Genomic DNA, 110,797 nt, shown 5'->3' with positions numbered 1-110,797 from the left:
TTTTTCTTTCTTTCTACACAATTCAGCATTAAAGGTGATATGTTTAAATTTTTCAATGTTAAAATACTTTCTTCTATCCCAGTTTATTGTGCAGAGACACCTATAAATAAGCCATTCATGGCTGATTTCCCCAAAGAGTGTAAACACTGTGGCTCTGTGGTGCTTTCAGCGTTGCTCTATTTGTCCGAGGCTATACCTGGCAGACAGAATAGACTGTTTGAAAACTTGTTTGAAAACAATGATTATTTTTTCAATTTTGTTTGTGCTACTAGAAAATTAGACATTTTAAATGACATCATATAGTATTATGGCCTATTGCAAAACCTAGTTTACCTGAGGTTTGTATGCTAGGCATAAAGAGAGATACTAAATTTGTATTTATTCAAAATAAGATTGTTCTCATGCTCGTGGACCTTTCCCGATCCCACCCCATTCTCTCTCTCCCACTTCGCTTCCTGTGCAACTACACTGTCCTATCAAAATAAAGGCATAAAAATGGCAAAAAAATAAATCTAAAAATAAAAAAATAAGATTGTTTGGAGTTTGGCTACCTAGCTTCTGTTAGTATATGTTACATTGACACTGCTCGTTCCAGATTGTTTAATAACTGTGATCAAGGTCAGTGGAAGCCAATACAATATATTTTAGCTCATGACATGCGACACAAAAGTCGGTTCGTTAAAGCTTAAACGGACTCCCTCTACGGGTGTAAATCACTGAAGTGTGTGACACTAACTTGAATGATTTACAATCCTGCAACGCCAGTGTCACTGCACTTTAGCCATTAGGAAAGAGGATGTGCAGAAGGACATTTGTAAAAGTCAGCTGGTCATTAAGTTGAGGGAGGAGACGCACTGTCCTGTCTGATAATGATTTATTAAGAAGCGTTCAGATCTAATGGGGGTTTGTGTGATGGGTTGTGTGTGCGTGTGTGTGTATTCATCTAAGTGTAATCCGCTAATTTAGGGTTGCATGGTTAGCTTCATCAAGCTGAATGGCTCACTGTAGCGAGCATGTGCTTTGCTCCACAGTTTCTGTACTGACAGTTTTACTCCGAGCCAATATCTGGAGCACGCGTGGGCCTAACACATACTCTGACGCAACGCACACATGGTGTCCTGGATACGCCACAGATTCGACAACAGCCAGGAACCACACATATTCAGACACACAGGCTATTATTCCACTCTTTAACTTAATTTGTATGTACACATATCTTGGTGTGTCTGTTCAAATGTACATGACAAGAACACTTCTTGCATGAATTTTATCGATGTATCTTTATGTGTGTGTCTGTTTTTACTTTAATTATTTAATACATTTTTAATTTACAAATTTAAGTAAACATAAGTTTAATCGAAAAGAGATCCTCCATACTGAGTTAAGCACTCGGTGTTAAGGAACAATAAAGGAAATTAGTAACAGATGGCATGCTACACTCACAATATCCTGTTTAATTTTGAGAAGTATTCTGCTGAAGTAATTATTTAACTCAGTTTAAGTCAAAATACACTCGTTTGTCAGACATTTGTGTAAAGCTGGGTGCACACTACATAATTTCGGCTACGATTTGGCCTCCTGAGATCAATTTTGTAAATCCTAAAAGATTCTTCTGATTTTAGGCCAAAATCTGTTGTGTTTCACCGCTACTTTGACATATACGCCAGCAGACGATTAATGACCGTTGCAATCAAATTTTACCTCAGATGAAATTTTGTCAGTGTCAGACGTTTTGAGGCACAATCCTGCAGTGTGGCTTCTCAAGTCAAGAACCATTAGAATCACAGAATCTCATGATGCAATTAGTGCAACAAGAACAAACCACCACTTTTTTCAAGACAAAAATTTCAAGGATTGGAATGCACTCCAAAATATTTTATTTAAAGGGATAGTTCACCTAAAAATGAAAATGACCCCATGATTTACCCACCCTCAAACTATTCTAGGTGTATACAACTTTATTTTTTCAGACGAACACAATCAGAGTTATATTTTAAAATGTTTTGGCTCATCCAAGCTTTATAATGACAATGAATGGGTGTTGAGATTTTGAAGCACAATAAAGTGCATCCATCCATCATAAAAAGTAGTCCACACAGCTCCAGGGGGTTAATAAAGGTCTTCCGAAGCACACTGATGCATTTGTGTAAGAAAAATAGCCATACTTTAAACTTTGTAAACCATAATCTCTAGCTTCTGCTAACACAGGACAGTGGCGTTTCAGCAGATGATGTAGGATGTAGGCGTAGCATAAGATCTGGTGAGAATATGCTAGTCTCACAAGAACCAAGTTTTGTTTACAGCAAGGAAAAACCAGCCTCCTCTTGACTTATATCGGAATCCTCCACCAATTTTCTGTACAAATCGTCATTATGTACTTCTAATTTGTGACTGGTTTGTTTTGCTCTGTCCTTTGCACTTCCGCCTACGTCACTTCTCGCCTATGTCCCATGTCATTCGCTGACACGCCACTCTCTCGTGAATGACAGAATGACAGTTAGCGGAAGCTAAAGTATAGATTACAGTTTATAAAGTTTTAAATATGAATATGTTTCCTACACAAACACATTGATTCACCTCAGAGGGCCTTTAATCACCCTGAGAGCCATGTGGAGCACTTTTTATGATGGATGGATGCACTTTAAGTTAAAAGGAGAGAATTTAAAAAGACAGACGTTTCGGCCTTCATCAGTTGTATTCTCAAGACCAGCCTTGATCAAAATTAACAGTAGAGATTGATTTTAAATGCTGCTCACATCACCGAACATGTCACGGACTGATGTTGTAAAACTCTTGAAGAGTCTCTTTGCGTAAGTCTTCACTGTCATACAGTCTGACATTAATGACAACTGAGTGTGACATGGTTTATAGCTGGGATCATACAGTCTAAGTCACAAGCAACAATTCATAAAGGGCTATTATAAACCATACAGTGAAAAATGAGAATGATCCAAAGTGCATCTTGTGCTTCAGTTCATCCAAAATTGATCAGTAATTCTACATTTTTAAAAATCTGTGTATTTACAAGTTTAAATGACAAAAACTATATATCATTATATACATAACATGTTTGAGTAAAGGATCTTAGCAGAGCTGCTTCGGGCTTCTTGGTTGTACTTCATAACCTAGTTTGGATTTCTGAGTGGGACAGTTTTTCCCCAAAGTCCTGGGCTTTCTGTAGCTAAGATATCTGCAACAAAGTCCACATTTGTTGTGTTGCACATCCTCTCCTGCCATGCAATACAAAGTGCATTGAATATACCAAAACACACCAGAGGCATTGCATTAAATTTAGACTTCATAACATAGCCACTGCAGACTAGTCAAGTACTCATAGTGGAAAAAAGGGCTATACTGTACATTTTGTGTTTTCCTAGGGTAATAACTTTTGCAGTTGACCTTGTGGTCTTGGTCTTAGGCTTCAGTAGATGGCATAAACATGGCATTAGTCTGGGTCTTTTTACTTGATGTCTTGATCTGGATCTGGGTCGCTGCTTGCAGTCTTAGACAACAGACAGTCTATTTCCAGGGTTTTCGGCACAGTATTTTTTCATAACATTACACAGGGGAAAGATGCCTCCACAGCTCCTGTCCTCTTTGGTGGACCCAGAAGTCTTTGTTTTCATTTTGTGTTCATCCGGGAAATCCATTTTTAAGGTTCATGTTTACGTTTAACCAAAAAAACAGCATTTTTGTCACAATTTAATCAGAATTTGTGGGTTTGGAAACACTGAAAATAATATTACGACTTTATTATAAGAGTTTTTTCTAAGTGACTGCTGGAATAACTTCACCATTTTTAATTTTAAAGTTCATTAAGTGGATCATTTCAGTAAGTCTTTTTGCACTTTCAATATTTTAGCCCTGATGAAGGCCTGTGTACTAAAATGCACTGGGGAAAATGAACAGTATTATTCTTTCCAGTTCCACTTTCTAATTAATTTTTAATTTGCCACTCAACATGTATTGCTGGTATTAAAAAATGTTAATTAAGTTTATCCTGTTAAATTTATGGCAGAAAAAAAGCAGCTGTGGTTTCTAGAAATTCACTGTAAAAAAATAAAAAAGTACTGTGACTTTATCTTAGGTATTATGTCATATTGGTGTCTGTGTATTTCACAACTTAACCATGTATTCCACCATCAATAATGCAATAAACATTAAATAACGTCAAATTTAACTCAGAACATCTTAACCTACTTTACTGATAACAAAAAATACAATAAACTAAGCTTCATATGTGAAAACCATACATTTGACAATATTTTACTGTAAAATGACATATAATGCAATGTTAACCAAATTTTCAGGTCCTTACTGTGGCATTTTTACTGTATTTTTCTGTAAAAATTACAAAGCCTTTTCAGTGTACAGTACCATTCTTTATTAGCTTTTAAAGATGAGCCAAGTTGCAGCTGATTATTTTGCTGCACAGTTTTTGTGGGCTGTAAAAACTCAATGTTTAGTCTGTAAAAGTATGACTCACCTCAAGTCTGAGTCGCAGGTATTCTCATATTTGCCAAGGTATTGCAAATACTTGCAGGCCTTCAAAACTATTATTGGAGTCTACAGTAGGTCACGTGTCTTGAGCTGCATCTCAATAATCACTTAATGCAGATGTGGATACCAAGTCAAGTCCAAAGTTCACGAAGTCAGTGGGACTGACAATGTATTTTCTCTCTCAGATTTATGGCTTTGCTTAAAAGTCACTAAAAATGTTTCCAGAACTGCCAGCTTCAATCAACAATCCTCCATACATGTACCTTAGCAAAGTGTCAGTTGTTTTTTAATAGACGTGGGTAGTGAGAAGAGTGTTTTTCTGACAGTGTCAAACCCACATTTCTTATGCTGCCGTCTCTTTACACTATTGCCGTTTACACTGTTTTCACCTGGACAATGTCTCTCTCTCTCTCTTTCTGCATGAGAATGACTAAGATCATTATCCACATATAGACTCCATGGCTGCAAAACTGACATGCAAGAGAGAGAGAAAGTGAGAATGGGAGAGAGACGATACAGAAAAAAAAAAAGATTTTTACTGATGGACCAATCGGAATGATGCAAAGATACTAAGGCACAGAATCATAACAGCAAGATTAACTTGGATACGGTTCATTTGGAAGTAGAACATATAAGAAGTCCAGTAGGAAGATAACTCTATACTCTACATACATATATATATACATATATATATATATATAATATTCTGCAATTAATTACTCACCCTCATGTCATTTTAGGTAAACTATCCCTTTAATGATGAATTTCTTTATGATTTGAGTTGCGTTCATTACTTGTGGCTTATTGTGATGTTTTTAGCAGCTGTTTCTGATGGCACCCATTCACTGCAGAGGATCCATTGGTGAGCAAGTGATGCTAAATTTCTCCAAATCTGTTCAAATGAAGAAACAAACTCATCTACATCTTCAATGGCCTGAGGGTGAGAACATTTTCATTAAATTTTATTTTTGGGGTAAACTATTCTCTAATAATAATTTAATTTATGCCAAGGTTAAGTTTTTGAGTGTCAAAGCCTGGATATTTTATCCTCAAAGCAGCTGACTGAAGATTTATACTTGCATATTTCCTGAAAAACATATTAAAATGTTTTTTTTTTTTTTAACATTAAAGGGTCTGTTGTTTGTAATCAATACTGATGTTTTTTTCCTTAAATAAATAGTGAGAAATGTTTATTAAGTGCATAGATTTTAATAATGATTAGGAATCTCTCATGAAGGAAAGAAAAACACAATTATATTAGGAGAATTCCACTTCCAGAACAACCCTTTGTCATCCAAAATGCTCACGTCTTTCCTTCTTCAGTCGTAAAGAAATTATGTTTTTTGAGGAAAACATTTCAGCATTTTTCTCCATATAATGGACTGCTATGGTGCCCTGAGTTTGAACTTCCAAAATGCAGTTGAAATGCGGCTTTAAACGATCCCAAATGCGGTTGTAAACAATCCCAGCCAAGGAAGAAGGGTCTTATCTAGCGAAACAATCGGTTATTTTCATTTTAAAAAATACAATTTAAATACTTTTTAATCTCAAACGCTCGTCTTGTCTTGCTCTCCCTGAACTCCGTGTATTCTGGCTCAAGACATTTAGGGTATGTCGAAAAACAATCATATTTTTTCCCTCAACTTCAAAAATCATTTCAAAATGATCCTACATCACTGCAGAAGTACTGACCCAGTCTATGTAAAGTGAACATGCAAAGAAAATCAAACACCCTTAACAAAAAAAGGTGATATAGGACAGCGATATAAAAAACTGCATTATATGAAGATTTTGAAATTGAGGGAGAACATGAGATGGGAGTAACCCTAACTGTCATGATCCAGAAAAAAGTTCAGGGAGAGTAAGACAAGACGAGCATTTGACATTAAAAAGTTTATAAATTGTATTATTTTTATGAAAATAGCCAATCGTTTCACTAGATAAGACCCTTCTTCCTCAGCTGGGATCATTTTCAACCGCATTCGGGCTCGTTTGGAGCCACATTTAAACTGCATTTTGGAAGTTCAAACTCAGGGCACCGTAGCAGTCCATTATATGGAGTAAAATGCTGAAATATTTTCCTCAAAAAACAAAATTTCTTTACAACTGAAGAAAGACAGACATGAACATCTTGGATGACAAGGAGGTGAGTACATTGCCTGTAAATGTTTGTTCTGGAAGTGGAGTTCTCCTTTAAGAACATCCATAATATTATCCACCAGAGGGCATCAGGTAACCTTATCGAAAGGGCATCTTATTAGGTTTTTAAAGAATGCACATTTGTTCTCAACATGACTCATCTGGGTCAAATCAAACAAAGAGACTTTCTCAGTGTTCATCTCCTACACCAAAATCCTTTTGTATTAGGTGATATGTTTTATTGCTTCTAAATTTTCAGTTTTTAGAACATTAGCTATCAAAACAGAGCTAAAATTAGAAAGATTAATTGAGTCTTATTGTCTCTCTCATCTAGGACGAAAAGCAGACTTCTAAGTCCAAGAAAGAATTTCTTCCATGTGTTTCAGCAAGGTGCATGAAAATGGAGAACAATCACTAGGATCCACTGAAGTTTTGCATTGGCAATTAGACGTGAAACTGCGGACCCAAGATATGTTTGAACCCTCTGACAGGTTTAAAACACTAAGATCTGATATATTTCTAATGCTTGAGTTAATCGCATTGTCTGTAAACATATAGCTGGAAGTTTATTTATATAGGCAAATATTGTGTGATGTTTATGCAAATGACGTGATGTAGCGTTGTCAGCTCTGGGAAAACCCTAAGGTGTCTATCCAACCATTGACAAGATGCAATCACTGCAACAGATACACACCGCCCAAAGCAATCCAGCTTGTCAAATGAAAATGCTAACAATGTACCAGAAAGTATTTCAGTTAAATCCATGCGTTTGGTTGCAGATTCTACTCTTAGGTGACCACGAAAAGAAACCAATCAGTTCTAGTTTAATGTAATTGCTGCTGGCTTTGAAAACCTGCCTTGTTAAATTACCACATTTAAGTGCAGGAATCCAAAATAGTCATCACTCAGTTGTCGAATAAAAGCATGGGTGCTGATTGATTTCCTTGATGTAATACTGCCTTATGATTTCTGGGAAATCACAGGTTTCTAGTGGAACCAGTCCTGCAGAGCTGACAAAGTGCCACAGTTTTTTTTTTTTTTTTTTTTTTTTTGTTTTGTTTTGTTTTTTGTTACAATAGAGCTCACCAGTCATTTTGTTCCAATAAGCCATGCAAGACGCCTTCATAACTTGTACAGGCAAACACACAGCCCACACTTGGTCAACGGTAGTTGTACCAGGAAATATTAAAATCATAATATTTGGTTTGGGTGGATTATGCTACTATTTTGTGAGATTATTATTTATGACAACTCAGATTTGCAATTCAACTCAGAATCAGGTTTCTCAGCTAACAAAGCTCCTATTTAGTACTTCGGAATTAAAGAATGATGTGCATTAAAAGTAGTACAAAAAACAGACAAACAAACAAAAAAAAAAAAGCTAAACATGAGGGTGGTGTTTTAGGCTTTAAGCCAGGTGTGCCCAACCCTGTTCCTGGAGATCTACCTTCCTGTAAGTGCTTATCAAGTGCTCCTTCAAGATCCTAATTAGTTGGTTCAGTTGGGCAGCCCTGCTTTAAGCTATTTTTGCATTATGTTTTTCAGCCACTTCCCACCGAAATAGAAAAAACAAATGTAAATGTAAAGTAAAGGGAACTTGTTAGATTAACAGTGTTGTGGGAAGCAATGCCCCCTTGTGGCGAATGTACATGACAAAGTAGCACACACTAAACCCCATGAGTAAGCAATAGGATTAAAGCCTGTATCCAAGTTTTAGTTTAACTGTCTGAGTGAGGTCAACAGTTCTTGTTTTTCCTTAGGGATTATAGGCGATATAGGCGTATGGGTGGATAATAACAAGAGATATGACAGGTTTGATCAGCTTTATGTCTTTAGCAACCACAGTGGGAGGTATAAATCAAAGATCTTTATTGCTAAAAACTAAAGAAATGAAAGTAACTCCATTTTACATGCTTTTGATTTTAAAATGTATAATCTATAAGTGTAGGTATAACATGTTTGAACTCACTCGCACTAAACACATAATATATCAGGATGTGATGTACATTTATGTTTACATTTACAAACACTTGTAAATGACTTACATTACTTGCATTTCTGAAAATAGCAAACAATAGATGTTTTGAAGCAAAAATGTTACACTTTCAAGCTCAAACTTGAAACGGTTTTCTTAATGCACCACTTTCCTCGTTTTACTGCGCATGGCACAATTCTCTGTGTTATTCCTATTAAAATAACTTATTACCTCATATTTAACGTTTTGTTTTTCCCTCCTCTGAAACGACTTCCTCTTCAGCAGAACACTTTTACTTTTTCATCCTTTTCCCTTCAATCACCTGACTCCTTTCACGTGGGGCAACGCTTTCGTCATGGTCCAATCAGTTTCTGATGGATAAAATCAGCCTCTATATCTTTTCTCACCAAGTATCTTTCGTTTACTTTGAAGAAAGCCAGATTATGAAAGTAAACTTGGTTGCGTAGAGCGTTTCATGTAGTTATGCTGCTTTACAGCTACATGCATGCCTGATACTAAAACGAACTGGCAGAGCATATCAAGAATTCAAATTTAACCTTCAATGTACTATGTCATTTCTGAGATATGAAAGAAGTGTGTGTAATGCAAGACGGAAATGCTGCTTTTAAACATCAAAGTGCTATTAATCTCACTCTCTTCATGTCAGGTTTTTTGTTTTGTAAGTATTGCAATACCACACAACACAAAGACAGTTTTGTTGAAGGCCTGATTAATAGACCTGAACTAGAAAGGTGATGCAAAGGCATGCAGAAAAAATACTTTGGCTAGTGACATTTCCTGTCATCACAGTGGTAAAGCTCTTTGAAATGCCTCGTTGAGCCTTGTATATTGTTGCTGCATATATTGGCTTCTGATGAGAGACTAGTTTCTGATAGTTGGACGCTGAATGAATATTATTTTCATACTTTTCTCTCTAGGATTAAAGCACAATTGTTGTGGTATTCCTCATGTAAGACACGTCATCACTACACTACATAACATCAGTGTTGTTGTGGTTAACTAAAACTATTTAAATAATTTAAGTAGTTTAAGGGGTTTAAGTTCTTTAAGGCATTTAAACACATATGAAAAAAAAAAACATTATATAGCAAGTCTGTAACCGTTTTTAAAATCATTGCCACTGCAGCTGTGGTACGATTACCTTGAAACCTTTAGATTTAGACTTTAGGTTTAGAATCACCTGTCGCATGTGCTCACCAGGTTTTGTGAAGTTTTGAGTTTTCCTTTAGGCTTTATAGGATTTTGGGTAAATTTGGACAGGCCCCTTTTCTAAACAGCCACGTTATAACTTCCCAAAGCATACATTTCAATATATATATATATTTTTTTGATGATTATTGACCTAGAGAGTCCAGAGAATTGTACTGCAGTAGGGTTTTGTTCTCCAGATTGAGCGGAAAACCTAGAACTAGTTCACAAAAATTTTTTTTTTTTTTTTTTTTTGTTTTTTTACATTTTCTGAATCACTTAACAAACGATTTGATTGACAGCAGTCAATCCAGAGGCAAAGTTGCCCAGAATGTGTGAAAAACTGTGCAATGTACAATTGTTCATGCCCTTGAAAAATGGGATATCGCCCCCTAGTGGCCGATTTCTTTCAAATTTCTCACAGATCTTTGGGGCCCGTTCCCATACCCTTGTGTATTAGGTGCTCAAATTTCACTGGCCAATGGCAGTTGTTTTTTTTTTCTTTGTTTTTTTTTGAGATACGCAAATGTCCTTATAGACACTTGCTGCATTTTGGACCGCAACTGTGCACAGAGATTTTCATGTTGATAAGACAAATGGTTGCGTAGTTACAGACAATTTTTTTCCTCTTATAGCGCCACCAAGTGGCCAAGCTATGCCATTTTTTCCTGTGACCTCAGACTGTGCTCTTACCAAGGGGCAACCTCCCGCTCTCTCTGTTTAAACCAACACGGAAGTAACTTAAACTGCAATTCATCGACTGGCCCCTAAAGACTGGCTCCAAAAGGGAGTCAATCCCATAGACTCCCTATGTTAAAATGCCCAAATTTACAGCAGAAAAAAAAATGTTTACAGCCTGGTACAAAAAGTGATTTTGGTCTATATAGCTAATTGTGCCCTTCATGTCAACTGTGAGGGGGGGTGAATTTTTTTATAACTCATCCGTTTAAATTATATTAAGCCTTAAAGTTCTGCATAATTTAGGGCGTGGCCACTTGAGTGGCAGGTGGATTACCGCTGCTGTCACCACCATAGACTGTAAAAAATATAGACGTAGTGTCCGTGACGTCACCCGTAGGTTTCTGAAGAGCATTTTTGAAGCTCGTAGAGGGCGGGAGTCAGCCGTCGCCTTCTTGAAATCGCGTCGCTGCACGTCACTCCTGGATAATCCAAAATGGGCAAATAGGCGGGACGTGGGTGGAGCTGGTTGCTGAAACCACGCCCGCCTAGCGCGACGGTGGTGACAGCAGTGGCAACCCACCTGTCACTCAAGTGGCCACACCCTAAATTATGCAGAACTTTAAAGCTTAATATGAATTAAACGGATGAGTTATAAAAATATTCATCCCCCTTACAGTTGACATGAAGGGCAAAATTAGCTAAATAGACCAAAGTCACTTTTTGAACCAGGCTGTAAACATTTTTTTCTGCTGTGAAGATGGGCATTTCAACATGGGGAGTCTATGGGATTGATTCTCTTTTGCAGCCAGCCTCTTGCGGCCTGTCGATGAATTGCAGTTTTAGTCACTTGTTGGCTTCAAGTGGGAGACCGGGAGGTGGCCGCTTGGTCACCACCGTCGCGCTAGGCGGACGTGGTTTCAGCAACCAGCTCCACCCACGTCCCGCCTCTTTGCCCATTTTCGATTATCCGGGAGTCGTGCAGTGACGCGATTCCAAGATGGCGACGGCCGACTCCCGCCCTCTACGAGCTTCAAAAATGCTCTTCAGAAACTTACGAGTGACGTCACGGACACTACGTCCATATTTTTTACAGTCTATGGCTCTTACATATGTGTTCAGAGTATGGCGAAGATATCTCATTCCGTTCAGGAGTGGCCCTGCCCCTATTGAACGTTTTGGCGTCCCTTTGCAATGGTGAGTCCAAAGGTAAACTTTTTTTTTTTTTTTTTTTTTGGATAAATATTGATATTCACTGTCCAGAGAATATTTTTGCACTGATTGGGCGAAAACCTAGGAATTGTTCACAAAAGTAGGCTTTTCAAAAAAAAAAAAAAAAAAAAAACGATAATTTTTGCCGGTTTAGGAGTAATGAGTGATTTTGTATTTTTTGATCGCTGTAGCGCCCCTGTCAGGCTGATTGGGGCAAGCCTTGGTGACTTTGTAGGCGGTGTGAGTACTACCATCCCTCCAAGTTTCAAGTCTCTACGACTAGGGTTTGGTCTGCGCGATCAGTTTTACATGGAGATTGCTGATCCTTTGCCATTCTAACAATTATAGTAGGTTTCAGTGCTACGAGCTTGAACCCCTAAACATAAACAGTGGATGAAAAACTTTACATTTAAGTACTAAAATGACTAAAACTTAAACTGAAATAAAAGTAAAGCTTAACAGTACAATAACAAAATCACACAAAATTACTAAAACGTTACTATTAATAGATACACTATATAAATAATCCTAAAATAACTTTAGATAAATCATCTGCTGATTGAATGCACTGATGTAGATGTCCTCTCCTTTGTAAGGTATGTGAGGTATTCAGTACAGTATCACAATGGATGGCTTTGTTTCAGATTTCTATCCTGAAAAACCTTGTACTGAGTTAAATTTCCATGTTCTTTCTTTTGTTTATACATAAGGGGCTAGAAATGTGAGAACAAAACATACTTTCCTGTTTTATTCTGCAAAGGAATTGACAACGGAATAGATAAATATGGAGCAAACAAATGTTTTCCTGTTTTTATACGAGAGGGTGTGATTTCTATATGCTCAGCAGTCTGTGTACGTATGGCTTTTGCTTTCAAACTGTGATTCTCTTCCAGTACTGCTTCTCCTGGGACCTTACAGACAAATACACACATGAACACAGTTATTTTAAATCTGAACAAATAATATGCAGTAACTGGCAAATTAAAAATATAAAATTGCATAATTGTAATAAAAAGTAATTCTTTTTTAGGAGTGTGCAATGAAAAAGGCGTAAAGGCCGATTTATACCATATGTAACTCATATTTTCCCCTAGATGGGGCCGTTTCTGTAAAGTCAGTGTATGAGAGGTTACTGATTTCTTTTTTGGGTTGGGTCACATTACAAGAAACGTATCCTTTAGTACAAAAGAAGTGAAAGAGAAATCGACAAAGAGAGAGATGACAACCAAATCGACTTTAAATCACATTAAATAATTTATCTTTATTAATAAAAAGCAGTCCTAAACAAATAAAACCATTATGTGTCACTAGGTGAAATGCATATTTCTGCATAGCAGAATGACATTGTTATACAATACATACTATAGATTATATAGTCTATATATTGTATACATGTACCTACATATAAAAACAATTCAAACATTCATACTGATATCGACATCACCTATGCCTTTTGGTCAGTGGGTTACATTCATATACAAAGACAGACAATACTACGTAAAGGTAACTAAATTGTCAAATCACTTGTTTTACACAAATAGAAACTTTGTACTGGCCCAGTACCAGCGGGATTGCTTTAAGCAATCGAAGGCCTGTTGTGGTGTTGTGCTGATCTTGCTGCATATGTAAAAATAAAACCATTTTGTAGTGCATTTTAATGTCTTAGAATAGTCCAAACAATCACTACACACATAAATACATGTTTTAGTTGGGTCATTGAGGAGCACAGAATCCTATAGGCGCAGTCACATTTACCTCAGCGAAATTTAGCGTGCAAAATCCAGCCATTTCAAAACAAATCAGTGTGATGGGAGTTTGTCTCACAACCAACTTGAATTTCGTATAAAGAAAATGACTTGGTTTGAGAGTACTTCTGTGCGACACTATTGAGAATAAACAAAGGATATTTTGCTCGCTGAATTTTCACCAATGTGACCACACCGTATGAAATGTACTGTGGTTCTAATCAAGAGCTGCAATGTCTGTAACATGTTCATATGAACTCCAGACGTTCATATACTAAAAGGGTACAACCACAGAAATTCTTTAAGTTTCTTGCTCACAGGCAGTTGTTCAATACTATCTTTCCCAAAACTCCGCACCACAGCTCTTCTCGCCAGTTCTTGTAGGCTCTGCGGCATATCTCCGCGATACGGCATGCTCAGACTCTTTTTTGGAGATGCGATGTAGTATCCCAGCAGCCCAAAAAGGCAAGAGAAAGTGTGTTTACTCCCCGCTAGACTGAAGCCTCCATCCTTCAGGAGCACACGCACGCTGGTCGGGCCATCGGGAGCCCGATAGCTGAGGGTGAAGAAAACATTTGCCTGCATGCTGTCCCGGATCAGGAAGGTACCAAGAGGAAGCTTGGCCAGTCGAGCGTGAGCTTCGTCTACTTCCAAGGGACCCCAGTAAAATCCACTGTGCCTTAAGTATTCCACAGCCTGGGTGATGAGGTCGCATTCCCGCTGGTCCCGAAAGGGCTGTAAGTGTGTTGGTGGGACAGCACAGGGTTTAGGGGACTCAGCCGGCTTGGACGGGCCCTGTCGCGCAACTGCATGGTCAGTGTCATTGTGCTGGACCATTCTGAATCGGGGCCCACTCATACCATTCCTCCATGGTCCTAAAGCATAGACGAATGATTCTGTGCCGCCTGTTCAAAGAAACAAAGAGTTCTAACATCAACGGCTTTGGCCCGGAAACATTCAAGAAAGTGCTCGAGAAAGTGTTCGAGTATGTGCGAGAAAGCACATTCATTTCCAATTCATTACAGAACAGAAAGCTTACTATTTCTGTGAAGATGATGCTCTGTGTAGTCAGTGTGGTGTAAGCAACATACAAGATGCAATTTTGTTCCCAAGTGATTAGAAAAGCATAAAACAGAGGAGACCCCTATAGACTGACCCTCATGTCTTAGTGTGAAATAACTTTATGAACTTTTATGAAAAGGCACATTTTGTTCAGGTCAAATGGAATAACCCTAAGAAAATATTCACATGTATGAATATCTGATTATTAAAAATAATGATAATATACACTGAGGACTGTGTACTGCATCAAACTGCTTTTTTAGCCCTTGATGGCTACTAACAACTGTTCTTGGTTTTTAAAGTAGTAAACTCCACTGCTTTGCAGTCTTTTTATTCTCTTTTGTTTTCTCTCTTATCTCCTTTTTAAAAGATATTTACGTCTTATGTCTTTGTCTTTTATACAGCGCAATGATCAACTACTGTAGTTTTTATTTGTGCTATATAAATAAAACTGATCTGATTTGATTTAAAAACTTTATGACTGCAACCATGACATTTGGAAGAAATGTAGAAAAATTCAAACGTGTCTAAACTCGAAATCCTTGTTTCAGACATGGGTCAGAGACAAATGAAATTGATTTTTCTCAGGCGTAGTGTAATCTAAAAATCAAGATCCATATCAAAACCACTACAGAAATACAAAGGAAAAATATTTAAATAATTCATATCAATAGATTTTATATTTTAAACATAGAAACAATCATAAGTAGCCTAACTAGTAACTCTGTGAAGCGTTTTTGGTTGGCTTTATAGTCTGCTTGTTTGAATGTTTTGCTGTTATTTGGTCTTTATAGACACAAGCGATTAACCGTTAACAAAGGAAAAGCGAAGCCCTCTGCTTTCTCCTAAATAGCAGTACATACGTGTTCTTGAAAGAACTCCAAGGAATCACATGACATTAAAACGGTTCTCTAATGCAACAAGTGAAACGATTTCCATTTTTCAAAAGTCAGTCAGCTACACTTCTCAGAATTACCATTATTCTACGTGTATACCGAAAAGGTTTTCTTTAAATCGGTGTTTAATAGACGGATCGCGTCACGGTGAAATTTAAGGTGAAAGAGACACCCCCCAGTCCGGTCTCAGATTAAAAATCACTAGCCCACTTACCGCAAATGCAGTTTGATGTTCTCTAACCCAAACTTCTCTAGAACTGTGTCAAGATTTCCTGCGATGCTGCATTTTTAGTTAACACATCATACTTCTCATAGGCTGACCATTACAAAAGATAGCGAAAGCGAAAGCTTCATTCAGCAAGGCGGTCTCGCCTCTAGCGTATAAATAACTGCGAGATCTCTTCCAAGAACTCGTGTCTGGATGAAGGGTAGCCTATATGTCTCAATGTATGCACGCGTTTTGCCATTTAAAATACCTATACTCTACCCTCTGCGTAATGCGCAAAGTGAAATGCCAGAACTAGAAATGGGGTTGGATTTTGGCAGCTCCCTCGCTCCCTCTCTATGTAACTAAATACCTTCAAAATGTCGAAGATATTGGCAAAACAGTAAATAATGCACATAAGATGCTTGTTATAACTAAGCAAATGCAGTTTATGCTCACTAATATGTATTTTAAGTGATTATTTAGCCGGCTGCTTTGAATGCACTTCTGTTTCACTTTCATTTCGGAGGCATGTTTTACTTTAAATCACGTGATCTACACCAACTCATCTCGTCTTACGACAGGTTAAGGGTTAAAGTGTTCGGTTTTATCCTGGGTTTAACTTTATTGCTAAAGACTGTTATCCTAAGCAAACGTATGCCATCATTATATGAGCTACACATCTGCACAGTTACATTTTATTTTCCAAAGGCTTGGAAAATGATAGAAATGACATTAATGTAAATGCACATCATCCTTTAGTTAAAATATGAGTATCTTTCAGACCACTAAAGACAAGTACCTAAATATTAACCATGAATCTGCCACTGAAAAATCCTATATTGATCAACCATTATTTTGAATTTTAAGGGACCTTATGCACCTTAAAGTGTATGATGGTTATGACCCTGATGCATCCATAAACACAATAACATTTTTAAAGTAAAAAAAAAAAAAAAAAGAACAAAGACACAAAGTAAGACATTAACAATGTTAAAGTGTCCAGTCTGTTTTTTAGTGTGCCAGACAACTATTGTATCTTAATACACAGCAGCATTCACTGGTAATTAAATACATACATATAGTTTAAACTTTGAACGGATGTTGTATGAATAACTGTTCTCTCTGTAGATCTGTCAAATTACTTCTGACTCTTCTAGTAATCAGATCATCTCTAAAAATATCTGATAAACGTTATCTCTGAGTGGCAAAGCAGAACGTATATTTGACATAATTCATCTCCCATTACGTTCAGGTCTCAGAAAACACTTCCAAAGCAATTCCCAGTCAAAATATCTTTAACAAAGACATTAATCAATTAAGGATTATTACACAGGAAAAAAATACCTTGCACTGTACTGCAGATGAATCCAAAGATGATTTTAGGTCTGAAGGAGTTTCACCTTTGAGATGAGCCCCAAAATCCGAAAAGACTAGCACTTATGTCTCTGACATCAACTGCTACACCCAAGAACACTACTGCCCTATCTTTACAAGAAAAAACATTCACCACATCCCACCATAGGTGCACACAGGTGCTTTTTCATTTCAGTTTCACTTTAGCTGACCCAGGTATCAACTGTGTCTCATTCAGGTGTAAATGTGTGAAAAAATACTGTTTCTCAGAGAGAAACATAAATGACGTAACTGTATAGTATGCCATCTAAAACAGGAAAACAAATGTATGGCAGAAACAGATTGTACTGTTAAAGAAAAACGGCTAGTATTTTACTCATATGATTAGCATAATAATTAGACTATTGATTATTCACATCAATTAGCTTCGCTTTCAGAATGACTCGTGATTAACTGGATCATCCTGAAACGAAAAGCAGAAAAACGTATTACAACAGAACAGTTTTTTTCTCAAATCATTTCTGAAAATTCATTTTACAGGAAAACGTCCCTATCTGTCCTGTTAGTTTCACTAACCTAAAACCAACAGCTGTTAAAATAACCGCATGATTTGCCTTTAGAACAGATAAAGCCAGAGGCTTCCAGTAAATGTACTTCACAATAAGCTTACACTGCACTCTACTGGCAAATTACTACAAAGGCGTAAAACAACAATGCAATTAAAAACACGCCAGCATGAAATGAAAATTCACTTTGTCTACACATTATAGATTTTATTGTGAACAATGCATCTGGGCATGTATAATTTTTTAAAACATTTCAAACTTGTGTAAAAATACTGAATCTTCCAAAGCAGCAGACTTTTTGGTGACGTAAGTCTAAATCATGTCCCTACAAGCTCATGTTCAGTTGCCTACACTTATGAGTGCAACACTCACATCTTAACATAGTCAATAACTGATGCGTAGAACCAAGTCCCTAACCAAATCACACTTGGATGTACCTCGCAACATTAAAGAAAAGATCAGCGGCTACACCCATTTTATTAGGACTTGTGACAATCTGTGTGCATGATAAAAAAATTAAACATCTGGCCGGAGATAAGTAGAAACGTGAGCTTCATTAATCACGGTCCACTCATAGTGATCATAAATAATTTATTGTATTCTTAACCCCCTTTAACTTTCCATTTGTTGTTTATGAGGAGGCAGATGCTGTTTCATGTTCCTCCTTCCTGCTGTGTCTCAGCATGTAGACAGCAGCTGTGCGTGCAAGAACACCATATGTGGCAAGAACAAACTGGAAAAGGGAGTAAGTGAGAGGAAAAAAAATGACATTTGGATACAAGTGACGTGAGCAAGCATGTTACTGTTGTCTTTGATCATGCAACAATCTGACAGATTCTTAATGATCTTACATTTCTGCGTCCTTGTATTGTGTAGCTGTTAAAATGTTTCCTCCATCCTGTCAGTTCTGTTGGGGTTGGTGCATCAATCCCGAAGAGCTGTCTCTGTGATTTAAAAAAAAATTATATACATTTTTACTAAATAAACATGATATCCAAGGGCTTTTTTTTTTACACTTTAATATAATTTAAAAAATACCATGATATGTCCAAATAGCAGAGACTTCAGAAGCTCTTTTCTTTTTTTAATGAAGGACTATATCATAGCTTATTTATATATTTTGTAAACATTACTTTGCCATTTTATTAAATATTTTATTTATTATGACAGCATGCATGGCTGCTATATGTTAAATAACGATTTATTATTTGTCTACCTTAACTTCGTAAATGAGGTGACCAAATCTTCCGCGTCTTCACTGGGGAGGTCGGAATGTCTGTAACAAAAAATCTCTATTTTTTAATCATGTACTGCAAAACAAAAGACAGAAGACAATGGAAACATTATCATGGGAGTCTTAAAATTCATGTAAACACTCAACGTTTACTGTCACACTCTAAAAATACCGTTTCTGTAAAAGACATGCTGCGGTGGTTTACAGTTGCGGCATTAGTTCCGTAATTTTGAAATGTCAGCTCAGTATCCAATTAAAACTCTCTAACGGAGACGTTGAGCCAATGGTTGCAGGCCTGGAGGCGGGACTTTGGTGGTTACACAAACTAGTTAAAGAGCCCGCATTTGAATTTATGGTCAAACGTGTTACCGTATGTAGCAACCGAGGTCATATGAAGTTATTGAGGCAATAGGGTAATGTATAGGTATATTTTAACCACTTACATTTAACTTCCTTTAGTGTGACAGTGAGCAAATTGATGACATAAATGCTAAAGCAGTTCCAATGATTGAAGTGTCTTCCTCAAGTAGACCATTTTTTTTTTTTTTTTTTTTTTAAATCTCAATTACTTTCCCATTTTCAGAATAACCTGGTTAATAGCCGTAAACCTATTGCAGGTTTACATAATTAACATAAGTGGTGTTCTGAGCACCGATGGTGCAAGGACTCATAGCTCAGTTTCCTCTTCTTCTTCTTCTCCAAAAATGATTTGCATTTTTGAGGGCCTAAACATGCTTGAAAACTTTACGCACACACCAAAAGTGGTGAAAATTTACATCTGATATGGGTTTCAGAAGTGGGTGTGGCAAAATGGCTGCACAGCCACCTATAAAATTTTAACAAAAAGCCCCTCGACGGTTGTGGCTTCCGACCGGAAGCTAACAATGAAATTAATTGTTCTACCTATTAGATTGTGTTTTATTAACATCTACACCTACCCCAACCCTAAACTTAGCCCTTACTATAATACAAAAACAGTATTGTTGTTGTACAGTGTGACAAAAATAATGTTAGATTGATGTGCACATGCCCAGTAGCAAGAGCTGTATCCCTTCTGGCCTTTACCCCCCTCAACCTAAGTTTTACTCACATTATGAAATTCAGTAGACACATGTAGCACACCAATACCTGCAAAAAAGTCCCCTGGCACGAAGTTCGAAACAGGAAGTTGTATTTAAACAAACTCCTACTAGAGATTTAAACAGATCAGCACTAAATTTGGTCAGTGTAATCCAAAGCCCTTTGTGACGTTATATTGCAAAAAATATGAGTTTTTGTTGAAGTACGTGTCCGTGGCGGCCTGACAAAATTCGATGTTTTGCCATGAAACAGGAAGTTGTTATAATTCAGGCATACAATGTCCGATCTTCACCAAAATTCACATTTTATAAGAGTCCTGTCCTGAACACATGCCCATGCCCAGATTCAGTTATAGTCATAACGCCACCTGCTGGCGAAAGGAAGTGGCATGTTTTATGCTCTAACAAGCTCCTTATTGAAGATTTAATGACATCAACATTACATTTGCTCAGTCTACTCTAAAGCCCTTTGTGATGTTAAACTGTGAAGATCTTCAGTTTTCGTTAAAGGGTGTATCCATGGTGGCCTGACAAGATTAGATTTTTCACCATGTAAAAGGAAGTTGTTATAACTCAACCACACAATCTCTGATCTGCCCCAAACTTCACGGTTGTGGCTAGAAGGGATAAAGCTCTGACCGGAAACTAACAATGAAATGAATTGTTCTACCTATTAGATTGTTTTTTTAATGTTTACACCTACCCCAACCCTAAACGTAGCCCTTCCTATAATACAAAAACAGTATTATTGTTGTACAGTGTGACAAAAATAATGTTAGATTGATGTGCGCATGCCCAGTAGCTAGAGCTGTATCCCTTTCTAGCCTTAACTAAACTTCACCTGTTTGATAAGAGTTCTGGCCTGAAGACATCTAAAGGCCAATATCAGTTATAATCATAGCACCACCTGTTGGCAACAGGATATGTCATGTTTTAAAACATGTTTGTTCAACCCTGGTCCTGGAGATCGACTTTCCTGCAGAGTTCAGCACCAACCCTGACCAAACACACCTGAACCAGTTAATTAGGATCTGAAGGAGCGCTTGATAATTACAGACAGGTGTGTTTGTTTAGGGTTGGAACTAAACTCTGCAGGAAGATCTATCTCCAGGAACAGGGCTGGGCACCGCTGTTTTACACCAACTCAAACATGCAATGTTCAATCTGCACCAAACTTTATTTGTTTGATCAAAGGCCTGGCTTGAAGACATCTACATGCCAATATTCAGTTATAGTCATAGCACCACCAGCTGGCAGCATAAGTTTGGCACATATAAATTACTTTGATATATTCCAACTATATTTACCGCTTTAAATCAATCTTGCTCATCGTTCACTGTTTTCCTATAGCCCTTTTAATGCTACTTGCAGCTTTAATTTTATATGTAATCAGACTTTTTTTTTTTGTCTGGTAGCAGATCAGATCCCATAGACTTACTTTAAAGAAATGACCCAAGACATTTCTAGAGGCCGGAATATCATGATATGATATATACTGAAAGTATCTTCTTTTTTTTAGTAGCCTATAAACTATACTTGGAAGGTCTCCTTTCTAAACCAGAAGTGATATTTGTGCCAAAATACTTACTGCTTTCTTCAGATACTTTCAGGAATGGAGTTATGCTCTGCATGCAGTTGTACTTTTGACTCTGCATACACTAAACATGGTTTGTATTCATTTAGTCTATTTATGTCTGAAATTCAAACAATACAGAAATATTGTTGTGCCATCAACAGCTCAAATCAATGGAAGCAGAAATAGAAAAGTAGCATCATATGTCTCAAGTGAATTGAGGAAAGTTGTTTTTATCTGATATAGGGTTATGCCTCTTTTCACCTGTCACTTGGTGACTCAAGGGAGCAGTCCTTTTGCAATTTTAGATTGTCTTTCATCAGAGGAGCTGCTAAGGTCAAAAAGGAAAGGCTTTTGATATTTTATCTATAATGTGTGAAAGCTAGTAACAAATATAAAACCATAAATTTGACAACTCAAATCAAATCTATAATATTTTCAACAATAGGATCCCAGCATTTCATAACAGGACTCTTCTGTTTCTTTTATTACGCTCTGTAAAATATTTGCAACATCTAACTGGTAATATGAAGAGCTCTAGGTGTGACCTGCAATAACCACAAGAGTACAGAGATACTTTATAGTGGTAAAGTAAAAGTCATGCTTTACTTGAGGCTAACTTCCTCTTTTCAAATCCCTTCGAAATTCAAATGCAGTGTTTAGTGAAGTGAAAATGAGCAGATATCGGAAATAGTTTTGCAAAAAATAAAAAAGGATAATTTGCATAAAAGCTGTGTAAGACGTTTGAGTTGATTTAAATAATTATTACACAACTGTCGACAGCTATATATGAAGCATGGACGTACACTATAGGCCTATATATGCATTCTCTGTCTTTATGGATGGTTCCCTAAAATCGATGTTCCTGACAAAAGAGACATGAGTTTGTAAGTTTCAATCAGGCTATTGAGTTTCACTACCTCTTGTGACTCACACTGTGTTTTCATGTTTGATTTCTGTTTGTTTTCTTCTATTATGACTACGGCAGTTTGCATAGAATAGAGGACCAGACATAATAATGCCAGTCAGGTAATCAACTTTGACTCTTTCTGTCTTGAAAATTGTTAGACTGGTCATACTTTAACATTTGACATGTTTTAAGACTGCAACCACAAGCTTGCGATTATTTAAAATGTGGTGTAATAATGAGGTTTTGGCATAGAACGAAATGAAAGTGCATTAAATAACTGACGATTTTCAGATTATAAATTAAGAACTTCTGTTTTGTTTGTTTCTCCTTTTGTGTTTGCTAAATTTACTACTGTGATGCCATGCTGAATTTTCAGCAGCCATTACTCCAGTTATCAGTGTTACGTATTTCTGACTTGTTGCTCATGAATGGACATTATCCATTTATTTTATTGGTTAGTTCACCTAAAAAAGAAAATTCTGTCAATAATTACTCACCTTCACGTCATTCCAAACCTGTAAGACCTTCGTTCATCTTCAGAACACAAATTAAGATATTCTTGATGAAATCTGAGAGCTTTCTGACCCTGCATAGACAGCAATGCAACAACATGGTTCAAGGTCCAGAAAAGTAGCAAGGACATTGTTAAAAAAATCCATGTGACATCAGTAATGTTATGAAGTTATAAGAATACTTTTTGTGCACAAAGAAAACAAAAATAACAACTTTATTCAACAATTTCTTCTCTTACGTGTCAGACTTCGACACGCATTCACGAGAGTACCACGACGCAGGAGCCGCCATGAGTAATTAATGGCAGAATTTGAATTTTGGGGTGAATTATCCCTTTAACTCTATAAATACACATGACATGCAGTGCCAAATTCAAATACAGGCAAAAGACGTGTAAAAAAATCCATTTCTTTTCACAGGATGAGACCCTTGAACGCAAAGGAGTCCGTGATTCTTTTTACATTAATTTTGGCCCAAGGCTTTGACTTCTGCAGGTCATGTAATTGTGATGAGCAATATTTTTGCAACTGTTCATCAAATCATCTCCAACATGTCCCAAAAGTTCCAGCGAACGCTCTTGGCCTTGACCTGTCTTTCAATCAAATTGCGTCTATCGGCATGAACGATCTCACCCCGTATAGTGAGCTGAAAACCCTAAACTTGCATAAGAACACGCTCAAGTTCATACACGTGGAGGCTTTTAAATCTCAGCACAAGCTGGAAGTTCTTGACCTGTCATTGAACAATCTGAAAAATCTGTCTTCGTCTTGGTTCCGCGAGCTGAAATCTCTTCAGCAGCTGAACCTTGTAGAAAACCCATACACCACCTTGGGACCTGCTCCCATTTTCCAGCCTCTCCTTAACCTAAGGACATTGCGATTTGGTAGTCCTTCACTGAGAGAGATATACAAGAATGGCTTAGATAGCCTCGCTCATCTGGACGAGGTGACATTCATTGGCAGTAACCTGAGTTTATATGAGAACGGCAGTTTGAAAGCAGCCCGTCCCATTGGTTTAGTCTCTTTGAGCCTTCAGAATCTATTTCAGAATGATCCAGAATTAGTCTCTAAGGTTCTTCAAGACGTCTCCCACCCTGAAACTCTGCTAATTATCAAAGATGCTCAACTCAGAACGAACACTTCGACAGAACCCTTTAAAGCGACGAGAGAAGGTGGGACTAAAAGCTTGACTTTTCAAGATAGCTGCACAACTGATGAAGCATTGACCTCTTTTTTGATGGTCATGGATGGTTCTTCTTTATCATATATTGGTCTTGAAGACATACATTTGATTGGTCAAGGATGGTGGCAGAAAGCTTCATACACACACTATGAAAACTTACATACGGCCTACATACGCAATCTTGACATTCAAGGGTTCTTTGAGTTTAGTAGCATGACGCAGTTGGGATTTCTGCTGGTGCATCTCCACAGGGTATCCGTGATAAACGGCACAGTGTTCGTTATTCCTCCGATAACTACTTTCTTTTTGAAAAAACTTGAATATTTGGACCTTAGTCAGAACCTACTTTCAGACCTAACGATTGAGCCGACGTTATCTACAAGTTTTGGCGCATACCAAAACCTCATTACTCTTAACGTGAGCCAGAACGTTTTAAAATCTCTCGGGCTGATGTCTCGTTTGGTCACTAATCTTAAGAGTCTCATATATTTAGACGTAAGTCACAATAGTTTTGTCTCTATGCCAGAAAAATGTAGCTGGCCAGCTACCCTCAAGTTTCTGAACCTTTCAAGCACGAAGATACGTAAGCTGACCCCATGCCTTCCTTCAAGCTTGACGGTCCTGGATCTCAGCGAAAACGATCTGACGGTTTTCAACCAAAGATTTCCTCAACTTACTATGCTTATATTGACAGGCAACCGACTTATGACTCTTCCACATGGGGAATTATTTCCAAGGTTGCAGACACTGCTTATCCAAAGGAACGCTTTGCGGATGTTTAACAGTAGCGATTTGAAAAGATTCAGAGAGCTACAATATTTGGAAGCAGGTTATAACAATTTTGTGTGCTCCTGTGAGTTTGTATCTTTCTTTAGACAGGATGTTGACCTTTTCATCACACTGAGAGATGGTCGTGGCAATTATGTGTGCGACACTCCATTCACTCTCAGAGGTGATGCTATTGACAGTGTCAGATTATCAGTCTTCGAGTGTTATATGATCCCTGCTGTCTCGGTACTTTGTTCTCTGATTATCATAGTGCTCGGACTTATTGTTGTCACCTGCCATAAGCTTCACGTTATATGGTACCTCCAGATGACTAAAGCTTGGATACAAGCCAAACGAAAACCTGCAGTTGGTCGACTGGCCGAAGAGCTCCGCTACGATGCTTTCGTATCTTACAGTCAACATGACGCCGAGTGGGTTGAGGAGATCCTTGTTCCAGAGCTGGAGAGTGCTCATCCTCCATTTGCCCTATGTTTGCACAAACGTGATTTCCAGCCAGGCCGTTGGATTGTGGATAACATTATTGACTCGATTGAGAAGAGCCACAGGACTCTCTTTGTTCTGTCTGAGCACTTTGTCACCAGCGAATGGTGCCGTTACGAGCTGGACTTCTCACATTTCCGCATAGTCGATGAACACAATGACTCTGCTGTCCTGGTGCTTCTCGAGCCAATCAAGAAGGAGACCATTCCCAAGCGTTTCTGCAAGCTGAGGAAGATAATGAACTCCAGGACGTATCTGGAGTGGCCCGAAGAGGAGGAAAAGAGAAACGAGTTCTGGAGCAATCTGAGAGCCGTCCTACAGAGAGATGAATGTTGATGGCTAAGGAAGGGTTGCCACGGTGTGTGACAAATACAGACTGATTAACACTGAGTACCAAAACTCAGTGGGCCATTAGCAGATTTACTTTTATTTGTAGGCCTACTGTATAGAGTGTTATCATTAACTGAAAGCAAAACTAAAATATTATACTGCCGTTTAATGTATTTAACATTTGCAAAGCATATCAAATCCATTAAAAAGTGAGAATGTGGATGTAATATTTGCAAAGTGACAAAGTTAGCTATGGCTTTAGGGGGTTGCTTGCATAACATAAATGCAGACAGGCCTTCTTTATACTTCATACGTAGGCCCATTGTTACAGACTGTTTCGCATGACGTATTCAGAGCACTCAGCACTGTGAATGGTTTGAGGTACAATATTAGCACGACAAACATTAACATTCCAGGCTGTGTGTTATCAGTAGAATATGTGTCTGTGTAACGTAACGTGAGCTGTGTCAGTGTGACGTTATCTGTAATGTTATTTACTACTGTAATGACTGACTGTTTATCTGCAGTAAGATGATTTCACAATGAGTTCAGCCTTTTTCTGTGACGTAAGTAAACAAATTAGAGTGAATGCCAATGTATGTGACAATGAGGCTTTACAATAAAGCATATGGCAATGGTGAAGTGTTATAAAATCAAATACAAACACCTTTTCTCTTCTGGTGGCTTTCCTTTATTCACATCCTGTTATTTTTGACTTATTCTTTCGTTTTTAGCATGTTGTTTTTACATACTGTAGACTTCTCACTTTTTTTGAAAGGAGCCTTTAGATCTCTTTTGATAGTGTTGCAAAAGATCTGTTTTTAGATCTGTTTTTCTAGAAATCACATGATACTGACAACATTTAAATAGTATTTTATGACTTTGGCGCCACCTGTTGGATGTTTTTAGATTTTGAATTTCAGATGAATTTCACTTACAGCATGCAGCTTCTAACTGATCGGTGAAAGTACTGTTTTTTCTCTAAAGTACTGTTGTTTCTCTAATGTTCTCACAATCTAACCTGCTTGTTCTCTTAATGAAACCTAAACCAAGCATGTAATTGTGTGCAATGATTCGATAGTGTACCATTGTGGAGCTCAGCAGATGGTGGATGACTGCATCAAATGCTTTTGTTGCCAGTGCAAGTGATTCAAAGAAAGGGTTTTTGGTACAGTGCTGATTGTTGTACAGTGCAGCTGTAACCTATATATTGCACGTTTTAATAATGTAATCAAAGACTGAGTCCTTATAAACAAACTCGAAGGCAACCCTTAGTGGGTTCATCATCAATCTAATTAGTGAACACACTGCTTGAGCATTTTATTTCTTGGCTCCTGAAGTACTCTCAACAGACGGCTATTAAAATCAGTGTATCTCAGAGTCAGATAACATTTAACAATAATCCCATCTGTCAGATGATTGATGAGATCTTTTGTGTTTATTAGTAACCTCAAATCTCATGTACGAGCCTTTGGTCAGCATCTTATCATCAGTTGTATCAAGACAGCACAGAGAATATGTATATAAACAACTAGCCAGTCGTCTGCAGATATTAAATATCTATCTGTGGGTCAATTTCTGGACGTGGGTCAGTTAATCATTTTAGGGTTTAATATTTTATGTTGTGGCAAAGCATCTGCTAAATGGCAGAATTAATGCAAATTAAACGGGGGATTTTTTTTTTTTTTTGCCACAGAGAAAGAACAAGTGGGAGGTCCGAAATGTTCCTCATTCAGTCATTTCATGCTTTGCTCTTGAACAGTAATTGCAAGGACAGTCCCCTTGGTGGTGCCTAGGGTTAAGTGTCTTTCTCAAGGGCACAATGGTGATTTTAGTGAACTCTTATTCATGGGTCACCACTACTGGGGTTACAGTCAGTTCAGATCGTAGACTACTAGGCTTCAGCCACTATGTTTGCATCAAATGCTGCTGGAAAGAGAACTGAAACATTGTCTGGGAAAAAGAAATAAAGTCTAGAATTGCTACTCTTTCAGAACTGAACTTTTTAAAGTGCAAGTGAAACCGTTGGTCTAAAAAACCAACCAAGTCATCAGTTTAAAAGCAGAGCGAAGAACAAATGTTCTCAGGAATAAAGGGCTTCCATAGAATCTAAACAAACTACCACCCCTTCTGCACATATTATGAGGTGGTTTGCATGCAGGGATACTAAACTCTGAGATATTGTTATTTCTAATAGAAAATTACAGGTTTAAGTGCCAAAATGTGTCTAAAACAGTGTTTCACTAACATGACAGTTTAAAAGGAAGATGCTTGAGATGCCTTTTGGGATTTTTCGGAATTGCTACACACAGTCTGATGCATTTTGAGAGTCCTTTCAAACCAGACTGGTCTCTGAATAACTTATAAGGTTTCTTGAGGTTTCATCATGACTGCAGAACCTTTGTGCACAATGGAATTCTTAAGTTCCCACAAGAAGTTTAAAAACTGTCCTCCAGTCCATCATGAGGGAAAAGGTTTTTAAGGCATAATATATACACTGAGGTTACTTGTGTTTAATATGTGACTGAAGAACGGGGACAAAGTAAGACTATGTATCTAAAACTGGATTTATTAACTGGAAAGTGTAAGTGTGTAAAATAACAGCTGAAATGTATATTGGGACTAAATATTTTAGATAAAGGATTTCATGTTTGATTTAATACATGAGATCATTTCACTGTTAATAAATTAAGAACTGGTGTCACCTTAATCAGCAGGTTTGATAGAAAACATTCACACAAGTATTTCCATCTAGATATTAAAAAATAGTAATGAATGAAAACTTGAAATGTCATGGCTAACCAGACATTACCAGCCACTAACCAGTTTTAACATTACTTTCATATGTATTTCTACTCAACCCACAAAGATTGCACAAAATGGGACAGTCTGTAACCTGATATCTGACATTGCAAAAGTGACATGCACTCACATGCTATCAGTTATGTTTTTAGAGTTGTTGGCTTATATTTCCCATATGTTCAGCGTTTCAAATAAAAATGTTAAAGGTAAAAATAGAGGGTGGTAGAGCAACTATTTTTGTCTAAAGTCTAGACCTACAAAGAGAGTTAATTATGACGATGAATTAATCCCCATAATTTAGAACGTCAGTGTTTTCTGTTATAATGTTACAAGTCACTACAGCAGTGAAATTATAATAACAGTGCTTTTTGTACTAGACATTAATTTACACAGTTTTGGGATGAGCATTCAATTTATAAAGCACATTTGCATTTATGCATTTAGCAGAAGCTTTTATCCAAGATTTACACTTTACCAGTTCATTTATTAGGCCTAGTGGGAATCGAACCCACGACCTTAATAATTAAATATGTTAAATAATCCCATTTTATTAACAAGTGTCTTTGCTGCTGGCCTGATGATCCAGTTGATGAACCTGATGAACTGTACTAATAAGCAAAAATGACTTTAGATAAACTAACATTTGTGCTTTATTGCTTTTTATTGCTAAGGAGTGTTGAACCTCATTCTCCTGCATGCGTTCTACTGTACTCTAATGTGACATGAATTTTCTTTTCCTTCACCCTGAGGCTTATTTCACTTTTCGGTGTGAAAGGGCTTTTACATTTGCAAAAAAAATGACTTTTTATATTAAAAACAAACAAGCAAGCCCTCCCAGATTTAAAAGTAACGCAAAAGTAACGTAAAAAAAAAAACCTCACGTAATTAGTTAGGGAGTACTTGAGTATTGTAATGCATTACTTTTAAAAGTAACTTTCCCAAACACTGTTGGTATGCTCTATTGTTTGAGTTTTTCCTTCAGTCTTAGGCTTTTGGTGTGAAGGGGCTTGTCCATTTGCCAAAAATATAACTTGTTATATTGAAAACAAACAAGCAAGCCCTGCCCAGATGTAAAAAGTAAAACATATGTAATGTAACACATTGCTTTCCATAAAAGCAACGTAATTAGTTACTTTTTTTAGGTACTTATGCATTACTTTTAAAAGTAACTTTCCCCAACACTGGTTACCACACATTGAAATAACTGAACATGTGACACTAAAATAATCCAATAATTAATACCGCAGCAGAAAACTTTAAACACGAGTTTAATAATGGATAGGAAAAGGATAAATACATGTGATGCCTACTACAGGAACTTCTGTGAATATCATTTCCGCAGAATTTTATAGCATATACTGTACATATATATCCACATTCCACACTGTCAATTTTATTATAGGACTGTTTACTACTAAATAATTTCAAGAGAACTGATTCTCTGCTTTTATTATGACAGTAATGGATAATAACCACGCACCACAATTTCAATGGTAATCTTACTTTAAGCGTCTTGGCAGAAAGTTATATGGTAAATGTGCTGTGGGCATTTCGCGCACGATCAATCGCCCATTGACGAGGTTCCTCAGAAATTCTTTTTGCACGGCTTTCTCAATCAGGCGGCACGACCAGAATGTTTTTTCTAACCACTCTGTAAAAAAAAGGGGGCGTGGTTACAGTATCAGTGACTGAAGCACCGCTGCCCGCGCCACAACAGTCAGCTGGGGAGAGGCAGGCGTGTACGCGCGCGCGTGCCGACCAACCGGGAAGCAAAGCCGAGCAAGACCCCGTACAACGGCACAGGCTACCAGTCCAAGAGATTTCTACCCACTACATCCATTCCGTCCCCATCATGGCCGACCCAGCGGCTGCGGAGGGCGCGGGGGGCGCGCGAGGCTTCGCCAGGCAGGGCGCGCTGAGGCAAAAGAACGTGCACGAAGTGAAGAACCACAAGTTCATTGCGCGCTTCTTCAAGCAACCGACCTTCTGCAGCCACTGCACCGACTTCATCTGGTGAGTATGGCAGAAGACGCAAAGGTGTTGTTGTATGTAAACGGCTACGAAGGGCACAGGTGACTCACTTGATGCTCGTGACAGGAAAAACACCAAAGCGTTTGAACGCTCTCAGACATCCGCAGTGGTGTCAACGCTGAACAAAGACGCCGAGCGCAGACGGAAAAGACGAGCGCTTCGCGCAACGAGCCCAACGCATTGCTGCACCTCAGCGAGATGTTTAGATATCAGTGCACTTGTATGTTTATGCCATTACAGCACATTTATTGAAGCTCTTCTCTTCCTGTAGTATAGATAAACGTTAACTGTCTATCACCAGAAATTCCTCGCGTTATGATTAAGCAATCCTCATCATCATCCTCCTAAAGATGGATTTTGCGATTTTGCGGAATATGGCGCGCCTGCGCGTCTTGCTGCTGCTGAGCGCAGAGGAATGCATCCAGATTTGGTTTCTGTGCTGTAATCTCTCACACAGTCTGGTCTCTTTTGCAGGGGTTTCGGCAAGCAAGGCTTCCAGTGTCAAGGTAAGACTCTGTGGCCCCCTAGAGAAATCTGAGTCTGTACATTTTCAGACTGCAGCTGTGTATTTTCTGTTACATGACAGCTAGCAATGTTGCAAACATGACTACATTGTTCTTTCATTTCATTTGCTTGTATTTGAGGAAGAAATACAGACAAGCTTTTTGGTTTTCTAGTGGCCAGCTGAAGAAATTACCAGTGACAGTTGTTCTTAGCTGTCACAGCCAACATACACACACACATATACACACACAAAGCCCTTTACATTTTGGCCAATTAGTGGTTAATTCACATAAATTTATACAGTTCATTTTGTGTCATCTTCTTACGCCCCACTGACGTTTATGTTTATGCTGAATTTTTCTTCCTTATACCAAATGTGAAAGCAATGACATGTTTCATAAGATTAGGTTGTCACAGCTTATTCGCCAATGAAAATTTCAACATCTGTATGCATTTCTGCAAACCTGAAAAAATGTACCTACACTATATTGCCAAAGGTATTGGGACACCCCCTTCTAATGGACAGGTTTGACATCTTTACTATTTTCCATGAGTATTAATCTTAATGTTAAGCATATAATGATTTTCTAGGGAATTGTGTGCTTCTAATTTTATAGCAACAGTTTGGATAGGACCTTTTTCTATTCCAGCATGACAATGGTGTGGAAGAACTTTACTGGTCTGCATAAAGCAAAGTCCTAATCCCAGCTGAACACTTCTGGTGTGACTTTAAATACAGACCTTGAGCCAAAAACTCAACACCAAACACAATTTAAGACACTGCTAAAACTGTTGCAACAGAGATGGAAATACAATTTTTTAAATACATGAATTATGTTTCTATCTTGGTTGCCACAGTTTTGGAAGTGCCTTTTCTGTTTTAAGACACACCCTGTGTCTCAATACTTTTGTCCATATAGTGTATGTACAAGTCACTGGTGTTTGGTGATGAGTTTTTAAGGTCTACATTTAAAGATGGGATTAGGACTTTTCTTTCTTGAAACCTGTCCAGTTCTTCCACACTGACTGAATCAATCATTTCTTTTTAAACCTTGCCATATACACAGATGCATTGTCATGTTAGAACAGAAAAGGGTCCTGTCTGAACTGTTGCTACAACATCAGAAGCACACAAATTCTCTAGAATATCGTTATATGCTTAAACATGAAGATTTGTACTCATGGAAATTACTAATGTTGTCAAACCTGTTCATTAGAAGGGGGTGTCCCAACACTTTTGGCAATATAGTGCATGTGTATCAAGTAGATCACAAAGTATGATCTACACAGAGTTTTGATTAATAAAGCCTAAGCCTTTCAGACAGTTACTTACAGAATATTATATCACGACTTCAAAACAATTTTAACATCCAGCGCAATTTGAAAACTGATACTTCTAAAATGTTATCGTCACATATACAGCTTCATATGCATGAGTTTTCTAATAGATCACACAATACGGCGTTGCACTTGAGTGATGAAGAGCTCCAGTACGAACCCTGTGAAACTGCGGTTCGACAAAACAGCTCAAATCTGCATAAAGACGTTAAAATAGCCCAGCTGCATCTACAAATGTGTTTTTATATGACTTTTGCATTTGTTAACACTACCAGTTAGGTTTGGTGTATGATAGTGCATTATCCTTTAGCGACACTACCTGGATATGGTGACCAGTAAAGGTCACTGTGCCGTACAGCACAGACGTACTGAGTTTGGCAGATTAGCCTTCTCGATTAGAGCCTCCAATTACTGGAACTCCATTCCAAACGAGATCACAGACATCAGTTCATTTACTGGTTTTAAATATAAGATAAAATCATGGCTTAAATCTATTCAATCATGTACCCATCAATCATAAACTCCAAACATTTTTTATTGTCATATCTTAACATTGCATTGTTGCGTCTATTAATATAGAATTTTATTTGTCCTGTTGTTGTGTTTTAATGTGTTTTCTAAGAGTGTGAAACTTTGTTGTTGTTTGAAAGGCTATTTGTGTGATGATGCTCTTATGGCATATTTATATGTGTTTGTTGGATTAACTGTATGTTACTTTTTCCTGCCCAGGGACTACAGATGAAATTTAGCTTGTAGCTAATTCTGGTAAGGCTGAGGGCCATGCACTGTCCCTGTTAAATAAACAAATAAATAAATAATAAATAAATATTTGAATTCTGAACAGCCACAATATGTAAGCAGTCTAATAAAAACGCAGCAATATGTGTCTGTAGCAACATAAAAAAAGTGCCATGGTCACATATTTAATGTGTGTTTTAGTGCCACTCTTTGTACATTTCATTTTGAAACTGCCACAAAATGTGCAGTAAGTTACGTAATTACAGTGTTGCAGAAATGTATGTAGAGGCACATATTTCCAATGAGCCTGGGTGGAAAATTTAGTTTGTTTGTAGTTTGTGTCTGTACATACCATAACGTTAGCTACATTTGACACTTCGCAGGGAGTTTGATTGACAGGCAATCTGACCAATCATAAAGCTGAATTGAATTTTTTGTCCGACAAACAAACCAGACAGGAGAGTAGATAAACATCGGTGGACTTGAACGTGAAAAATGGTCATTAAAAATGTTTATGTCTTTCCGCAGTTGAAACAAGATACCTTCTGATGTTCATTCATGTTTATTTCAAGCTATAACTAGTAAAGTAGAAGAGATGATTGGTTCATGTGCCGCTTGAACTGAGGCGCTATGCTGATCTGATGCAACATGAAATAGCCTTAAAACGCTATTTATTGTTTGAATTTCTTAAAAAAACGATAACATTTGAAAGCTGAGACTATTGTTGTCTGTTTTCTCTTTGCTCCGCATGTATTTTTTACTGTGTGAGAGCATGTGTGGCATGAGAGCGGCATGTCTTGTTGGACACAGCAACGGTAACAACGGGGGGGCGTGTCTTTGCGAACGTTCAGTTGCACCATTATTTCCATTCCATATGTAAGCACTGCTAGAGAGGAGCATTTGTAAATGAACTGAACTTTTGCCTTTTAACTTGGCATCACTGAGTATAGCCCTTGGTGACAACTTCCCCATGTGAACTGCAAAAGTGAACATTCAGATATGAAATACAATATTCAGGCACTGTTGCCATGAATGTCAAAGCCCAAACTGCCATTATACTGGCATTTGGCAGCATTATTCTTAACACATCACCTCCTACTCAGATCATTAATGGACTGTTAAAAACGCATCATCCACAATTACTACATTACAGTGCTACTTTACTAAGACAGCAAGTACATAGTAGGAGAAACCAGGGCTTGTCGTCACCAGGGTGCGATTTGTGAAAAAAGCAGAGGGGGAGATGATTTTGAAAACTTTTTTCTCTCTCCATAGGCAGAGGTTACCCCAACTCCAGTAAGGCTATAGCCTAAGTAACCTAATGTTAGTGTAATCTGTTAACAACGCACATTATATAACGTACAATTGTAAGTTAGGCCAATAACTGTAATGATTTCATTTCAAAGAACAAATAAATTATATAAAGAAAGCGAGCAAAGAACACAGTAGCCTATTAACCAAGCTTTTTGAAACTCCAAACCAGTAAACCACTGCTTCTCAAAATGATTCACTGTTTCGAAGAGCTTCAATCGGATCGTGAATCATTTGATTCAGAACGGGACTTTAAAGCACGTAAGGCGAATCATTTGATTCAGAATGGGACTTTAGAGCGCGTATCACGAATCATTTGATTCAGAGCGGGACGTCAAAGCGCATATCACAAATCATTTGATTTAAATTGAGACTTAAGAGCAGGTTCGTGGGATGCATAGACCTGGGATGGCATCATACCCTGGTCGTCATACATTTACAACATTTTTCAGTTGAATCAACGAAATAAAATTTAAATGGCAAACTTTCAACCACTAAGGTGCAATGAACTGCTTAGCCTACTACAGGTGAAACTAAGTACGTAGAGGATTTGGACCAATCAATTTTTTACGGTGATTAATGAATCAGGATTCCCCATCTGCCTCAAAAGGGAGACCTGGAATTACTGGTGTGGAATATCTCCATCTGTTGCATGGTAATGTGTATTTTCAGCAAATCTTTCTACCTTTATCAAAGAAAAACATGTTAAATTGCTCCAAATTTGAAATATGTAAGGATTTCCAAAACATTTAGTTCACCAGTTTTTGTCCTGAAAGATATGTGAATAATCTTTGATATTTAAGCTCCGATCTCAATAGTGAGTGTTATGCTAAACATTACAGTACAGTTAATACACTGAAACTGTCATCTGCGTGTTTTAGCACAGTGAGTTCTGTACAAATGGACTGCTTGGCTTGTCTGTGGAAATAACGCCTCGTTCCCATGCTTCCTGCCTCCACATGGTCTCCAACAATTTCTAAATTTATGGAATTGATTAACATATTTTATCACACTTAGAGCGGCATCTCTCTTCCATGGCTTTTTATCTTTCCAGTCTCTAATATAGTGTTCTGTAGTGATTTAGTTGTCTGATTGTTTATCCCACTGGCATCATCTAATGTATACGAAAGCCTGCCAACATTAAATCTTTGCTCTTTTTACCATCTAATGCCATTTTGTTCATTATGTTGGCATGATACCACTGCTATAATGCATAGTCACACAAAAACTGCATTCATTTTGGCAGTTTTTATGTTTGCCAAGCAGAAAGACATGTTCACTCTGTTGATATATTTATAGTGCTCTGCGAGGGCCAGCCGGGGCTGTTGCTGATGCAGCGATATGTTAACGGTTAATGTTGATCATTTACTTGACACACACATACAAATGCAAGCGTAAAAGAAATAAAAGCAGATTAATCAAAGGATAGATCAGGCCTCCATCTTTTTAATGTTACAAATAGTTACATTTTGGTATAAACACAATAATCAGTATCAATCATATAGTCATTTGTGTGGGCATTTAGTTGACACTAGCTTTAAAACCACTACTAAAAACTGACCAAATCAACCTATTTAGTGAGAAATACACCAACAAAGGATAGAAACAATGTTCAATTTCGTGGGATTCGTAATGCAAATATTATTAGGTAAATTTACATAGAAATTTACAAGACTAATTTCAGATTCACATCTCATGCTTGTCTCTTTATATTTTGCTTGTGAGTGTTTATATTGGTAGAAGTGAAAAATAGAAGGTAGGATAGGAGGTCAGAGCTGTGTGTCCCTGACCTGCTTCAGGTAACAAAGAGTTGTGTTTGATACCAGCACAACAGCTATTTTTACCATTTCATTTTACTGGCAAATACTTGCAGACTGAGAATGAAGTGAAGAGAGTAAGCTGATGCATAGAGAGGGTGAAAATGCAAACAAGAGGTTGAAGTGATGGGCACTGTTCAATAAACCAAGATATATTTGAAATTGTACATGTACAGTGTATTAATCCCATTGTTACAGCTACACCCAAATATAATGGGATCATTCATTAACGTTGTTGATCTTTCTACCACTGCAAAACATGTACTTGTTTTGAGCTGCGTGCATGTAAATCTATAAACGCGTGCAGGCAGGTTCGTATTAAATTACAAAGGCCTGAACAAGCTGGAACAGTGCCAAAACATGATGTTTGAAAGCAGTAACAGTTGCTGTCATTGTTTTTCATTTATCGTATAGTTCTTATCATTTATATGTAAGTTTAGCATTTAAAATATGCATATACTTTCAGTGAATTAAAAAACTGCCTGATAAGAGTAAAAGATCCATGAGCAAAAATAAGCACAAGCTAAAAACCAAGAATGTCCTTTTAACAGGGTTTTAAAAAAGTCTTAATTCATATTTCCACAATTTAGGACTTTAAAAAGGTCTTAAATCAATCATGGCATTAAAACTTGCATGCATTGCAAAAAAGAATAATAATGTATTCATCCTTTTTTGTATTTGTTTTCCATTACAAATATCTAAACCTCCCTAAATCAAGATACTTGAACTGCAAATGTAAAATTTAAAAATTGAATAAAATATACTGGGTTTATGCTTAAAGCAAGAACTAATATTTGTCATTGGGGTATGAAAACTTGTTTTCCCTTTTAATTTTGATTTTTCTGAGCTCATTGGCAGATATTTGTTCTTGTTTTGATCTTAAAATGTATTTTTATCAGTTTCACTGTAAACTTGACTTGACTTCTTATGTAATTTTGCTATTCGAGTACAGTACAGGATATTTCCATATTCCAGTGGGTGGGAGCAGAGGTATTCAGTCCTTAAGCTATTTTTTTTGTCAAATGAATTAAAACATAATGGAGAATGATTGGAAGTTGCATTTTCAAACTGCAAAATATTCCTTAATACTTGGTCTTAAAAACATAACATTTTCTTCTTAAAATATGAAGAAACTGTTTTTTTTAAGCAATTGAAAACATTAGTTTGCAACTAAAATGTATTACTAGTATGTGTATTTTCCTGTGCAAAATTCACAACAGTGTGTGGTTGCCAGGGCGCTGCCATGTGGTTGCTAAGGTGTTCTTTGTGTTTTTTTTTTTAAATAAGCGGTTGTTAACTAGCCCAAGTCTAAAGAGCCCATACCATGAAGTCTTTATATTGTTCTCATCTTTAGTTATGGCTTATGTTCCTCCTTCAGTTTATTTTGTTAGCTCATTTGTCTCTACCTTGTAAAAATATTGCCACTCGACAGACAATGATTGTGAAGTAAACAGTAACAGTTAGTTTACAGTACTGTGCATGACTTCCACGCTAATGGAACGCTGTATGCAGTGTTTGGAAGTGTTATGATAATGAATGCATGGACACTGAGGTTGCTTGGAGAGTTTTAAAGGGACAGACAAAGTGATAGCAGGCATCTGCTACAGAACCCTGTCATCACTGACTGCATGAACCTTCAGTAATCACACATCTGTAATGACTGGAGGGCAATAATTGAATGCAAAGATATAATTAATAAGGACCTTGACTCTAATTAAGATGCATAGCTGTGGGATTTAAGAGATTCCATAATTATGTGTGCAGAGGCCTGTTTTTGCCATTTGTGGTTTGTGTTCACTGTAATTCCTTTTATTAGTAGTGATTGCTAGGAAAAGCATCGCTTGGCATTCAGACAAAACCTTGCCACTGAAGTTAAGGCTTCTAAATGAATTTCAAAGCTGATTTTAAGCACTGTTTTGTTTTTATATGATGTTGGATTTGTTGGAAAAACCAGTGCCTAAATGCACTCAACTTGCATTGTCCCTCTCACAGCATGATAAACAAACCTGTAATGTAAATATTCAATATATTATGTTTAGAAAACAATGCTGGAACGCTCCGATCCCATTTTAATTACTGAACCTGTCACTGCAAGTTTTACACTGTATCAGGCAACTGTTTGAGCTCACTGTCTGCGCGAGCAGAGTTATGGACTCCTGCAAATGCTCCCATTATAATCAATGAAGCTGTCTACATTGCAATAAATCTTATTTACTCTACATTCACTCCTTGCTGAATTTTTTTTTTGTCAGGAATCCAAAATAATCCTTTTTATAACCGATTCACAGGTATTAAAGCTTCTGGTGTCAGGTGATGTTCTTCAGCTCTCATTTTCCTGTACTGCAATCACTTTTTTATTGAATAATTGCACAGCCCTGCTTGTATTTAATGTAGTGTGGTTCGTCTTTTATTACCATGCATAGTTTCCAAAACTGAGAGCATGTCATGTAACCTGTTCATGTTCAGACTGAACTAATTTGGCTTGTTTCTACCATACGACAGGTGATTTTGCACCAACATTAGAGTTTGATATGATTGGATGCGTAGCCTTTGACAGCAAAAAGCAAAAAAAAAGATACAGGAAGCCTTTCTCTTCCCTTTTAAACTTGCTTGTTTATTTTTTCCTAACAATACATAGTCATATGGTTGAGTTAACTGCTTTATGTTACGTACATATAGAATTGTATTTTCATGCTATGACAGTAGACCTGCAGCCCAGCTAATAAAAATGTTCTAAGAATGTTCCCATTAAGTTATATTGATCAAAATATTTTTTTAAACCCTTTTAAAGCTTTCTTTTTATAATTTTGCAAAATGTTACTTTTGAATGTTCTCTGAACATTCTAAAACAAGCAACATTTAAATAATTTTAAAACTGAAATGTTCCAAGAACAAACATTCTATGAACAATGTATGAATCATGTTTTTGTGCTAAAGTGTTGAGAACATTATTAAAGACCTTTAATCGAACATTCTATTAATGTTACTTTTGAGAGAACCTTGCCAGAATGTTAGGTACATTTCTAAGAATGCTCCCTGTAAGCTGAGAGTAAGCTCCATTTTGGGTCATTGCCAATCAGTTAAACTTACACTGAAGGAGGGATCAGAGCCACATCTACAGACAATCCTAGAACATCCCAGTAACCGTCTCGAATTCTGTAGCAATTCTCTTGCAGTCTTAGCATTGTAGCCGTGACATTTGCAAACACAACTGCCATTTTGTTCATTTCTCTTTAGTTTGTTGGATTTTTAGCATATGGTCCGTATTTTCTAGGACGCTCCGATGCAGTTCAGGGTTTTAAGTGACGCTTAAGAGTGCATGATGTTCTAGGAGGTAATCACACATCTGATTAGTCTGCCTATGCAAAACCAGCTTTTTTGTCACTGGTTTTTGTTGATTGGTTGGACATCTAAATACTGTGCAGGTTCAAACTTGCTTAGCTTCCAAAGAATACTTCTCATGGTTGACGAAAATGTCTTATCATAACCGTACACAAATTTGTAGGTGTGAACTGCCTAAGGTGTTCCACTTAAGTTGCCTCTGGTCTAGAACAAAGTTTTAGATAAAGCTAATATTCCAACTTATATTTCAATATGTCCTTAAAGGGGACATATCCTATTATGCTTTTTCACTTTTTGAATTTTAGTCAGTGTTTGGTGTATATGTTTGGGCATATAAAAAGATCTACAAAGCTATAAATCTCAACGTCAACTCCAAAGGGAGATATTTTGTTTTTAAAAAATCCCTTTTTAAGAACTACAACGACGGCTCCTTTGGACTACAGCGCTTGTTTTACAGGTGTTATGATGTCACAGCTCAGCCCATTAGAATATCATTAAAATAAATCCTGCCTACGGAAATTCAAATGGTTGTGGATTGGGTAGGGACAGGTTGGGGGATTAGCCTAACTTTAGTGATGCAGCACGGTGGGCCTTCGTCAAACCCAGAACTAATCAAGCAATTTGTGCCAGGCTGGGGAGAAAGGTATTGTAATAACGTAAATGATGTGAAAAATACGTTTTTTGAACCACCAAGCATGAGAGCATGTTCGAGTACACCACCAAAACAAAATAAAGACTTTGTCAAAGAGCATAATAGGGCCCCTTTAAAAAGGACAAGTTTAAGGTTAAAGTGAAATGGTGATGTCCAGGGGCAGGTTGAATTTGGGCTGGGCAATAATTCGATAATTTTTGCGATATAATTGTCCTCGATAAAATGATATGAGTAGTTCGATAAATGTTTGATATAATTTTTATGTGCCAAAAGCGGAACGAAACAGCGCGACTCATTTGAATCACGCCACATGGACCGTTTATCCGCTCAGATAAACTGCCGCCCTGCGCGTGGTAAACTGCACCATGGTATTGTGGCAGCAATGTGGGATATTCACATTGAATTTTATTCATTATCCATTAGGAGTAATGGTATATAATTATAGTATGTATGCATTTATGATTAAGCTATAGCATGCGTATTTATACTAAATGTTGTCAGACTACCGTTTTTCATACAAATAGGCTACCTATAAAACCAAGTAGTTATATTTTTACCATGGTATTGAGGTACCATTGTGTGGTTTTAACTGTGTTTATCATGATTTAAAATGTATGCTTGCTACTATGGGAGACCAATGCTTAATTAAAAAAACTGGGTCAGAATAGATTCAACCGTATAAAACTGAGGTTGTTACAATTTTTACAGATGTTACTGATTGATAATGAACAAAAATTTACCTCTATATCCTCAAGCTACTATCGTGCATTTCTAAGAGACAAAAAAGTGATATTACTATTATTATTATTATTATTATTATCATTATCATTATGAGACATTATCAGAGTTATATTGATTTGAAACAATATAACTCATTAGAACATGCAGAAATTAATTTTTCTATTTATATATTTATTTTGTTAAGGAAAATTAATGGTCTGGCTTCTACAACTTCCACTTTGGAGCAAAAATCTGACTTAAACTGGAAAGAAATAAAGATTTGACATTTATCGTGATCATTATCGATATCGACTGATATGAAAAAAATTATTAATTTTTTTTGCCCATATCGCCCAGCCCTGGGATGAATCATGTTCATGTTGTACATAGATACATTCAGATAAATCAATACTTGAATGATGGGTTTTCCTACTTTTGGACGGCAGTGTATATAATCACATGACAAAAATCGAATACAGTCTGCTACATTAAAGGGTTAGTTTACCCAAAAATGAAAATTCTGTCATTAATTCCTCACCTTAAGGTCGTTCCAACCCTGTAAGACCTTCGTTCATCTTTTGAACACAAATTAAGATATTTTTGATGAAATCCGAGAGCTTTCTGACCCTGCATAGACAGCAATACAATTACTACATTCAAGGCCCAGAAAGATAGTAAAGACATTGTTAAAATAGTCCATGTGACATCGGTGGTTCAGTCTTAATTTTACCTAATTTTTGTTTTCTTTGCACACAAAAAGTATTCTCATAGCTTCATAAAATGTCACATGGAGATGGATTTTAACAATGTCCTTACTATCTTTCTGGGCCTTGAATGTGTCAGTTGCGTTGCTGTCTATGCAGGGTCAGAAAGCTCTCGGATTTCATCAAAAATATCTTCATTTGTGTTCCGAAGATGAACGAAGATCTTACGGGTTTGGAATGACATAAGGGTGAATAAGTAATGACAGAATTGTCATTTATCTTACCCACTGACATATCTTACCCCGCTCTCCTCTACATGTGTATAATTGCGATATTGTCAAGAGTTAAACTGAGGCAGACTATAAACTTGACATTTAGCGGGAAGAACAGTTCCACACTCTTTAACCCTTAGGTCTTGTTGCTAGGCAACAGCTGGGAGATTACAGAAGGAATGTCCTGGAATGCTTCTCTAGAAAAGGGGAAGGGTGTGCCGAATAAAATAGAATGTTTACTTGCAAAGGGGAGATCCTTTAGCTTCAGTCTGGCTGCTGTGACACAACTGTCCCCGCCTTCTCCTTTATGTAACTATGCATACATTCCTGTGGCTGGAATGTCAGTGCGTGCCTGACTGTGGTTTCTTCCTTCACCTCTACCCTTGTATTTATGTTTACCTGGCCTGTCGAGTCCAGCCAGGTATTCAGAAGACTAAAATGTACACTAGATGTAAATCTGTGAAATAGATGCATTTAGTGAAACAGACTGCAGCTAAATCACAGACCGCAACAGTTGCCACTGGGTTATCAGCCTTATAAATAATTTGTCAAACAATACATATTTAATAGTCTGGTCAATAATGAATGCTGGATCCCAGTGATTAAAGCCTGAAGGCCTATAATGTTTTTTGTGTGAGTGTGAGGGTGCGTGTGTGTTTATCTGATTGTTGTTTCTTTATGGTTGTCAAGCCAGTTTTGTTTGACAGTAAATTTTACAGTTCATTATGTTTAAAATTATGCTGTAATGTAGGCAAGATAGATATTTTTTATGGTCCTGAAAATATATGTAGTTACGCTTTACAGTAAGTTGCCATTAGCTAATGTTAGTTAATGCATTCACTAACTCTGACTATGAGCAATACACTTGTTACAGTATGTATTAATATTTGAAGTTGTATAAAAATACAACTGTTTATTGTTAGTTTGTATCAGCTGAAGTCTATTAAAAATATAGAGAGATGAAGATCTTTCAATTTTTATATTGTTAAAATTAATTAAGATGCTTTAAGTATTTTTCATTGTTAGTTCATGTTAACTAATGTACAGTGGGTACGGAAAGTATTCAGACCCCCTTAAATTTTTCACTCTTTGTTATATTGCAGCCATTTGCTAAAATCATTTAAGTTCATTTTTTTTCCTCATTAATGTACACACAGCACCCCATATTGACAGAAAAACACAGAATTGTTGACATTTTTGCAGATTTATTAGAAAAGATAAACTGAAATATCACATGGTCCTAAGTATTCAGACGCTTTGCTCAGTATTTAGTAGAAGCATCCTTTTGATCTAATACAGCCATGAGTCTTTTTGGGAAAGATGCAACAAGTTTTTCACACCTGGATTTGGGGATCCTCTGCCATTCCTCCTTGCAGATCCTCTCCAGTTCTGTCAGGTTGGATGGTAAACGTTGGTGGACAGCCATTTTTAGGTCTCTCCAGAGATGCTCAATTGGGTTTAAGTCAGGGCTCTGGCTGGGCCATTCAAGAACAGTCACGGAGTTGTTGTGAAGCCACTCCTTCGTTATTTTAGCTGTGTGCTTAGGGTCATTGTCTTGTTGGAAGGTAAACCTTTGGCCCAGTCTGAGGTCCTGAGCACTCTGGAGAAGGTTTTAGTCCAGGATATCCCTGTACTTGGCCGCGTTCATCTTTCCCTCAATTGCAACCAGTCGTCCTGTCTCTGCAGCTGAAAAACACCCCCACAGCATGATGCTGCCACCACCATGCTTCACTGTTGGGACTGTATTGGACAGGTGATGAGCAGTGCCTGGTTTTCTCCACACATACCGCTTAGAGTTAAGGCCAAAAAGTTCTATCTTGGTCTCATCAGACCAGAGAATCTTATTTCTCACCATCTTGGAGTCCTTCAGGTGTTTTTTAGCAAACTCCATGCAGGCTTTCATGTGTCTTGCACTGAGGAGAGGCTTCCGTCGGGCCACTCTGCCATAAAGCCCCGACTGGTGGAGGGCTGCAGTGATGGTTGACTTTCTACAACTTTCTCCCATCTCCCGACTGCATCTCTGGAGCTCAGCCACAGTGATCTTTGGGTTCTTCTTTACCTCTCTCACCAAGGCTCTTCTCCCCCGATAGCTCAGTTTGGCTGGACGGCCAGCTCTAGGAAGGGTTCTGGTCGTCCCAAACGTCTTCCATTTAAGGATTATGGAGGCCACTGTGCTCTTAGGAACCTTAAGTGCAGCAGAATTTTTTTTTGTAACCTTGGCCAGATCTGTGCCTTGCCACAATTCTGTCTCTGAGCTCTTCAGGCAGTTCCTTTGACCTCATGATTCTCCTTTGCTCTGACATGCACTGTGAGCTGTAAGGTCTTATATAGACAGGTGTGTGGCTTTCCTAATCAAGTCCAGTCAGTATAATCAAACACAGCTGGACTCAAATGAAGGTGCAGAACCATCTCAAGGATGATCAGAAGAAATGGACAGCATCTGAGTTCAGTATATGAGTGTCACAGCAAAGGGTCTGAATACTTAGGACCATGTGATATTTCAGTTTTTCTTTTTTAATAAATCTGCAAAAATGTCAACAATTCTGTGTTTTTCTGTCAATATGGGGTGCTGTGTGTACATTAATGAGGAAAAAAAATGAACTTAAATGATTTTAGCAAATGGCTGCAATATAACAAAGAGCGAAAAATTTAAGGGGGTCTGAATACTTTCCGTACCCACTGTAGTTAACTAATGGTAACAAATAAATCCTTATTGTAAATTTACCAAATTTATTTTTATATTTTATTTTATGTATTTATTTTTGGAGGTGAAATATGACTGAGCATGTTCTTGACAGGTAAAGTCAAGTAGTCAACCATCAAACTATTCAAAGAGTCTGATCTGTAAGTCTTTAACACATTTCTCCCAAAAAAATATCTACAAGTTAGAGTCCTTGTACGTATGATTTGTAGACTTGTTGACAAGTGTATTTTGATTTACTACACTGTCAGATTTGTTTACTTCTCTTTAACTGCGTAAAACAGATGAAAATAAAACTGTCAGTGCAAAGGCAAAATACACTTGTTTTAAAGATATGCTAAATATCTTAGGCAGCGTTGTTTCTCACATACAATTATCTTGCTTCAAGGATTTTGAGATATTTTAACCATACAAATAAGACAAAAATACATGTTTAGACCAGGGGTTTTGGAGTGTTCAGTTTTCATTGTTTAGTGCTGATCAGGGCTTAGCTGGCAAATGATCATTAGCGGTTTATGATTATAGGCTTTGCTTGCCACACTGTTAGACCGATTATAAAAAAAGAGCAGATTACACAAAAAAGCCTCAATCATTATTTTTATCCCTTCCCATTTTTTTTTTTAAAGGAAACAAGATACTGCTTTGAATATTTTGAACAAGACCATTATCTATTAAAGCATTATTAACTGTTTGAAAATGTTTATATCATAAATATAAATTCTTTTTGATGCCCATACATTTACATTCATTTGACAGACATATTGAAGGGATTTACAGTGACTTAACTGTATACATTTATCATTATGTGCATTATTTGACTGTGCTTTCTGATTTGTTTAAAACATGTTTAAAAATGTTCTGTAGAAATCAGCACAGAAAATGTGTGAAAAGTTCAACTGCAAAAGGCCTGCATGAACTCCATGGATTCCCCAATTTAGCAGTGTTATTTAGCAATGTGGACTCTTTTAGCATGTGATGTGTGTTCATAGTTTGACCTAATGCTAGTTTAACACTGTATATATAGATTAAAGTGTAAATGTCACCTTTTTTTTCACCCCTACCGGAAACTCTGACAAATATGATCCTGTTTGGACTGACCAGAGAATGTTTAGAGAGTACTAGATTTTCAGAGGCACATTCTGTTATAACAGAATAGCTCTATATATAGAATATATAGCTCTCTCACTGTCATTTGAAGCATTCCTCCATCAGTAAAACAAAAAGGATACTTAAAGGGATAGTTCACACAAAAGTGAGAACTCCATGATATGACTTTCGTCTCTCAGACGAATACAATCTGAGTTATATTAAAATATGTCCTAGCTCTTCCAATTTAGCTCTTCTTTATAGTGCCAGTGAATGGGTGTTGAGATTTTGAAGTCCAATAAAGTATGTCCATTCATCATAAAAAGTACTCCACGTGGCTCTGGGGGGTTAATAAAGGCCTCCTGTAGTAAATCGACGCATTTGTGTAAGATAAATATCAATATTTAAATCTTTATTAACCATAATCTCTAGCTTCAGCTAACTGTTGTGCACGCTTCACCGGAGAGTGGCTTTCCAGCTATGACGTAGGATGTAGGCGTAGCATGAATATCCACTTCAAACTTAATATTTCTATAAGTATATTAATAGTAGAACTTAAAAATCAAGCAAAAATTAAAAATGTGCTTAAAGTACTAATATTAAACTGAAATCAAAACAAAAGCTAAATAGAACTATTTAATATAAAATTGAGTAAAAAAGTAGTAAAAGAAAAATTAAAACCCATTTAAAAAACTAACTACATCTCAAACTACTTAGATTTATCTCAGAGTTGTTAATCACTTTCACAGTTAATTGAAATAAAAAAAAAATTCATAAATATTTGCTTAAAGGAGAAGTTCACCTCCAGAACAAACATTTAGAGATGATGTACTCACCCTGTTGTCATCCAAGATGTTTATGCCTTTGTTTCTTCAGTCGATTATGCTTTTTTAAGGAAAACATTTCAGGAATTATCTCCATGTAGTGGACTTCTATGGTGTTTTGAACTTCCAAAATGCAGTTTAAATGCAGCTTCAAAGGACTCTAAATGATCCCAGTTGAGAACAAAGGGTCTTTTTCAGCAAAACATTTTCTAAAAAAAAAAAAAAAAAAAAAATTAATTATATACTTTTTAACCTCAAACTCAAACTCCCTTTACAAAAAAGGTAAAACAGCAATGTAGGACAATTTTGAAGTTGGAGGACAAAATGAGATGGGAGTTTTTCTACATACCCTAACTGTATTGACCCGGATTACACAGAGTACGCATGTACATCACAGAGCTAGACAAGACAAGAAATTGAGGTTAGAAGCTACACTGAAACTGCATTTTAGACGTTCAAACTCGCAGGCACCATTGTCTACTACATGGAGATTCCTGAAATGTTTTCCTCAAAAAACGTAATTTTGTTACAACTGAAGAAAGAAAGGCATGAACATCTTGGCTGACAACGGGGTGAGTACATTATCTGTAAATGTTTGTTCTGGAAGTTTTCTGGAAATTCTCCTTTAAAGTATATATATATATATATATATATATATATATATATATACATACCATATGTAAATGTTTAAACTATATACAATATGTAAATGTTTAAACTTAAAAATTAGACTGAACTAAAATAACTAAGCTGATCTATTAAAATTGCTAAAATAAAAAATAGTTTTAAAAATGAGCAAAAATTATGAACGTACTCAAAAAAATTACTCAAACCTAAAAATTCAAGTAAAAATGATAATGTAAAAATAAAGATCTTTTTTAGAACGCTAACAAATATTATAATAGTATATAAATAATACTAAAATAGCATTGAAAGAAGTATTTAGACACTGAGCTCCGCTTAAATGTGATTGAGTCTGAATGTGATTGCATTAGATCACAAATTATCTGACTACATGGTATCTATAAACAACTGCCACCGCATTAATCAGCACTAATGGAACAAGAAGTAACCACCGGTGTAGTTCATTGCATTTACTAACCATGAACCTGTTGCACTAACATCAGACAACTAAAACATTTTGTCTTCATTCTGAACAGCATAGTTTTATCATCACTGCCTAACAAACTTGTGTGCTCATTCTGTCTTTCTGTAAAACATTGTGCACCATGTTTTAATGAACTTCTCTTTTTCTCTCTACTTCAGTGTGCTGTTTCGTAGTCCACAAACGCTGCCATGAGTTTGTTACTTTCTCCTGCCCCGGGGCTGACAAGGGCCCTGCATCAGATGTAAGTAAAGCCTGCAAGTGCGCAAGGAAACTGTCATCCACCCCCTTTTCTGCCTTCTCTTGCGCCATCTTTTCTGATAGTGAAATGCACTTCCTGTTCAGTTAAAAGAAACTTCTTCCTGTGACTAAGCAGTAGACACACACTTGCACACTTATTCATGTATACACACTGCTTCGTGAGCAGTTTAAATATTTGTTCAGTGGTAACTGATTATATACTGTTTAATGAAGCCTAACACTAATGTTCCTCATGTGTTTGCTTGCACTATATATTCACATGCAAACAGGCAGAGACATCAGTTTTCTCTTCTCTAATCTCTATTTATAACCGCGCTTCCTCCCTATATGTGTAAAAGCAGGCGCACACGCTCACTTCCTGTGTTGTGCTTTGTTTCTCGTTGCAGTCAATTATGTTTGTTTTCCATGAATGTTACTGTACTTCACATGTGCCATCTCCATTGTGTGATGTTGATGTGTAGGAATGCTTTGATTCTTGAACCTTTCACCATTCACTCCTTTACAAAAACTTGAACACAGAGAGGGTGCTAGACCATTAACGTGCTTTTGTTGAATTTGCACTTGCTAGAATTATTTAAAACAAAGGAAAAGCAACAATCAAAATCCTGCTTCTTTACATGGTTGCATTTTATTTATTTATTTATTTTTAAAAATAATAATCTTTGAAGTACTTTATTTCTTTGGGTCTCTACATTGGCGCCCCCTAGCTGTAGGAATTTATCATACCATTTCATATACAATTGCAGCATTCACTTGCAGCATTGTTTTGTGATTTCCTTACTGTATATCTCGCTATCAGTTGCAGTGCTTGCTTTTTCAGTTATGTGGGTGCTACTGACCTTTTGCTAAGTTCTGCCCTCCTTGGTTACTGTTTTACTGAGTTAAGTTTTACTGAGCTTCCTATAGAATCGAATGGGAGATTTATGTGAATTCTCAGTAAAATGTTCTTAGAAATTGAATGGACAGTATTTGAGCTTGAGGTGGAATAAATTGCAAAGCATTTTTATCTGCCTAAAATGTCTAAAACAATAAAAACACTTTCATTACTTGAAATAAATAAACGTTAAATGAAATAAAATATTTAAAAAAAACATTTCACTTCAGCTAGTTGTCAGTGCAACATTTCATTTAGTTTACCTTAATATACTAAAATAAACTAAATCTGAAATAAAAATAGAACCAAAAAAAGTTACCAAAAAATAACTAATACTTTGACTAAAATTCAAATGAAAATTGAAAATGTATTAAAAAAAACTAATTCAAAATATTAATAGAAACCAATATAGTGTATGTGTGTGTGTGTGTGTGTATATATATATATATATATATATATATATATATATATATATATATAGTATAGTGTGTGTATATATATAAACATTTCTAATTTATATAAATATTAGAACTTAAACTAAAACATACAAAAATTAAGTATTCAAAAGTACTAAAATTGAAAAAATATTAAAATAAAACTGAAATAGAAATAGAAATATTTAAAACAAAACCTAGTAAAAATTAAAAGTTTAAATTGTTTTGTAAAAAAAAGTCAGTGTTATTAACTTTCACACTGAAATAAAAAAATGCATAAATATTTACTTATATTTTTTAATTTACTTAGTATTTACATATGTTTACTTTACTTAGTATAAATATTAAATCTTAATAAATATATAAAGGTTAAACTCAAAAATTAGGCTTAAATCAAATAATTAAGTTGATGTATTAAAATGACTAAAATTAAAACTGAAATAAGAAAAATATAATTTTTTTTTAATGCACACATAATTAAATTACTTCTAAAAATTTAAGTAAAAACTGAAAAAGTAAAAATAAAGGTAACTTCAAAACATTAACAAATATTATAATCATAAATAATTTATAATTATAAATAATTCCAAAATAACTCTGAAATAAAAATGACTAAAAACAAAGAAATAAAAACTAATACAAATGACAGCAAGACAACAAAATTACTAAAACTTTAACTAAAGTTCAAATAAAAATGGAAAATATATATATAAAAGCTAATTTAAAATATTAATAAAAAACAGTAATGTATCTCAATGCTAAAATAATGCATTTTACTAGCTTTTGACCTAGTATTAAAAATAAATGTATATGTATGTTTTTTTAATGTATCATCTATTGATTCATTATTAATAATAATAAATATTTTATTTATAGATAAATCAATAGATAATAAAAAAAAATCACAATGTTTTTTCTTATAACTAAATATCATAAATGTCTTATAAATATCACAAAATAATGATAATATGTATTTCAAATATATATGCTATGTATTTCCGCTATCGCTTGCATTGTAGCTGCACCTGTATTTGCTTCTGGATTATTGTTATAACCTCTGCTTGTACTTTGCACCATGACAATAAAGTTGTATAAAATCTAATCCAAGGTTTAGTCATTTTGCTTTTGTTGTTAAGGTAGATTCTTATTTTGATAACAACCCGTGTGTTTTTGTATCACAGGACCCTCGAAGTAAGCATAAGTTCAAGGTACACACATACTCCAGCCCTACATTCTGTGACCACTGTGGATCTCTACTGTACGGGCTCATACACCAGGGCATGAAATGCGACAGTGAGTCTAAACCTGCACGCACACCCACACTGAATAATGAAAGCCTTTACACAGTGACCTCTACTGGTTCTGATCATGTGTTACATAATACACTGTTTGATCTACTCATCTGTTTGATCATTTGGAAATAATGCATGAAATGCAAATTTACCTTGTTTATGTTATGTAATGTAGGAGACTGCTTACGTAGATTTATGTTTAATAAATGAAAAGACAATAAAAATCTGAAAGCTTGTATTAATATTCCATATAATGAAAAAAACATACCAAAGCTTGGATTTTGTTTCTGAATCTTTCAGTTGTTTGAATCATTTTATGTGCAGGACATATGTATATATTTTAGCTAGTGTGGGTGTGATCTTGTATATGACAGTGGGTGTGTGAGTGTGTGTCCTAGTGTTTGCGGTGATTGTGTGGGCATTTCTTAGTAAGTAGTGAGTGAGAAACAAACGCTGCATGTGTAATGCTGTCAGTCTAATTCTGTGTGGTTTTCTGCAGCTTGTATGATGAATATTCATAAACGATGCGTGGAAAATGTTCCCAGCCTGTGTGGAACAGACCACACTGAGAGGAGAGGACGGCTGCATCTCAGTGCTAGTATCACAAATAATGTTCTCACCGTGACCGGTGAGTTCCCTCACATTCACACACACACACACACATTTTTATATATGATAGAAGGGACTTTCCACTGCCTCTTAAATTAATTCTTAAATTAAGTCAATTTAGTGGTTCAGAAAACCCTACAGTAACAACCACTCAGAACAACCTGGCAACTGTCTACAATACACTAGTAACCACATGGCACACATAGTAACCACCCACAAAATAGTACAGTAAATCGTGACAGTGAAGCCATTTATAATGTTACAAAAATTTTTTTCAAATAAATGCTGTTCTTTTGAGTTTTCTACTCTAAATAAAAATATCAACGTATCATGCTTTTCAACATAATAAGAAGAGCATCAAATCAGCATATTTGAATGATTTCTAACGGATCATGTGACATCATTGTAAAGGCGTAATGTAGTAATGGCTGCTGAAAGCTTCCCCATATCATCAAATGTATTAAAATAGGACGGGTGCTTTAAACATTTCTGTTGTATTTTGGATCAAATAAATGCAGTTTTGGTAAGAGACTTTTACATCAAAATAAAAGCACCATACCTATGATGGAATTGTGGAATCCAGTCATAAAAATGGGATTTACTGTTTAATGTGGAATGTGACGGAATTTGGGATGAATAAATCAAAAGAAGGTCAGTACAATTAAATCAAAACACGATATGGACTGATGTCTGTGAATATTATGCTGCAAAAAGAATATTTAAATATGAATCCTGCATGTTCTTTGTGTCTCTGTTAATGAATGACGCAGACGTGCTGTTTTGTTTACTTTGTTTTCAGCTTCAGTATATGAGTACATGAACACATAATCTCTAGAACTGCTCTGAAAATCATGAATCATTGTTTCTTTTGAGAGAAATTATTGTGGTATCATATACAAACAGAAACTGAAAGGTCTTCACAGCAACCCGTCAAAATAAAAGATCGGTTTAACTTGAAGAAACTGTGATAGAAATATATTACTCAATGTAATGATAATACAACTACTAATACAATTATTATTAAAACATTATTATTAAGAATTTTTCTTTTTTTGCCAGAATGTATTATCAGAAAAATGTAAATACGCAAATACAAAATGCAGTATTTCTGGTAATAAGTAAATAAATAAATTATTATTTTTATCAAGTAATTAGACACTTTTGATAACTAAAATGTAATGAAACCATTACAGTGAAATGTAGAAAATAAATTGTAAACATAGACTTTGGTAAAAATAAAACTAAATTTGAGAAAAAAACTAAAACTTATTTCATAGGGCCTTAAAATGTAATTTTTGTTAAATGTTTACTAAGTTGCAGTTCAGTTGTGTAAGTTTCATGATAACTAGACTTAGATGATAACTATAATGTTTTTTTTATATAAATATTTTTTAATTTAAGCATTAAGAAAAAAATTATACAGGAAATATGGAATTGGGAAAGAAATGAATGGAATTTGGGAAAATAGAGCCATACATACAAATTTTGAGCTGATTTTAGAGGAGTTTTTTTTTATTGTATTCAGATGTCCAGGCGAAGAAATCAGCTGGTCTAATCTAATTTAACTAAATGCAAACTTGTTCAGCTGAGGAAAAGCTTAAACTAATTTAGATGCTAAAAAACAAATTTTAGAATTAGGTATATTGATAATAAATAATTTGTCTTGATGAAAATCACTTCATTTAGATGTTACTACATTAATTACAGGACAAAACATTTTACAACCCCTGAAACTACAGTGTAGCTTTTTTTTAAGGTTACACTATCAGTGTGTGAATATTTAGCCCTGACATAGATAGATAAAGTTTTTATTGGTTTTAAAGAAATACACATCTAAAAATGCTCCGTGCACTGCATTTGAATGTGTCATTAGTGTTATTTTAATTGGTCGGTAGCTTTTTCATGCAAATGCTCTAATAATAATTTACTCACCGTTATGGACTTGAGCACAAAGACTGGAGTGCCTTTATTCAGAATCTAAAGAACACACAGCTGCGCTGGTTTTGAATATGTAACGTTATAAGCAAATGTAGTCAGTGTTCATTGTGCATGTTAGTGCCGTTGTGGGATATATAATATATCAGCAGGGCAGAAAACAAACTGCTTTTCTAGCTGAAACTTTCAGCTAAGCATGCAAATCAGTACAACAAGAGTATTGAATGGAAATGTTGGAATAATGGTGATGGTTGCATGTTTTGGGCTTAGCTAAAGAGGATTTCTGTGTTTTTGTGGGGCAAATTTAATTAAAAAATTAAAATTGTTTTCATGATAAAAAAAAAACACACATACACAGCTCAGCTACAAAGTGTTCTAAACGAGTCTATGTTTTTCTCAGCTCTTTTTGCCTCGGGCAGAAACTGCATCCTCTGGAAACATGAGATCAATCCACCAACGATCGCCCCAAATCCCATTCACACACACCCACGCACCAGCTCACCCTTCCATCAGCTCTCTACAGCTACATTTAGAGGGCTGAGTATATAGATAGACATTTCATACAATTCGCCGTTCGTTTATAGCAAACTTACAGATTCTTTAGACTGAATCTGCTGATGACATTGGTAAAATATAGTAACAGTCCAACAACCGCACATAGAAACAAACTTTGGCATCCACCTAGTGGACAAAAACCAAAGAACAAACACCAAAAATAATTTAAATAAAGCTGAACTAAATATTTTGTGAATTTGAACTTTGTTTTATTTCCAGTATTTGACAAGTCACGTTTTTTTAAGTTGTGGTAATTTTACATGATTTTTATTAGTTATTGCTGTTTTAAATATTTCAGTTTAGCTTGAATTTCTTTAAAACGTTTTACTTCAGTTATTTGCCAAGCCAATTTTTTTAAATTAAGTACATATAAATATAAATAGAATAGTATAATATGAAATTGGAGTACTTAAAAGAACAAAAGCTTTTAAAAATGACACACAAAATTACTAAAACGTAAAATTAAAACTGAAAATATAAAATAAAAGCTAAATCAATATATTGTCAATATTTCAATAGCATACACTACCAGTCAAAAGTTTTTTTATTTTTTTTTTTTTAAGAAGTCTATTCTGCTCACAAAACCTGCATTTATTTGATCCAAAGTACAGAAAAAACAGTAAAATTGTGAAATATTATTACTATTTAAAATAACTGTTTTCTGTTTGAGTATATTTTTAAATGTAATTTATTCCTGTGATCAAAGCTACATTTTCAGCATCATTACTCTAGTCTTCAATGTCGCGTGATCCTTCAGAAATCGTTCTAATATGCTGTTTTGCTGTTCAAGACATTTTTTTATTATTATTATCAGTAATTAAAACAGTTGAGTACATTCCTTTCAGGATTCTTAGATGAATAGAAAGATCCAAAGATCAGCATTTTGTCTGAAATTAAAAGCTATAGCAATATTAAACACTATACCATTCAAAAGCTTGGAGTCAGTATAATTTTTGGGAAAGAAATTATAGAAATGAATTACTTTTGTTTAGCAAAGATGCTTTAAATTAATCAAAAGTGATGATAAAGACATTTATAATGTTACAAAAGATTTTTATTTCAAATAATGCTGTTCTCCTGAACATTCTATTCATCAAAGAAACCTGAAAAAATTATACTCAGCTGTTTTCAACATAATAAAATTAATAAATGTTTTTTGATGAGCAAATCAGAATCTTAGAATGATTTCTGAAGGATCATGTGACTGGAGTAATGATGCTAAAAATTCATCTTTGAAATCACAGGAATAAACTACAATTTACAATATATTTGAATAAAAAAACAGTTATTTTGTATAGTAAAAATATTTCAAAATTTTACTGTTTTTGCTGTGCTTTGGATCAAATAAATGCAGGCTTGGTGAGCAGAAGAGACTTCTTAAAAAAAAAAAAAAAAAACATTAAAAATCTTACTGTTCAAAAACTTTTGACTGGTAGTGTATAAATGATACTAAAGTAACACTGTTGTAGCTACTTTGGTTATATTATTGTAAATTATATATTGAAATGATACTGTTAATGTTACCAGGAATATAGTGGTTGTTTTATCTACTTTGAAATACAAATTGCACGTAAAGGTGCTACAGTTGACATACATGTAATACCTCGTTCATTAGTTTTCAAATTATGTTTTTCTGTATTTTTAATTATAGTCAAGGAGGCTCTTAACTTGGTGCCAATGGATCCAAATGGCCTGTCGGATCCATACGTGAAGCTAAAATTGATTCCAGACCCAAAGAACGAGAGCAAGCAAAAGACCAAAACCATCAAGTGCTCCCTCAATCCTACCTGGGATGAACACTTCAGCTTGTAAGTGGCAAAAAACACATTTGCAATCAAGTGCAGTTATGTGTTGTGTGGATGTGGATGTTTTATATGAGCAATGTCTGTTTCCATCTTCATGTTACCATAGTAACCTCAAAGATACAGATAAAGACAGGCGTTTGTCAGTGGAGGTGTGGGATTGGGATCTGACTAGCAGAAATGATTTCATGGGGTCAATGTCTTTTGGCATCTCTGAGCTGCAGAAACAAGGTGTCAACGGATGGTAAGCACTACCAGATACTAGATACCGCCTACGCATGAGACCTCGGCGCTCGAGGATTGAGACCATCATCTTCATCTGTTTGGATTGCAGGTTTAAGTTGCTGGGCCAAGAGGAAGGGGAGTATTTCAACGTTCCAGTTCCACCAGATGGAGAGGAGGGCAATGAAGAACTGCGGCAGAAATTTGAGGTGAAATCCACGTCTCTTCTCATTTTATAATTTGTTGCTTTTTTCGCTTTCTGATTTTTATTGACATTTTTTACAACTCTCCAGAGAGCCAAGATTGGCCCTGGCACTAAGAATACAGATGGCTCTTCAAAGAATGACATCTCCAAATACGATGCCAATGGCAACCAAGACCGCATGAAGCTCTCAGACTTCAACTTCATCATGGTGCTGGGCAAAGGCAGCTTTGGCAAGGTAGGACACACCATTCAGGGGTCATACAAAATGCATGTTATTTTTTATTTAGTACTGATCTGAATGAGATATTTCACATAAAAAATATTTACATATAGTCCACAAAAGAAAATAATAGTTACATTTATAAAAATGACCCTTTAAAAGTTTACATATGCTTGATTCTTAATACTGTGTTGTTACCTGAATGATCCACAGCTGTGTTTTTTGTTTAGTGATAGTTGTCCTGAACAGTTAAACTGCCCGCTGTTCTTCAGAAAAATCCTTTAGGTCCCACAAATTTTTTGTTTTTTCAGCATTTTTGTGTGGGGTGTAAGGTTCAAATGCTCGCTGATGCTCCAGCAGCAAAAACGATGCATTAGGAGCAAGGGGTGTAAACCTTTGAACAGAATGAAGATTTACTTACTTTGCCCAAATATCATATTTTTTTTTCATTTAGTATTGCCCCAAAGAAGCTACAGAAGAAACTTAACTGTTTCCAAGAAGACTAAATAAGTTAAATTTACCCTGATCTTCAAGTTGCAAATGTTTTCACCCCCTGCTTCCAAATGCATAATTTTTCCTTCTGGAGCATCAGTGAGTGTTTGAACCTTCTCTACTTACATATGATCATACAATCATTGTTGGAAAGGTTTCAAATACACAAAACCAAAGAACTTGTGGGACCTGAAGGATGGATTTGTTCTGAAGAACAGCAGGCAGTGTAACTGTTCAGGATGAACAAGGGACTCATGAACAACTATCACTAAACAAAAAAACACACAGCTGTGGATCATTCAGGTAACAACACAGTACTAAGAATCAAGTGTATGTAAACTTTTGAACAAACTTTTTGTAAATTCAGCTATTATTTTCTTTTGTTGACTATATGTGAAATATCTTATTTAGGTCAGTACTAAATAAAAATAACATGCATTTTGTATGATCCCTCTTATTTTGGTAAAATGTACATTTTGAAGATTCTACAGAGTGTGTGTAGATGTTTGACCTCAACTGTATAAGGTTACAAAAGATTTCTGTTCCATGATTTGTTCCAGATTTCTGTTTCTATTCATCAAAGAATATCTCAGGGGACAAAACAGAAATAGAATATTAAGCAGCAAAACTGTCCTTAATGTTTTTGATAATAATAACTTCTGAAGGATCATGTGACACTGAAGACTGGAGTAATGATGCTGAAAATTCAGCTTTGCATTACAGGAATAAGTTATATTTTAAAATAGAAAAGTTATTTTAAATTTTAATTATATTTCACAATATTACTGTTTTTTTTTTACTGTATTGTATTAAATGCAGCAATGATGAGCATAAGAGACTTTCAAAAAAGGTTATTCATAACTTTTACAAGTCCTCTAACATTTATTTTTAAAGTTTAAAAAAATATAAATTGAAAAAAAAAAGTATTAAACTAATTATTCTCACATTTATAAAATGTATAAAAAATTGAAAAAGATCTTCTTAAGAGGTATCTTATAATAAATTAAATCCAAATGATATTCAATAAAACGTAATGCTATTTGTTGGCTCTATATAATGTAATTTTAAAAGGTTAGTTCACCCAAAAATAAATATTCTCTCATTAATTACTCACCCTCATGTCATTCCAAACCCATAAGACCTTCATTCATCTTTAGAAGACAAATTAAGATATTTTTGATGTAATCCGAGAACTTTCTGACCCTGCATAGACAGCAAAGCAGCTTACACGTTCCAGGTCAAGAAGGTAGTAAGAACATTGTTAAAATAGTTCATGTGACATCAGTGGCTCAACCATAATTTTATGAAGCTATGAGAATACTTTTTGTGCGCAAAGTCAGTCTTTGTGCATTTCTGCACATACAAATTATTCTTTTGCTCAGTAAATTTGCACAGTTGTTTTTAAATTTGAATATTAAATAATTATTAAATTATTTTAATCACTAGTATGTCAGTATCACAATAATCATGTTCTCCGTTACTCTTTCTCCAGGTGATGCTTGCCGAGCGTAAAGGCTCAGATGAACTGTACGCAGTGAAGATCTTAAAGAAGGATGTGGTCATTCAGGATGATGATGTGGAATGCACTATGGTGGAGAAGAGAGTCCTCGCTCTCTCCGGCAAACCACCCTTCCTCACCCAGCTCCACTCATGCTTTCAGACCATGGTACACTTTCTCTATACTAAACAGATTCACATACACATAAAAAACACATGATAAACCCCTACTCTATTGTGTTGTTGTTATTTGTAGGACCGTCTTTACTTTGTGATGGAGTATATCAACGGTGGAGATTTGATGTATCAAATACAACAAGTGGGAAAATTTAAGGAACCCCATGCTGTGTATGTATTCACTCTTAAAAGCAAATGCAAAACAGTCAAATAATGACGAAATTAAGGTTAAAATTATGCATTTAATTATTCATTGCACAAAATAGTATTTTAAAACGTTAGTTCACCCAAAAATGAAAATTCTCTCATTAATTACTCACCCTCATGTCGTTCCAAACCCGTAAGACCTTCATTCATCTTCAGAACACAAATTAACACATTTTTGATGTGAATCGAGAACTTTCTGACCTTGCATAGACCGCAAATTTCTACAACTATTTCACAATATTACAGTTTATTTCAGAATCATTACTTAATCGTGTCAACTTTTTTGTGAAGTATATATATGTGTGTGTGTAAATATGCATGTATAAAACATTTTTTGTAATATTTAAAGTTTATTTAAAGATATTTTAAAATACTACTTTTTGCCATTATAAAAGCAAACATCATAGTCATCAGTTTGGGTTATGAATGTGTATTAATGCTATACCAACAAACAAAACTATTATTTAGATTGTTTAATAAGTCAGATCAGTAATTTAAGTGGTTTTATTTTTATTTTACTTTTTTTCATCAGGTTCTATGCTGCAGAAATTGCCATCGGCTTGTTCTTTCTTCATTCAAAGGGCATTATTTACAGGTGAAATGTTTGTGAATGAATCTAAGCATAAAAATTAAATGCAACATATGCAGAATTTAATAATCTGTTATAATAATACACAAAGTATTGTGCATTAATAATAATAATAATAATATTTGTTAATATTCCACTTTGATGTAAATTGTACGTCCAGTTAATTTGTCATATTTTTTAAACTAATTATGAATAATACCAAAATAATCAAATTGAATCTCATATTTCGTGATGCATTGCATTATTTGCATTTATTCATTTACTAATAAGTGTGTTTGCGAACTCTTGTTCTTTGTTGTCTGGGTTTGTATAGAGATCTGAAGCTGGATAATGTGATGTTGGATGCTGAAGGCCACATTAAAATTGCAGATTTTGGCATGTGCAAAGAAAACATGTGTGATGGGGCCACAACCAAAACCTTCTGTGGCACTCCAGACTACATTGCCCCAGAGGTTTGTGTGTGAATATGCGCATGTATTGTGTGAATTATGTGAGTCTATGTTAGTGTGCACGAGGCACATGCATGCTCTCCTGTGTTACAGATCATTGCATATCAACCATATGGCAAGTCTGTCGACTGGTGGGCTTATGGAGTTCTTCTGTATGAAATGCTGGCAGGACAGGTAATATAACGCAACCTTATCATTGCGGATCTAAATTTGGATTAGTCGAGTCATTTTCAGAAGTAATTGTGATAGATGCAAAAAAAAGTGTGATGCCAGTGTGCTGCTTATTCTTTAGCCCCCTTTTGATGGCGAGGACGAAGATGAGCTTTTCCAGTCCATCATGGAGCATCATGTGTCTTACCCGAAATCCATGTCCAAAGAAGCAGTGGCCATATGCAAGGGGGTAGGCGACAAACACAAACACACTTAATACATTTATGTCTATGCTTGCACGCACTAACAGACACTGTTATGTATTTGCAGCTGATGACCAAGCATCCAGGGAAGCGTCTGGGCTGTGGACCGGAGGGAGAGCGAGACATTAAGGAACACGCTTTCTTCCGTTACATGGACTGGGAAAAACTGCAGAACAAGGAAGTTCAACCTCCCTTCAAACCCAAAGCAGTAAGTAAAAATGCAGTTGTGTGTGTTAATGTGCGTGTGTTTTATCAGGTGGGTGCATTGCAGCACATGGCAATAAAATGGCATCCTTTTTACACTTTTTGTGATGGAGAATATCTTCATTATTTAAGTGTCTATTATTCAGAGAAGGTTTGGTGTGCATGTGGCCAAGATACTGTGGTTCCAGACTGCTCAGTGCAGGAAGTAAAGCGTCACATCATGCTCGGCTGTTAAACCGCAAAGATTGTGAAAACACCAATATGTGAGGCAGTGAAGGTTTGCTTTCAGATTAAGATGCGGAAATGCTGCAGAAAACAACAGTGGAGTATTTCAAGAGTTGATGCGTTTTTACTGTGTGGATTTTGCGGGTTGACTTTGGATGTGGATATACAGTGACCCAGAAACGTATTTGGACACTTAAACCACACTGAAATATATAAATGGTATTAATTTTAAAGACATACAGCACAAGTTTCGGTGATAAAACAATACATATGCTGTTTCTAAGCATACCAGCTGCTTTGGCTGAACAATGTGCAAGTGATTAATGGTAATCCAATGTCAGCATCTGCATCACTTAAATTAATTCATATTCATTTATTCATTTAGTATTAAATTAATCCAAGCTGCGCCTGGCACAGCATGTGCACTGTACCACTGAACAAGAGATTAAAAGTCATCTTTGATTATATATATTGTTCAGTAAGGTTTTTTAAAAATGTTTTTAAAGAAGTAGTCTCATGTTTACAAAGACTACATTTATTTAAAATATTGTAAAAAGAGTAAACTTGTAAAAAAATACTACAATTAATAATAAGAGTTTTCTGTTTTAATATTTTCAAATGTAATTTATTCCTGTGATGCAAAGATGAATTTTTAGCCTCATTACTTCAGTCTTCAGCGTCGCATGATCCTGCAGAAATCAATCTAATATGCTGATTTGCTGCTCATGAAACTTTTCTTCAGTGTTGTATATTATATATATAATATACGTTTAGGTCTAATTATTTATTAAAGTAACAATAATGTTAAAGTGATTGTTTTTAAGGTTTCAAATGGTATGTCATATGAGTGTATCCATGGTAACTAGGCATTTGAAATTATGGTGTACATGTGAAGAGAGGCTGACGAGATTTTTAATGCGTCTCCCACTTTTCGGATCATTCCTAAGCCTCTGCACTTAACAGAGATTTAACATGTTTGACTTAATTATTTGATTTATTTTGAATTCTTGATAGGTCTATATGTGTATACATTTCCATGCAACAGCGCTGACTGATTTGCGTAAAGTTTAGATTGACATTTTGTTCTTTGCTCTAAAGTCTAAGCATATATTTATCACAGTGTATTCAACTGTGACCTTATTGACCAGTTTTACTAAGCCCCGCCCCCACATAATTCTGCATTCAGGATGTGTGAGGTGAGTTCAAAGATTAAACATTTAAAGGGATCCCTAGGTATTAAGACTTGTATGGCTTAATATAACATAAATTATGTCTTTTACTGAAATATGTAGTAGAAAACCCATGAAATTTTTACGTTATTTAAAAAATCCACTTTGTTTTATACATATTTTGGACTGGGGGTTGCCATTATTTCGGTAATGTAAAAAGATTGCACTCTGGTGCTACCTGTTGCTATTTTTACCACAGCACAACTCAATAAAATACTGATACAGTGCCACATTGTGCGGCTTTTGGTTGTAATTTTCAGTCGAAGGGCAACAAGAGAAGCCATGTAAGTCTTCACTGCTTTTCTTAGCGATTAGAAGAGGAGAAAAGAATGGGAAGATGCCTGTGAATGAATGAAACTTCCTAAAGACCTGTGTCTTTGTTCTCTCCACTTTAGCCCTGATGCCTTTGAGGCTTTTAGTAGACCACAGCTACTGAAAGAGCTGACAAACAGCAGAGACAAGAAATGCTAGATGCCATCCTGGCGGGATGTAAACATACCGATGCTTGTCATGACGCCGGCACGTCCTGAGTTAGATGTGTTCCTGGTTCATGTGTGTTCATGTGTCAATAAAGATGTTGATCCAGGAACATGTCGTACTTCAGGCTCTGCCATGTTGCCGCAGTCACTGAAGGAGTATCTTGGTGTAGATTTCACTCGATATCTAGGGGCATTTAGACTCTTTGTGGGGAAAAATCAATGGTACAGCATTTGATTTAAGCCTACGCTTATATCCATTGCCACCCGTAAGCTCTCGTATCAGTATTTTATTGTGGTAAAAATAGCAACAGGTAGTGCCAGTAGCTCACCGAGTGTAACCATTTTAGATAAATGATATAATGGCCTACAACCTGTCATTTTGGCAGACTGGATTCAGTATAAACTGTTTTAAGACTAATTAGAAAGTTTTGAGTTCTGAAACGTACAGGATGTTTTTATAGTACAGTGACCTCTTATATGTCAAAAGAACAAGGGAATTTTGGTTTCTCAGTTCATGACCTCTTTAAAAAGTTAGTGTTTTACCCATTCACAGGTAAGTGTTTTGAATACAGATCCTTTATTTTATTTTGTCACAATCCCTGCTCTTCACCCTTTCACTTCTTTTTGAATGCTTGGAATTGTCCGATTCCACAGATCACATTTTTCTGAATGCTGCATCCTCATCACCTGAAAGCAGAATGTTTTTTTTATGCGTTGACACAACAATTAGCAGCATCAGAAATATGTTTCCTACACAGAAAATGATGTGCATGAAATGTTTTGCTCAAACGAATAAAGAAGGTTGTTTGAGATTGTTAATTTAAGTTATGCAATGTAGTTCTGTGCTCATCATTTTCTATCATTACACATTCGCTTAATTAAGGCTGTTACTATTTAAGTACTGTTACTATTATCACACCTTTTAATATATATATTTTTTCACATTTGAAGCTTTCATTTGTCATTAATTCCTTATTTGTTTGCTCACGCCGTACCATCATTTTTCCCATGCCACATCTCTCTTCTCTCGTCTTCTCCACAGTGCGGTCGAGACGCAGAGAACTTTGATCGTTTTTTCACCCGCCATCCTCCCGTCCTGACCCCTCCTGACCAGGAAGTGATTCAAAACCTGGACCAAGAAGAATTTCAGGGCTTCTCATACATTAATCCAAATTTTGCATCTGTGAAATCCAAGTAGCCAGTTTTAGCCAAGCACAAAATAGGGACCAGTGAGATTAGAGATCTTGAAAATGACATAGTCTGAATGAGCCAATGAGAGTGTTCAACCAAACTGATGGAGGAATGGAGGTAATTTCAGTTCATATTGTTCCTTCCTGCTTATTATTTTTCGTTTGATTAAAAGGATCAAGGCAAGAGATTGACTAACTTTGTAAATGAACCTATAAAGAGTGAATGTGTGGCAGCTTTGCGAGATTTTGACTATTTGATGCTTGATATATCATGGACTGTAGTGTTACGGGTTCAAAAAAAAAACTAAAAAAAAAAAACTCGAGAACTTGGATAAATCCAGTTTGATGGTCACATTTCACCCCTAAATAGTAAATAATAATAATTATATATATATTATATACGTGATGTCACAATGCAAAAAGACTGTAATGGTTTTAAAAAAGATGCTTCATTTTATCTATTATAAATGTTTCTTATTATTTTTCTTTTCATTTTGGGGTGAAATGTGACCTGGAGGTTTTGGTGAGAATCACTCATTGTGATGAAACATATCTTTAGAATATTAAATATAGCTGCCAAATCTATCTTCCTCCCCGTCGCACACGCGCGCACACAAACCACGCGCCTCAGATGAACCATTTACTGCTTATTGATCAGGATGTTTACTGGGTCACCCCATTTTTAGTGCTTTTTTCGGTTGGGTGTCGTACGTGTGTTTGTGTGAAACTGTGCCAAGTCAGAGATTACAATTTAGGAACTGGTCATGCAACATGTAGTTTTCCAACCAGTGCTGCTTGGATACTCATAGCCACATCCTTAAACCAACTGGAAATGATAGTGACGTGACTACAACAATTTAATTCCCGACATATCGATGATGTTGTAACTACTTATGAGAACATATCTTTTATGTCATTTTTCAGCCAAATCTGTGATGTATGACATTTTTTGACTTGTTACCTGTGCCTGGCAGTGTTTGGATCAAATTACTGTGAAACTGTGGACAGACTGTTTCTATAGAGGAAAATATATGAATATGTATTTGGAATATATTAATGATTTCTGTATGTCTGTATATTTTCCTTCTGTGTTTATTCTTGCATACACAAACAGTGCCGAAATGTAGATTCTGAATACTGATATTTTAGGATATGTTAAATATAGTTAATAATATGTACGTATTTTAGATGGTAAATATACATAAATTTAGTCAACCTACAAAAAATTCAAAATTCATATGTTAACACACAGTAAATACTGGCATATATGTGGTCGGTATAAAACAATATAAGATGATCAGTAAGGTTTTTAAAGTAGTCTCTCATGCTCACCAAAGTTGCATTTATTTTGATCAAAAATACAGTAAAATATTCATATTGTGAAATATTACTGCAATTAAAAGTAACTGTTTTCTATTTTAAAATGTAATTTATTCCAGAATTTTCAGGATCATTACTCCAGCTTTCAGTGTCACATTTATAGATTGTTGCTTTATTTGTAATGTTACAGAATATTTTTTTTAAAAAAAGCTGTTCTTTCTTGTAATTTTTATTGTCTTTATTGTCACTTTTGATCAATTTAATGCATTCTTAGTGAGTAAAAATATTAATTTCTTAAAAAAAAAAAAAAAATGACCAGAGACCTAAAAATGACTAGTCTTAAAAATAAAAAAAAGTCTTCTGAATTCACACACACGTTTAATTATCATAATATAACTAATAACATATCCATCAGCGAACAGCAGAACCACGTGAGAACAAAAGGAGTGTTTTGCGTGCATGCGTGTGTGTGTGTGTATAAATTGTGTATTTGGACTTCTGGGTCTCATGAGGACATGATGGTGCAATTATTGAGTAGGTACAGGGACCAGACTCTCAAGAAGTACTTCTCCCCAAGGCCCTTGTTCTTGAGCTGGTTTGGGCTCCTAGCAGAAGGTAGGACTTTCTTGATCGTCCTCTGTCTTGAATGAAAGGGCATTTGGTGTCTCTCTGTTCCTGGTTTGTGTGTTTGGCAGAACTTTGAGCTGTTTGTCTCCAGTTGGTGGCTGGACTTCAATGTCCAAACGTTCATCTCATTCTCATGGGTGTGTTTTAGACGTTTATGGTCCAGTGTGCTCTCCTTTGTACTGTCCCTCCATGTTGTCTTTGGTATAATCCGGCCTCTTCCAGACTGACTCTCAAAACCTGTAGTTCTGTTAGTTTGCTTTGTCTTGAGTTTTTGATTCTGATGTATCTTCGAGCTGTGGGTTCCTCTTCATCAGTTTCCTCCTGGTCTTTTTTGCTGTTTCTGACTTTTAGTATCTAGTGATGTTTTTGTGTTGTCTTACAGTTGATATGTGATTATAATGACAGATGTCTGATTTAAAGTCAACATAAAATTAAAATGGACCCTATTTGCTTTCCTAAGACACGTTTCAGGTGATTTGGCACATTTTTCCAAAGTGCCTCCGTAAGTCATCATCAACTTGTTTCTGCTCACCAAGACCTTTTGGGCTTTTGGATCATGTAAACTTTCCAATGGACAAATTTAATTTTTTCTTGCTGAATATCATGCTTATCACAGAAACATAAACATAAATTAAAAACAATAATAATAATAAAGGTAATTGCAAATCTTTATCTCACAATTCTGTTTTTTGGGGTTTTTTTTTTTTTTCAGAATGGCGGCATACAAACTCGCAATTCTGACTTTTTTTGTCTGAATTGTGAGATATAAACTTGCAATTGTGAGTTATAAAGTCACATTTCTGACATTTCTTTTTTCAGAATTGTGTGATATAAAGTCACAATTGCAAGAAATAGAAATGAAGTCAGAATTGCATGATATTAACTAGCAATTGCTATAATTGAGTTACAAAGTCAAAATCATGAGGTATAAACTTAAAATTCTTACTTTTTCTTAGAAAATTAGTTCTTAGAATTGCGAGTGTATATCTCTCAATTTTGACTTTGTAACTCGCAATTCTGAGAAAAAAGTCATTTTTTAATTTTTTAATTCAGTGGCGGAAAGGAGCTTCCATAGAAACAGGCCGCATTGTGAAAGTAAAATGGGTTGCAAATGCGATTTTGTGTTGACTTTGAAACTTAATTTTAACTGCATTTCTGCTATAATAATAGTCTTTTTGAAGTGGCACATAATGCAGTATGCCAACAAAAACTTGCTGAATATATGGAAAAGTTGTAAGATGTGGTTGATGCTTTAAGATCCCAAAATGAAAAGGAAATCGATCCCATTGTGTAGAGATGAAAATATACATATATATATTCATTGTTCTGTTATAATACAGTAATTAACTAATATTAATATATACAAATTAAAAAATGTGCAAAACTTCGGGGTCGGTAAGTTTTTTTTATTTTATTAATCAAAAATGACAGTAAAGATGTTAATCTTGTAATGGCAGAAAAAATGTTACAGAAGATTTTTATTTCTAAGAAATGCTGTTTTGAATGTTCTATTCATCAGAATCCTGAAAAATATAAAGCAGCACACTCTGCTGAAAATTCAGCTTTGCATGACAGGAATAAATACAATTTTGAAATATATTCAAATAGAAAAGAGTTATTTTAAATTATAATAATATTTGACAATATTACTGTTTTTATTGTATTTAATGATTCAAAACTTTAAAAACTCTTATCAACCTCAAACTTTTGAACAGTAGTGTATGTGTAGAAATTAACTAATGTTAAAGGAGATGTTCACTTCCAGAACAACAATTTACAAATAATTTACTCACCCCCTTGTCATTCAAGATGTTCATGTCTTTCTGTCTTCAGTTGTAAAGAAATTATGGTTTTTGAGGAAAACATCTAAACGATCCCAGCCGAGGAAGAAGGGTCTTATCTAGTGAAACGGTCAGTCTTTTTTTTTTTTTTCTTTTTTTTTTTTAGAAAAATGAAAAATTTGTATACTTTTTAAGCACAAATGCTCATGTAGCACAGTCTCTATGATGTGCGTTCAGGATGCTACAAATTAGTGATGGATCGTTCTTGAACAATTTGTTCATTTTGCACAAATCTTTAATGTGACTCAGGAAGAACGAGTCGTCTCGGGGAGTGATTCATTCAGTCACGCATGCACAACATCCTTTTAGGTTCTGTACTGGAATTAGTTCACCTGTTTCGAGTCATCTTGTGGGGCTGTCACGTAATGAACACACGACTCAAACCCGAAAACTTGTCAGATAAGAAGTGAGGTGAGCTAATCATAGACTAAAGACCCAAGTAAACAATGAATTAATGTTGAATTAATTAATAGTTTTGTCTTGTTTGTAGTGTAATCAACGTTTGTGTAAGCAGTAGATGTGTTAGTCAAGTAACACGTAACATTTTAATTATATTTTGCTAAAATGAATGAAATGACTCCCAAAAAGATTCGTTCATTTTGCTGAATGAGACTCAAGACCCTTCTTCCTCGGCTGGGATCGTTAGAGCCCTTTGAAACTGCATTTAAACTACATTTCGGAAGTTCAAAATTGGGGCACCAATCAAGTCCATTATATGAAGAAAAATCCTGAAATGCTGTCCTCAAAAACCATAATTTCTTTACAACTGAAGACAGAAAGACATGAACACCTTGGACGACAAGGCGATGAGTAAATTATTTGTGAATTGTTGTTCTGGAAGTGGACTTCTCCTTTAACATTACTGTATTGTGTTATCAAAATGATAAAATGTGTAAATGTTCTTTTAATGCCTTGATTTCAGGTTACTAGTCGTAACCTATACAATTAGTGACGTATGCGAAACATATGCACATGATCATTTCTCATAATCACTTTCTCTGCTTTTCTTCCAGAAAAATCGACGTGACACAGGTAATTTCGACAAGGAGTTCACCAAGATGGCAGTTGAGCTGACACCAACAGATAAACTCTTCATTATGAATCTGGACCAAAATGAATTCCAAGGCTTCTCCTACACCAACCCTGAGTTTGTCATTCAGGTTTAACACCAACCTCCAATCGATTGCTCCGTACAGGTGTGAGAGCACGAGACGGTCTTATTACCCAGAAAGCATTATTTTGTCCCTGTGCCATCTCGATTTTCCTCTCTTCACTAAACAGGCACAAACCCAGCAGGTTCATACAGAACCAAACCAGGATTAAACTCAGTCTCAACCAAGGCCTCAGAAACTCTGAATTGAATTCGAGGAGGAAGAACGGTTATAAAAGAGTGTATTCATAGTCTCCATGAGAATGTCTTGTCTTTTCATCTCCATGAGAATTATCCTACCTCTTTCTTTTACACTTTCTTTTCTCTCCATAGATTGAGTCAGCTTTTTCCTGCAGCCCCTCATTTCCAAATGAATTAGCCTGACAACATGCAGCACTAATGGCTTTTTCCAGAGCTAATTAAGCCTTACGCAACCTTCAACCAATCTGGTTTAAATTAGTATCATTTGGTATAAACTCAAAGTCAGGTTCACGTGTATCAGTGAGTGATAGATAAGCAAATATCCTAAAGCATCTATTGCTAGATGTTTGTTTTAAATGGGTGATATCTTTCAGCTTGATCTGAGATTCTCAGCACAAGTATTAGCATTACAGCAAAACAGTCAGATAATGACATCCATATGGCATTTAGCTAGCTCCCACCATAATGGCTTCTGTTCATGAGATGCTCTTAAAAATTCATTATTTATGTCATAACTTGAGGGAATTACATAAGACAATTTACATGCAACTCAAAAGCACCTGGATAAAGCTTTGAAAATGAACAGTGTTACATGAAAATATGTTGACAGCTTACCTTCATTTTACATATAATCTGGTATATTACGTATATTAGAAATTTGATATTAAAACAGTCTTGAATCAAATAATGAACTTACTTTTAAGTTTTTTAATCATTTTTCTGGGAATTCTGTGCTCTTGTAGGTATGACACATACACAAGTCATTTATGAAATAAAAAACTAATTATGGCAGTCATAATTACGACCTTTTGTCAGCTTTCAATTTCATTTTTTTAATCTTACAATTTCAACTTTTCAAAAATGGTGACCTTTATGTCTCAATTTCTACTTTTTATGTCATGTCTTAATATGTCAATTTTAACTTTTCATGTTACAATTATGATTTACAAAAGCATAATGTTTCCCTTATGTGGTGGAATTGACCATTTTAGGGTTAAAACAGTTTGAGAAGGAAACTTCCGCAAGCATGACAAAGAAAATAAAATGCAAAATGCAGACTAACATCAAATAACATGAAATTAAAATATGCTTACGAGAAAATGGATAATGAATTACGACTTCTGATGTGCAATATGATGAGAATTACAATTGCTGACTGGAAAATGTTACTAATAATGCACTTTCAATCTTTACTGTGTTTAAGGTACTAAGTTTCACCATTTCTTTTCAATTTATTCTCGAACGATTGACAAGTGCATGCGGTTGCGATCCTTGGTAAAGTGCATTAGTGCTGTTTACTGAATTGGCATCAGGGGTAGTTCCATGCATATCACTGGCTGCAAAAAAAATGTGATTCATACTGTATGAGCTGAAAAACGACAACTTTAGCTAAACCAGTGCCATACATTTCTGTGGGGGAATCTGCAGTGTTTGGGGAGCTCGTTACGTGCAATGTGTCTGTGTTAAACAGACTCCACAAGGAGTTTTAGTCTACCCTATGCATGCCTGGTAGAGCCCTTGCTCTTTAACTCGGTGTTAACTTATTAACCAAGTGTGTCAGTAATGGTTGGATCTGTTGTAGCATAGATCCTTGTAAGGGTTATGGTCTGTGAACATTTCTATTTGTTTATGTTTTATTTTGTAATTAGATATATGAAATAGAAATATAAGTATTCTAGTCTTCCAAATGAAAACACATTGTGTGATCATGTAAACAGTGATAATATAAGTATAATCTGCTTTTCCTGAGGTGACAACCGGAAAAGTGGGGATAATGTAAAAAGTTATTGTATAATATTTATTGTATAGTGTATATGGAGGGTTAAATGTTTAAGACCTGTAGCCTGAACTACAAAAATAGAAAAGAGAGAAAAGCTGTCATTTTAAAGCAACTGTATGTATTTTTTAATCTTGAAACATCAGTTTCAAAATGATTCCGATGGTTCACTTACTTTTAACGAGGTACATGGCTTCTGTTTTGTTTCCATTTTCCGTTCAGTTGTGTGAGGATGCAAGTTGGATGAATGGGTACAAAATACCAAAAAAGAGCAGATCCGATTGCTTCACGACAGCAACAAATGCACGTGTAATTACAACAGCTGTATATTTACGACTCATTTAACTACATACAGTTGCTTTAACTGAACGTTTTTTTGAAAATATAAAAACATAAGAAAGTGCGGATAAGACAAGCCTTACTAGTGTTTCTGTCCTAAACTAAATCTCTTCGGCATGTGCGTAACTGTAAATGAATGACGTGGCCTTTACGTGATCAAGGTAATTGTCACACCTCAAACAAACATGCACATTGTGATATTGTAAACCCTGGCCCTGTTTAGTAAGCAGTTATTATTTTAGTTTTTCTATCATGTTTTAATGATGAAGGATTTAAAGGGCTTCCTGTACAAGAATCAGTCCCCCCAAAACAAGTTTTATACTATGCAAGACAGATGCATGTCAACAACGACACATCGACATAACATCCAGACAGCAGCAGTGGTTGGCTATGGGGAGGGCTATCGCTGGTGATTGCAGAGATATTTTGCATGTTATTTATTTATGCTATGTGGATTATTAAAGCTGAAGTTTTCAAATGCCATTCCGTGTATTTGTAATTTTTGTTAGTTTTTGTTATAAGGTTATTGGCCTGTTCACAAGAAACTAAGAAATGTGTTTTTCTATTTTAAATTGTTACTGCTTAAAGGGATAGTTCACAAAAAAAAAAAAATCATTAATTATTCACCTTTCCAAACCTGTAAGACCTTCGTTCATCTTCGCAACACAAATTAGGATTTTTGATGAAATCCGAGAGCTTTCTGCATAGACAGCGATGCAACTACCACATTCAAGGGCCAGAAAGGTAGTAAGGACATTGCTAAAATAGTCCATTTGACATCTGTGCTTCAACCTTAATTTTTGAAGCTACAGGAAAACTTTTTGTGAGCAAAGAAAACTAAAATGACTTTATTAAGCAATTTCTTCCCTCCCATGTCAGTTTTCGATGTGGGTTCACGAGAGTACTCTCGTAAACCTGCGCTGAAGACTGACACGCAATAGAAGAAGGACATGTGAGTGAGTAATAAACTGAACATAAACAATGCCACTGAACCGAATGTAACTTCCATATTTTGATGATAATTGCTGCTGAAAAAGGTAAGTTATTGTCATGTTTTGGGCTGTACTAATTGGTCGGATAGGGATAAATATTTGGAGTACTATCCACTTAATTTTTCCCATAAGAGTGGGTGCAGCCATTTGTAAATTTTTTGTGTCTGGCTTCCGGTCTCATCCACTTCCAGCTATTTTTAGCTGAACAAAAAGCTTGTTTTGCTGCTTGATATTACAAATTGGTGTGTCTTACCATATTATTTTAATGTATTATCTTAATTATGAACATTGGTTTGTAGTGCAAACTGTTTTACCGTTTACTGCATTTCGATATTCTTCTTATTTCCCTGTGGTGTATTATGAACCAGACGTGTAACACACTACCAAAAAACAGTTTACTTCCGCATTGAAAAATAAGATGGATAGACTCTCAAAAGTTACAAAAAATCAGGGAGAAGAGTGCAAAAAATTTAGAGAATTTAGAGATTTAGCAGCTTCCACATGTTTTTCCGTGGTTTAGACAGTATAAATTAGCAGAACAATGTATTCAGTAGTACATGTACCGTGCAATCCGTGCTGTTGTTTACATGTGAGTATCGCCAATATGGCCGCGCATCCAGGTAACTGAAAAAATCATGATGTAAGTGCGAACCCTCTATAGTCAAAATAATTTTATACATTTTTTATACGTCTTTACAATCCAATCTAAAAACTCCAATACTTTGAGCAACCTTAAGTGTTAGATGTACCTTTGTCAATATGCGCTAAAGCTGGGACCGAGATGGGTCTTGCACATGTTTCCCAGTTGGGTCCCACCAAGTGGCAAGTGCAATCCCATATGGAATCCATGTGGGCAATTGGCATGGGGCCATTATGGAACCCACGGACAATCCCATATAGTGCCCATTTTTCAGCCCATGTCAAACCCACGTGGGCCCCACAATCAAATGTTAGCTGGGTTAAAGCTGGGACCAAGATGGGTCTTGTGCATGTTGCCCAGTTGGGTTCCACTTTGTGACAAGTTCAATCCTATATGAAATCCACGAGGGCAGTTAACATGGGGCTATTACGGAAACCGCGGACAATCCTATATGTGGCCCATTTTTCAGCCCAGTTCATACCCATATGGGCCCCACATACAAATGTTGGCTGGGTAATTGCATTGCTAACAATGTGTGAACACTCTATCATAAAGACTCACCTATTTTAGGGTTTGTTAAAAAGAAAACATGCAGATGACTGCGTTAAATAAATGTGTTAGTTTGTGTATGTTCTTCTTTTAAGTGTACTGATGCTCTATTGCATAAGTTTATCTGTGCTCACGCACTATCGAGCGGAAAGTGAGAGGCGGTGCTTTACATCCATGGAGCAGAGACCCATTAGAGACTGCAAAACCCACCTCAGTGTGATCCATATGGGAACGCACACAGATCAGTCATGGACATACTGGTCTTATCCGAAGGAATACGGAGAAAACGTAACACCACCGCAATGACTTTTGGGATAAAGTTTTTTTTGGAGTTGGTTTTTGATGAATAAGGTAAGTTGGAATAAGGATTTATCTTCATGAAGGAGATATAAACCCCAAATGATCTCTCTCAGTGTACGCGTAAACGCGCACAGCGTGAGGAACGCGTGCCAAAATTTCTCGAAAACTTCACTGACATGGTCGCAGGCATGTGAGAGCTCATCAACACCAGTAAATATGGATAAGCCGCTTGTGACTTTAATAAGTGTACACTGATGCCAGAGAGCCGGGAGCAGGATGAAGGTGTGTAACCGTGGAGTGCAGATGCTCCTCACCACGGCGGGAGCTTTCGCGGCCTTCAGCCTGATGACCATTGCGGTGGGCACCGACTACTGGTTGTACTCCCGTGGAGTTTGCAGGACCAAAAGCGTCAATGACAACGACACCAACCGAAAGAATGAGGAGGTGCTTACGCACTCGGGGCTCTGGAGACAGTGCTGCATGGAAGGTACTATTTTTTTTTCTTAAAAACGTTTATAAAAATGCTTTTTATGGCATGTTTAAGTGGATGGCTTGATAACACTGTAATATAACGTTAGCTATAATTAACAATTTATGAATTAACATGAACTAACAGTGAACTAATGTATTTATATTAACTAACATTAACAAAGATTATTAAATAGTGTAATAAATGTATTGTGCATTGTTTGTTCATGTTTGTTAATACATTAACTAATGTTAACAAATGACACCTTATTGTAAAGTGTTACTGGTTTTATTCAGGTTTTTGTTTTATGATTGCAAGTAACTGTGGCAAAAGTTGTTGCAATAAAACTGGTAAATTTTGATTTATTAAATGAATGAATGATAACAGAATGTCAGAAAGGATTCTGAAACCTTCAAACTGTGTTTGGTTGAGATTTAATGTTACTGAATACATTAAATATTCAAAGGTGTGCACTAAAAATGGTCTAAAATGACTAAATTAACTAACTGTAATCAAGTCAAAATAGTAAAACATTACTTAAGTAACCTAAATATATTAATTTATACCAGAAAAACTACTGTTTGTGGGTTAAATTAGGTAAAAAAAAAATGCAATTTAGGGTAACAATTTCAGGTTACCATTTTGTACCGTTGCACAAAAAAGTTTATTTTTCATTGTACAGTAGTTTTACCATGTTTTTGTTGTTGTTGTTTGCATTTACCATGCTAGCCTGTGAAGTATCTTGAATTACTCATGAATATAGTAAACATTCACTTTACTATGATCACTGCCATTTTACCAGACCTCACGTTTTTCTAAAGCTTGTGTGTCAGATGACTAAATGTTTAAAAGTTGGAGTCGAATCAAACCCCTTTCCTGTGGGTTGATTTGTTTATCTGATTATTGATTTAATTATTTTTACTTTCTCGCACAATACGCATTCCTGTAGTTTCGACCCATCTCTCCCACCCTCTCCTGTTCTCTGAGTCTGACCTATATCAGTTCAACGTCAATTCTTTTAATGGAAAGTGTAATGAAGCGTTCACTCTGTTAAAAGGGCATCAAAGTGGCAGCGTTCACTTAACGCGTGTGAATTCGAGAGATATTTAGGGTACGAGTGGACAGTTGAAAGATGTTTGGCACAGACCGTACACTACAACTAAAGTTCTCTGTAACATCAATTATGCACACAAAAAAATACAACAACAGAAATGCAGCTATTACACATGCAGATGCATGTTGCATCTACATACCACATGCCCATGCAGTGAGCATTTTGTTTTAATTTACACGCAACAACAAAAAAGCCCACTTTAAATTTAATGCCACTTTAATTAGCCTCTATATTTTGCTTTACGGCCCTACTAATAGTTACTTTGGCTCATGATATTTTATATGTGGAACGACACTGAGAGAAAGAGAAAATGTGCTGCCCAGTAAAAACTGGAAATAGTGTTTGCCTTTCTGTGCTTTGAGAATGTCTAATTAGATGGGAGGATATTGATACTGTTAATGATTTGATAGCATTAGTCCAATCATGTGGAAAATGGCATTGGCCATTAACTGAGTCATGTGTGACTGTGAATTTGTCTGGATGTTTGTTTCTTACAGGCATATTTAAAGGGGTTTGTAAGAACATTGATCATTTTCCAGAGGACGCAGATTATGAACAAGATGCTGCAGAATATCTACTGCGTGAGTATTTACAAATGTTTCACATTCAGTTAAAGGTCAAACACAAGCAATAAAAAAAACCCTAACGTTAAATAATAGCATTTGCAAACTCTGTAGTTTCAAATGTAATCACTGTTAAAACAAGGTTACTTCCTAAAGAGTTTGGAAAAGAATGGAAAAGTACTGAATTTGATTTATAATAAGTAATTTCCAGGTGTGGATAAGTATTAAAAAAAGCAGTATGGAAAAATATTTGTGTTTTCAGATTACTGCCCCTATTCGGTTTTGTAAATCAAACTGATTTACAGACAAAATGTGAAAATACACTATTAGAGATCAGTTATAATATTTTGTGTGTGTTTGTGTGACAGGTGCTGTGCGCGCATCTAGTCTTTTCCCTATAATGAGTGTGGGACTGCTGTTCATCGGTGGAGTATGTGTAGCCGCCAGTGAGTTCTACAAGAGCCGACACAATGTCATCCTGAGCGCAGGCATCTTTTTTGTCTCAGCTGGTATGTCAGTGCTCATATATAGACTTTTACCTGATTATTTAAATGGGTACGTAACAGATGTTTTAAAATATTTCTAATTTCTATCAATAGCAGCCCACTGTAATATTGAGTATATCTGAGTAGATCATAGCCAAGCAGATTTTGCATTACTTGTAACTTTTTAGCCTTTAGCCTTAAGTTGGCACTGTAACCAAATATATGTGGTATTCTTATGACAATATGAAAGCCAGTGTCTGCCACATAAGAAAAAAAATGCTTTGGCAAATCATAATTATGACATAAAAAATGACAATTAGGACATAAAGAATCATACATATGAGATAAAAAGTTTAATTTTGACATAAAAGGAGGAAATTATAAGAAAAGCTCTGATATTATGGCAAACAATGATAAAAAGTCTGTTATGACATAAAAAGTTTAAATTAGGACAGCTAAAAAGTCATAATCAAAGTCAAAGTTTTGTCCTTTCATTTTATATTTAAGTCTTCTTGTCATTATACAATTTTTTATTGCATTATTTCAACCTTTTATGTCATAGTTTTGACTAGTTTTCCCAATTTCCCATCATTTTTTCCATATACTTTTGTACTTTTATTTCATAATTATGATTTGTTTTTTAACATAAATTATTATTCTTTTTATCTTGTAATCAAAATTTAGTAACTCAAAATAGACTTTTTCTATAATAAAAAGTATGATATTAAATTATAATTATTATGACTTATGTTTTTTCTTATGTGACAGATTTAAAAATTTGAGCTAAGTCATAATTATGAGATAAAAGGTCAAAATTATAGGAGATTAAGTCTTAAGTATGATATGAAAAATTATTGACCAATTTTTTATTTTTTATATCGTGATTATGACTTTTTGTTGTAATTTCAACCTATTATGTAACAATTTTTGACTTTTTAATGTGGCATGCATGGGGTTCCATACAATGATATGTTTAATTATGACATAAAAGAGAAAATTAAAAAGTCTATATTGAGACGTATTGAGAAATTTTGCCCTTTCATTTCATAGTTAAGACTCTTTGTCATAATACAAACTTTATACGTCATTATTTCGACCTTCTATGTCATAGTTGAGTAGTTTCCCGTAATTTACTATACTTTTGTAATTTTATTTCATAATGTGATTTTTGTAATATACATTATTATACTTTTTATCTTATAATAATAAATTAGTATCTCAAAATAGACTTTTTCTATAACAAATATTGTTATATTAAGTCATAATTATTATGACTTATGTTTTTTCTTATATGACAGAGTTAAAAATATGTGACCCTGGACCACAAAACCAGTCTTAAGTAGCAAGGGTATATTTTTAGCAATAGCCAAAAATACACTGCATGGGTCAAAACTATTGATTTTTCTTTTATGCCAAAAATCATTAGGATATTAAGGAAACATCATGTTCCATAAAGATATTTTGTAAATTTCCTACCATAAATATATTAAAACTTAATTTTTGATTAGTAATGTGCATTGCTACGAACTTCATTTGGACAACTTTAAAGGCGATTTAAAAACACACACATAAGAGGACTGGAGCAGAAGGAGGAAGGTTTATAGTATCTTTCTTTTGTTTTAGGCCTTAGCAACATTATTGGCATTATCGTGTACATCTCATCCAACGCTGGCGATCCTAATCAGAGCGAGTCCAAGCGCAGTCACTGGTACGGCTGGAGCTTCTACTGCGGCGCTCTTTCCTTCATCATAGCGGAGACCGTTGGCGTCCTGACCGTGCACCTGTTCATCGATACGCACCGTGTGTTGCGAGCACGTTCACATCGCACCCTCCAAACCAGCACGCATTCCCTACAGCATCGGCGGTCGACCAGCTACCGTTCCCGCTACCGCTGGAGGCAGGGTCAAAACCGCTCGTCAGACTCCAGATCGCGCGAACCCTCTCCGGCCCGCCACGGGAACGAGCTCGGTCTTTACGCGCTGGGACGCGGACTTCCACCAACAGCTGCTCACGCGTTCGCGCACAACTCCCTCAGCACCGGCCGTGGTTTTGCACACTTTCATAACTCTGTCATCGCTAATAACAGCATAACCAATCCTCTCGTTTTGACCATGCAGAACTCGGCGAAATCGGATAGAGAGCTTCCGCACATACAGAACTCCTTGAACACAGAGAAAGGATTTGCATTTTCAAATGCACATGGAGAAAATTCAGTCAAACCTGAAAATGGAGTCGTGCTCTCGCAGAACTATAAACTAAACTCAGTAAAGCCCAGTAAAAGCCCAGTGCATGTGGAAAATTCCGGGAATGACAATTCACTCGTGCAAAACGCTGTAAAAGAGCCCTCATATATGTCTCAAAGTAGCACTGCGACAAGAAGAACAACTCCGGTTTAAAAAAGACCTTTTTTAAGACCTCTGCTGCTATATTATGAAAGGTCTAAGTGAAGATTTGCTAATTCCTTCACTAAATATGTGTATATTATTTGCATAAAATGGTGCTGTTTATTGTGCCCTCTGCTGTCTCTATGCAGAAGCGAATCTGCTGCCTTGTCCTTGGAACTTTTTCAGATGCAATACTCTTAATGACCACATGAGCAGCAAAGTGCAATTGTCATGTCAAAACACACTTTGGACCTTTTCACTGATACTTTTATTGACATCGTAAATTTAGAAAAGCATTTTATATTTTCATTTAAAAATGTAATGTACATTTAAAAAGCTATATGTTGTAACTGGCATTAAATTACAGAAAACTAGTTAATTGCTAAGTGGATGTTTTAATGGGATCGAGGTAGCGAACAAATCGTCAGAGCAGTTTACCCAAATATGACGATTACCGTTTCTGAGACCCCTGAAGTGTAAAAAAAGGTCCTTCGGTTCATTCATCATTTCTACCCTGGTGAAAAAATGTATGTTTTGGCGCTGGTTTAAGCTGGTCCTTAGCTGGTTTATGCTGGTCCTTTGCTGGTCATGTTGCTGGTCAAGGACCAGCATAAACCAGCAAAGGACCAGCTTAAACCAGCGCCAAAACATACCTACCAACATATGCTGTTTTTTTCACCAGGGTAGATCCATATTAAAACTGTTGAAATCAATCCACTCTACTCTAGATCTTATAATACATTCTGGTTGAAAAATCCAGCATATGCTGGTTAGGTACGTTCTGAAGTATGGCTGCTGGTTTGAGCTGGTTTAAGCTAAGAACCAGCTTAACCCAGCTCATGACCAGCTAAGGACCATCTTAAACCAGCAGGAATGCTTCAAAACGTACCTAAAATTAAATTATTAAAATTATAAAATTTTTCCAGCGTATGCTGGAAAAATCCAGCATACACTGGAAAAATTTTATAATTTTAATAATTTAATTTTAATTTAATTAAATAATTTTTTAAAATGGTGCAAATTATACATGGCTCATTGTTTTTTTTTTGTTGTTGTTGTTGTTGATAGAAATAAAAAAAAAAGATATACAAACTACTGTTGTTAAGCTTATAATGTGTACTATAATGTATGGTAACAATGGAGCAAATTATTGTTATTAAGCTCAAAAAGGAATTTTTTGTGCAGTGGCACTAAAATAGTAGCAATATGCATTTTATGTGCTCTACTTGATTGGGTGATTTAACATACCTTTTTTATACAAATTAGCACAATACAATTGATAGGACAGATGGCCTGGAGCAACGGGGTTAAGTGGATTGACTCAGCAAGGGCAGAACAGGATGGTGACATTAGTGTCTGGGTCATGCATGACTTTGACTGAACCTTGAACCTTTAGGTAGGTTAGGCAATCAGTAAATGGCATCTTGCTACCTAATTATCTGGCATATGTTGAGGATGTCACATCTTTGGAAAGCAGAGCATGTGTATTTAGGATTCTTTGGAAAATGGAAAGTTCAAAAGAACATTATAAATATCTTTACTGTTACTTTTGATCAATTTAACGTGTCACTTCTGAAAAAAGTATTAATTTCCTAAAAAAAAAATTTTGACGGACCCCATAGGTTTGAATGGTATAGTGTAAATTTTGCAAAGCACACTGGAAACATATCCCAAATAAGTCTCTTTTTTTCAGTTAAAATAGATTTTATTAAGTTGGCTCTATATTACTTTGACACAGCAATGGTGTTGCTTAAACAAAGTCAATATTCTCACACTTGGCCGGAGCTTGTCAGGTTTTCTGAGAGTCTCCATTACGCTGTCCAGCTCTTCTCTAAATCTACAAGTTCCATGCCTTCACAGTAAGAGCGAGGACGAGATACTTTCACCTGGATTTAAAAAACAGGTACGTGTCATTCAATTACAATAATATACTAGAGCAAATGTGTTCAAACTCAGTCCTGGAGAGCTGGAGTTCTGCAGAGTTTAGCTCCAACTTGCCTCAACACACCTGCCTTGAAGTCTCTAGTATGCCTAGTAAGACCTTGGATTAGCTGATTCGGGTGTGTTTAATTGGGGTTGGAGCTCAACTTTGTAGGACAGTGGCCCTCCAGGAGCAGGACTGGACATCTCTAATGTAGAATCTTTAGTGTATGTGTCTTACCGTAGTGGTATTCCTGTTGAGCTGCTGCAGCAAAGGGAATGGCGTCCATTGAATCGGCTCGATTGGCCAGCTACAGACTGACAGGTCACTAGCCTTCCCAGAATCCACCACACCATCCGCCAAGCTGCAGTTGCTGAGATCCCAACCATACTGAGAGCTGTAAGCCCAAACATACATGGAAAAATCAGGTGAACAACTTATTCTTCTTATGGTAATACTATGGTAATTTATACACTACCATTCAAACATTTGGGATAAGTTGTTTTTTTTTTCCAGCAAGGACATATTAACTAATCAAAACTGATAGTAAAAACATTATATTTCTTTATACATTATAGTGTTACAAAATATTTCTGTTTCAAATAAATTTTGTTGTTTTGAACTTTCTAATCCTGAAGAAACTGATTTTATCACTAATAATAATAAAAAATTGTTAGAATGATTTCTGAATGGACCATGTGACACTGAAGACTGGAGTAATGATGCTGAAAATTTAGCTTTGTATCACAGCAATAAATAGCATTTTCAATGAGATAAAAAAAGTGTGTAGACAAACTTTAAGTTGTCTTGAAAAAGCATAGCTAAGTAGTGTTAAAAGCTTGAAGATTGAAGGTTTTCAGTTTGAAATGAAGTTTTAATTTAGTTTTCATTTAAAAGCCAGCCAGCTAGCAAGTTAAGACAGATAGATAGATGTTGGTAGCATAATTTAGCACATTGCTAACACGTTGCTTGCATGAGTTAGCATGTTGCTAGCATGATTTAGCACATTGCTTATATGGTGCTTGCATGTTACATATAAAACCCTCTGGTTCATCAAAAAAAAACAAAAAAAAAAACAGCTAAAACCAGTTAAAACCAACCAAATCCATCTGATTTAGCAATAAATAAATAAGTAAATAAATAACCTTCTGATTTAGCAAAGAAGCTAAAAATAACCAGCTAAAACCAGCTGGTTTATCAAAAACAGCTAGAACCAGTTAAATCCAGCTAAAACCAGTTCATTTAGCAAAAACGCTAAAAAGCAGTTAAAACCAGCCAAAAAAAGTCACAAAGTGTCCAAAATCAGTTCGTTTAACAAAAACATATAAAAAACAGCTAAAACCAACTAAAACCTGTTGTTTTAGAAAACAGCTAAAACTAGCTGATTTAGCAAAAACAGCTAAAAATAAGCTAAAACCATCTGGTTTATCAAAAAAAAAAAACAGCCAAAAAACTAAAACCAGCTGTTTTAACAAAAAACAGATTAAAAAACAGTTAAAGTAAAAAAAACCCAGCCAAAACACGCTAATTTTGCAACAAAAAAAACTGTTAAAAAACATTTAAAGCCAGTTAAAACCAGCTGATTTTGCAAAAAAAAAGCTAAAAACCAGCTGATTTAGCAAACAAAAAACAGTTAAAACAAGTTAAAAACAGCTGAAACCAGAAATGCAGAAAAACACAGCCAACTTAAAAATATTAAATTGTAACAATATTTCACAATATTAAATATTTCAATCAAATATATACAGCCATTGTGAGTTTAAGAGACCTTACCCACACCAAATGTTTGAACAGTAGTGTACCATGCTACTGAAATGCATGTACCATGGTATTTATAGTAAACCATGATTTATTCAATAATACGCAAATCTTACGGTACCCGTGAGGATATACAGTGTTGAGATGTGTTCCACTACCATGGTATGTGGATACCACAGAAAGAGTGTCGTCATGGTAACAGCAGGTACGGTCAAGCGCTCTCATGTGTAGTAATTCATCCGAGCGGGTGAAGGCGGGGTTATCCAACGAGTCCTCAGAGCCTGGCCAGGACCTTCCCCAAAAACGAGCCGAAAGCTCATCAAAGTGATTAAATCTGCGATAACTATGTCCACACACAGAAAACAAAGGAATGTTATTCGAGCGTGTTTATTCCCGCTCGACCCCGTCCCTCCCTCGCTTTTAGTGCTGCTATCACAACTCCTGGTTTGTTTTAACTGGCCAATGATTTCCTGCCAACTATTTCCAATAACAAAACCAGGCCACTACAGCTAAGTGTATGGGAGTGAGTGTTTAAAATGATTGAACACGTGCTACCTGCTGCGTGTTTGTTCCACTTTGGCTTGCATTAGCATGGTTTTAAAACGGCGCACAGTGAGATAAGACAGAAGAGCCATGACTGCTGCGACAGCGAGCAGTACGCCAAAGCACACGCCCACCAAGCGCGGCCGGGTCATGCGGAGGTCACAGCGCTGACCCATAAACCAATAATCCTCTCCAACAGGACACCTTCAGAAAGAGAGTTTGCTTACTAAGACAAATTATTGGGAGATATAAAGTGACACATAAAATATGCATTTTATATAGGTAGTCTGCTATGCTATTATAGAGATCTCACTGATTTGCATTACAAGCTATCAGAATTTTTATCTTACTTTTTGGCCATAAAAATGTCAGCAACTGCATCTAATTGCATATTTTTCTCAGACTGGGCCTCTGAATAAAATCAAGTGTGAGCTCTATATACTCCTATATTATACCATATGAGCCATATAAGCCTGATGTGTCAAATACGATACTCCACAAAAACACACATGCACACTTTCAATCAACTGTTCCATTTAAAATACATATTTTTCTGACTATAGATTTCATACACTAGGCTTTACAAGGTGAATCAGTCCTGGAAAGATGATGATTTCTTCCTGTATAAATGGACAGGTCTTTGCAATTAGGATTAGATTTTATGCCGCAAAGTCAAAAATCTGACTATGCAAATCTACACTGCATGTAACTTACTGGCAGACAGGCTGTTGCCCGAGGCGATGGACACAGATGCCCTGATGTTTGCAGTATTCAGAGTGGCACACAGATGTACAGGAGGTATTGCCCTTCAAAGAAACACACTGAAACCCAGAGGGACATTCAAACAACCATTCACAAACATCTGTCTGCAAACCTGGAAAAGAAAGAAAGAAAACAAATGTATTAAGGAATGACAGGCAGTCTGATTGGTTGAGAAAGAAATAAAAGAGAGATGTAACTTGTTAAGGTCTTGTTATTCAATACTAACCTCCCACAGTAATATTCTTCACTCTAACTCCACCCACAAATATTCCTTTCTTTGGCAGTGGGTTTAACCCCGCCTCCTGTAACAGAGACTCCACCCTTCCCAGCCAGGAAAGCGCTTCCACTGTTTGGAATTGAACTACTGTTTGCAGAACTGGACCACTGATGAAAACAACCATCAAAAATCAATCAAAACCACTTATTTAACACATGCTATCATCCATTTAGATGTTTTAGATCAGGTTTTCACCTCAAAATCCCTGAGATTTTAAACACAAAATGTTATATTTTGTAACATATTAATGCTTTCATTTAGTTTCATTTTACATGGGCATTTCTACAGTATGACCGTATCACGAACACTTTGCAGTTCAGTCATAATCCACTAGGGGTCGGATACCTAAAATTTAGACAATAACTCTCTCTCCTCTCTCTCTCTCTCTCACTCTCTTTCTCTCTCACACACACACATGCACACACATAACACACATCCTTGTAGGGCAGGGATGGGGAATGTTGATCCTCCAGGGACGGTGTCCCTGCAGAGTTTAGCTCCAACCCTAATCAAACACACCTGAACAAGCTAATCAAGGTCTTCGGGATACAGGTTGGTATTTTTTTTCAAGTTTGGAGCTAAACCTTGCAGGGACACCAGCCCTGTTGTAAGGGCTCTCCACAGAAAATTTTCTACACTTTTACATTCTCATAAAATCTCATTCTGTATGATTTATAAGCTTGCTTACTCATGGGGACCTCATTTTAAGTCCCCATGAGTTGGTGTGTCTTCAGGTTTAAGTCCCCAACATTTTACAACTACAAATTCTTCTTATGTACTGACTTAATAATGAGTTTCATCAATAATTACAGTAATGCCTAGACTCTCAGTTAACCCACAGTGACTGCATATACAGTATCTAAATAGATTAATTGCAAATATATAAGTCAGTAAGGCTTTTTACCTGTGCCAGGTCACATGTTGATTGTGAAATCCAGAAAGGCTCTGCAGAAATGTCTCCACCTGCAGGAATGGATGGTTACCAACACATCATTGCAATGGCTATTTCTATTTCATATATAACTCATAACTCAATTAATATATTTCATATTTAACTAGAATGATTTCGGAAGGATCATGAAAATTCAGCTTTGCCTCACAGAAATAAATTACATTTTAAAATATATTTAAATAGAAAACAGTTGTAATAACATTTCACAATATTAGTGTTTTTACTGTATTTTTACAAAAAAAAAATGCAGCTTTGGTGAGCATAAGAGACTTCTTTCAAAATAAACAGATTACACACAAACTTTAATAATAGCATATATAAAGTAATTTAAATGGTTTCACCTCATGCAACCTCATACTAGGGGTATAATCTCTTTCCAGGACAATTTGTAAAAGTACTTGGAATGTTTTCTCTGAAAACAGAAGAACAAATGCTTTTCAGGAAGACCAACAAGATTTATGTTTACAAAGAAACGTAAAGATGTGGAAAATTAGGCATCTCAATGAAGCAAAAGTGACAGATACATTACTCACCCTTGATAATTGCTGGCTGGTCCTTCACGATAAAATAATGGTGTCCATGTGCCCACTTCTTGTCAAAGCTGGCTGCGGTAGAACGAATCCAGGATGTTTGAGTCATTGCTTGTGTAGATACAATGTGTGCTTTGGTTTGAGTAAGATATGAGCTTGTGGTCATATGTTGGGAAGGTCTGCCAGTGCTGGGTTGAGGCACTGGAAAGTGCCTACGGACCTGGACTGAAGTTGTTTCTGTGGACGTGGCGTGTGGATTCATCTGTGGGGTAGTCACTGAAGATGGGTGAACCACAGAGGTCTGACTGGTTTCCCATTGTGGAGTGGTCATACTAACAGATGCGCTTGTTGGAACAACACTAACAGTCGTACTGACCTGGGGGATGTATGGAGTTGTGATTTCCAATAATGAAGTACTCAATGTGGCAATGGTTTTGGCTGTAAAGCCATTAGTGTTTTCTGTTGATCCAGTATGAATGTCATTAAATGGAGATAAGCCAAAAGTCGTCTTTGTACTTGTACTAGTCAGAGTAGGACTGGAATGACTTCCACCTACTGTTTGACCACTGCTCATCTCATTGATATCAGTTACATCAGGAACTCCCACATTGCTCTGTGTGTTCTCAGAAGATATTGATGAATACTGAGGTGTAGATGTGTATACAGAAAATTCAGTATGCATGCTTGACTTTGATGGAGACACATCATGTTCTTCTAAATCAGTGCGGTTCTCAAATCCCACTGTAGTGCTATCTTCACCCATGAGGTCAGGAGTCACATTAGCACTAATCTGAGGACTCAAAGAAGAGATTAATCCCGGGCTGGTGATGGGACTTTCTTGTTTGCCTTGTACTGTAGATGGTAAGTACGAAGTGCATGCAATACCAAAGCAATCGTTTTCAGATGGTGACAGATCCTTGTCGCTTTCTGGGATACTAGGACTCCCAGTAGGGGTCAAGTGTGGAGGGATGGTAGTTGGGAAGGTGGTGAAGGGACTGATTTTGTTAGGGCTGTGTGACGTCTGGTAAGAGATTGACGAAGATCCAGAGCTTGTTTCTTGGGTGCTTGTGATGGTGTGTGAGATGCGGATGGTTGACGCTTCCAAAAAGTCAAAGTTGGAGTCGCAAGTGTGTTATATGAAGAGTGCATGAACTCACCTGAGGTTGTTGGTTCATTCTCAGTGGTAACATTTGGAAATGTGGAATCATCAGCCGTGTCACTATCAGAAAATGCTAATGTGTTGGTCTGAGTAACATCTGGAATCTTTGATAGTGTTGGAGGCGTACTAGTAGTGAGTACTGAATCATCATAAATTGTTTGATTAGTAATGTTTTCATCTGGATTGGTTGATCTTGGAGAGCGATCTGTTCTGTCCATCTCTGATATAGGTTGGTTGTCATCCGTGATTGTGTTTGAACTCCAAAAAACTGATTCAAATTGACTTGTCCCAGTGGATTCTGATATTGCAAACACATCCCTATTTGGGACTGTCGCTGTGATTGCTTTAGCCTTGCTTCTAAGGAAGTCTTTACGTTTATTATAATGTGGACTTACCGTCACAAAGCTGGAAGTAGGAAGCATGGAATTTGGATCATCTCTTTCAGTCGTTGTGGACTGAATTTTGGTAAATGCATGTGTATGCATGTGCTCTGAACTTCCTCTGTTCAGTTCAGTGTGTGCAACATCGTTTGTGGCTAAAAGTGCACTTGTTTTTGCCACTTCAGTTGCCTGTCTGGGTGTAGTTTGTACAGACACCAGCGGTGATTTGATTTCAGTGGAAGACTGAGCCAAAGAAGGTTCATCAGACAACATTGTGTGCGTGTTCATGTGTGTGTCAAGGGCAAAGCTGGTGTGTGTATCTGAATAAGAATGTGTGCCAGCGAATGCGAGGTCAGAGATCCAGGCTCCAGTCGTTTCCTGTCCATTGTTGGTGACTTCCTGCGGAAAGAGAGGTCTGCGCTTATCGTCCAGGTCAGACACACCTCCGCCCTGCTGTATACTCTCACCCCTGAGAGCGTGTGTTTTGGGGGCTGCATTGCTGCTTACTGGAATGTCAGGGGTGTAGGTTACATCGTTTGAGCCATTCGGAGAGGGAGACACTGGGTCAGCATCAGAGTGGGTGTAAGGAATCAAAGCGAGAGTATGACTGTCCTCTGACGTGTTCCATCCTGAGAAAAACACACGCAAAGATGAATGGAAACAGGAATTATGAGACTATTCAAGGCACAAGATTCCAACACTAAGGGAAATAAACAAAAATGCTACTACAACCTCTCACTGGGTTTTGTTCATAAACTTTTTATATACACTACTGATTTGGGGTTAGTAAAAAAAAATTGATATTCTTTCTCAAAGTGACTTACTTAAATGTAATGTGGGAAATGTTTCATCAGTCCTTTTCAAGCTCCATTCAATGATGGTTCTCCCAGTGCCAGAGAATAAAGCTTGTTCTTCTCTTTCATAGATCAGTGTATTCCCATTCCCAAATTGAATTCCAATACGAGCGCCTTTTCCAACAGAAATGACATCTATCCAAACAGTCTGATTTTCATGTGCATCAATAATCCAAGTGCATGTAACATTCAACAGTTTTTCTGTGCTGTTGCTGGTAATTCTGTTAAATAAAAGGCTGTTTGGGTGTAAAGAGTACCGAATTGAACCGCTCCTCTCTCCAACAATTTTACCTCCACAGTGTTGCCCCAAGGTCAACAGCGTGTTACCTACAGAGAAACATCATTAATATCATCACCTCCAATAAATGAAGAAGCACTACATATTTTTACCTGAAAGTTAAGTGATGAATTTCAGTGCTATTTTACATTTTCAAGTATTAGTACCTTGGAACTTTAACAGTATTTATTTATAAGGGATGTCACTGTGGTAGCTACTTTGATTCCAAGAATAGCATAGTACTATCATGGTGCATGTCCGAAAAAACATGGAGGTACTATGATCCTTGTGACACGTGTGTAAATTCTGCGGTGCATAATCAGAAAATTTTATGATTACCATCAAGATTAACATAAACCATTTAAAAACTATACTAAACACAGTTTTTCTAAAGAATCTAAAAAAGTGTGGCTAATGGACACATTTTTAAACTGAAGTTACAGTTGAAATCAAAAGTTTACATACACTTTGCAGAATGAGCAGAATGAAATGGATCAAAAATGGATGATGGAAATGGATGAAATGGAAATTATTTTTTTATTTAGTACTGACCTGAATAAGATATTTCACATAAAAGACATTTATGCAATAGAAAATACTAGCTTTGAAAATGGCCCTGTTCAAAATTTTATATACACTTGATTCTTAATACTGTTTTTTGTGATAGTTGTTCATGAGTCCCTTGTTGTGTTGTCCTAAACAGTTAAACTGCCTGCTGTTCTTCAGAAAAATCCTTCAGGTCCCACAGATTTTTTGGCATTTTAAGCATTTCTGTGTATTTGAACCCTTTCCAACAATGACTGTATGATTTTGAGATCCATCTTTTCACACTGAGGACTGATGCTTCAGAAAGAAAAACGATGCATTAAAAGCCAGGGATGCAAACTTTTGAATGGAATGAGGATATGTACAGTTTGCTTATTTTTCCTAAATATCATATTTTTTCATTTAGTACTGCCTTTCAGAAGCTACAGAAGATACTTACATGTTTCCCAGAAGACAAAATAAGATATATTTCCCATTATCTTCAAATTCCAAAAGTTTTCACCCCCAGCTCTTAATGCATGGTGTTTCCTTCTGAAGCATCATTGAGCGTTTAAACTTCTGTAATAGTTGCATATGAGTTCCTCAGTTGTTCTCAGTGTGAAAAGATGGATCTCAAAATCATACAGTCATCGCTGAAAAGGGTTCAAATACACAAAAATGCTGAAAAACCACATCTGTGGATCATTCAGTTAACACCATATTATTAAGAATCAAGTGTATGTAAACTTTTGAAAAGGGTCATTTTTTATAAATTCAACTATTTTCTCTTGTGGATTATATATGTAAACGTCTTTTATGTTAAATATCTTATTGTGGTCAGTACTAAATAAAAAATCACGTGCATTTTGTATGATCCTTCTTATTTTGGTAAAATAATTAACATTTTGTATAATTTGCAAAGTGTATGTAAACTTTCAACTGTATGTGTTTAGCATGTAAATATTTCCTTGTCTATTAATGAAATAGTCGTCTTACCTGGAGCGAAAATAAATAACAAAATATACACAAAACGACGCATTTTGCGAGCCAAAACATTCCAGGAAGGAATCCGTTCCCACAGTTAATTCCATAAAGAACATTTAACAGTTCTAAAAATGTGACGTAGACAATCGGCTATTTAAACTAGTCAAAAAAATTATATGTAACGAGCCTTAATATCGGTTTTCTCTCCGTTTTTAAAGACCGTTATAAAAGAGTCAAGTTCATCCTTCAGTCCGCCGCAGAAACCGTGTTGAACCGACCGCAGCTCACTTTATGAAGCTCGCGCGTGCATGTGGGTTTCTGTGAGCGCGCAAGCTCGCCTACGGGGTGTAGAAAACAGCATCGTGGAGACATATGATTACGATTAGGCATCTTTTTAAGAGGGAAAATGAGACGGAAGCGGTAAAACGTTAAGGGGACAGAGCAGATTTCAAGATTAGGTTAATTACCCAGGTTGTGTGTGTGTTTGTGTGAGAGAAAACAGAGAAAGTTTGTTTGCGCTCCCCTGACGAGCTTGTGCTGTCAGTTCAGACTACAAAATAGATTAACATAGAAGATCATTTAGAGATCATTGGCACGGTGTCTCAAAATAAAGAGATGACCTATTAGACAGAAGTTTGTAAGGACTGAATGCAACTAAATCAAGCAATACCATAGTATTACCACAATACTGTGTGAGGGTAGGTTAGACAGTTCAGATTTGTACACACAGTCCTTCAAAGCCAAACCAATTTCTTCTTTTGAGCTGCATTTAGCAAAGTTAACACTAAAACTATACTAAAAGGTATTCTGACATAAAATAAAAACAAAAACAAACCTTTGCTTAAAAGACAAATTGAAATCTCACTGCATTTAAAACATTGTTCAACCTTTTCCTATAATGCACAGAAATCCTGACATTCACAAACACAAAAAAGGAGGAAATGCCTGAAGCGTCCCTCCCTCGCTTCTCATCATCACAGTGAGAGGTATGTTCACAGACGTCCACTGACATACTAACACACACATAAACACAGAGGGAGGGGGAAGGATTTATTACACCTGAAAAGGAAACATGGGTTTAAGTCCATAAGATAGGAGTGTCTTTAAAATGTAAACCTTTTGAACTTAACATCAACCAAAGTTGTTCTCTTTCACACTAAGCTGAAGGTTAAACCCAAGTCTGAATAAAAATGCATGACTTTTAGACAATGACAGTTTAAATAAAGAATATATCATTAAGTTTTGTGGTAATCCTAAAATATAAAATAGCTCTCAGTGAATTAGTTCTCTGCATTTTGTTCCTCAGGTATATTATTTGACTGTGTGTAATATTTCCTGAAAGAAATACAGACAGTCCTTTTATGCCGAGGAGCCGATGCTGAAATACACTGACTTAAGAAAATGGCATTAAAGGAATCCATGTGCAAAACTGCACAAGAATGTAAAGTATCCCTATTTTAAGCCCGCACTGCAATAATGTCGACATCTTAATGTTGTTTAAGATAAGTGAAAGGTCATTAGTGGAAGATTGTATTAGTTTCATTAGCATTAACATCAGGGGGTAAAGATTAAGTACTGGACAAAAAAAATGTTTCCTAATATAACCTGTTTAAACTCTCTTGGCTCCCACTTTGGAAAAATCTTGTGGTAAAATTTAAAGGATCTCCAGTAGGTGGCGCTATAACATACCAAATACAACCACTCCTAAAAATTAACTGTGAACTTGTGTAGTTTCTTATTTTATACACTAACATTCTAAAGTTTGGGGTCTGTATGATTTTAAATTAATACTTTTATTCAGCAGGGACATCAAAAGTTACAATTTATATGGATGCAAAAGATTTCAGTTAAAGATTTCAAATAAATGCTGTTCTTTTAAATGTTTTCTAAAGGATCATGTGACACTGAAGACTGGAGTAATGATACTGAAAATTCAGCTTTACCATCACAGAAATAAATTGCATTTTAAAAATTTAAATTATAATAATATTTAACAATATTTACAGTATTTTTGATCAATTAAAAATAAACTTGTTTAGCATAATGTTACTAAATAAACAAACAAAAATCTTACAAACCCCAAACTTCTGAATGTTAGAGTACCTCATTTTTAAAAAGTCTTATAAACACCCTGAGATTTTGTCTTACTACATGTTTTATATATCAAAAAATAGAGAATGTCAAGAAAACCAGTTAATAAATAGACACAGAAACATAAATAAGCACTTTTAAACTTATTCAAAGTCTTTATTTTTTACTTTTGTAGTATTCATATGAATTATTCACATTATTTGCACTCTTATTGTTTGAATGAGTAGCTTGTGCATGTATCTAGCAGAGAATGCTGCGGACCTGCAAACCACAAGCGGCCACAAACAATATTATGAACACCAATTTAAACATGTATCTAGATACAAAAGGAATAAAGTATGAAGAAGAACAGCAGAAACATAAACAGGTCATGACAAAAGCTCCATGGTCTTTGTCATCTGATAGGATTATCGTTGTCGGGATGAAAAAGAACAAACAAGTGTTCATAATAAGGTTCACCTGAAATGACTAAAGTGATGTGAACAGTAATTAAACTCACAATGATTATTTATGCTCATTCATAAACATCCTTCTTGTCTGCGATGTACTGAACAATCTCTTGTGGGGTCATCAACTTCTCTGCCTCAGCATCAGGGATTTCAAAACCTGCAGATGAAATCAAACACTTTATTAACTGGTTAGATACAGATCAATAATGAAGTATAAAAACGTACTTTATGCACCAAAAAGAACAAACCATACATAAATATAAAGCAAAGGTCATAATGGGAGAAACATTACATTTGAAATTAAATGTATTAAAAATTGCAAATGCAATTACATACCAAATTCATCTTCCATGGCCATGATGATCTCCACCTGGTCTAAACTGTCCAATCCCAAGTCCTTCATGAAGTGAGACGTAGCCTGAAGCTATAAATAAAAATACTTTAAATGACCATCAAACACAGGTAATCTGCAGCATGACATATATTTGAATATAATCTAAAATATTTCAGCCAAACATACAAGTATTTACCTTCTCAGGGTTGATCTTGTCATAGAGCTTCAGGACGTAGAGGACACGGTCCTTGATAGTCTCTAGGGTTAATGGGGGCAAGTCACCGTACTGCCTCCACTGAAAGACCTGAAATGAACTGCCGGAGATCTACAAAGGAAAAGATTTTAAAAAGATTATTTCAACAGACAACTGAAGCAGTGTTGTTATTTATAGTATTTATTAATGATTTGAGTTTAGTATATATTTTGAGTTACGTTTTTAGTTTAAGTTTTAATGATTTTGTTTGGTGCTTTCTATTTGGATTTAATTAATTCATTCAGTTTTGTACAGTCATTCAGTTAGTTGCCAAAGACTCATTATTAAGTTTTTTATTATTTTTCATTTCAATTAAAGAAAACGCTTTTAACAATTTTAGCCAACAATAACAACAATAAACTGGAGGTTCAGTTCAATAATAACCAATTATACAGGAGTATTATGATGAGGTACACTATTAATCAAAAGATTTTTTAATGTTTTTTTTTTTTTTTTTAAGAAGTCTCTTTTGCTCACCAAGCCTGCATTTATTTTATCCAAAATACAACAAAAACGGTAATTTTGTGTAATACTTTTACTATTTAAAATAATTGCTTTCTATCTGAATTTCTATTTTAAAATGTAATTTAGTCCTGTGATCAAAGCTACATTTTCAGCATCATTACTCCAGTCTTTAGTGTCACATGATTCTTCAGAAATCATTCTATGTTGATTTTTTGTACAAGAAACATTTAATATTAGCAATATTTACAACAGCTGAGTACTTTTCAGTATTATTTGATGAATAGAAAGATCCAAAGATTATCATTTATTTGAAAAAATAAAAAATAAATTGTAACATTAAGCTTGGAGTCAGTGTATATATATAAATATAACCAATTAATATATATATGATGAGTTCAGATGCAAAACCAGCTAAATCCATCTGACTTTTTCTTTTTTAAAAAATGCATTTTTATCAGGCTCAGATGTATAGGTTTCTATGTAAGTACTGGAACTTTTGATTGGGCTGAGGCTGGAATTTTAGCGAGTTTCAAGAAAAATTATTTTATATATATATATATATGATAACAACATTTGATAAAGACATTTATAATGTTAAAATATTTCTATTTCAGATAAATGCTGTTCCTCTGAAATTTCTATTCATCAAGGAAACATGAAAAAAATTCTACTCAGCTGTTTTCAATATAATACAATATTAATAATAAATGTTTTTTGAGCAGCAAATCAGCATATTAGAATGATTTCTAAATGATCATGTGAACAGAACAATTATGATAAAAATTCAGCTTTGAAAACACAGAGTTAAATTACACTTTAAAATATATTCAAACAGAAAACAGTTATTTTAAAGAGTAAAAATATTTCTAAATTTTGGTGTACTTTTAATCAAATAAATGCAGCTTGGTGTGCAGAACAGACTTTTTAAAAAACATTAAAAATCTTACTGTCTAGTGTAAATCATATATCTGCTAAATGTCACAGAATATCAATGTGAAAGAAAGAAAGAAAGAAAGAAAGAAAAAGTTTGGAGCAAAATACTATACAAACAGCATATAAAATATGAATATACAGTTAAAAAATAGACACATTTATACGATCATAAAGTTATAAATACAATAATGTAATGCATACATATAAACTGTATAAACTGTATAAATCAACTGATTACAACAAAAGCTACTTAAGGAACAATACATACAGACCAGTCTAATAATCTATTATACTGCATAAAGATGATAACAGTTAAGTTAATTTAGAAACATTATGCTTAACTGTACATGCAGGTCATTTGGTTAAAACTTATTTTGTAGCTTTGTATTGATATGATGTTTGTCCATCATGTTGAAGTCATTCTATCTAAAGACACGGGTAGGTCATTGGATGTCATGAGTCAATCTCTAACACACACCTGCGCCAGCGGAGACTTGTGTCCATTAGTCAGATGTGAAAATGTTCGGCCATGGGTGAGCGGAGCTGCTGTTAATGTCGCGGCAGTATTGACACGGTTAAAATATACAGAACGGTGGTTCAGGGATCGGACACACCGGGCAATGATGCGCGCCGCCATGTTTGTCAATCCGCTCCCACAATGCACGAGACCGCCACTGCGCATGCGCACCACCCAGTCTTCACGAATCAACCAAAATAGTTTTCGAATTGATATTTTTAATCTATAAATGTACATTTTTATGAACTTCAATATCGATAAATATACTCTATTTCATGTTAGTACTTTTTAACACAATAAAAAATTGTCAATGTACACTACCAGTCAAAAGTTTTGGAACAGTAAGATTTTTACTGTTTTTTTTTTCTCTACTGCTCACCAAGCCTGCATTTTTTTTTTTGAGCCAAAGTGCAGCGAAAACAGTAAAATTTTGAAACATTTTTTACTATTTAAAATAACTGCTTATCATCTGAATATATTTTAAAATGTAATTTATTAATTTATTTGATCTGTGATCAAAGCTGAGTTTTCAGCGTCATTACTCCAGTCTTCAGTGTCACTTCAGAAATCATTCTAATATGTTGATTTGCTGTTTAAGAAACATTTATTATTAGCAATATTTACAACAGCTAAGTACTTTTTTTTCAGGATTCTTTGATGAATAGAAAGATCCAAATATCAGCATTTATTTGAAATAAAATGCTTTTGTAACATTATACACTATACCATTCAATAGCTTGGAATTAGTATATTTATTTTTATTTTTTTTGGAAAAGAAATGATAGAAATTAATGGTTTAAATTGATCAAAAGTGATGATAAAGACATTTATGTTACAAAAAAATTCTATTTCTGATACTACTCATCAAAGAAACCTGAAAAAATCCATGTGACTGGAGTAATGATGCAGAAAATTTTAAATGGTAAAATGTTTTAAAAATGTTCGACCCAAAACTTTCGGGTCAAATAAATGCAGGCTTGGTAAGCAGAAGAGACTTCTTTTAAAATTACTGTTCAAAAACTTTTGTCTGGGAGTGTACAACACCAACATCTATTCGTTCAGTTTAGAATAACAGACACGTCAACTTCCAAAAAGTAAAGTAATCGTCCAAAATAATTTTTCTTAAAATGTCCAGTTTGTCATATTTACACAATAAAACACAAATTATCAATGTACAACATCAGCATCTATCGGTTCAGTTTAGATTTACAGATGTGTCAACTTTAAAAGCGAAGCTGTCATCATTTCCCCCGTTTTATTTATGTATGATACATATCGAAAAAGTAATCATTCAAAAAAAGTTTTTCATAAAATGTAAAGTTTGTCTGATTATAAATTATTTATTAGCTGGAGACAATAAAAAATTATACAGTTTGACATTCTCTCAACTAAAAACTTTAATCTCAACATTAAAGACATTAAAATTGTTTATGTAATTTTACAGATTTATATTTTATTTTGTAAAACGTATTTTACATATCACACCCAAATAGTACAAATATTTCTCTGGTTTTCTTATATTAACTGTAATCAACAATTAGCTTGTGTAATAATGAAACATTTTCAATGTTTTACTTTTTTCAACAATTGCACTAATGAACATTTTTATTTTATTAACAAGTAATAGTTATTTGGTAAACATTTTGCTAAATAGAGATGTATGGTCTGTTTATGTAGATTTATAATGAAACACACTAACATCCCCATTCAGATATCCAGTCAGCAACGTGTTTGGCCCTGCCCATCGAGCTAGTCGACACAACTCATCCAGCACACTAACAACTTTAGCCACGTGTCCTCTGAGATCCCAAACAGCAAGATGACCAGACTGGAAAACACCAACAAGCCCAGAGCCCAAGACATCACCATCTATTAACCTAGAGAATGAGACAAACATTTACTAATTCAATCTTACTCCTTACATTATGTGTTCTAATATTAGAACATTTATCACGTTTAGTCGTACTGGTGTTTGTGTTGATCAGGACATTTGATAGAGGTCAGTGTGATGTGTTTGCCAGTGAGAGGATTTGTGGCAATCAGAGTAAAAAGCGATGCGTTATTCTCATCACACACATTTCCTGCATTCTGAAGTAACACACACAGCACGCCCTGCAGGAAAGAAAGCACAAGGTTATCACTGACACACACTTATTCTTTTAGCACACACTTAATCACAAAAGAACAATACGCTTGCTTACTCTGTAAGAATATCCCTTCATGCAGTTTGTCATGGTTAAAGTCTTTTCCAGGTGTATAGACTGAAGCAGGTGGCCTGTTTTCATGTTCCTGAGGGTGACATTTTCAGCAAATTTTTATTTTGGGGCAAATTATTCCTTTAATAATAATAAAAATGCTGCTATTTCTGCAGTGCGTGTCAATATAATAACAGAATGTATCATTATAATTCTCTCTCTATGCACAGGATGGATGCAGTTAAGAAAGTTTCCTAAAAAAAAGACTTTAAAAGGCATTTAAGACTCAATATTGCCAAATTCATCACCATATAAGCAGAGTTTTACATTCTGTCCAACCAATCAGAGCATCTTTTTCACCCTCTACAGCTGCAAGGGTCCGAATGTTCTGCTTGGCAGAGACCAGGGGAAGAGTGTTCACTACCCTGAATGAAGCATTTAAATAATAAATAGATTTGCTTAAATATTTCAAGTGAATGACACATTAAAACAGGTGTTTAGAATACACATGATGATTAATTACCTTCCCTCTTGAGTCACTGTCAACACACTGACTCTCTGTTGATCTCCAGGGGTGGAGCAACACACAAGCCGACAATTAGACACACCTAACACTGCTTGTAACGTGTCCTTGCACACTGCGTTCTGAGAGAACGGCCCATCCGCACTTGGACAGCAGAGCATCCTGCATTTAAGAACACATGGGAATTAGATTGGTGTTTACTTTTATTGAGTTCTACAATGCTAAATTCATCTTGAAGATGACTGAGTGCAGTTCCCCTAGGGTTGCCCCAAGAGAGTTGAAAATTTCATAATTTTGCTGTTTTATGTTGTGCTGTTTTTATTACCTTGCCTCTGTGATTTCCAAGTGACCCAGAGTTACACAAAGCAGTCCCGAAGTGTCTGGAATCGCTTGCAAAGACATGACGGTCTACAAATACAAACACAAGTCAAATCAGAAGGACATACGTGACCCTGGACCACAAAACCATAAGTCATAAGGGTCAGGTTTTTTTTAAATTGAGACTTACATATCATCTGAAAGCTGAATCAGTAATATTTCCATTGATGTATGGTTTGTTAGGACAGGACAATATGTGTCCGAGACACAGCTATTTGAAAATCTAAATACTGGAAAAATCGCCTTTAAAGTTGTCCAGATGAAGATCTTAACAATGCATATTACAAATCAAAAGTTAAGTTTTGATATATTTAAGGTAGGAAATTTACAAAATATCTTCATTGAACATGATTTTTATTTAATATCCTAATGATTTTTTGGCATAAAAAAAATCAATAATTTTGACCCATACAATGTGTTATAGGCTATTGCTACAAATATACCTGTGCTACTTAAAAAAATAAATATACCTGTGGTCCAGGGTCACATATTTTACATATATCTTGTATAATATTCTTCTTTAGAACTCAATTCATGTCTTGAAGGTTAACCTTAAAGTTTAGATTAAGATTTAGCTTTAAAGCTTTGGAACAACATGATGGTGAGTAATGATGAAAGAATTTTTATTTTGGGGTAAACTCACCTTTAAAACTACCAAGCCAGCTTGCAATTCTTTGCATTAATGCTGTCATTTATGCTGAAGTGCTGTAGCAAATTGGCTTACCTGTGGAAATGTCCAGGTGTGTACAAGACTCCATGACTGATTTCCTTTCCTCTGAGCCCAGAGGCAAACGCTCCATTCTCCTGCCACACATATGCACCAGTCCTCCGATGGCCATCGCACCAAACACAAATCCAACACGCATCCGCCCTCCAGTGCCTAAACACAAAGACAATCATCACCCACAGACATATGCAGGTAATTAGAACTTGGGACAATTACGCACATACGCTACCAGTCAAATGTTTTTGACCAGTAAGATTTTTAATGTTTTTAAAGTCTTTTCTGCTCACCAAGCCTGCATTTATTTGATCCAAATTACAGCACAAGCAGTAATATTGTGAAATATTTTTACTATTTAAAATAACTGCTTTCTATTTGAATACATTTTTAAAATGTAATCAATTCCTGTGATCAAAGCTAATTTTTCAGCATCATTACTCCAGTCTTCAGTGTCACATGATCCTTCAGAAATCATTCCAATTAATATTATCAATATTTAAAACAGTTGAATTTTTTTTTTTTTTTCAGAATTCTTTGATGAAAAGATGCAAGGATCAGCATTTATCTGAAATAAAAAGCCTTTGTAACATTATACACTAAACCATTCAAAAGCTTCAAAAGAGTCAGTGTAATTTTTGGGGTTTGATCATAGAAATACTTTTATTTAGCAAGGATGCTTTAAATTGATCAAAAGTGATGATAAAGACATTTATGTGACATAAAGACAATGTTTTAAATACTAAAAATATTTACAAAATTTTACTGTTTTGCTGTACTTGCGATCAAATAAATGCAGGCTTGGTGAGCAGAAGAGACTTCTTTACCAAACATTAAAAACCTTACTGTTTAAAAACGTCTGACTGGTAATGTCACCACATTGCATATCAACAAATAATCTTTTTTTTAGACACCTTGAAAGTGTGCATCTCCTGCAGGACTGCAGAACAATGAACTTCATCAGTGAGTGAAGTGGCAGTTAGGGTTTTCTCATGTAGTAATGTCCGGTCGTTGGACGCATCAGTGTTACTCACTGCTTCAGGAATATTGTGAAGATGAACTTCATTTTCTGGTGTGCAACTGATCTTATTTCCACACTCATGATTGCTTTCCATATCATCACTGCATTCACGTTTCTGTTCATTTTCTGAGATGCATGAGGATTTAGTTTCCAGTGGAGTGTTGTTTTGGGACGGTGTATGTGGTTTCACAGTATTTTGAATGTCTGTCACTGCTTCTTGACTAATTTGAGTTTGATTCTGTGTTTCAGAACCTCCCTGATCTCCACTTTTAGCAGAGTTAAGATTTTTGATGTCCCCTCTTTTAGCTGAGACTGATTCTGGAGACACACATCCCATAAGTGTGACTGAAGAGGGAGACCTAAGGAAACCAGAGGACGAAAAAAGAGGTGACGGGAGATCTAATGGTGAACCTGGAGTCAGAAAGTGAGGAGACATTCCCAAAGATGGAAGGACGGGATCTTGACCTTTCTGCGTGTGTGATGTCAGAGACGGGCTCAAACTTAGAATCACGGGGCAAAGTGAGTTGCTGTCGTTTTGCATCTGAGTTTGTGACTGAATCTTGTTAATGTTTTCCGTTTCTAAGGATTTAAGCTGGGCCTTATCTTTTTTCTCATTATTTATGCTTCTGTCTGGTTCAGCTTTGCCAAACTGTCTACTGTCCATCAGATCTGAGGAGAAGGTCCCTGTTTCATTTACAGCATTGAGGTCCTTTTGTATCTCTGTCTGTGACTGGTCAGCAGGGTCTGACTGACACAGAGGTAAACTATCCTCAAGAGAAGAGGTAATTATGGGTTCTGGAGTAAATAGTTCACCCACTGAGTAACATGCTTCAAAATTATTAATTCTCCCACTCATTCTTTGGCGCCTGCTGCTCTGCCGTGTATTGTACACTAGAGGACGCTGTCCAAAAGGTTCTACGATGGAAGTAGACAAGCGCAATCTTTCCAACTTTAGTTGTCCAAAATCCTCATCAGGTAGGTGGAAATCCTGGAAATCAACAGCAGTCAGCAGTCCAGTTTTCTTATCCTTTTCTTGAAGAGCCTGAATGAGCGAAGCTAATGATGGCAGAAGAGGTGACTGATCTAAAACACAAAACACATTCACAAACATGTATTACCTGTAACATGACAGTAAAAGACAGACAACAGTTCTCATTTACATTCATGCATTTGGCAGATGATTTTATCCAAAGTGACTTACATTGCAATTAAAGCACATATTACCATTATATTCATGCATTCCATGGGAATCGAACCAACCATGCTCTACTGTCTGACCTCATAATTAATTATTTGTGATTTAGAATCATTTAAAAACCTATCCTATAAAATACAAAAAAGAAAAAAAATATATAAACCTCATATTTGTTTGTACCTGTCTGAGACTCTCTTCCAGTTTGGCCCTGTTTTCTTCTGAAAATAGGGTACAGATTTGAATCTGGGAGGAGTTGGGTATCAAAGCAAAGCTGAGAATCTGGAAGATGCTTAAAATCTTGAGTATCTCCCTGCTCTGGACTTGGCTTTAAACTCACTGTAGGCCCAAGAGACTGGATTGGCTGAGACTCTGCCTCTAGCCTTCCAAAGACCAATTCTGATTGGCTGGGTGATTCAGTATGAGATGTGCACTTTGATTCCATAAAAGATTCAGAATCTGCTTGAGAATCACTCGCAGCATCAAGAGCAGCTTTGGCACATGACTTTCTTGGACGGCCTCTTCTCCCTCTCTGACCTTTTCCTCCACGTCTGGTCTGGTCAGTGGACCTGCAGATTGAATGTTCTGGGGTAATGTGACCTCTACAACTCGTCTGCGATTGGCTGAGCCTGCGTCTGCCCCGCCCCCCGGTGAGCTGGCTGTAAATGACAGCGTCTAGATCAACAGAGCTGTGAGATGCAGCCATGCGCCTTGTCGTCCGAATATAATACTCCACGGGAAATGGTAAACCCTCAACCAGCGTGCAAGAGTCCAGAATGCCAGATTGTTTAATGTCTGTCCTATCATCATAACCCATATTAGAGTCTTTACGCAAGTGGTTAGTTTGTTCAAGCATCTGTTCTGATTTGTCAGTCATCTGTACTGCCTCAGATGAGGTCTGGATAGACACAGCTGAACCTAAGTGTGATTCTTCCTTAACATTAATCTTTTCCTGGCTAAAGTGAACGTTCTGATTTTCTTCACTTGAAACCACTGACAGTTTGTTATCTGACTGGCTCGCAGAGCAGTTTAATACACAGTGTTCCTTTCTTTTCCTATCATTCTCCAATTCTTGTGATGGCTTAGAAATTTTACCAACTGTTCCTATTCCTATTGGCCTATCCTGATTCTTCTCCCTCTCAGCTGACATCCTCTTTTCTTTTTTCTTTTCACAGTCCTTCTCTTCCATCTTACCATGTTTTCTCACTCCTTTCAGTCTATTTGCTTTATTAGTACATTCACTGCCCTCCTTTATTTCAGTGTCCAGCTTTTCACAAATAATATTTTCTCCACTTCCATCTCTTTCTTTTTCTAGGCTGATGTCAGTGTCTGATTCTCGCTCTTTGTTCTGTAGGCGCAGTCGACTGCGCTTAGAACGCAGCCGGTGGGCAGGGGTTCGCTTGCATACCGGGGAGTACAAAGGCGGGGAGGACGCAATCTCATCAAGCTCCAATTGGAAGGCAGGGATTTTTTGCAGGCTGTTTTTTTCTTCAACTATGCCTAAAACAGCAAAAACAAAACCACAGTTTATTAGTTTTCAAAATTCTTTAGCATCTGAGTAAACTTTATTATGTGTTTAACAATTCTCTTCAATTTTAACTCTCTTCATTTACATTACAATGAACAGTAAATGTGTCATCACTGGTTTCTCAAAATACTAAAGCTATATGAATAGTGCTATGGTGCTAGCAATAAATCATAGTGTTATCAGTCATGTTTGTAACTATTAAAGTTAGCCTTACTGGTTTGTAATTGCAGATTCTCATGGTTTTCTGAATATTCTGATGTCGGCATGAGGAAAGCCACAGAAGACAGCTCAGATGTGTGTGGAGAGTAAATCTGTGTAAGTCTGTTCTCCTCAGAGACTGTGTTCTGTGTGCTTCTGCGAATTGCATCATGACGTTCTGCTCTCTAAACAGAAAACACAAATACACATTAATTCATTACAGGTTCGATTATCTGACAATTCAAGCGCTGTTATACTGCAGAAGTCAATTTAATCCAACAGTATGTTCATCAGTTTGAAGATAAACTCTTGTATAACCACAATTATGGCATGTCTTTACCTGCAGTCTCTGTGCTGTCTTCTCATACTCTTGCTTCAGCTGCTCCAGTCGCCTTCTCAGCTAAAAGAATAAATGAATGACAATGTTTTTATGTCTGTCATGTTAAGTAAAAACATTAATACATGTTAATTATACAAATAATATTATATAAAAAGTACTACTGTGGTACAGTGAGGTCAGCAATATACTATGTATGTCGTCATAAAAAACCATAGTATTTGCATAGCACTCCAAGGTATTTCAAAGCATATCATAGTTCATGTCCAAAACAACATAGTATGACCATGGAAATTATTACTTAGTTTTCTAGATAATAAAAATAAACTTCTGTCAAATGGTACTTCCACAATTAGGCTATATAAACATATGAACTTACTGTCTCTTTATCTTCGTTAGGGAGAATCTCCTCTGACATCCTGTAAACTAATATGTTAATATGTTATTTCTGTATTTTCCTGATAGATGCAGAGACGTAAAAGTGTAAATTTGACATATGAAAACATTACGAGAATCACAACCAAATGTAAACAGCCTCATAAACATCGTCAGACTGAGACGTACTGATAGACAAACACAGATCTGGCTAGTCACACAATCAGCTTAAGTAAAATTAACGTTTATTTACATACCTAACAGAGAAGTTTGGGCTCAAAAGTTGATTTTGACTTGTTTCTTATCTGACAACACATGCGGAATATTTTGCCGCACTCAACTGTCCCGCGAGTTCTGACTGAAGACAAAACCAATCGATAACAGATCACATTGTTTGACCTTCAGTTTAGTGGTACTGGATTTTGATACTGGATAATAAAAGTGTCCAGTAAAACAATAGACATATAACATATTATATAATAAAATTATATAAGCACCTCCAGAAAAGCAGGATTTAGATTTAGACAGACGTGTACATTATCCTTCTCATCGGGACTCTTTAGTAATGTCTGTTAGCAGAGTTTTTCTCAGTATTAGAGAATGGAGCAGCAGAATTGGGGCTCATGTGCTCGGATTCAACTATTGTCTTCCCTGTATCGCAGCTGTAAGCTTAACAACAGTGTGGTAAATTAAATATTTGCTTTGTAAGCGGTCTGTTTGTATTAAAGGGAAGGGTGCTTCATATTTTTAAAGTAATCAATTACATAATTATCACGTGTCGCAGCCTAAAAGTGTTAGTGGCAAATAATAGATTTTATCGAAGCTTATGCTCATGACCAGTGTTGGGGGTAACGCATTAATACGCAAGTAACACGAGTTACTTAATAATATTACCTTTTTTCAAGTAACTAGTAAAGTAATGCATTACTTTTGAATTTCCAAGAAAATAATTACTTTTTCAAATAAGTAACGCCAGTTACTTTTTGCTCCATTTATTGATTTACAAGTCTCCTGTCGGGAAATTGGGAGTAAACATGATGTTACTGTATTCTAGACTAAATGTGAACATGCATTAATTCATCTCACTCACAAAAAACAGATTCAGTATTCCTCAAAATGAATAAAAACAAAATGAAATGCAAACAGAGAATGACGCAACCCTGCAATAATTTAATATGTTAAATAAAACAAATATCCTTTATGTATTTAATCCCATTTTATTAACCAGTGTCTTTGCTGCTGACCTTCGATGATGCAATTCAACCATACTAATAAGCAAAAATTACTTTAGATAAACTAACATTTGTGCTTCATTTATATATATATATAGCTGAAGAGTGATCTCCTGCATAAATGTACTTTCTTTCACCCTGAGGTGAATTCATTTCACTTTTGGTGTAAAAGGCCCAGATTTAAAAAGTAACGCAAAAGTAACGTAACACATTACTTTCTATAAAAAGTAACTAACGTAATTAGTTACTTTTTCAGGGAGTAGTGCAAAATTGTAATGCACTACTTTTAAAAGTAACTTTCCCCAACACTGCTCATGACTTCTGCTTGTCATTACTTTAAAAATAAACTTAATTTATTATTAATTTCCTTAAATTATCCAATAAATCAGATTAAAGAAGTAGCTAAAAATGCTGCATTTACACCCCCCAGGCCATCCAAGATGTAGATGAGATTGTTTTTCATTGGAGAAACTGTTATTAGGTATTATGGACTAGTATTTTGGCCAGAAGCGGTGGTTAAAATGCCTTAATAATAATAAATTGTGACATTTTGGCAGTTATTGGAATCTTCATTCCCATTCACTGAAGTTAATTTATTGGTAAGCAAGTGATGTAATGCTAAATTTCTCCAAATATGTTATAATGAAGCAAAAAACCCATCTTGGATTACCTGAGGCTGAATAAATTTTAAGCATAGGTTATTTTCATTTTTGGGTGAAATATTTGAATGGGAAGGCACAAGAATCAATGCCTTGTACTATTTCTGCATAAAATGTGAGTTGTTCTCATCTGTCTATATTACTGGTACTGGTGCAACCTTCTTATCCTAATAATAATCTGCATGATTTGCAATCATTTTTATGCAGTATTTGTGTCATACATGACATTCATTCTCTGCAAGCATGGACAGCAATATACTAATAAACTACAGAAATGTACAGAAAAGGCAGGACTGAAAGCCAAATTATAATCATCCTCTCATGTTAGTCCCAGATGGTTTGATGGACAGTGCCAAAAGATAATACAGGAAATAGACAGATAAAGTCACATTGACTGCATTTAGCCTTCAGACTTGCGTAAACACATGCAGTGTTTGTGTGGAAAATATTTATGCTCTGAGGTGACCGTGCGTATTGCCATGCCTACCGTCTGACAGCATGATTTTAATATGCAATATATGGAAAATCATCTCTGACGTGATGAGCTCATGAAACTTAGTAATCGGAAATATATTTCACCTCAGGATGGGGTTTCTGACTCTGCTTAATGACAATTAAGCATATAATGTTCTTTTGAACAGTTTACATATTTAAGTAGGCTTTCAACAGCATTACTATTAGTAATTTGCTGGAGTCTTATAAAAGTCTTTGAAGGATCAGCCAACGCATCAAGATCAAGATTATACATTAAATAATAGTCTTGTTCACACATTAGTTAAATTATTAACCCTGCTCATAGATAGGTTTACTTATCCAGGGCAGAGTTAAAAAACATTCGTACAATTTGCCAAACCACACCTACAAGAAGTCGGGCTTTCTACAGTCAGACATCCTGTCTGGAGTAGCATGGCACATTATTCTTAATAGCGGTCTCATCCACATCCAGCTATTTTTAGTTGTACCAAACAGGTCATTTTGCTGCTTGATAATGCAAATTGGTGTCTTACCATATTATTTTAATGTATTATAATAATTATGAACACATAATTAATGTCAATTTTATGGGTCTGGCTTCCAGTCTCATCTGCGTCCAGCTATTTTTAGCTATACAAAACTCGTTTTGCTGCTTGATATTGCAAATTGGTGTCTTACCATATTATTTTAATGTATTATCTCAATTCGGAACACACTGGTTTGTAGTGTAAACAGTTTTACCATTTACTCTGCGTTACTTTTCGATAGCGGCTAATGAACCGGAAGTCTCGCCCATAGGCTTACTTCTGCATTGAAAAATAAGGTGGCTACCATACCGTTTCCCACAAATTCAAAACTGGCAATGTAAAAATAAAAAAAATAGTATGTGAAACAACAAAATATACAGCAGTAAATTTTTTGAGGATGTATATTCTTCATGGGCAATTTGTGTTCACATTTTGTCATTCAAACAGCTTTTGCGCGAGATTAATGAATCTAAACAGTTTGCGCCCCGAAAATTTCCTACTAACCCCAGCTGAACTCACTGAATAATTCCTCTGAAACTCCTCTGAAACTCTACAACACACAAACCCACGCGTCGCGTCATTCACGTTTCCATTGGCTACAACTAGTGGTACGTAGGACGCATTCAGGTAATATAAGGGCAGCATCCTTGCCTCTTCTCAACACATCAGTACAGCATCTCGATGGCATAAAGACGTTTAAAGAATTAAGTTTGAACTGAAACTCTTCTGGACACCATAATTTATAAGATCAACAGCTGAAGCGATATGTCTTTGTTGGTGCAGGAGCATCGAACGGTGCGCTTCGTGTTTTTGGGCGCAGCCGGAGTTGGAAAAACCGCCCTGATCATCCGTTTCTTGCAAGATCGCTTCGACTCCAAATACACGCGTACGGTGGAGGAGCTTCACGCTCTCGAATACGACACAGACGGCGCAAGGGTGCGCATTGAGATCTTGGACACCAGCGGTAGTTATTCCTTCCCAGCGATGCGCGCTCTGTGCATCCGTACCGGGGATGCGTTTGCGCTTGTATACGCCGCCGACGAGCCAGACTCCCTAGAGGAGGTGCAGCGACTCCGTGAGGAGATTCTGGAGTTGAAGGGAGAGAAGTTTACGGGCATCACGGTGATAGAAAACAAAGCGGACCTGGGCAACCGGAGTCGCCAGGCCACTGCTGAGGTGATGCGCGCAGTGGAGGAAGACTGGGGCGCGGGGTTTGTGGAGACGTCCGCACGCACTGGCGAGAACGTCACAGGTGTTTTTCGGGACTTGCTTCAGCAGATGAAGTTACCGAGCCGTGTGAGCCCGGCACTGCGCAGACGGACGCAGACAATGACCAGAGAACTTACAGAGACGCGGAAAAAGCCTCCAATGAAGAAGAACAACAGCTGTATATTGTCTTAATGGATATTTGCGTGACATTATAGTTGTGCATCATACTGATGCTTGAGTGATCTGGATCAATAGACTCCACCTAAATGTTGGACAGTTTAGTGAGACTGAATGGCTCTGATGTTTTATGATAATCATGTGGGTTTTTTACCAATTCTGTTTCTGATCTCTCTAAATGAGAGCCAGAGTATTCTTTTATGAGTGAATAAATGCAAATTATGTTCTAACCAATATGTGTTCTTTGTGCATATTCATTACCTTGTTCCATAAAAGGTAACATCAAATGTGACCTACTTGGCTAAAGTTCAACAGGCATGTTTTCTTACTTCAACCTAGTATGACTGAATAAATGAGAGATAGTATATTCAGTAATTTGACAACATTATCTTGGTTAAATCAATGAAAGACTGTTTTAAAAAGCTTTTTCGGCAGATTATATCCTGCCGATCCCAACATATAGAAAATATCACTCTGTACATCAGACTTATATGTTAAGGGTTGCTACATGTACTAAATGACCTACACGGTAAAAAACAATTTGTTGAGTTAACTTAAAATAATTTGTAACCTGGCTGCCTTAAAATTTTAAGTTCAGTCAACTCAAAAACAGTTTATTCAGCTTGAAATGTTAAATTATACTAAGTGACAACTTAGATATTTGAGTTGAATCAACTTAAAATTCTAAGGCAGCTGTTACTTACCCAACTTTTAAGTTTAGCAAACACAAACATCTAAGTTGTTACTTAGTACAACTTAACATTTCAAGTTGACTAAACTTATTTTAGTTGACTGAACTTAAAATTTTAAGGCAGCAGGGTAATACATTATTTGAAGCTGACTTAACAAATTGTGTTTTTTAGTTTTTACAGTGTAACCTTTCCTTAGAAAATAAAGTCAGCTCTGCACCTTCCAGATGGTCTTCTGTTAGTATATCATTCTGTGTGTTCAGTTCTTTGCATGACTTGGCAACATGTCACACCCTTTCTTTGCTATTGGAAACAGACATAAACATAGAGTCTGCACATATATCATGTCCTTAATGTATTGTTTCACAAATTAAAATTAGATAAACATGTACAAACCCTCAGGTCATCCATGATGTAGATGAATTTGTTTCTTCATGAGAACAGGTTTGGAGAAAATTAGCATTACATCAGGATCAGTGGATCCTCTGCAGTGAATGGGTCCCGTCAGAATGAGAGTCCAAACAGCTGATAAAATCATCACAACAATCCACATGAATCCAGTGCATCATTTCATATCTTGTAAAGTGAAAAGCTGCATGTTTGAAAGCAAATCCATCAAGTTGTTTAAACTTTAAGCCGACACTTCTGGTCAAAACATGAGTCCGTAATCCATTGAAATGTTTCCTCCAGTGGAAAAGTCCATCTCCTGTTGTCATTATTACAAATGCAAAGCTTTTCATTTCACAAGACATTAATTAATGGACTGGAGTTGTGTGGATTACACTGTAAAAAACAATTTGTTGAGTCAACTTAAAATAATTTGTAACCTGGCTGTCTTAAAATTGTAAGTTCAGTCAACTCAAAAAAAGTTAATTCAACTTTAAATGTTAAATTATACTAAGTGACAACTTAGATATTTGAGTTGCATCAACTTAAAATTTTAAGGCAGCTGGGTTACTTACCCATCTGTTAAGTTTAGCTAATATCTAACAAACACAAATATCTAAGTTGTTACTTAGTACAACTTAACATTTCAAGTTGAATAAACTTATTTTAGTTGACTGAACTTAAAATTTTAAGGCAGCAGGGTAACAAATTATTTTAAGATGACTCAACAAAATGTGTTTTTTATTTTTTACAGTGTACTTGTGAATTATTGTAATGCTCTCATTCTGACAGCACCCATTCACTGCAGAGGATCCACTGGTGAGCAAGTGATGTAATGCTCAATTTCTCCAAAAACAAACTCATCTACATTTTGGATGACCTGAGGGTAAGTACATTTTAATTAAACCTTCATTTTTGATGCTTCAAAAACTAAAATGTAAAATAAAAATGTAAATCAATGCATTATTGTGTAAGTTTGACCATAGAATTAATTAAAACATTAGTTTGTGGCATATGAACTGCTTATTTGAAATAAACAACAGTCTTCAGAAATTTTCAGAGCAGATTATGATTAAAACTGCATCTTCCATTTGAATGCATTGCTGCTCTCCTTGCTTCACTTCTTTGTCACCTCCTAAAATATATAATTTTATTATTATATTTTTTTATAAACAGGCCAGCGGACAAAAGAATAGCTATATAGTCCTCTATCCATAATATTGATTTCTCTAGTTAAAAAGCTGTCTAGTCTGAATCTGGAGAGAAATATGCACAAGCATTGTTTACAAGCAAAAATGGTCCAGAACAGTTCTAAACAAATATGTCAGTGGATTTTGATGTGAGAGTTATGGGTTGTATGTTAAGGGTTGCTACTTCTGCTGAATGACCTGACCTTTCCTCAGAAAATAAAGTCAGATCTGCATCTTCCAGATGGCCTTTTATTATTGTCATTCTGTGTGTTCAGTTCTTTGCATGACTCAGCACCATGTTACACCCTTTCTTTGCTATTGGAAACAGACATAAACATAGAGTCTGCAAATATATCATGTCAAATATATCAAGAAATGATTAACAAATTAAAATGAGATAAAATGTACACACCCTCAGGCCTTCCAAGATGCAGATGAGTTTGTTTCTTTATCACAACAGGTTTGGAGAAATTTAGCATTATATCAGGATCAATGGATTCTCTGCAGTGAATGGGTGCCGTTGAATGACAGCCCAAACAGCTGATAAAAACATCACAATAATCCACAAATAATCCACACAACTCCAGTCCATCATTTAATGACTTGTGAAGTGAAAAGCTACGTGTTTGTAAGAAACAAATCCATCAGGTTGTTTTAACTTTAAGCCGTCGCTTCTGGCCAAAACATGAGTCAATAATCCATAATAATGTTACCTCCAGGGGAAAAGACCATCCCCTGTTGTCATCACACATCTTCTACCAACATATTTAGAATATGCATATTTCTCTACTGATTCAGACTTTTTCACAAAAGCAAAATTATGGATAGAAAGTTACAAGTTAAAAGTAACAATTTTAAAATGTTAAAGATGGCCTTGTTTATTACAAACACAACTTTTCATTTCACTAGATGTTAACTGATGAACTGGAGTGGTATGGATTACTTGTGGATTATTGTGATGTTTTGATCAGCTGTTTGGACTCTCATTGTGACGGCACCCATTCACAGCAGAGGATCCATTGGTGAGCAAGTGATGTAAAGCTAAATTTTTTTTCTCCAAAAACAAACTCGTCTACATTTTGGATGGCATGAGGGTGAGTAAACCTTAATCAAACTTTAATTTTGGTGTTTTTATTTTTTGAATACTTCAGAAACTGAAATGTGAATCTATGCATTAGTGTGAGTTTGGCCATAGAATGTATTAATTTGTGGCATATCAACTTTTTGTTGTTGATTATTAGAATTCAACACCAGTTCCAGAAATTTTCAAAGCAGATAATATTTAAAAACAAACCTCTTAGCTGACATCCTTGCTTCACTTCTTCATCACCCCCTAAAATATATAATTTTATTATTATATTTATTTATAAACAGGTCAGTGGACAAAAGAGTAGCTATATAAGCAAAAATAATATTTTAATCAGTTCTACAACCACGTCCATACTTATGATAAACTATGCATAAACAAGTAAAAACCATGGTATTAAAATGAAACACAAGTGTAAAAATGAATGGTAAAACCTTTGATCTGTCACTAAATATGTATGCCGGTTATAGTATTGTTAGTCTCAACAGTTGCTGACCATATGGCTCTGTGTAGGTTGATGTATTTTGAAACTGTTTAATATAGCCTGTGCATAATTTATTCAGCTTTCAAGGAGGCTTATGTGTTTTATGCAAACATTAAGTACTTCCTTTCTCACTGCAACCATGCAGCCCACCTTTTTATATATTCTAAAATTATCTAACTGCCATGACAACCTTTTAGAAAGACACTTGTAGTGTTTTAATCAGGAAACAGTGGGTGCGTGCGTGCATTTGAGAACGGATTAGACGGGAGAAAGTCGTGAGCACGAGAATGGGAAAGCTCTCATGAAAAACAGTAAACAACCTTATTAGGAAACACTTCACAGAATTCACAAAGACGCAG

The 110,797-nt window shown here is 35.8% G+C and overlaps 8 protein-coding genes across 13 annotated transcripts; 4 read left to right on the top strand and 4 right to left on the bottom strand.

The window, feature by feature from the left end:
* Positions 1–12,945: 12,945 nt before the first annotated feature.
* socs1b (suppressor of cytokine signaling 1b) lies at positions 12,946–19,018 on the bottom strand. 3 transcript variants are annotated; one of them, XM_051121554.1, is made up of 5 exons: positions 18,950–19,018; positions 18,760–18,819; positions 18,395–18,487; positions 16,969–18,276; positions 12,946–14,363 (listed from the first exon to the last, which is right to left on the bottom strand). In XM_051121554.1, exon 5 carries the CDS (start codon positions 14,314–14,316, stop codon positions 13,726–13,728), a length of 591 nt encoding a protein of 196 aa, XP_050977511.1. In that variant the 5' UTR covers positions 14,317–14,363; positions 16,969–18,276; positions 18,395–18,487; positions 18,760–18,819; positions 18,950–19,018; the 3' UTR covers positions 12,946–13,725. The 3 variants fall into 3 exon arrangements, with proteins under 3 accessions (XP_050977511.1, XP_050977518.1, XP_050977526.1); XM_051121561.1 differs by having other exon boundaries at positions 18,925–18,997; XM_051121569.1 differs by lacking the exons at positions 16,969–18,276; positions 18,395–18,487; positions 18,760–18,819; positions 18,950–19,018 and adding an exon at positions 15,631–16,309.
* Positions 19,019–22,141: 3,123 nt separating this feature from the next.
* On the top strand, positions 22,142–25,778 carry tlr2 (toll-like receptor 2). Of its 2 annotated transcripts, XM_051107764.1 has the most exons (3): positions 22,142–22,316; positions 22,418–22,458; positions 23,272–25,778. In XM_051107764.1, the coding sequence occupies exons 2-3, from the start codon at positions 22,448–22,450 to the stop codon at positions 25,637–25,639; spliced, it is 2,379 nt and encodes a 792-aa protein (XP_050963721.1). In that variant the 5' UTR covers positions 22,142–22,316; positions 22,418–22,447; the 3' UTR covers positions 25,640–25,778. The 2 variants fall into 2 exon arrangements, with proteins under 2 accessions (XP_050963721.1, XP_050971796.1); XM_051115839.1 differs by lacking the exon at positions 22,142–22,316 and having other exon boundaries at positions 22,349–22,458.
* Positions 25,779–30,138: 4,360 nt separating this feature from the next.
* prkcba (protein kinase C, beta a) lies at positions 30,139–70,754 on the top strand. 2 transcript variants are annotated; one of them, XM_051106496.1, is made up of 17 exons: positions 30,139–30,448; positions 30,941–30,972; positions 47,742–47,824; positions 50,331–50,442; positions 50,941–51,069; positions 55,192–55,348; positions 55,452–55,586; positions 55,677–55,773; positions 55,858–56,004; positions 57,974–58,147; positions 58,235–58,326; positions 58,895–58,957; positions 59,265–59,403; positions 59,494–59,574; positions 59,693–59,800; positions 59,881–60,021; positions 67,942–70,754. In XM_051106496.1, exons 1-17 carry the CDS (start codon positions 30,288–30,290, stop codon positions 68,092–68,094), a joined length of 2,004 nt encoding a protein of 667 aa, XP_050962453.1. In that variant the 5' UTR covers positions 30,139–30,287; the 3' UTR covers positions 68,095–70,754. The 2 variants fall into 2 exon arrangements, with proteins under 2 accessions (XP_050962453.1, XP_050962444.1); XM_051106487.1 differs by lacking the exon at positions 67,942–70,754 and adding an exon at positions 62,993–64,772 and having other exon boundaries at positions 30,141–30,448.
* A 2,353-nt stretch (positions 70,755–73,107) lies between these two features.
* Positions 73,108–78,394, top strand: cacng3a (calcium channel, voltage-dependent, gamma subunit 3a). Its single transcript, XM_051115457.1, has 4 exons — positions 73,108–73,363; positions 74,957–75,040; positions 75,391–75,531; positions 77,131–78,394. The coding sequence occupies exons 1-4, from the start codon at positions 73,153–73,155 to the stop codon at positions 77,901–77,903; spliced, it is 1,209 nt and encodes a 402-aa protein (XP_050971414.1). The 5' UTR covers positions 73,108–73,152; the 3' UTR covers positions 77,904–78,394.
* Positions 78,395–79,556: 1,162 nt separating this feature from the next.
* si:ch211-14k19.8 (mucin-4) lies at positions 79,557–89,151 on the bottom strand. Its single transcript, XM_051120233.1, has 12 exons — positions 88,826–89,151; positions 86,998–87,354; positions 85,792–86,802; positions 84,638–85,732; positions 84,446–84,516; positions 84,057–84,115; positions 83,102–83,259; positions 82,828–82,987; positions 82,126–82,317; positions 81,692–81,913; positions 80,053–80,209; positions 79,557–79,777 (listed from the first exon to the last, which is right to left on the bottom strand). Exons 1-12 carry the CDS (start codon positions 88,866–88,868, stop codon positions 79,703–79,705), a joined length of 3,600 nt encoding a protein of 1,199 aa, XP_050976190.1. The 5' UTR covers positions 88,869–89,151; the 3' UTR covers positions 79,557–79,702.
* Positions 89,152–91,032: 1,881 nt separating this feature from the next.
* Positions 91,033–94,006, bottom strand: ndufab1a (NADH:ubiquinone oxidoreductase subunit AB1a). Its single transcript, XM_051119966.1, has 4 exons — positions 93,817–94,006; positions 91,884–92,012; positions 91,690–91,777; positions 91,033–91,510 (listed from the first exon to the last, which is right to left on the bottom strand). Exons 1-4 carry the CDS (start codon positions 93,973–93,975, stop codon positions 91,419–91,421), a joined length of 468 nt encoding a protein of 155 aa, XP_050975923.1. The 5' UTR covers positions 93,976–94,006; the 3' UTR covers positions 91,033–91,418.
* Positions 94,007–95,210: 1,204 nt separating this feature from the next.
* palb2 (partner and localizer of BRCA2) lies at positions 95,211–102,687 on the bottom strand. Of its 2 annotated transcripts, none has more exons than XM_051121667.1 (13): positions 102,581–102,687; positions 102,328–102,374; positions 101,952–102,011; positions 101,628–101,796; positions 100,069–101,385; positions 98,587–99,776; positions 97,676–97,831; positions 96,899–96,981; positions 96,574–96,735; positions 96,359–96,475; positions 96,057–96,144; positions 95,822–95,967; positions 95,211–95,732 (listed from the first exon to the last, which is right to left on the bottom strand). In XM_051121667.1, the coding sequence occupies exons 2-13, from the start codon at positions 102,364–102,366 to the stop codon at positions 95,525–95,527; spliced, it is 3,735 nt and encodes a 1,244-aa protein (XP_050977624.1). In that variant the 5' UTR covers positions 102,367–102,374; positions 102,581–102,687; the 3' UTR covers positions 95,211–95,524. The 2 variants fall into 2 exon arrangements, with proteins under 2 accessions (XP_050977624.1, XP_050977632.1); XM_051121675.1 differs by having other exon boundaries at positions 102,328–102,367; positions 102,581–102,677.
* Positions 102,688–105,851: 3,164 nt separating this feature from the next.
* Positions 105,852–106,835, top strand: rasd3 (RASD family member 3). The gene has a single exon (XM_051125691.1). It carries the CDS (start codon positions 105,981–105,983, stop codon positions 106,614–106,616), a length of 636 nt encoding a protein of 211 aa, XP_050981648.1. The 5' UTR covers positions 105,852–105,980; the 3' UTR covers positions 106,617–106,835.
* Positions 106,836–110,797: the final 3,962 nt, after the last annotated feature.

Source organism: Labeo rohita, chromosome 1 (genome assembly GCF_022985175.1).
Source record: "Labeo rohita strain BAU-BD-2019 chromosome 1, IGBB_LRoh.1.0, whole genome shotgun sequence".
Lineage (NCBI taxonomy): Eukaryota > Metazoa > Chordata > Actinopteri > Cypriniformes > Cyprinidae > Labeo > Labeo rohita.
This window is presented reverse-complemented; position numbering and strand designations above follow the sequence as displayed.

Coding starts and splice junctions, on each gene's coding strand:
- socs1b (XM_051121554.1), bottom strand. CDS start 14,316: ATGAGTGGGCCCCGATTCAGAATGGTCCAGCACAATGACACTGACCAT.
- prkcba (XM_051106487.1), top strand. CDS start 30,288: ATGGCCGACCCAGCGGCTGCGGAGGGCGCGGGGGGCGCGCGAGGCTTC. Junction 51,070..55,191: donor TAATGTTCTCACCGTGACCG/GTGAGTTCCCTC, acceptor TTTTAATTATAG/TCAAGGAGGCTCTTAACTTG. Junction 58,148..58,234: donor ACTCATGCTTTCAGACCATG/GTACACTTTCTC, acceptor TGTTATTTGTAG/GACCGTCTTTACTTTGTGAT.
- cacng3a (XM_051115457.1), top strand. CDS start 73,153: ATGAAGGTGTGTAACCGTGGAGTGCAGATGCTCCTCACCACGGCGGGA. Junction 73,364..74,956: donor GAGACAGTGCTGCATGGAAG/GTACTATTTTTT, acceptor TGTTTCTTACAG/GCATATTTAAAGGGGTTTGT. Junction 75,532..77,130: donor CATCTTTTTTGTCTCAGCTG/GTATGTCAGTGC, acceptor CTTTTGTTTTAG/GCCTTAGCAACATTATTGGC.
- si:ch211-14k19.8 (XM_051120233.1), bottom strand. CDS start 88,868: ATGCGTCGTTTTGTGTATATTTTGTTATTTATTTTCGCTCCAG. Junction 84,517..84,637: donor CCAGCCAGCAATTATCAAGG/GTGAGTAATGTA, acceptor TTCTGTTTTCAG/AGAAAACATTCCAAGTACTT. Junction 81,914..82,125: donor GTGGAACAAACACGCAGCAG/GTAGCACGTGTT, acceptor GTGTGGACATAG/TTATCGCAGATTTAATCACT.
- ndufab1a (XM_051119966.1), bottom strand. CDS start 93,975: ATGGCGGCGCGCATCATTGCCCGGTGTGTCCGATCCCTGAACCACCGT. Junction 92,013..93,816: donor ACAAGTCTCCGCTGGCGCAG/GTGTGTGTTAGA, acceptor TTTCCTTTGTAG/ATCTCCGGCAGTTCATTTCA. Junction 91,778..91,883: donor ACAAGATCAACCCTGAGAAG/GTAAATACTTGT, acceptor TTTTATTTATAG/CTTCAGGCTACGTCTCACTT.
- palb2 (XM_051121667.1), bottom strand. CDS start 102,366: ATGTCAGAGGAGATTCTCCCTAACGAAGATAAAGAGACA. Junction 99,777..100,068: donor TGGAAGAGAGTCTCAGACAG/GTACAAACAAAT, acceptor TTTGTGTTTTAG/ATCAGTCACCTCTTCTGCCA. Junction 96,982..97,675: donor ACACCTGGACATTTCCACAG/GTAAGCCAATTT, acceptor TTGTATTTGTAG/ACCGTCATGTCTTTGCAAGC.
- rasd3 (XM_051125691.1), top strand. CDS start 105,981: ATGTCTTTGTTGGTGCAGGAGCATCGAACGGTGCGCTTCGTGTTTTTG.